Source organism: Symphodus melops (genome assembly GCF_947650265.1).
Source record: "Symphodus melops genome assembly, chromosome: 18".
Taxonomy (NCBI): Eukaryota; Metazoa; Chordata; class Actinopteri; order Labriformes; family Labridae; genus Symphodus; species Symphodus melops.
The window spans coordinates 9,546,698-9,685,089 of record NC_136708.1 but is presented as its reverse complement, the minus strand read 5'-3'; the positions used below and the strand labels follow the sequence as shown (position 1 = coordinate 9,685,089).

Sequence of the window (138,392 nt, the reverse complement as noted above, 5' to 3'; positions counted from 1 at the left end):
ACTTGAGTACATTTTTAAACTGGTACTTTTAACTGGATTAAAGTAACGGTACTTGTAGGCCTACTTGAGTATATTTTTTAGTACTCTTACTCTAATCCCTCTGGCTAAGGTGCTCAGTAAACTCACACTAAAGGGTTGGAAAAAATGCATAAGTCGAGATTCTAAGGCGAGCTGTTGACCTCAGTAACATGTCAAATGGGCTCATTATGGGCTCATCCGTCTGTTTAGTTAAATGGTAAACCATGACTAATAGATAAAGTTGTAACACATACTCCCGAACAGTAGATGGCGATATGCGTTTTTGATTGACTCTCTCTGTCTCCATAAAGTGTGTAACGTGCGATATAATTCCATTTTCTTTCTTTCGGTCTTGAAGTGAGTCAGTTTATTTGGAGGCTGAAAATGGCCAAGGACATGACTCTGCTGTGGGGCTCCGGCTCTCCTCCCTGCTGGAGGGTGATGATCGCTCTGGAGGAGAAGGGCCTGCAGGGATACAACCAAAAACTGCTCTCCTTTGACAATAACGAGCACAAGTCTCAGCAAGTGTTAGATTTAAATCCAAGGGGACAGGTAGGAAGTAACCCTATTCTATTATAACCTGTTAGATATTAAACTTTAGTCCAACAGACGTGATATTAATAGCATTAAGATAAGTGCATATTTTCTGATAGGAAGTGGACTGTAAAAACGACCCACCCAGACCCTCTCCCCGTCATGTCAGACTGTGTCCACAAATCAAGACCAGAGTCAAGATTTCGGTCACCTGCGTTGAGCTGTGGCATGCCATCTACCGAAAGATTTTGACCTCTGATCATTGTTAAAACAGTCACTTAAAATGAATATCAACTGATGTTATTTTTCTGATAGTTAATTTTTAGGTCAGCAAAAAAAAGTTCCAGCATGACAACTTTTAAACACGGAAGCCAGCTGTTGCGCATTTATCACCAATATTCACCAGACTGTAAAAATGTTATTATGACCAAACAGATCCTTCTTATAAATAATAACAATAATAATAATAATAGTAATAATAATAATAATAATAATGATAATAATAATAACAATAAAATAATTAAATATCCCACACAGGCTGTCCGATCATAGAGTTGTTTGGAGTTCAGGGCAACAAACCCACAACAGCTGCGTTTGTAGATCATCAGACACTCATTTCAGATGAGTGTCTGAGTGTCCGCTTTTGGTCATCTGCAGATCTTGCAAAAGTCACTTGGGAATAAAAGCCACTGGAGAGGCCCCTGTAAGCGATGGTTTGTGTCTATTTTTAAGACTAACGGCAAAAAAAAAAAAAAAAAAACTTTTCTGCCATTATTAAATGTGTACACAATTCGCAGCTGGTGTATTTGCAGATCAGCACACACATTTGTGGATCTGTGTGTGTATGTGTGGATCTATTCACGCATATTTAAATAGTTTTGCCACAGTAATAGATCCATATAAAATAATCAGTGTAACATACAGCAGATGCGATTCATAAAATCTGAAATAAATAGTATAAAAATAAATAGGCTATCAAAAGTAGTGTGCTAAATATAGTGGATTGCACTTGAAAGAAGAGTTAGATTAATTCAGGTATTAAAATGAATCAGCCTGATGGGCCAGATGTGTGACTTTAAGCTGCTGTATCTCCTACCAGAGTTCAGGAGAGAGAAGTTTGTGGCAATGGTAGGAGCAGTCTTTCATGATTTTCTTGGCTCTCTCCTGAGGCCACGTGAGCTGGAGATGTCCTTTTAGAGAAGGCAGAGGACAGCCAAAGATGTCATTTGCCCTGTCTATCACTGTCTATCAGCTTTTTAGTCAGCAGTGGAATAGCCAGCACACCACTCTGAAAATGGCTCATTAGATTTATTTAAGTTGGATGTCACGCTGAAGCTGCTATTCTTTACTTTTCCCACTAATGTTCGACATCAATTTTGAAAGTGAAATATAGAGAGAGGAAAAAAATTGGGAACTAATGCCTGAAGTGAGTGATTCTCAAAGTGGGGTCCACAAACCATAGCTTGGGGGTCCACGGAAGAATTTGCAAAAAATTGTGAAAGTGCATCGTATCATTGAAAAAGCATATCTACAAACTGGGACCTCTTGTCTAATAGTCCTGAGCACTGTAGATGTGTGGCCATAGATCAACTCTGATGTAATTGTGACATGGCTGTCACTTCATAGTCAAAACGACAAAAGAAAAGAAAAAAAAAAATAAACACCTCGGCGCAAACATTTTCTCAAAGTTTAGAAAATGAATTACTTGGAAAGTATAAATTTAGCCTAATTCTATCGTTGCAAAGTACTCCTTACACAAATACAGTGTATTAATATATGGTTATACATGTTATAATAATAATAAGGGGTCCTTTGATAAATGTCTCACATGAAAAGGGTCCATGGTCTAAAAAAGTTTGAGAACTCCTCCCTTAAGTCATATAAAACCTTTTTAATGCAAACGTCCAGCAGAGGGCGGCAATGACCAAACAATGACAACCTAATGGGACACTACAGCCGTTGAAACATGAATACACTGGGTCATATATGTACAGGCGGAGAAATGAGAAGTCATTTTTGAAGTTGGTGCCTTCCTGACAGAGAAAATGCAGAAAGTGTTTTTTTTGTTTCACTTGAACAAAAAACAACAACTCCCAGAATGCTTAGTGCCGCAGGCTACTCCCATTGTAGCGGTAGTACTCTCCAGACAATTACTACAACACAAACAGCCGTTTCCTCAACTGATTCCGAGATTTCTTCCGGAAAGAATTTGCATCTTGAAAATTCCTGTCAGAAAACGGACTCTTGTCTGTGTCCATAAGCAAACAGTGAGAGTACATGCACCACCAAGCCACACTCCTTCTTGTCCTCACAAGCTGCCTCGGCCCTATGTTACGGCTCATAGAAAGAGCCATGAATATTACACAAGACCTTAAAATCCCCCTCATCAATATTAGTTTGAAGTTGAAACATACTTTTTTGCCATTCTCGGTTCTCTTAAGTTGCTTTTAGATTCTGGGTTTGAGGTCCCGCCCACTGATCCGTGATAGTTCTGTAGCTACTGTGGGTCGAAAATATGAGGAACTAGCGATGTAGTTTCACCCCTGCTAACCAAAACAGCCTCTGGTGACACAAAATGATGATTGTTGCGTCATCGGAGGCTCCTTTTCAGAAAAGAAATGCAGAGCTCTCCTGTCTCAGGGAAAAAGGAGGGCGGGATGCACGACCATTTAAAAATACTACCAGGTTTCTACAAAGCTTAATGCAAATAGGTAAAGTATCGCTTTGAGTGCATCAACTACTGGTTGACTGCATGCACACACACGTAAACACAAGACTTCAAGGGCCTCACGTTATTGTAGCTGTTTTGTAGTCCTATGTCTGAGCTGTTATAATGACTACATTTCCCCCTTTGGGGGTCAATAAAGTTTATCGTAGCTTTTACAAAACATGCAGCAAAATGACTGTACTTCGCAAAATCATTTGGGAGCAGGTTTCAAAATTCTGTACCTTACTGCCTTGTTTTGCATCGACTTGCTGTCGCAGGCAATGTTTCACCGAGAGTCCCTGTGTGATGGGCTCAGCAGGTGTTCTTAATTAGCTCCCAGTAGCATTTTACATGGAGACAAGACAGCTTGTGGGGCGGCGACCGTGACTCAGTTGGTAGTTTGATCCCCAGCTCCTGCAGCAACACACCTGATATGTCCTTGGGCGAGATACTTAACCCTGAAATGCTTCTGCTGCTTCGTCGGCAATGAATAGTCTCCGATGGGCACTTTACAAAGCAGTGTGTGAATGTGTAGGTGTGACATGCAGTGTAAAAGCACTTGTCAGAAGACTGGACAAGCTTTCTACAAGCTCATGTCCATTTACTATTCACATATGATGATGATAATAATAACACTATCTGCAGTTAATCCTCGAACAGCTCTCATTTCTAATGAACCTGTTGTCATTTTTAGCTTCCCACCTTCAAACATGGTGACCTCATTGTGAATGAGTCCTATGCAGCCTGCTTTTACCTGGAGGTAAGTGAACCTGTGTACAACTGAAAACTATCCATTCAGCAAACATTTTACAGAAAGTATACAATAAAACAACTCGTCAATGTTTGTAGTTTTTTGCTCTCGTGTTTGGCAGAGTCAGTTTAAGTCTCAGGGCAATAAGCTGATCCCAGACGGCCAGGCGGAGCAAGCGCGGATGTACCAACGCATGTTTGAGGGTCTCACCTTCTACGACATACTCAGTAAGACAAAACAGAAGGAACATTTAATAAAGGATATAAATGTGTCTAAATCCATTGCAAGAAATATTCCCTCAACAAGTGTTTTTTTTTTTTTTTCTGTTTGAATCATTGTAAATTAAAAATGTGTGTGTTTTTTTTTATTTTAGATGGAGTCATTTACTATGAGTGGTTCGTCCCTGAGGGAGAGAGACATGACTCAGCTCTGAAGAGAAACAAAGAGGCTCTAACCACCGAACTGAAGCTGTGGGAGGGTTACCTGCAGAAGGTACCACGTGTGCAGGGGGGGGGGGAAACCAAAAACAAAACAAAGAGTATTAATAATCTTAATTATGAATATATCTACACGTTTTTTTTTCTCAAATCAGAAGTGACCGTATTCTAACTCAAGGCTAGTGCTGGAGAGGAGTGAGGGTTTGGGAAACACCAGTGGCTAATGTTTTAACCTGTGCATGACCCACTTCTGGTGGTGTCCAAACACAGTTGTTTAATAACACATACTGGGGAACGATCGACAACTCTATATTACTAAGATTCTCTCAGTCAAAAAAGTTTGTGCGTAGATTCTTGGATAGTAATGAAAAGGATTAAACTGCACAGAAAGCCATTTTATATTTGTTTATCTTTCATTCAAAAAAACTCCCATAAAAGCACAGATGACATAAACAAACATTACAGAACTAATAATAAAACTAGTGATTGGAGAGTTAAGCACCAAGAGTGTTTGTACCAGGCTGTAAACATGTTAGCCTGATGAGGATTCTTTGGCTGTGGAGCCTAAGTGGACACTTCAGGCTGAGGGTTACAGCGTCTCCAACCTCACTGATGTTTAAATAAAACTTGCACTTTTCACCTCTCTCTAGCTGGGCTCCAACACTTGCCTGGCTGGACCGTCCTTCTCTCTGGCAGATGTGATCGTGTTTCCAACTGTTGCCAGCCTTTTCAGATTTGGGTAAGCAAGAACACTTGAGCATTTTCTTTAGGACATATATTTGTGACTTTGCAGTTCAAATATCTTCTGCTCTGCAGGCTGTCTGCGGAGCGCTACCCCAATTTGGGAGCGTATTATGCTCTGCTGAAGGAGCGGCCCAGCATCAAAGTCAGCTGGCCTCCGAACTGGCTGGAGGACCCCAAGGGCCAAGACACCCTCAAAGACATCTGAGGCCCCTGAACAGTTCCCTGTCACGTTCGCCTGTTGGGCCGGCTTTTTGGTTTCTTTAAAAATAATTCAGCGTTTGCTTTCTGTAGCTTCAATTCACAGTTTGTAGAGTGCAATGCTAACTTGCTACTTGTGTGGCTTTAAAAAGGGAAGAAAGTGTCAAGAACTCAAGTATGTGCTAAAAGTATTAGAGATGTAAGTCTTTACATCAGATATCAGTTGATTTACAAATGCCAAATTAAATTTGTGTTTGCAGGTTAACAGGTGTAGGCTGCAGGAAAATGTCTCATTGTAATACTGCATTAAACATTGTACCTTTCGTTGAACAGATAAAATGCATGTCCAGCTAAACAAATGATGGCTAATAATTGCACTAGTTACTTAAAGGGATACTTCACCCATTTACATGAAGCTGTGTATCATTAGAAACATGGTAGTAGTGTTGATGGTCGTGAATCCGACCCTCATTTTGCCCTGAGATGAGAAAAATGTTGTGGTGCAATATGACGCTTTCTGCACCATTCAACACTACTACCATGTTTCTAATGATACACAGCTTCATGCAAATGGGTGAAGTATCCCTTTAAACAGCAGCTTTTAGTGCGTGTGAAGTGTTCAAATAAAGTCAGTTATTAAAGTTACTTTGTTTTGAAACTACTATTTGTCTATTTCCGCAAACATGACACGGACTGTCAGCAGACATTGTATTATTGCAGAGGCTTAAACCAAAAGTTCAACATACTCTGGTGTTGATCTCTTATCTCAAATGTAACCTGCTCTAGAACTGGTTAGGCGAGATACTATGTGATGATTTACCCTGATATGAAGGCCACCTTCATTGTCCTTTAAACCAATGAGAGTAACTCTGAAGATAAATCTCGAACCGCAGGGGATTTAATAGTCCAATAAAACATGTCACTTTTGAAGGCAGTGATATCCGAGAGTGACACAGGCTTGAGTGCTTGTGGTTAGGTCGAGTAAAAAGTTAAACATTGTTGAACATTTTGACACCAATTTCGAGCTCAATCAAGCCAAGCCTTGGTCAAATAAAAGAGGTGGATGTAGGCTTTCAGGACATGACCCATTGGTTTTAAGGTTTGAACGATTGTGCTCTGTTTGCTCTGCACAGAGGTAATTTAAATCCCCTTTGTTGTCATGACGTTGCACAAACGAGACTGCTTTATAATATCTCCCTTGCATGGTTCAATGGAACTAAAAGCCTTAAAAAAACAATGGAGTTACACAGCTGCTTCTGATTAACACATGTTCATATTCCTCACACACATACAGTAGTTTTACGTATTTACTGTTTAAGAGCATCTATAAAAAAGTTAACCAGACTGGGATCCCATGTGCTCTTTTTATGAGAAACCTGTGAAATGTTCCTGCTCTTTCTAGACCCATGCCTATTGATACTTGGATCAGCTGGTGCTCACAAGAGCTGGTTTCTTTTCTTTTTTGGGAGACACCACACCACATGCAGTTTTAAAAAATCTCTGGCATCTAATTGTGTGCTGAAATCCACACAATTAAATTAAAACAGACTTAAAAAAAACAACAATACTGCAGTTCAAGGTTAGTGAAACAAAGATGAGATCATGTTTTTTCACCTCCTGAGGCAAGCATGAAAAGCAGAAACAGGCGTGTCATTGCAAGGTGGACAAATAAACTCAAGCACACTCGCAAGAAACCCTCCCCTAAGACTGTGTACTGTAAGAGTGACAAAAAAAAGGTGTGAGCTGTTGCACTCACTTCAAAACACACTACACTTAATTTGGACAAAATTATCAGCATAGAAAGTTGTACTAAAAATCCTAGACCTTTAACTGCAATCAAACAGCAGTTGAATGTATCACTGGAGGGAAGATTCTTTAGCAAACCACATGCTTGTCATGTGATTTCTGCACAAAGTAATTTTTCTGCATGCAAACTGCAGACCAAACCAACTCAGATAATATAAAAATGATTAAATCCACGACTGGATTGTGTTCACACTGAATGAGTTCGCTCTGTTGTAGTGTTGATTATAAACACGAGTAAATACAAGTGCACATCTGCAGTTCGATGCCCAACTCGGAGAAAGAGGCACATTGAAGTTCACCATTATCTGTGAAAAGAGGGAGCTACCTTTTTAAAGTCCTATCTTAAATGCATCTAGGGCTACGTGTCACAGGTGGTGAATTTTGCATGCTGTTATGATTTGATTGGTCATTTGAATAGCTGTGCCAGACCGGTTTTTTTTCTTTTGAGTGTGTGCAAGGGTGAGCCAAAAGTGCTGAGTCACTGTGAGTTTTCAACAGTGAAATATCAGTATGACATGAGCATAAATCAGTTGAACAGTGAATATCTTTGGCAAAATTGAACCCTACTGACAGGTTTTGATCCAAATTATAAGAGGGTCAAAGTTCACTGGAATGACATAGCACTATTACGGCAAATAATGGTTGCATAATCTCAACAGTGACATGTACTTTGTAATTACAACTGACACACACAAAGAAACTGCTGAAATAAACTACAAAGATTTGTGAGGTTTAATTATTTGCATGCAAAGTACTTCAGGAACCAATAGGTTAGAAGTAAAAAGTAAAAAGTATGTACTACTGTAGGTAGTTTAATTGGGAGAAAACTGTAAGATTCATTTTTGCCATGACCCTCTTCTTGCGCAATTAAATCAAAGAGTATTAATGCAAAGCAAGATAGTCAGTGAACCTCACATTAGACTTTGCTATTGATAATATTGTACATATGTGAGCGAGTAACAGGAGAGACAATTTACAAACATTTTAATGCAGCAACTGAAACATGCAGCATTTAATTTTGAACCCCCTCTATGCTGAATTTCTAAAGTTTGGGTTATTTGTGCTGGATAGTTTGTGAACTATCTTGACCTCTTGAAGTTACAGTGCTTTGCCGATAACAAAGGAAAGGGATGGGTCTTAACTCGACCAATCCTGACACAGAAGCTCGGAGCTTGTTATAAAAAGCAGACAGACGCACATTCCAGCCTCACCCGTCCCTCCTTCCACCACTCGCAACTTCAGCTGCTGCAAGGACTCACAGTTCACATCCAAAAAATCATGGCCAAGGACATGACTCTGCTGTGGGGCTCCGGCTCTCCTCCCTGCATGAGGGTGATGATCGCTCTGGAGGAGAAGGACCTGAAGGGATACAACCAAAAACTGCTCTCCTTTGAGAAAGGAGAGCACAAGTCGCCGGAAGTCATGGCCATAAATCCCAGGGGACAGGTAAGTGTTGTTTTAAACGTGAACTTTGAAAAGAGATTAAGGTTTCAGGGGTTTTTTTTTATCCCACAAACATGCACACATTTAAACTTTTTTTGTTGTTGTTTTTAAGTAAGAAAGAAACCTGCAGTTCTAATTCCACGCCTTCTTTGTTAAAGCTTCCTGCCTTCAAACATGGAGATAAAATCCTGAACGAGTCCTTCGCAGCCTGTCTGTACCTGGAGGTAAGAACTTGACACTAATTAAAATTGCATGCCTCTGTCTGTCAAGGAGTTAATAATTAGGTGGGCTGCTTGTGTTCTCTGTTGAACAATGCCTCCTCTGACATCCTACACCACATAGGAACAGCAGCCAGAGCATCATGCAGCTGCTCATTATAGTTTCTCTGTTCATGTCTCAAAACAACAGAGCCAGTTCAAGTCCCAGGGAAACAAGCTGATCCCCGACTGTGCTGAGGGGCAGGCCCTGATGTACCAGCGCATGTTTGAGGGGTTAACATTGTCCGAAAAGATGGGTATGTACACTGATGTGCAATGCTGATCTACTGTTCACCCTGCATGCTCATGATAAAACAGCCCTTACTGAGATTTTTTTTTTTAAGCATGTGATATGAAAACCAGAACAGGCAGGTAAACCTTTTAGCTACAACTTTCTCTCATGTTGTTCCCACTACGAGGTCATTGTTATGGGATTCTGTTGCTCTTGACAACATCAAACGGCACACTGCCACCTTTGAACCACCGAGACTTCATGTCATCAGTCAGTCTCCCCGGAGGAAACCTTAACATGATCTGCCCCCTACTCTCCAAGACAACTGAGAAACACTTGCCATGCACTATTGAGCTGTGCATTCACAAAATTAAGCCACAGAGCACACCATGATGTCTTCAGTATAGTGCTCTCTGAAAACATTTAGCAGTGTTGAGAGGCCATAATGTGAATCCCACTAAAGATCACAGAGCTCAGACTCTCTTGCAGAAAAGCTAAAGTCCTGAGCTATGATACTTTGAGTCAGGGTGAGGAATAACAGGTTTAGTTTCTGAATAAATAAATGCATGACCGAAAATTAACAGAATTTAACAAATAGTTAACATTTTACTTGAGCCACGTTTATGCCTTCATTTCATACGTTACGTAAGACTGACCCTCCCTCAGCTGCAAAGGAAATTAGTTATCTACTGTAGGAGCAGAAGCACAATGTGGAAGTGGATGTTTAAAAAAAAAGTGTGCACAGATTAAATGGATAAGTCTTGAAAACCTCAGAGCCTGACGGTCTACATTCTTTTCAGCCAATGTTATCTACTACAACTGGAAGGTCCCGGAAGGAGAGAGGCACGACTCCGCTATCAAGAGAAACCGTGAGACTCTCAAAACTGAGACCCAGCTGTGGGAGGGATACCTGAAGAAGGTATACTTACTGTATAGATGAATAAAATAAATCCCTTTAAACATTTACGACAACAGATTTAGAGCTGCATATGATATGCAAGACTTAAAGGGATACTTCACCCATTTACATGAAGCTGTGTATCATTAGAAACATGGTAGCAGTGTTGAATGGTCGCGAATCCAGCCCTCATTTTGCCCTGAAACGAGAAAAATGTCTTTTTCAAAATGAGGGCTGGATTCACGACCATTCAACACTACTACCATGTTTCTAATGATACAAAGCTTCATGCAAATGGGTGAAGTATCCCTTTAATCTTCCACTGTGATGATGCTCCGTTTTGTTTGCATTTTCCATGTTTCTTCGTTTCATTTGGTCATTCACATCCTCTTATTTCTAAATTTAGTTTTCAGTGTTTCCTGCTATATTGTATATATGTAGTTTATTTCCACGCGTAGCATGTCTAGTGTTTCTTCCTTTCTCTATGTTTGTCTCTAAGTTAACTTGCCCTGATTGTCTTCACCTGTGTCTATTGAATCTCAGTGTTCCTTCACACCTGTGTCAGCTCATTCTGTCAAGTTGAGCGATAACAATAAGGGTGGGACCCACATTTTGAAAAGACAGAGGTGAAGACAATCGAGGGCAATCAAAACTGGAGGGAAACATACTGTATAGAGACAGGAAGAAACAATAGACATCCTACACATGAACTTTAACAGGAAAACACTGAATGCTAAAATGAGGATCCTACACAGAAAACAGAAATCCAAACATATTGAAATATTAACTCAGGAACATAAACAGAAAGCATAGAAACAAGAGGATACAAAAGACAAAATTAAACTTAAGCAACAAGAACAAGGAATAAACTTAACGGAGTGAATCACAACATCCTCATTCACTTTTGCCAGTTTGATGAGAATATTGATAGGCCTAACACTGAAATTAAGGTAACAGCAGCTAGCTTAGCTTAGCTTAGCACAAACACTAGTAATGTCTTTGTCTGAGTGAGACACTTGCCTCTCAGACTGAAATTCTGTCTTATAACCACATTACATTTAAAATCAACATAAAATGTTATAAAAAGTTAAACAGCTGGGACGTCACTACTCCTGCTCAAGAAATATTGTTTGAATTAAGCCAGCTATCTCTTTTTCTTAAGCCTCATTTGTTTTGGCTAAATTGCTGTCAATCTACTCATTTAAATCGCTGCACAACATTAAACAAGTTCCCTCCAAAATGTTCAGCTATTTAGAAATTGACACAAACACCTACTTTATCTAAGGTAGTTATAATGTATCTGTAACAATTTTTTTTTTAAATGTATATTATTTTTGATTAACAGCCAATTGTTGCCAGCTCTCTTCATCAAGTATCTTGGTTTTCAGATTTGTGCATCACAACCGGAGCAATGCTGTTTCCTGGCAGGAAAGTGCTTTTCCATGGCTGATGTGATTGTTTTCCCAAGCATCGCTTATCTCTTCCGCTTTGGGTACGTTGTTTGAACAACTGAAAATGACTTTAGTACTTTTTAAAATTCCTTGCATGTTACCATGGAGACATATATTTGTAATGTGAACATTCCATTTTCTTTTCCTCACCTTATAGGTTATGTGAAGAGCGTTACCCTAAACTGGCAGCTTACTATAACTGTCTGAAGGAGCGACCCAGCATCAAATCCAGCTGGCCTCCTACCTGGCTCGAGACCGCAGGACAGGACCTTCTGAAGGACCTCTAAGACTCCAGCACTACTCATCTAACACACTGGACCTGCTCCTGATGTGTGATCACTCCTTGCTTTGCACTACTTTAGCTGCGTGAATTATTTAAATAAAAAAAGTGCATTTACTGTTACTGTCATTATTCTTAGTAACAGAATTAGTTGTCCTTCGATGTACACTGCAAGTAAGAGTTTCTGCTGGGGCTTTATTAAACCTTGTTCTTGTCATCAAAGTCTTCTTCCAGTCTAGTCTTGGCTAAAACAACACAGGCCTTAAACAAAGGGAAGAAAGAATTTCATCAAAGTTTTCTACACCAACACATTTTATCACACAGATGAATAAAGGTTTTTCAAAGTAAAGCTGAAGTTCACCTTGTCTTTTTTTATGCCCTTTAATTCAAATGTTTGTTCAGACATTTGGCCATCAGGATAACGCCCTTTAAAAAAAAAAAAAAGACAAGCTTATCCCTGACTGTCTGTCACATTATCAGTTCATCATTTGGCTTTTAAGTCATTCACCCTGTGATCCAAACCTATAGAAATGGTGATTAATGACAGGATAGATCTAAGATGGGGTAATGATTAAGATTATAGTACAGAGACACATTGTCATCTGATTCTTAAAAACTTAATCGTCTCTTTTTTTTTTTTTTGTATTTTTGCCTGTTTGCCTGTCACAACCTTTGGTAAAATCATAACGGTAACATAATTTTGCAATTTAAGGCTTAACTGTGGGGCGACACCAGCTCTCCAGAAGAGATCGGATGATTCTCAGCTGGCCACAAGCCTACACCTTGGTCAAGTGGGCAGAAAAGTCAGTGTTAAACACGATATCTATCATTCAAAGGCAGGAGTGCAGGTACTGCTCAGATGCTGGTCTGAAATAAAAAAGTTGTATGAATGATTAAAACCAGCCATAAAACTTTCTGTATATGTCTTTAAAATCAATAATGTGAGGAAGCTGTATCTACAGGTTCATAAATGAAGGGGGCAGCAGTAGCTCATTCTACGAGCTTGGGTCGTTCCAAGTTGCAGTCCAAAATAAGGAAGTTGGTCTGTGAGCTGTAGAGGTGCCAGGGAACTTCCTTAGTACTGCAGAGGTTCCCTTGAGCAAGTCACCAAAACTCCATCAGCTCATGTGCGCTCCCTGTGAAGCAATGTGAAGCAGCCCCACTCTGACATCTCTCCATTAATGAATGACCATTGGTCCTGTTTTGTATGTGCATGTATTTCTGGTCACATACAGCTGAAGCTAACCCAGGCAAAGCCCTTTCAAAGGTTCAAAGGTTGAATTTGGACATGGACATTATGATAAAGGGGTCGGGTGATTTGGCTTCAATCAATTACACGAATGTTCTGTTCTCTCAGTAGTACACGCTACACCATCAAGCTAGTGAGGTTTTTTTTTTTTGTTTTGTCTGTTGTGGGGAGCCAATCAGGTTATGTGTCAACAATAGCTGTGCAAATAGATCGGATATACAAATCCAGGGGTTAAAGCTCTTTTCCCATCCTTTGGCCAGTCTGAAGCTACAGGGCATCTCATCGATGTGTTTGTGACTTTAAAAGCTTTTTCGCCTGTGAGGGTCATGAAAACTACAATGATGAGAAATTGTTGGATTTTGTTGGTTCTGCTCTCTATGTGCAGCGTCTGCCTCAGTTCAGGTAACACACACAATGTAAATTAACACAAACACATTGTGTGTCTTAGTGTAAATTATACCCCATATATATGTGTACTACCATTCACTACGTGTGTAGTTATTTTTGAGCATTGTGTGTTTTTTCTTCAGAGTGTAATGCAGAGTTTCAGGAGAACGAGGATTTCCCAGGAACAGATATACAACAACTTTACTCTCCAGATGCTGAGCACTGTCAGCACCTTTGCACACAGCACCCCTCCTGCCAGTTTTTCACTTTTGTTCGGCCAGACTGGACCAGAGATCAGAGGTACAAAATAAGAAAACAATTGTCAAAAGTATACGAGTATTGTGTTTTTCTTTGTAATATGCAAAATACATTTGGAAGTCTTGAAATTGCAAAGATGCAGTAAAAAGTTACTTTCAAGTTTTAAATTGATCGAGTCGTGCCGTTAGGGTTACAAATGTAGATACATTTATGCAAAGAAAAAAAAAATGAATACATGGAAGCAAAGTAAAGGAAAAAGTATACAAACCCTATGTGCCTGACATATTTTGAGATTGACAATAAAGAACCTTGAACCTTGAACCTAGTTCAATAACCCTTTTAGAGCTTAGCTTCACACACACACACACACACACACACACACACACACACACACACACACACACACACACACACACACACACACACACACACACACACACACAAAAGAAAAGGAACACATACTGCACCTCTCTCCACAGGCACTTCTACTGCTACCTGAAGTCCACTCCCTCTGGAGTGCCAAATAAGAGGACTCCACTGCTGGGCGTTACATCAGGCTTCTCTCTAAAACCCTGCAACCCAGTCCCTCGTATGCTCACCACAGATTATAAAAATGACCTGACATATTGTGAATGGTGCTAGCTTTTCACATTTTGTATCCCTCTGTGTGTCTGCTAGAGCCCTGTCTGTCTAAGGTGTACCAGAATGTCGACTTCCTTGGAGCAGACTACAAGACACTTTTCACAGCTGACTATGAGAGTTGTCAGACAGTCTGCACACAGGACCCATCCTGTCAGTTCTTCACTTTTGTCAATGATGACTTCACACCACAAACTATCAGGTACACTGGATTCACATGGTGTTACATTCTGATGAACATCAAACAAATTATACTTGCATCAAAACTGCATAATGTTGTATGCGCAGCAAGTAAGGCTGTTATTGTACTTTGCTTCTGTATATTGTATGTTTGTAAACAATAGTGTGTGCGTTTGTGTGTGTGTGTGTGTGTGTGTTTGTGTGTGTGTGTGTGTGTGTGTGTGTGTGTGTGTGAATGATTGATTGGCCCTGATTTAGTCCAGGTGTTGTTCAGATTTTATCCTTGAGTTGCAGCACTCAAGGTGAGAGGTTCTGTTTCTGTTTCTTGAGCCCTCTAAGGGTGTGATTTACCACACTTGACATTCCTGTGTGTTTACTTATGGTTTCCAAGATATCCTCAAGTTTAGTTTGTTGTTGCTTTGATTTTTTTTACCCAGCCTTTTTTGATGATTTGTAAAGACATTTATTTTTATTAATTATTCTTTTTTACTATTATTCTTTTTTACTATTTTTATTATTATTGTTGTTATTATGTCTGGTCCATTTAAGGTACAAGTGTCACCTCAAATTCAGCTGGACAATCCCCAGGACACCTATTGTTAAAGGAACAGCCGGTGTTGTGTCTGGATTCTCCCACAAAACACAAATGGGTCCAGACTTTGACACAGGTACACAACAAGTCACTGAAACGTATAATTAAAACATAAGATCATTGTATTCTCATTTTGGATTTCGTCTTATATTTTTGTTTTGTTCAGCTTGTCAGGGCAAGCTTTTTCAGAACACTGCCATCCCAGAAAACCACCTCGTGGCTCTGTCTGCTTCCTCTGCTGAACACTGTCAGATGCTGTGCTCTGCCCATCCATCCTGCACCTACTTCTCTTTTGTCCAGTAGGGTTTGTTTATCATATGTCTTTTAGGGTGGAGCTCAATCATTTTTTAAAAAATGTATCCATTTTGTTTATGTAGTGAAAGCTTCAGGTGTAACATGAAGAGTAACGTCAATGAAATGGTGATCAGTGCTACAGCAGGAGTCACCTCTGGATTACCAGAACGCTTCTGTCAGCTAGATAACAGTAAGTACCACCAATCAACATTCACACGAGGTGTTTAAGGACAAATCAGTTCTCTGGATTTTCTGAAGAGGAACTATCCACTAGTGACAGTACCTACTTGGATAGGTGCCTGTGTCAGAAAAGCTGTCCTCTCAGTAGACTATCAAAGATCACAGATCAGCTGAACTGTTAAAGTGTACATTTTTCACCTTGAACTTAAGGTGCAACTTTTTTAGTAATGTTAGTGGAACATGTAGTTAGAAGATACAGCCAAGTAGTCAGTAGTTGTTATTCTTCCTTTCTCTAGTGTTTGAATAAAACAGCTGGTATGAATACTTGAGCTCATAAGTGTTTATATACGTAACATTTAAGTTAATTTTTTGATGTTGAATTTTAATTTTTTTATTAGCAGCTGAAGGTTAAGATTGTTCCTCTCTTTACAAACAGGCTGGGTTAAGGCAGTTCAGGAAGATGTCGATTTCGGAGGTTCTGACATTCGCTTTGAACTGATGGATGATGCAGAAGAGTGTCAGAGGAACTGCTCTGAGGATGCTAACTGCCAATTCTACACCTACGTCACTGAACGCTTTCATAATCCTGACTACTGGTACAGTATTTTTTTTATGTAAGATGCATGATAATGTGATTATAAACGAATTAAGTTAAATATCAACATTCTAAACTGATCCAACTTGTGTTTTTCCCTGAGTTAATTTCAGTATTTAATTTTTTTATTTTTTATTTCCGAGGTGTGAAAAATGGCAGTTGTAAAAATCTAATCAAAAACTAAGGGATTTTTGACAAACATTTTATTGCTAAAATGCTCATACATTCATTTGACAATACCTACATTTTTTGTGAATATAAATGTTTTTGTGTTTTTTTGTTATTGTAGGCGCCGCTGCTATTTCAAGCGTGTCATCACTATGCCTTCTCCTCCTAAAGTTACAAAGCTTGCCAATGTTGTGTCAGGCTTCACCCTGAAGACCTGTCAGAGTGCTTTACACACACTTACATCTGTCTAAATCAAATAATAAATATGAATAATGAAATGAAATGAATGAGTCTTATTTGTCTGCCTTATTGTTTAACTGTGTAAATTAGTGATAGATAAGACAGGAAACTGAAAGTACTTGATGTCTTTAGATTTTCGAAATGTTCAACATGTTCAAAGCCCTGTATATAAACCTGTTTTAACAGAAATACTATGGTTAGATATGGATAAGGGCATGTTGTCTGAAGTGCAAATACAGTACATATTTTATTCTGACAAATTTTGTACCTACTATATAGTTAGTAAGACATGGTATACTTGTATACTGGAGTTAGTATTTCTTAGCTGGACACTGTAAACCAAGCCCCCATATAAAATTGGTTTGTTTATGTCCACATTTATGGCATGTATGCCTGCACTATACAAGACTATAATTGTTTGTGCAATAACAGTTTGTGGAGAACTGGGGTACCCCCCCACCCCCCCCCACGTGCTGTGTTTATGGTAAGCCCAACTAAAAGAGTATTTGCCATTAAAGGCCAGACAGGAATTCAGGAATTCCCAGTCCCGCTTGCCTTCAACAACTTTCTACAATCCTAGACCCATAAGTGAACAATAAAAGTGATGCTGATGTAAAACAATGTGAAGTACCCTATATTCTTTTTATTTACCTTGTGGATACAAACACTGGTCAGAAGGCACAGGGGAAAAATGTTTAGATGAGCTATTTGTAGTCCATTTTTTGAAAATTTTTATTTTCACCACATCAGACCAACGTCATGAACTTCTGCTGCAGCCCAGTGGAAATGCGGTCAGATTGTCGGAGCAACGTGATCACCTTTCCCTGAGTACTTAATGAATTCTCCTAAACCTTGAGATTAACCATGAGGTTAAGGAGAATTCGGCTCATGACATGTTCTACTGGGTTAAGGTAAACAGGGTAGAGAAAGGGGATAGGAGGGATAGTCCAAATCCACCCTTGGTGTTCCAACCAGATAGATACTGAAGGCATCATTAAACTCTTTACTCTGCACCTACGAAGCCTCCTCAGCTCTTGAGGTTAAACTATGGAAGTAGGGGGGAGTGGGTTGCCACTGCTTTTATAAGCTGGCCTGAGTCATGGGGATCCCTGTGGGTTCACCTTGGGCCTCCTCCAATGAAGATACAAAATTCAGACTCCCCTTTTCTCACATCTAGGTGTTAGATGCTATTTTTGGTGCCGTTTTTCCACCAAGCGGTCTGGTATGGATCAGTACAGTTTGCTTTGGTTTGGGAAAGCTGTTTGCGTTTGCACCCTATTTTGTAGGCGTGTGTAGCCGGATGCCAATAGCTGCGTCAGCTAAGTAATAGCGTGCCATCATAACAGCGTGTCTCATTTTAACCTATTAATAAATTCAACAAAGAAGAAAAACGTGACACAGTAAACAAAGACCAATGGTGGAAGACATCCAGCAATTCATATACTTTGTCACTGGCATGTGGCTCTTCATTAAAAAACACAATCAAGCTTTGTTTCAGAGAAGGCTGCGTGGGGTTGTGTTGTGTTTGCCCTTTGTAGCGCGAGAAGTGACGATCCTTTCGACCAATCAACAGACAGCGTTAAGCTCCTTCTTTTAGAGTCGGACCAATACACTTAGCACCCCAACAGAAGAGTAGGCTACCTAAAACTAGGACCATACAGGTCAATAATTTTTGGATCTTTCCCAGCTTTAGTCTATGGAAACGCCACAAAATGCGTGCCGTACCGAGATGAACCAAACTGAACCGCTTGGTGGAAACAGGGCTTGTTGTGTCTTGCTCCCTCTAAAATAACTAGAATCAGGCGTCTGAATCGGGAAAGGCCTGAGTCTTTTGACCAGCACACATTGGAAGACACCCTAAAAATTATAAGCTTGTTTGGCAATTAAAAAGATACAGCTGGTTTATTGTGTGTGGATACTTTCGATTCCCACTCCATTGTTGCATGTCTACAAGTCCTGTTTGTGCATGTGCATGTATTCAGGACATTCATGTGAGAAGCATGTCTCTTAATAGCAGAATGTAAAACAGAATTTTCCTCAGGTATTAATAAAGTATGTTCAATTAAATTTAAATAATAATAAAAAGTCTTAGCCTAACTGTACATCCCCAGGGTCGGTCCAAAAGGGAACATTAGGGTCCCGTCAGGTGAAGGATGTCACTCTCGGTGACACAAACACCTACTTTATCTAAGTTAGTTAAGATAATGTATCTGTAACATATATTTTGTTAAATTTATATTGTTTTTGATTAACAGCCAATTGTTGCCAGCTCTCTTCATCAAGTATCTTGGTTTTCAGATTTGTGCATCACAACCGGAGCAATACTGTTTCCTGGCAGGAAAGTGCTTTACCATGGCTGATGTGATTGTTTTCCCAAGCATCGCTTATCTCTTCCGCTTTGGGTACGTTGTTTGAATAACTGAAAATTTAAAATTCCTTGCATGTTTCCATGGAGACGTATATTTGTAATGTGAACATTCCATTTTCTTTTCCTCACCTTATAGGTTATGTGAAGAGCGTTACCCTAAACTGGCAGCTTACTATAACTGTCTGAAGGAGCGACCCAGCATCAAATCCAGTTGGCCTCCTACCTGGCTCGAGACCGCAAGACAGGACCTTCTGAAGGACCTCTAAGACTCCAGCACTACTCATCTAACACACTGGACCTGCTCCTGATGTGTGATCACTCCTTGCTTTGCACTACTTTAGCTGCTGATAGAATATTAGGCCTTTTTCTGCTTATAATCAAAGTGTTTTAATCTAATTGTTTGAGATTTTAGTTCAAAGGTTCCGTGAAGAGGGCTTGCAGAAGTGAGTGCACATTCCAACATGTGTTTGATGTGGCCCTTTAAACTGAATCACTCACCACCAAATCAAACATAGACATAGTTTAGTTTAAGGCCCTGAATAGTTAATCACTCATCCACATTGACATTGGTTCAGTGGGCCTTGATAGATAATCACTCAATTGGTTTGTTGCTTAAAAGGAAATGATGACTAGACTAGACGTCTTCCTGTGATAAGAAACAGGCCAGGCAGGATGTGTCTTCCCCTACAGAAGGTGAAAGGATTCAGGAGTATGATGCACCAATGAGAGAAGCAGAACCAAACATCAGGAGGCGCATAATTTGGAAAGCTGCCCAATCGCAGGAAGGAAACCGCACATTCTTGAATGCATTATTTGGTTAGATGTTCTCTGTCTAATGTATAAAAGGGTTCAGGGAAAGATAGTCGGGGCTCAGACTTTGCGAACTGACCAGGTATCTGTCTGTTGTCAGGGACACGTAGTGTTGAACCCAGAGACTCTGTAAATTCTATTCTTGATTCATCAGGTTAATAAACTCTGTTAACCTGAAAGAGACGCCTCCAGTCATTCCTCTCATCCCATCAAAAGAATGCGCAGAGATTTGAGGTAATTATTTAGAGGAGTCAGATTTCTATTAACAACATTGAGGAAAAGGATCAAATACCAACTTTTATTCTTCACTGCGTGAATTATTTAAATAAAAAAAGTGCATTTACTGTTACTGTCATTATTCTTAGTAACAGAATTAGTTGTCCTTCGATGTACACTGCAAGTAAGAGTTTCTGCTGGGGCTTTATTAAACCTTGTTCTTGTCATCAAAGTCTTCTTCCAGTCTAGTTTTGGCTAAAACAACACAGGCCTTAAACAAAGGGAAGAAAGAATTTCATCAAAGTTTTCTACACAAACACATTTTATCACACAGATGAATAAAGGTTTTTCAAAGTAAAGCTGAAGTTCACCTTGTCTTTTTTTATGCCCTTTAATTCAAATGTTCGTTCAGACATTTGGCCATCAGGATAACGCCCTTTAAAAAAAAGAAAAGACAAGCTTATCCCTGACTGTCACATTATCAGTCCATCATTTGGCTTTTAAGTCATTCACCCTGTGATCCAAACCTATAGAAATGGTGATTAATGACAGGATAGATCTAAGATGTTTTTTTTTCCAATAAGGAAGATTATAGTACAGAAACACATTGTCATCTGATTCTAAAAACTTAATCGTCTCTTTTTTTTGTATTTTTGCCTGTTTGCCTGTCACAACCTTTGGTAAAATCATAACGGTAACGTAATTTTTCAATTTAAGGCTTAACTGTGGGGCGACACCAGCTCTCCAGAAGAGATCGGATGATTCTTAGCTGGCCACAAGCCTACACCTTGGTCAAGTGGGCAGAAAAGTCAGTGTTAAACTTCATATCTATCATTCAAAGGCAGGAGTGCAGGTACTGCTCAGATGCTGGTCTGATATAAAAAAGTTGTCTGAATGATTAGAACCAGCCATAAAACTTGATGTATATGTCTTTCAAACCAATAATGTGAGGAAGCTGTATCTACAGGTTCATAAATGAAGCAGTAGTTCAGTCTACGAGCTTGGGTCTGGAACCAGGGTGTTGTCGTTCCAAGTTGCGGTCCAAAATAAGGACGTTGGTCTGTGAGCTGGAGAGGTGCCAGGGAACTTCCTGAGTACTGCAGAGGTTCCCTTGAGCAATTCACTCTACACTACCGGACTTTCACCAGTTTGTAAGCTGTCCCACCAGGAAGAACAGGACAATAGACCTCCTGTATGCAAACGTGAAGGACGCCTACACTGCCACCCCCTTACCACCTCTGGGGAAGTCCGATCACAACCTGGTTCTACTCAAGCCACAGTACAAGACTAAGATCCAGAGACAACCGGTAACAACACGCACCTTCAGAAAGTGGTCTCCTGAGGCAGAGGAGGCTCTCAGAGACTGTTTTGAGACCACTGACTGGAGTGCCCTGCAAGAGACTCATGGTGATGACATTGAGGGGGTCACACACTGCACAACTGACTACATAAACTTCTGTATGGACGTTGTGGTTCCCACTAAAACTGTGCACTGCTTCCCGAACAACAAGCCCTGGATTACCAGCAATGTCAAGGAGATCCTTAACAGTCCTCCACTGCTGGGCGTTACATCAGGCTTCTCTCTAAAACGCTGCAACCCAGTCCCTCGTATGCTCACCACAGATTATAAAAATGACCTGACGTATTGGGAATGGTGCTAGCTTTTCACATTTTGTATCCCTCTGTGTGTCTGCTAGAGCCCTGTCTGTCTAAGGTGTACCAGAATGTCGACTTCCTTGGAGCAGACTACAAGACACTTTTCACAGCTGACTATGAGAGTTGTCAGACAGTCTGCACACAGGACCCATCCTGTCAGTTCTTCACTTTTGTCAATGATGACTTCACACCAGGAACTATGAGGTACACTGGATTCACATGGTGTTACATTCTGATGAACATCAAACAAATTATACTTGCATCAAAACTGCATAATGTTGTATGCGCAGCAAGTAAGGCTGTTACTGTACTTTGCTTCTGTATATTGTATGTTTGTTAACAATAGCTTAAGGCTGAAGGGCCACAAGGATAATATGGATATGACATACTAAATTTCATAAATTGAATACATGATACAAAAAAACACTAATGCCATAACACCACATTTTTACAGTGTCCACTGTAACACAGGTGCTGTTTTTATTCATCCTTTCTTGTTGCTCCTTCTTTGTCTAGAATGATTTAATCGAACTTGAATGGAAAACTAGCACCACCATAAATCCATGAACCCACACCTGATGTTTATATTCTACTCTGAGCACACTGGTCACTCAATGAGTGGGAGTTGATCACCCCCAGTGCAGGGTCAGGTGTGTGTGTGTGTGTGTGTGTGTGTGTGTGTGTGTGTGCATGTGTGTGTGTGTGTGTGTGTGTGTGTGTGCGTTTGTGAATGATTGATTGGCCCTGATTTAGTCCAGGGGTTGTTCAGATTTTATCCTTGAGTTGCAGCACTCAAGGTGAGAGGTTCTTTTTCTGTTTCTTGAGCCCTCTAAGGGTGTGATTTACCACACTTGACGTTCCTGTGTGTTTACTTATGGTTTCCAAGATATCCTCAAGTTTAGTTTGTTGTTGCTTTGATTTTTTTTACCCAGCCTTTTTTGATGATTTGTAAAGACATTTATTTTTATTAATTATTCTTTTTTACTATTATTCTTTTTTACTATTTTTATTATTATTGTTGTTATTATGTCTGGTCCACAGGTACACAACAAGTCACTGAAACGTATAATTAAAACATAAGATCATTGTATTCTCATTTTGCATTTCGTCTTATATTTTTCCCACGTTTTGTTCAGCTTGTCAGGGCAAACTTTTTCAGAACACTGCCATCCCAGAAAACCACCTCGTGGCTCTGTCTGCTTCCTCTGCTGAACACTGTCAGATGCTGTGCTCTGCCCATCCATCCTGCACCTACTTCTCTTTTGTCCAGTAGGGTTTGTTTATCATATGTCTTTTAGGGTGGAGCTCAATATTTTATCACAGAAAAAAAGAGAAGTTTTGTATATGACGAACACATGAAAGACTATAGTCAGTTTTAGTCCATTACAATACATTTCTTTAATTATTATTTTTGTTAATGTATCCATTTTGTTTATGTAGTGAAAGCTTCAGGTGTAACATGAAGAGTAACGTCAATGAAATGGTGATCAGTGGTACAGCAGGAGTCACCTCTGGATTACCAGAACGCTTCTGTCAGCTAGATAACAGTAAGTACCACCAATCAACATTCATCAAAATGAAATCTGACTCCTTTAAATAATAACTTTGAATTTTCTTTTGATGGGATGAGAGGAATGACTCGAGACCTTTTCAGGTTAACAAAGTTTATTAACCTGATGAATCAAGAACGCAAATTACAGAGTCACTGGGTTCAAATGCTATGTTTCCCTGATAAACAGACAGATGCGGGCTCAATTCACAAAGTCTGAACCTTGGCTATTTTTCCCTGAACCCTTTTATACTCTAGACAGAAATTATCTAACCAAATTATGCATCTTCGGATGTGTGGTTCCCCTTCTCTCATTGGTGCATGACACTCCCGCTTCCTTTCTCCAACGTGTATGGGAAGACACTTTCTACCGGTTTCTCATAAAGGACCTCTCATCGAGTCTCATAAACAATTAAAGTGATTAACTGCACAGGCTCACACTAAACGTATGTTGGAATGTGAGTCATTTCTACAAGTTTTCTTCTCAAAAACACCCTCATTTACTATTAAGTCAGACAGGAAGATTAATACACACAAACTTAGAAAAAAACATGATTAAATAACTGGTATTATGTTAACGTAAGCAAAATCCTTCATACTGTGGATATCAATCCAACAATACATTACTGCAATGAGCACATTAAAATAACTCTTAAATTTAAGTAAAAAGGCCAAATATTCTAACATGTGGTTGTCAGGGACATTAAACATCATCGAGCCAAACAAAAACATTTGAACATAATTTTTTAAATCTTTAAGTTAAAAATTGAAAAATCTAAGTTTCAATAAGATGTGATGTCTCCTGTAATTTAATCTTTGGTTTAAGGCAAATAATAGGTTAATAAATAATATATTTTGCTAAAATTTGGCTAGCTTGTCAAAATCACTGACTAGCTTATCGTAGATCATCTGAAGCATAACGGTAGTGACCTCAAAATCATCCGAACGCGTTTTAGTCTGCTATAACAAAAAGTTACCTTTTTATTTCTGTCAGCTGCATTAACACTTAAAACGTCATGAAATTGACGTTCATTTGAGAAGATGATCCTGCAAAACAAAAACGCCTATGCATCAGAAAGTTTGCCACAGGGTTTAATTTCTGCAATGATCCAAAATTTAATGCAAAAATTCCATTGCCGAATCCTCAATAGACCACATGGTGATGTGACTTCCGGGTTGGCCGACAAAAATGCTTTGTTTGGTTTGTTCTATACTAATGGAAAGCACCATTCTCCCCTCTCCTCCATCTACACATTTAAAAACCCCTTCACTTGAGTTCCCCCAGAGTTGTTCTGCCCATGAAAAGGACAAAAATGGCCTTGGCTTGAGATGCAATTGTCTCTGGCCTGCATTGTTGTAGACTGTTATTTTTTTTACATCACATGACTGTGATCGAAAAAACTTTACAATACATTCAACTAAGTAGTCAGGAGGCTTTGTTATTCTTATTTTCTCTAATGCTTGCATAAAACAGCTGGTATGAATACTTGAGCTCATAAGTGTTTATATACGTAACATTTAAGTTAATTTATTGATGTTGAATTTTCATTTTTTTATCAGCAGCTGAAGGTTAAGATTGTTCCTCTCTTTACAAACAGGCTGGGTTAAGGCAGCTCAGGAAGACGTCGATTTCCGAGGTTCTGACATTCGCTTTGAACTGATGAATGATGCAGAAGAGTGTGAGAGGAACTGTTCTGAGGATGCCAACTGCCAATTCTACACCTACGTCACTGAATGCTTTCATAACCCTGTCTACTGGTACAGTATTTTTTTTTCATGTATGATGCATGATAATGTGATTAAAAACTAATGTAGTTAAATATCAACATTCTAATCTGATCCAATTTGTGGTTTTCCCTGAGTTAATTTCAGTATTTAAATTCTTTTTTTAATTTATTTTCGAGGTGTGAAAAATGGCAGTTGTAAAAATCAGAGTCTTGATGTTAATTCATGAAGAGGTGCACTTTAACCTCTTATCACAAAAACTAAGGGATTTTTGACAAACGTTTTATTGCTAAAATGCTCACACATTAATTTGAAAATATCGTGAATTTAATTTATTTTTATTTAGAAATTTAATTTTTATTGTGAATATAAATGTTATTGTGTGTTGTTTTTTTTTGTTATTGTAGGCGCCGCTGCTATTTCAAGCGTGTCATCACTATGCCTTCTCCTCCTAAAGTTACTAAGCTTGCCAATGTTGTGTCAGGCTTCACCCTGAAGAACTGTTAGAGTGCTTTACACACACTTACATCTGTCTAAATCAAATAAAAATAATAAATATGAATAATGAAACAGAGTCTTATTTGTCTGCCTTGGTGTCTTTAGATTTTCAAAATGTTCCACATATATACAAAGGCCTGTATATAAACCTGTTTTAACAGAAATACTATGGTTAGATATGGATAAGGGCATGTTGTCTGAAGTGCAAATACAGTACATATTATATTCTGAAATATTTTGTATCTACTATATAGTTAGTAAGACATGGTATACTTGTATACTGGAGTTAGTATTTCTTAGCTGGACACTGTAAACCAAGCCCCCATATAAAATTGGTTTGTTTATATCCACGTTTATGGAATGTATTCCTGCACTGTAATTGTTTGTGCAATAACAGTTGCTGTGTTTATGGTAAGCCCAACTAAAAGAGTATTTGGCATTAAAGGCCAGATAATATGTATATATTTCAGGAATTCCCAGTCCCACTTGCCTTTAACAACTTTCTACGATCCTAAACCCATAAGTGAACAATAAAAGTTATGCTGATGTTGTAAAATAAAGTGAAGTACCCTATATTCCTTTTATTTACCTTGTGGATACAAACACTGGTCAGAAGGCACGGGGGAAAGATGTTTAGATGAGCTATTTGTAGTCCATTTTTTAAAATTTTTATTTTCACCATATCAGACCAACGTCATGAACTTCTGCTGCAGCCCAGTGGAAATGCGGTCAGATTGTCGGAGCAAAGTGATCACCTTTCCCTGAGAATGAATTCTCCTAAACCTTGAGATTAACCATGAGGTTAAGGAGAATTCGCCTCATGACATGTTCTACTGGGTTAAGGTAAACAGGGTAGAGAAAGGGCATAGGAGGGATAGTCAAAATCCACCCTTGGTGTTCCAACCAGATAGATACTGAAGGCATCATTAAACTCTTTACTCTGCACCTACGAAGCCTCCTCAGCTCTTGAGGTTAAACTATGGAAGTAGGGGGGAGTGGGTTGCCACTGCTTTTATAAGCTGGCCTGAGTCATGGGGATCCCTGTGGGTTCACCTTGGGCCTCCTCCAATGAAGATACAAAATTCAGACTCCCCTTTTCTCACACCAAGGTGTTAGATGCTATTTTGGGTGCCGTTTTTCCACCAAGCGGTCTGGTATGGATCAGTACAGTTTGCTTTGGTTTGGGAAAGCTGTTTGTGTTTCCACCCTATTTTGTAGGCGTGTGTAGCCGGATACAGCTGGTTTATTGTGTGTGGATACTTTTGATTCCCACTCCATTGATGCATGTCTACAAGTCCTATTTTTACATGTACATGTATTCAGGGCATTCATGTGAGAAGCACGTCTCTTAATAACAGAATGTAAAACAGAATTTTCCTCAGGTATTAATAAAGTATGTTAAATTACATTTAAATAATAATAAAAAGTCTTAGCCTAACTGTACATCCACAGGGTCGGTCCAAAAAGGGAACATTAGGGTCCTGTCAGGTGAAGGATGTCACTCTCGATGTCACATCCCCGAGTTAAGTGTTCAGTTTTATTTCTGTTTCCCTCATGTATCATGTCCGGTGTTTGTGTTTTACTTTGTTACTTACCCTGTGTCTCGTTTCAGGTCTGTTGGCTGCATGCCCTTCCCCCAGTGTTTCCCGGTCTGCTGATTACCTGATGTGTCTCACCTGTGTTTTGTTAACTCCACCCCCTGTTCAGTATTTAATGTCTGCCTTCCCCTCACTCTGTGTCAGTTTGTCTTGTGTCTTAGTAGCAGCGTTACCAGTATTCTTCTGTTTAGCCTTCTTTGTTCTGACCTTGTATGTTTTTTGACTTCTGATTCCTACCTGCCGTTTTTGTACCTCTGCCTGATTGGATTGATAACCGTGTACCGAGCCCTGCTTGTATTAAACGGATCGAGAAACTGCTTCTGCCTTTTGAGTCGTGGGTTTGGGTCTCTTTACCTGTTCGTGACACTCGGAGGCTTTGGAACCAATGTTCTAGGCTTGAATGTGTTATTGTGTCACATGGATGACTGAAGTCAATCCAAGCATAGAGAAAAAGGAGCAAAGTCCTCACAGATTCAATTGGGGTATCTACATTTTGCAATTCTTGTTCCCTACCAAATATGCTACACCAACAAGCTTGTGAGTCTGTTTGACTTGATTATATAAATCGGTTGTGGGGAGCCAACCAGGTTACGTGTCAACAGCAGCTGTGCAAATAGATCAGATATACAAATCCAGGGGTTCAAGCTCTTGTTTTCCCATACTTTGGCCATTCTGAAGCTACTTGGCATCTCCCCACATGTTTGTGACTCAAAAGGCTTTTTCGCCTGTGAGTCTCATCAACACTACGAGAATGAGAACTTATTTGATTTTGATGGTTATGCTCTCCATGTGCAGCCACTGTCTCAGTTCAGGTAGCACACATTAAGTACATTAACACTAAAAGTTGTGTCTTAGTGTAAATGATATCCCTTTCTGTATATGTGTAATACCATTCATTATGTGTAGTTATTTTTTGAGCATTTTGTAAGTGTCTTTTTTCTCCAGAGTGTAATGCAGAGTTTCAGGAGAACGAGGATTTCCAAGGACTAGATATGCAACACCTCTACTCTCCAGATGCTGAGCACTGTCAGCACCTTTGCACCCAGCACCCCATCTGCAAGTTTTTTTACATTTGTTCGGTCAGACTGGACCAGAGATGACAGGTAAGAAACTAGCAATTAAGTATCAAAAGTACACGACTGTTATGTTTTTTCTTGTAATGTGCAGAATACATTTCATTGTCTTGAAATCTCAAAGTTGCAGTATGAAAGATATAGTTATTAATTTGTTTTAGCTAAAACTTTCAAGCCTCCTACCTCCTTTTCTTGACTGACTTTGTAAAAGTGAGGTTTCATTTCATAATTCCATAATACACAAACCCACAACAGGAACGCATACTGCCCCTCTCTCCACAGGCACTTCTACTGCTACCTGAAGACCTCTTTCTCTGGAGTGCCAAATAAGAGGACTCCACTGCTGGGCGTTACATCAGGCTTCTCTCTAAAACCCTGCAACCCAGTCCCTCGTATGTTCACCACAGATTAAAATAAGGACATATTGTGAGTGGGTCTACATGATGACATTTGCCCTCTTTTTTTTATCTCTTTGTGTGTCTTCTAGAGCCCTGTCTGTCTAAGGTGTACCAGAATGTCGACTTCTTTGGTGCAGACTACAAGACACTTTTCACAGCTGACTATGAGAGTTGTCAGAGAGCCTGCACACATGACCCATCCTGTCAGTTCTTCACTTTTGTCAATGATGACTTCACACCACAAACTATCAGGTACACAGGATTCTGTTATAATGCAATGAACATCAAACACAATATATTGTATATTCTACAATATAGGTAAAGTAATATGCATTTGTGAAAACATGGAGCATAGAGTTGATCACAGTGGTCAGCAAATTCAAGTCAAAGTCAAGTCAAGAAGTGCCACAATGAATGATATGGAAACAAATCATACATGTGCATGTTTTTAAGCTAAACGAAAAGCAAATTGAATGTAATGTAGTAATGTATGTAATGTTTTATGTAGTACTTTCATGTTTCAGGTTATTAAGTTCAATTCAACAACCGTAACCTTGTTGTGGTATGTTATGTTATTTTGTGCGGTTCTTTTAAGGTACAAGTGTCACCTCAAATTCAGCTGGACAATCCCCAGGACACCTATTGTGGAAGGAACGGCCGGTGTTGTGTCTGGATTCTCCCACAAAACACAAATGGGTCCAGACTTTGACACAGGTACACAACAAGTCACTGAAACGTATAATTAAAACAAAAGCTCATTGTATTCTCATTTTGCATTTCATCTTATATTTTTCCCACGTTTTGTTCAGCTTGTCAGGGCAAACTTTTTCAGAACACTGCCATCCCAGAAAACCACCTCGTGGCTCTGTCTGCTTCCTCTGCTGAACACTGTCAGATGCTGTGCTCTGCCCATCCATCCTGCACCTACTTCTCTTTTGTCCAGTAGGGTTTGTTTGTCATACGTCTTTTTCAAATATGAAGAAAATTATCAAATCAAATCAAATCAAACTTTATTTATAAAGCGCTTTTCATACTTTTAAAAGTAGCACAAAGTGCTTTACATGTTAACATCACATTAAAATCACATTAAAATCATTCCCACCCTCCCCCCATCCCCCACGCATACAGACAGTATCACACTCACAGTCATACTCACAGTCACCCCACGCTCCAACACACACGCGCAGACCTAAACACATACACACACATGCACACACACCAGCATCAATGATATGGGCAGAAGGCTGAGTACGGATGAACCAGGTAAGTAAACGCCAAAGAGGAGCCGTCTGCATCGAGAGCGGCAGATCGGCCGCGGCCATCAGGGGCACCATCACAGGGTGCCCAGGGGAGGCGGGGCCGGGACCCCTGACCTCCACCCAGACACCGCAGGACGGCGCCCAGGCAGCCACAGCCCTCCACCGCTCCCGACACAGAGGGCTCCCTCGGAGGAAAGACTGGCAAGAGACGTAAAATACATAAAACTTTTAAAATGAGGCCAAACAATAAACTGAATAAAGCTAAAACCAATAGAATGATGGTAAGATATAAGTAAACATAAAATGCTAAAATCATAACAGATAAAATGAATAAATATTATTTAAAAGCTAGACTAAAAAGGTGGGTCTTGAGCCTGCTCTTAAAAATATGAGCGTTCTCTGCGGCCCTGAGGTCCTCCGGCAGGCTGTTCCAGAGGCGAGGGCCGTAAAAACTGAAGGACGCCTCGCCGTGGGTGTGTGTCCTGACTTAATTCATATTGTCATTTTTTGTCAAATTTCTTCTGTACTTTTATTAAAAGGCATGTATCTATTTTGTTTATGTAGTGAAAGCTTCACATGTTACCTGAAGAGTAACGTCAATGAAATGGTGATCAGTGCTACAGCAGGAGTCACCTCTGGATTGCCAGAACGCTTCTGTCAGCTAGATAACAGTAAGTACCACCAATCAACATTCACACGAGGTGTTTAAGGACAAATCAGTTTTGCAGACTTTTTGAAGAAAAGTTGAAAGTCGTGGCACTTAAATCAACCACTTTCCACCCTGCACCTCGCTTAAAGGGAGAATGCACATTTTTGATCGAGTAGATGTCGCCCATGAGCACCAGCATGAAACCAAACCAATTTCTGTTTGGCTGCAACTCTGTTATACTAATGGTATGTACAATTCCTCTCTTTCCTCCAGCTACACACCTGCAATCCTCCTTTACTCAAGATTGCACAGGGTTAACTTTAAAAAATAACGCATTTGTACAGCAGGAGGCCGTCTTACACACACCATCCTAGTTGCTCTCCCAGGCGAACAAACTCCTCACACACTCCTGCTCTCAGGCAGTGCCTGCTGAGACTGTCGTTTATAGGATGGAGAATCAGACACAGACTAACATGTGTATGACCACTTACCTCCTCTGGAAACATTATGCCGGTAAATATCCAATGTTTCAGGGGTGATGTTGGTGCTCGTTTGCGTACAAGCAAGCAACAGGTTACTGGTGCAGTTCGCCTTACATTCATGCGATATCGCTACAAACAGTACTTTTTGAAATTTACATGTGGCACCTTTCAGCCCAAGCGATGGACACAATTGGCTTTGGCTTGAGATGCCAAATGCCTGGTGCCTGCATTGTTGTGTTAGCAGGCTAATGTTAGCACACTTAGATTGTAGCTTCACATTGCATATAAATTGGCAGAGAGTGACTGTGATCTAAAAATTCTTACTTGACACTCAAATACGAAGTCAGTAGGCTGTTATTCTTCCTTTTTATAGGCCTTGAATACAATAGCTTATATATATATATATATATATATATATATATATATATATATATATATATATATATATATTTACACTGTCGCTCTGTGTATAACTTGGGGTGCTGGATAGTTTTGTTTTGACTCCAGCCTTTTTGTTTTATCAAAGGTCTCTCTGGCAGTCTTTCCCTTTCGTTTCGTGTTTTCTGCGTCTCTTGGACAATTTTGGTGTCAGCTGGTTGGCAGCAGTGGTTTAGTTACAATTTTTTGGTTCATTATTTACTTTAGGAAACCTGTTGTGGCTCCAGACAGATGCCTGGGTTTTCTCCCTCCTCTCCAATCTCTTTTTTGCAATTTAGTGGTTATCCTTCTGGGCTACATTGACTTTGAGACACCCCTGGGTTTGCACTAGCGTCCCAGTGCCCTCTAGTCTTTACAGATTCATATTATAATAGCCCTTTTATTGTCAGTTATTACGATCACAAAAGTCTTCTTCCTGTCTCTAGCTCCATTCCACTCTCTTGGTGACTTGACTTATAGCTGTCCACTAATGAGTGTGGTTCTACTCAAGGTTTCTGCATATTTCAAGAGAGCTTTGCTTTGCCATTGTACAAAGTCCTTTTTTTTTTTTTTTTTTTTGGATTGAGTTTTTTTTCTGTAAATGATTGCATGAAAAATATGGTCTGAACCACTATATACGTTTACTGGGATATCTTTAATAGCTTTATAAAAATAAAAGATTAACAGCAATCGGACAGAAGCCTAAAAACATGAACATGAATGTTAAATCTTTGTATTATAAACAGACAACTTTCACTGAACAAAAATTAAATAACTTTAATGATTCAATAAATTAATGATTAGCGTCAGATCTCAAGACGCTTCACTTCTGAAGTGATCCTTCAATTTTAAATTTTCGGAGGTGAGGTCAAAAATCTCATAGAACTTTAACCAAGACCAGTTTATATTATATACATATTTTTGATCCAGCTTTACATTTCTACGACTTTGGCGACTGAGAACCTTCACATAAAAAAACAGAGCTTTGTTTCCTCAAGTTGGTCAATTGCATACATAAATAAGTAAACGCTCTCTATTTAGATTCCGTCAGGATGAACCTTTGATTTTTTGATATTTAATAGTTTACATAAACCGCAGAAGAATATCACCATTCTTCTCTCTACAAACAGGCTGGGTAAAGGTACCGCTGGAAGATGTTGATTTCAATAGTGATGGCCTTCTCGTTGAGCTGATGGATGATGCAGAAGCGTGTCAGAAGAACTGTTCTGAGGATGCCAACTGCCAGTTCTACTCTTACGTCACTGAACGCTTTCATGACCCTGACTACTGGTACAGTATTTGTTTATGCATGATGCACTCAAATGTGATTTAAAAACTACAACCTTCCGCATCTTTTTCCTGCTTCGATAAGTATATGACACCCTTCCAACCCCTTTTTGGAATTTGCACAAACATGCACAGGTGGGGAATGAAGGGAGACTGATTGAACAGGTCATGTGGAGGGTCGAGGAACAATGGCACACATATACTGGCTAGTTGGAAGACCTCACTAAGCCAGGGGAGATACAGGTGGCGCGACAACAAGATCATCAGGGTACTCGCCAAGATCTCAGAGTGGAAGAGACAAAGTAGACATCATAACCATCTATAAATCTTTAAATGCCATGAGGGAAGGGGAGAAACCAGCCTTCGCCAAGAAGACCAAGAAGAGCCACCTGCAGACGCCCTATGAATTGCAGGTGAGGTTGGACCTGGGAAAGAAGCTTCACCTCCTGAGGTCATCCAAACACCCCTGAGGCCTGATGTGGTCGAAAGAAGATCCTCCTGATTGAACTAATAATGGTCCTATGGTAAGATGGATGGGAGGAGGCATCCAAGAAGAAAGCTACCAAAATACTATGACTTAGTACAGGTAAAAGGGTGGCAGGCCTGGCTTTGAAGTGCTTTCCCTGTGTAGTTTGTATGGAACACACTTGCAGCCCTAGGAATAGTTGGAAGAGAGAGAAGGGCAGCTGTTCGCGTGGCAGCATAGAGGTCTCCTAGAGTGAGCTGGAAACCAGGGGAAGAAAGATTTTTGTCTGCCGTTATGTCTTCGCTTGTTGAACCTGACAAATGTTTTATTAAAATGCTCACACACATTGGAAAACATCAACATTTATTGTGAATTTGTTTTTAGGCACCGCTGCTATCTCAAGCGCGTCATCACTATGCCTTCTCCTCCTAAAGTTGCTAAGCTTGCAAATGTTTCAGGCTTCACCCTGAAGAACTGTCAGAGTGCTTTACAAGCACTTACAGCTGTCTAAATCAAATAAAAATAATAAATATGAATAAAGAAACGTACTCTCGTTTGTCTGCCTGAACTGTTGAAAAGTGATACAATATACAATATTAGCCTGTAACAGACAACATGATTTGATATGGGTTAGTGCATCTTGTCTGAGGGATTTTAAGTGCACATACATACTACCGTAAATTCCGGACTATAAGCCGCTACTTTTTTCTCACACTTCGAGCACTGCGGCTTCTACTCCGGTGCGGCTAATGCATGGATTTTTTATGAGCTTGTGCCGCAAAAACATTTGACTTCGTCACGTCGGATCTTAATATCAGTCATTTTGCGCTTCATGCACGCACCCTCATGATGGAAAACACACGGAGAAATACATATGATGCAGCTTTCAAGTTAAAGGCGATCCACCTGGCTGTCAAAGAAGCTAACAGAGCTGCTGCACGTTAAGATGACACTGACAGCGACAACAGAGACTGAGGAAGTGAGTAATGAAGTCATTCTGAGGCAGTGAATGGATGGACTTTTTCTTGTGAAATATATTACGGTCATCTTTTTCATCAGCCGTGTTACAGACACCGTCGGCTAGGCTTCGTATTGTAACGGTTCATGTCGTAAAGTCAGTAGTTGATCATGTGTTCATAATTCCGATTATGTGGAGAGTCAGTGAATGCACCAGCGAGAACGTGTTGAGTGGCTGTATGAGAGAACGCTGGGGGAGAGAGTTGGATTGTTACGGCAAGTTATGTGTTGTTCTCTGCTGTAAACGGCGTGGTCACAGCCGACAGTGATCGGGTTATTAAAAGTTATTATTTGAACGCTCTCGTCGTCCTTTAACGTCCGTACGGACGCTACAGTATTTGCGGATGTTACCGGTAGCCTACGTCTGTGTAAATAGCTCTTGTTATAGCGTGGACACCTGCGGCTTATAATCAAGTGCGGCTTATATATGTACAAATACATTTATTTACTTATTTTTAGCCGGTGCGGCTTATATCCAGGTGCGCTCAATAGTACGGAATTTACGGTATATTATATTTTGAAATAAATTGGTGCCTACTGTATAGTTAGTAAGACATAGCAAACTTAAGTTAGTATTTTTTAGATCGATACTATAAACCAAGCCCCAGTATAAAATTGGGTTGTTCATATCCATATTTATGGCATGTATATACCTGCACTAGAATTGTTTATAATGAACATACCTAAATAATACATGTTGATCATAATTACATTATGAAGGATGCTTTTACTTTTCTTTAGAAAACCATGTGGGATTGATGATGGCAGCAAAGCTCTTTCATAATAGTTCATCTTTGTTTCTGCATTTGCACACTTTTGACAGCAGGGGTCAGTAACCATATGTTGTGATAATTCTACTTTGTGTGTGCAATGAATCCTAAAGTTATTCTAGATTTGTTTTTCCATCAATAACATTTGACTGAAACGCTCAATGCATCTCTAAACATCCTACATCACTGATACAAACTGTCACAGCTGTGTCTTCTCTCCTTGCTGTGGCCAGTGTGCTCATCATGGCTTCAGTCAAAGTCAATCCAGCCTTAGCCCTCTAGTCATCTATACAAGAAACACACCAAACAGATGTAACATTTTCAACATAGTTTGCTTTAAAAATCTAAAGCCATACAATTCAGGTTCTTGAAGCTGTAATGGTCTGAGGACAAAGGACATTTTCACGTCTGTGGTTCACAAACATCAACAGTAGAGTTAGTCCAAATCAAACCATTAATATAGTTATGCCAACCCTAATAAGTATGACCTTGTTGTCAGCTATAAAGAGACAGCTGGTTCACTGTGTGGATACCTTTGATTACGCTTCAAAACTCAGTGTGCTCCTAGAGTGAAAATGTTGTCTCATGTCATTTACAAGATGACATAGCGTGTTCAGCAATATTTATTTTCTTTTCTGTTTATTTGATTTTATTTCCATTTACGAGCCTTGAGGGGTGGTGGGTGGGTATATATATATATATATATATATATATATATATATATATATATATATATATATATATATATATATATATACATTTTATTGTTTTTTCTTTTATTGTCTTTGTGTCTATGTTCGACAATTGTATGTTTGTTCATGGAAAACTGCAAAATAAAGTCTAAAAAAAAAAAGAGAAATATTTTTTTTCATAAACATTTTAAGAATTTACATATTTAGGACACATAGACAGGAAACTGCTTCATACAAAACTGGTCCCCAGTAGCTACCTGCATCTACAGAATATTATGAAATCGTCAAAAAGAAAAAAGAAAAAAAATTGACGGGAATTGTTTAAAAACATACATGTGCCTGAAGCCTTCAGGGCTTCTCCTAGTTCTCTTACACATTGGAAACTGCATGGGGAAAAATTGGATATGGAATGAATCAATTTCCCTAAGGCTGTTGTATAGAAAAGACAATGTATCATTTTAGTCCCGGTAAAGTCATGCAGAAGTGAAAGGAACTCGTCAATGTGTGTCTTGCTGATTACTTGTCATGATCGTGTGTTGCAACTGAACAATACTGAACAAGTTTGGGAAATTTTAAACCACCTAAACCACCTTTAGTGTGTGTGCAGCAGGGAGTTCACAGCAGCATATCATAAAGCTTTGTAGAGATTGTAACAGTCAGAATATTGGTAGCAGCGCCACAGGGCAGTGTCTGTTAAGTGTGTGTGTGAGAGGTTTTTTTCTATGCTGATCAAAAAACAACAACAGCGTTGCAAGATATACAACATAAACATCTTGCACCTTTCTCTAACTATTACAGTCTAATAAATTCCCCGAAATAATTACGCCTTCCCTTTTGAAAAGATCTGTTCTTCTTCGTCTCCTTACTAAGGTGTATTCATAATTATTTTCAACATGAAGTCATTTCTGTTCAGGCCTTGACGCAAACCAGTTGCTAAATGAGTAAACAGTCAGTCACAAAGAAGTTCATAAGTACAAATGTGCCAACTGATAAAATAAAGCTTTGGTCAGCTCTCTTTGACTGTTGTTGTGCATGAGCCATTGAAACCCAGTCAATGTGATGTTTGACATTCTGATAGTGAGATGTGATTTATATTTCTACTTGACATTTGTGTGTATGTTCATCTGTTTTCCCCTTTAGCATGAAATGTAGAGCTTCAAGTAAAAAAAGTTATGCTATGTGAGATCCATGCTGAGAGCCGACTGTGTTACCTTCTGCCAGGCTTCATAAATAAGATATTTTAAATATGTGATTATCAAAAACATACAAGGAGCATACTTCACATTTTTACAACATCAGCATCACGTTCATGGTTTACCTTTGAGTTTAAGATTGTTTAAAGTTGTTTCAGGCATATTATTGCCTCCAGTTTTGCCTCCACAATCTGACAGTAGACAGACCCTTCTATCCGGGATGTATTGGCTCATGTTAGGACCTATTGTTCAGCAGGCAGATACCTCAGTCAAGTAGCCAGGCTCATGTTATTGACGCACCAACTCAGATGTGATCAGTAAACTACTACAAAACGTCACCCTGCATGTAAAAAATGTAATAACTTAACATTTGAAAGGTGCAGTATACGAACTGGCCGCATCCATCTTCGTTTTTTTGGGGGGGGAGGTTTTATGTCCTTGTTGGTTTTGATATGGAGGTACACGCAAAGTGATGTTTTAATGTTGCAAAGCATTGTTGGCCTTGACATTTTCTGAAGGGATAAATCTAAACCATACTGCACAAAACCTTTAAGTTAACCTTTAAGTTAAGTTTTCCACTGAATGACTTCAAGGGTTTAGTACCACCGACTGAAAAGTCTGCAGTCCTGTTTCTTACTTCTGTTAGTAGATACATCTACTGTTTTGTTGCCCGTGGGAACAGAACTCAAAATAAGTTTTCTGTCAAAGCTTGCAAAATAATGTCTGGTTAGCAAAAAGCTATTTCAAAGGTAAAGCAAAAATGATCTTATTTTTAGTTCATTGGCACACACAAAAAAATGATTTTCAGCATGTTTTTTATTTAATCATTTTCCCAGCAGTTAATTTCAAATGTATAGCAGGGTCCATAAATGGATTCCTTAAGTTTAAAACATAATTTAGGCAGTTTTAATGTCACAAAACGGTAGCAATAATGAATAAGAAGAAAATATTCTTTAACAGGGGTGAACAACTGGTGGCCCCTTGGCCCTGCAGACCCCCTGCCCTCGCACAATGCCGACAGCAAGATTATTTCTTGAAATCAGTGAATTGCAAACATGAAACAACAGCTGTTAATCATATCTATGAGACATCATGGGTTGGCGGAGGTTAGTGACAGAGGTTAGTGACAGAGGTTAGTGACGTGAGTCTGCCGCGGTCAAACTACAGTTTTCAGAAAAGGGACTACAAAAACCATGTAAAAATCTTATTGTTTTGTTTTGTCATTTCTGATCATGGTGTTTCCAGTATTATTTTGTCATTTCAAGTTCTAGTGTGTTTTGTTACTTTTTTGAGTTCTGGGTCTTCAGTAGTTCATGATTCACTTTGTAGTTGTCCACAGTGTTTCTGGTCCTGAGTCCATTGCCGTCGCTGTGTGTTTCACCTGTTCTGATTGTCTGCTCCTGTGTAACTGGTCTCATCTGTGTTTGATTATCCTGTGTCCGTTTAGTCTCTGTTTCTTCCCATCTATGTCAGTTCATTGTTGTGTGTTGCTCCTTTTAGTTGTCAGTGTTTTCCACGTGGCTTGGCGTGTTTTCTTCATTTTGATTTTTTGATTTTTGTTTGCCTTTTTGTTTCAATGAATTATTTTATTTTTTCCTACAACTATCCAGACACACTTCTGTTCTGCTTACTTGCATGGTAGGCTGTAAATGTTTATTTTCTCATTTCCTCTGCTGGAAACCCATGACTTTATCATCTGATATGTGCCTAATGGACACTGGATAGTCTGTGTTAATATCTGGGGGCTCAATTGTTGTGTAGGACATCTAACTCTCTGTTGCGTGAGAGTGTTTGTGTGTTGTGTGTGCTTTTGGGTGTGTTTCTGCTTGTATAAAACTTTGGATTGATTGGAGTCCTTTTGGTCGTGTGCGGCTTGAACAGGACGTAGCAGACGTATAAGAGGTAGCGGACATTGTTCCTTGTTTTCTGACATCTACAGACATAGTCTCATGTCTAAAGGAGGGATAAGATGACAGATTTATGTTTGCCTATCTTTTTATTGCGCCCTCTAAATAGCAGAAACATGCTGCACCACTGACTTCAGGCCAGGTTTTCAGTGACGAAGGGCAAGTCTATTTCTGCATCTTCAAGAACTATTTAAACAACATGGTCACGGGGTGTGAAAATGACTTCTGCGTTAGTTAAAGGAAAGACACCTGCACTGCGCATATGAAATCTCTTACTTCCTGTTTCCCTCTTCCTCCTCCCTGTCTGTTTGGCCCTCCTCTTCCCCATTCAGCTTGAACCGCTATGTCTGCCTAGTCCACACACCCCTAACCAACATAAACACACACAAACAAACGCACACTTCCCTCCTTCTTTCTCCGTCGCTCCTTTCCCTCCTTCCTCTCTCCTCCCTCCGGCCTCCCCTCCCCGTGGGAAATGCAGTGCAGTGTGACTGTGGTTGTCCTTCCTGGAAGCTGTGGTGGTGACTCTGGCTCCTCTGCTCAGAAGCTAGAATAGTGCCAGCCAGTGTGCGTCTGTGTGTTGTCTGAGTGCCTCTGTGTGTGTGTGTGTGTTTGCGTGTGTGTATGCACGCACCCTCCACAAACATTCCACCACCATACCGTCCGTCCGACCGCCGTCCGGACCTCGCACGAGAGCCACGCCGCCACCGCGGTTCAGTCCTGACGCCAGCGCAGAAGACTCATATTATACGCACACACTCACACAGGACATAAACAAAACACTCACACACACAAACGCACAGGGGCAGCAGGCACATGAGGCTAGCCTAAGCAACACACAAGCACACTCACTCAAATAAACAATATGCACTTTGTGGAACACACACACATTTTTGGACCACAGACCACAGACATTGCATCCTGAAGTAGATCAAAGTGTTCCTCGGCTGTAAACACACACAAGCTCTTCTCTGCCCTCTCATCCCCGCGGAGCTGTTTTGGTGAAACACAGCAACAATTATGCTGACCTTCTTAAGGTGGAAAAAAAAAAAACTTGTTGCAACTGTCATTCATCATTGTTCAGGGTTTTTTGTTTTTTTTCTTCTATTTTCTGGCCCACTCTCTGAGATTCACACTCTTTCTCCTGTCCTTTTAAACCTTGACAATCCCTCTCGTCTCCCCTTAACCCTGTCTCCTGCCTCCTTCCCAGCCTGTTATTGAACGTCTACGCCAAATCAGTCACCCAACCACAGCCCTTCAGATCTTTTTCTCTTTGTTTTCCCCTCGCTCAGTCTCTCCATCCCTCCCTTTCGCCCTCGTCTTTAACTGGCTGTCCATTGTTGAGGAGACAGACGGCGCAGACAAACAGGGAGAGAAGATATCCGCTGGTGTACCACAAGATTGAAAAGAGAAATGGCATAGAGACAACAGAGCAGAGGAAGATACATAGACTGATATGAGGGTAAAGTAATTACAGGGGACTGCCAATTAGAGGGCAAAGTGATGGGTCTGTTTGCCTCGCCGCGGCATCCCAAAAACATCACCAGCTCCCACCATGTTTATCCTCTGCAGCCACACGACCACAGCTCCCATCAGCCATCACTGGAGACAGCTTTCATACCGCGGGGGTTATGGCTGGGGAACATGTGAGCAGTGTTTGCAGACATGACTAAAACGGATAATAAATGTAGCCTTCAAACATTCCTTTGCCGTCTGAATTGATGGAACATAGTGTTTAGTAGAAGTGCATTTCTCCATTTGCTTCAACAGTAAGACGCACACATTTTGGAAAATGGTCAAGGCACTTCTTTGTCTTTATAGAGATATTTGTCAAACATTCGTCAACATTTATAAATCACATCAAATGTATAAATGTTCTAAAATCAAAAGACAAATATCACAGTTAAAGATCAGTAAAAACTCAACATCTATGGGTTGAGATATGTGTATATATGGCTCTGTTGATGTTGTTTATTGAACAAAAGATCATGAATGACTTTTTGTTTCCTTTTTTTATCTTACATTCCACAATTCCATAAACATGATTGTTTGTGACTATCTGAGATTCCTCCCACAGTCTGATATGGCTTTTAGAGTCCCTTAAAAGCAGAGACAATCATCAAAGTTTCAAACTTTTATCTCCACAGGTATCCTATTCACAACATGATGCACATGGGAGCTTCATGTCCGCTGTACAAAGTTCATTTGTGACAAACAACAACAAAAACACACGTCAAAAGAGAGTCGATTTTCTCAGAAGGCTCCGATTTCAGTCCCCCATCCCTGGGCTGACTTGGCTGATCCACTCAAGCCCCTGCGCTGGGCTGTAGGAGACCCCAGTGGTGCAAATGGTCTGAAGGACACTTGGAGAGGGGCAGAAGATGATGATGTATTAGAGGAGGACGTAGAAGAAGAGGAAGAAGAAGGAGTGGGGAGAGGATGAGGCGAGGCTCTGGAGGCACTGTGAGGGGAGGGCTGGGTGGGTCTGGAGGGGGCCAGGGCCGTCGAAGCTGCAAGGGAGGGCACTCTGTGGACAGAGGCCAAAGCTGCATGTGCAAGTAGCGGTGGTGCGCTCTGCTGGCAGCCTGCCAGGGGAGCGAGGCGGAGAGAGGCTGGGGATGGGTAGCTCCCCAGCAGAGCGAGATCCCTACGACCTGGGAAAGCAGGTGAGGTGGAGGCCGGTGAGGAGGGGGAGATCTGATGGAAAGATGGCCACGGCCAAGGAGGGAAGGGCAGGGCAGAGGTTGGGGGTGACTGCAGGAGGAGAGGGTCCAGCTCGCTTGCACAGTGGGAGAGGTGGGAGACCAGGCGGGCTCCGACAGGGTCTGGGGAGTCGCCATCAAGGGAACTGAGGTACCGCACCACTTCTCCAACACACTCCCTGAAGCCCAGTGTCCTGTAGTCGACTGCCAAGGCCCTTGCATCAAAATAACCTGAGGGAGAAAAAGAGCTGAGTCACGTTCTGAATAACAACAGTGACATGCAGTCAGTCTGAAAAAACAAAGTAAAAAAAAAATAAAAAATTGCAGATAAAATAATTATGATAAATAGAAATATTTCTGCCAGAAGTACTAACAAAACCTGAATGCTAAGGTCTTCGGTATGAAGACAGAAATGTATAAGAAGAAAAACAACCTCCCTGAACAAGGTAAAAAGCCTTTTATTCAGTCAGGTATTACAGTGAGATTTCTAAATGAATGAATCATTTGTGTAAATAATCGCTAAAGCAGATATTTTATCAGCAAAAACAAGCCTCTTTTCCCAAATGAAGATTGCTGTTGTTTTTCTCCCTTTGAATAGAAGTCTTTGTCTACGTTATGGAGGGTTTGAGATCTTTTAAAGAAATACTTTACAGGATATCAGTGTCATCATTCAACACAAATAGAACAACAAAACTTCTTTTGCAAAAACAAAACAAATGTAGAAGTCTCACCTTTCCCTCCCATGGCATGCAGAAGTTTGAGGTGGTCCACAGTCATCTGCAGGATTTCTGCTTTCTCCAGCTTAGACGAACCCTGCAGGAAACATGAGCATGCATGTCACTTCAATTAACTGCGAGGAAACTGTCATTATTGGCAATTTTAGTGGCCCGAACTGATTTATCTTTTTCGATCCTGTAAGCATAGAAATGTCTTTAATCTTGTCTTACTAACTCCAAATTGTCTAACTTGGCACTGTAGAGAAATGTGAACAAAGGCTCTTTCAGTCTTGAAGTAGGTAATTACTTGTTTTGAAGTTTCCCTAGAAGCAGTGATGCTAGGCATTTAAAATAACATTAAAGGAAAAAAAGTTTAGAAGTTTGCTTTTGGAGCTCAAAGTTACTACATAACTAATAAATGTTGTTTTATTTTATTATTAAAGTCTCTTCAGTCAAATCGAATCTTTTGAAAAGCTGTTACCTGTTTCTCAAAAGCGCTGGGCACCAGTCTTCTGAGCTCTGACAAGCTGTGGTTGATACGGTCTCTGCGCCTCTTCTCTATGATCTACACAACGAGAGGAGCACAGGGACAGTCAGGGCCAACAAAAACGACAGGACTAAACAGATTAGGATCCAAGCCTATAATCCACTCACCCCTCTTCTCTTCTTTCGGGCAAGAATCTGTGAGGCGCTGCCAGGAGACATGGACCCAGTGACTGGGCTGCAACATGGAGACAAAGGGGCAGAGAGAGAGAGAGAGAGAGAGAGATGAAACATTGGCACAGAGAGAAACATGGTAACTTTGATTCTCCTGCATATTGTTATTATTACCCTCCCTAATATGACACAGAGGCAGGATGGCACATCAGCTCCTTTCAATCTAATTTGTTTTTTGGGCAGAGAACGGCAAAGAAGTGCTTCGGAGAGGAGGGAAGATGAGATTGTTTTTGGTTTAATGCATTTCTGGACATTAGTCTCAGTAAAATGACATGCTGTTCTTCTTTCCATTTGAGTGAAAGCACTCTTAGAAAGATGATTATATAGCCTCGGGGCGATGCTTTCACTCGCATGGGGCTCCAACATGCAGCCTGGGATCTGAGCTCGTCAGAGTACAGTCACTCAATATGGATTGTGTTTGTTTGTGAACACTCATCTTACGAACTTGAAAGAGCCTGACAGCTCAGAGTTCCCTTCAAACTGCCCCACCAGAGACTTATTGACTTTTTATTAGATTTGAACATGAAGCTGCCAGTTTAGCTGTGTGTTTTTGTTTAGGTTTATGTTTGATGAGGATGACTTGAAAAGGCGGCACTGTCTGCTGTTTGCGTGTCACACAGCAATTTGATTTATCCAAACTGTCTTCAGCGTTACTGGCTTGTTCAGTGCCTGTGATGTAACCAGTGCTGCTTTGAATGGGATTCACTCGGATCCACTTTCAGAAATACATTGTCATTATTATTTCCTTTCATTCAACTTTTTCTAGTTAATCCAGATCAGGAATGTTACTGATAAAATTGATAAGAGTTTATTGACATTTTTCACAAAACGGAAACAGCTTGTAACTAATAGGCAGTAGCTAAACAGATTTTCATTCTTCTTTTTTTTTTTATTGCTTTTTTTTTTTTTAGATTGTATCTCCATTCCTATTAAGTTTTGTGTTTTACCCTTTACAAACTATGGGCTAATACAAATGAAATTCGTAGCTTTTAAAGTGTTGTTTAAAACAATTTTATACACATAAAGCCAAATAACTAATGTTAACTTCATTTATAAAAACATACTATTTTTTACTGTATTTTCTCACATAGTTTAAAATGTTTTTTTTAAATACTAAATATTTGAGCATCTCTGAAGTGCAATTATTCCTTTCTGTCTCTTTTTGTCTTTCATGCAACATGAAAGGGGCCCTGAATAAAATCATTTGTAATTATACATTTCCCAAAGAAATGTTTTTTGTATGAATGAACAGGTTCCTGAAAGAAATAAAAATGTTTTTTTTACAGACTTTTTTTTTGTTTAAAAATTTAATATATTTTACAAAATATGGTACACTGACTTCATGCATTACACATAATGTCATTGGTTTTACCTCTTGTCTGAAATGACAATTATCAACCTCTCCATAAATTTAGCAAAAATAAAAATAATACAAAATACATTTTTAAAAAGGGATTATAATGGACATGCAATGACGGACTGTTATCACTGGAGATTTGCTGATGGAGGCCTCAATTTAAACTTCATTAATAAAGTCCAGGTTTGAGAAAGGTCTGTCAAAACATTTAGATTAAACATCTTTCCTCATTTAAAAAAACAACATAATATTAAAGCTTCAACATCGTTTTTCCTGCAATCTTTCAATGTCCTTGCAGCGTCACGTATGGCAGCAGTTAAGTGTCAAAATACTTAAAACTTTACAGACAAATAGGTTAGGCTCAGGTGTGGTTGGTGGATGCTCACCAGTAGCTGTCTTCTTGCCCCACGTCAATATACTCGTCTGTGTCCGAGTCAGGGGAGCTGTAGTCGTGCGGTCTCTTCATGTCTCTGTTCCTTCCTCAGTGGCTGGACTGATGCTTTGATGATGGCCTGGTGGAACACACTGAAGACTGTGTGGATGAAGCTCTGTCCCTGTGTGCCCCTTACTCTGCGCTGTTACTTATAAAAAGCCTTGTTGTCCTTAGTTACTTCTTGTCACTTGTTGTTTCTTCATGTGCCTTCAGCTTTTTCCTCTGTGAGTCAGCAGCGCCACTTGATCGACCCCCAAGGGTCCATGGCAACTAAGAGAATTCACAAGCTGCTTTAGTCTCTATCACTGGCATCCAATGGTAGTCACTCACTCTCTCCCTCTCTCTCTCTCTCTGTTATTTCTCTCTTGGCTGCCTCTCTCCGTCACAGCCACCCAATGACAAAATAGGACTTTGGCAGTTGGGGCAGTGTTGCCAGTTTGGGCTCCCCCGCCTCTTCTCCCTGTCCCTCCTCCCTTCCTTTAATCTGGCCTTCCCCAGCCTGTCACCCTCCCCCCCCCACAAAGCCCCATCTTTCCTCCCTCTTTGCTCAGTCATCCTCAGTCAATTAGCCTCCAATCTCATCCCGCTCTCCTTCCTTCCTTCTTTCTATCCCTCTTTCATTGTCTTTCTGCTCCTTTAATTACAACGCGTTGTAGAACAATGGCAGCAGGAGGGAGCGAAGGAGAGAGGTGAGGAGTGTGGGAATGATGGAGTGTGAAAAGTGAGTGTGTGACAGCGCGTAAAGCTTGACTCTCACAATTTTATACAGCTGACTTTGGAGAATGGAGTTATTGAGCAATTTTTTTTTTTTCTTCAATAAATGGTTGTGAGAGACAGACAGCAGAGGGAGAAAACCTAAAACATTTATACTTTAACTCTCCCTTTATGCAGCTGACAATGATCAGCAATCATGAAACAAATTCGTGATCATTTTGACACGATCATTTCTAGATGCAAAACATACGTAAGTTAACAACAAACTAGTCTGGTGTGAAAAAAGAGAACTTGATCGACCCCCGATGAGCCTAAAAGCTGTGTTTTGACTGCTACTTACAGAGGACAGGCAGTTTAATCATCAGAGGATTCACTTTTTAAGCAAACAATTTAGCCATGTATGTCGAACAGTCTTAGATCTGTATTAGGCTAACATGTGATTTCTGACAAGAGTGGTAGTGCTTTTCAACTATCCATTACTAGCCCATTAGCTCATTTTAACTATTTTGAGTCAATGTTTGCTCTTTCAGCTGTTTACATGACTTTCAGATAGTAAGAGTTTATTGTTTGGGGTGGCAGTAGCTCAGTCTGTAGGGACTTGGGTTGGGAACCGGAGGGTCGCTGTATCAGGCCCGGTGCAGACGAAAATACAGAAGTTGTTACGTTACAGTAGCTTTTAGTTTTTAACTTCTTTCCTCAAAGTTCAATCTTTGTTGTTTATCTATTTCAACTGTGTATCCGTGCTCTATAGGAAACGTGGTTTACAAACTATTTGATATGAGCTTTAATTTTAAAAAGTTACTTTTGACAGAGCTTTGGCAGGTTTATTTGAAGAAGGAAAAAAATGACCTAAAATTTGAATAAGAAAACAAAGTTGAAGCTTGGACACATACTTGAACATAAACTCTTTCAAACCTTTGAACTTACTCTTGCTGTGTGTCATTTTGTAAAGAGATGAGGTCAGGTACTGAGGGGTCAAGAGAGGAATCAGCCCAGTGAGTGTCCGAACATCTGGGCTCTTCACTGGACAAGATAGCCCTCTTGTAGGCTCACACACACACACACACTCAGGCAAACACACAGCTCCTTGCTACACTTAGCACTCAGTTCCGCTGCCACCGTGGGAAGATTACTGGTACAGATTGCCATGGAAACGCGAAGCTCAGGCGCCCGTTGTTAGGAGCAATGCCTGACTGCGAGCAGTGTGTGCATATGTTTGTGTGAAAGACGGAGAGAGGCCAAGTGGCATGCCCCCTTCCACACAATGCCCAGCTGAGTGTGTCTCTTCCTGCCTGGCAGACTGGAAGGGCGTATTAGTTTAAACATACTACAATGCATGAGTGACTGATGTTTTTTTTTTTAAAAAGTGTCTTTTTTGCCATACTTTGGTCATATTGTTCAGCAAATAGCTTTTTGTAAATTTAATTAGGTGAATTATGATTTATTTCTCTCATTCCAGATGTTTCTTGTTCTTTGTATCTTTTCAGATGACATTTTCCAACAGGCTTTGTTTTTATGTTCATCTCACTTATGTTAGATGTAACCAAGCCCTGCCGTCTTGCATGTTATCATATCACATGTGTAAAGTAATAGTCTAACTTAAAACATGTGCATGTGCGTGTCTTTGCAACATCCAAGTGTCAGTAATCAGTGTGACCATCACCAGGGGGGATTAAAGTGTGGTGAGCATGAGTCAGGACAAACAGAAAACAAAACCCCCCATCTACACATCCTTCCATTACCCGTCATTCCTTAATTCAGATCTGGATCTTATTTAAGCATCAGAAAACAGCATAAAAGAAAAGAGACATGTAAGAAGACAGACTTCTGCTCTGTTGTTATTTTTATCAGCCACCCACCCTTCTCTTCAAAGAACAATTTTCTTCTCTGTATCAAAATTTTTTAAAGATGAAATCACTCTGCTGTCAGTCATGGTTTCTGACACACATCCCAGTTGTTCCAGCATGAGGCAAGTCACATGCACAAAGTGGAAAGTAATTAAGAAAAAAGACTGAATAAATAAATAGATTAATTATGAAAATGCTTTCATGGTGGGGATGATGGAGAGACACAGAAGAGTAAGAAACATAAGAAAGAGAGAAAGCTGGCACTGGTTGGTGGGATGGAATTCTGGGAGATTTCTGGCGATCTTGGTCGGCCACTTCAAGTCCTCTCCCTCCCATCCCTCCAAACCACAACAAGGCAGCGTCCCTTATTGAAATTAACAAGCTCATGCTTTTACAATTTGCGCACACACGCACACATGCGCAGCTTCAATACGAACGTGTGAACACTCAGGGATAGACGCACACACGGGACACGAAGGGATTCATACAAGCACACACGCGATCCCTTCACATGAATGTGGACAGTGTATACCCACAATTTATAAGGAACAAACACTCAGCTGCAATTATTGTATCTGATGCATGACTATTGCTATTGTTTGAAAGTCTGTGAGATGGAACCAGCTCAGTGGGACATTTTGTTTGTGACTCTCTGCATTCGTGTCAAACTGAATAACTGATCAGATATATTTCAATGCACGGTCGCCTTTGAACATTTGTACTCTGTTTTTTAGCAACAGAAAATATATGAAACCTTGTTTTTTTTTAAAAGAATGAAGATACCGCAGTATACAGAGAATTGTGTTAAACATAAAAGGATTCAGAGTTCAAGGTTTCAGACTGAGAACATTTACACAACTGTCCCCTTTAGTTTCTTGTCCCTTCACAGACTCGGTGTCATATTACACAGGAATATGACAGATTTTTTTTAAACAAACATTATTTATCCCTGAAGGAAATTCTGGCTTACACTTTGTCATTGACAGTGATACTTCTCACACACACGCTCCAACAGGACCTGTGGACATGCATGAGTGGAGGGATGTCGGAGTGGAGCTGCTACACACTGCTGTGCAGGGAGCACACCAGAGCAAATGGGTTTCTGGTGCCTTACTCAAGGGCACCTCGGCAGTATTTGGAAGTGACCTGGCACCTCTCCAGCTACTAGACCAACGTCTTTATAATGGGCAACATCAGGACTTGAAACAGTTCCCAACCAGATTATACGGACCGAACTACTGCCCCAAAGCTACAGCAATGTAGTATTAACTGTGATATGGTTTATAACATCATTTCCATATTACTACTTAAAGCTTTAGAAGACTCCAAATCAGAAGAATATCCTTCGAGCTTGGGATATGGGACCATCAATAAATGTATACATACAAATACAATGTTACTCTGCCAATAATGTGAAAACCTCTATCTAATAAAAAAAAAGGTTTTATCAGTACAAGTGTAGAGCATTATCTACGTGCACACACATGCAGATATACATGCACATGCATGAATACGTCTGAAGTGATCTATCCCTCACAAATGCTGCACATTAGGAACTAAAAGTAATCCTGTTTTAATCTTATTGACATTCCTTTTTTTTAATTTAACACATAAATTACACTCTGTTAACAAGGAAACTGAAGGGATTAAGATATGTTGAGAGGAAGTACAGAAATTGGCACATGACGCAGTTATTGCACTATTGCTTGGAGTCTTAAAATCATTCAAAGCGCTTCACACTAATGCAATATTTACCCTTCTGCATGCACATTTATTAACAGATAACAAACTACAGTAAGCAATTCTAGTTTTGAAGATTTGAAATTGTTGCTCTGGATCAATTCTTACTTGACTTTAATTCCAATCTGAATCTCTTTTATTTGTACTTTCTATTTTTTTTTTTTTACTGTACTGCTTTTTGTAATTGCAGCACAGTGAATAACAAAGGCAATGGTGTTTGTGAATTTTTCTTACCAAAAATAACTCAGAAGTTATCAACCAAGTCAAAATCAAATGTTTGTTCACTGTCCATCACCCCTGCAGAGAGTATATAAAAGGCCGACTGTGGTCAAAGGAGCCCTGCATGTTGCCAGGCTGTGTGCAAGTTCTTTTGACATCCTCCAAAAAAAAAAACAAAAAAAAAAAATCACTTGATTTCTGACTGGTACAAGTCTTTTCTGGTCATCAGTCTGTGGTGGTCGACTCAGTGGCTCGGGTCAGAATTGGATTGGCATGGGAACTGGCACTTGAGTAGCTTGGCACTGTCCAGGCTGGACCCATGAGGGAATTATCTGCCCTTCAGACACAGAAGGAATGCCTGGGACTTGTGGCACTGCCTGTCTGACCGTCTCCGCTATTTACTCGGGATAACCTGGATACATGAGGCATTCCTGAGAACACTATGTTTGTTCCTATAGGCTGTTTATAAAGAGCTGCTTTGTGTTTTTTAATGATCTGATTGAGCTGATATGAGGTGTGAATAACCCCCCAGGAGAAACACGGTTAGACACAGTCAGTATATATGTTTGAGATATTGACTGCTGTGATTCGAGGTGTCTGGAGGGCTGCAGTGATGGGTCACTTTTCCTGTCAGAGGGTGAGAGACAAACAGAGAGAGAGGGAGGGAGCGCAAGCCTCCCTCCTCATCCGGCTCCCCTACACATAGATAAATAAAGAGGCTAAAAGCCGAAGAGAAGAAGCAGAAAGGAACTTTTGTGGCTTCCGAGTGGGGTCCCTTTCATGGCCGTTCCCACAGTACTAGGCCCATGATGACATTCACCATGTTTCACACACACACATACACACGCTGATGGGCCCTGTGACTGCGGTGACTTTCGCTGGTGCCGAGCCCCAGACGGGACGGCGAGGGCCCCGAGAGCCACAAGCAGCCATTGTGCTGTCGCCGCGGAAACCAGCCTCTTTATGTCAGACATGTTTTTCTGTTTGTTTTCTTTTTTATGTCTTTAATGTGGGCAAGGGGGAATGTTTCCCCCTCTCATCTGCTCCCCCTCCCTCCTCACTGCTCTTCGTTATTTCCCCCCAATACCCTTCCTTCCCCTCCTCCTCCTGCCACCAATACATCCACAGTTATTTCTCTGCTTCTCCTCCCTTATTTTGTCTCCCCCCCTTTTTTTTTTCCCCCTGGAGATCGTCATTTGTAAAGCTCTTGCTTAGACAGCCCATATCTTTGTCGTGGTGTTGTGGCCTCCCTCTCACTCAGCCCCTTTTTATCTGTACTTCATGAGGTTTTGGCACAAACTGGCACTTTTTCTCTCTGCACTAAGAAAAAAAACCAAAACAATACGCACAACACTAAAACAACACAACCCTTCCCCAAAAGAATGCTGCCTTTCCCACGCTGAGCCAATTTTTTTTTTTTCCACAAGATTAAACAAACTCCTCATAAGAAAATAAAAGAAAAGGGGAGGATGATGATGATGATGATGATGAAGAGAGAAAAAAAATCTGGTTATGATTGGAGCGACAAAAAAAAAAGCCAGCAGAGGATGCCCCAAAGTCCTCCAATGAGAAAAACAAAACCTGAAAAAAAGTCAACTGTAACTATTTTAAGTGTGGAGGAATGTCATTCGGTGCCATGACTCAAAGGCATGCCGGCCCTCGTCCCTAATCAGTTCATTCTGACTGCACTCCACAGCCACATCACACTCAGGACGCAATCTTTTACGAGACGCAGAGAGAGAGAATGAGAGACGAAGTTAAAAAATGAAAGAGTTCAGGGTTAATCCGCTGTGTCCCCTCAGCCATGCGTGCAACTGCGCCTGATTTGATGACTGGGGTTTTAAGACTCAGCTAATATTAGAAGCTGTAAAACTAGTTTTGCCAAAGCGTTTTGACTTGGAAGCTGACTATCACTCAACTTTATGGAGGAGACTAATTTTTATGCATCCAGAGATTTGATGCTGAATTCCTTATTCAGCTTTCTATTTGTGTCAGACAAGTTGGTCGGTGAGGAAGTTGCAATCCTGGAAAGCAAAGGAAAGTAAATACAAAGATGTTGTATTCAAAAGTTAAACCATCTGCATCGGTCATTGCTTCTGATTTGGAATTGCGATTGGGATAAATTGGATTTCAGGCTGGTTCAAAAGAGCCCTCACAATCATAAATCCATAAGATGTTGCTCCACCCCTCTTTTACACCCCATAGAACCCATGACTGCTGCTCTCTGACAGCCTCTCGATTTCTTAAATCCCTCCTATAACTTTACACCTCTGATTACGACCTTATCAGGGAGGCATCCAGCCGACACCTCGTCCTGACAGCAGCTTGTAAGAGCCGACATAAGCCTCTAAAAACCAGCATAAAAACTTGCCGCCACCACACTGCTGGGTAATTTTTAGCGTTCTCAGAAGAGGATTAAAGTGAGTGTGCGTGAAAAGAAAGGATGACTTTGATGGAGGAAGGATAACAGCCATAATGAACATTATTTTAATCTCTTTTTTATTGGTCTCAACAGTGGCGTTCTCTATTAAAATGTTTTACTAGAAATGTGAAAAAAAGGATAGACTACACTGTGGGTTCAGTCTGCATTCTTTCCTTTACTGATGCCAAACTTAAGTCAACATGATTCAGTATTACTAATTTACTGGATCTGTTCTTCTCATTTATACCGTATAAAGATACTTAAAAAAAAAAAAGATACCATGTCAGATGATTATTTAAGTGCCCAACCAAAGGAGACAATTTTTTGACAAACAAAATTGATCTCACTCAGTGTCTCTTCCCTTGACCTTTCTTTCTTGGAAAAAAGATCCCACTGAATGGTCAGAAGGGACATCTACAACAAGTAAACTAAAGGAGATCTAAACAAGACATGTTATAGTTTAGCTTCAACCTACAGCTTGTTAAATGAAATGCTGATGCATTGGTGGTTGCATGTTTTCTTAAAGGGGACATATTGTGAAAAATTGACTTTTACAGAGTTTTTGAACATTTATTTGGTTGACCTGAGTGTATATCTACCCACACAATTTGAAATAAATACATCCAATACTTTTTTTGTGGTGTGCTCAAGTCTTACCACACAGAGAAAATGCTCCATTTCAAATTTTCTCAGTTTGTGACATCACAAGTTGGATTCCTGTAAGAAAATCCCCTGCCCTGGTATCTCCACCCATGGACTCCACTCCCATCCTCGAACAAAACTTTTTCGCAGGTCTACCATTTTTACTCTCTCTACAGAGGAGTGATGTCTTCTGGGAAAACTCAGGGGGTGTCCTTACATTTAAGGAGACACACACCAAAACTGAGCTTTCTGAGAGAGCTGGTTTCTACAGGTTCACAAACCTCCTCTGCTGCTAAATTCATTATATATTTGGACCATAGCACAGCACAAGTGTTTCATTTAGACAACAGGGGCCTGTTTGACAAGTTGAAAAAGGGTATCACATTTCCCCATTAAAGATTTATTTTGGGGCTTTTGTGCCTTTTATTGGACAGACGGGACAAAATGCAAAACCAAATAGGACCAAATCATGACATTATATTCTTTATTTTTAGAGACAGGATAGTGTAGGGTCAGAAGTTAGGTCGAGAGAGAAAGAGTGAGCAATGACATGTGGGAAAGGAGCCACGGGTTGGATCTGAACACGAGCCAATCGAATCAAAGACTGCAGCATCTATATGGGGTGCGAAAACTTACCACTCCGACACCAAGACCTTTCTACAGAATTACAGCATAAAACGGAACTTTACAACTCGCCATTTCTTTGTTAGCGTCAATTGTTTTGACCAAATGTAACTTTAAGCTGAGATAAGTCAACTGTTAGACCAACTGGGTTTATATATCAAATGATTATTTTCCCTTTCTTGCAGAGCTCATTATATTCTCATTGAAATGACTAGCAGTAAACATTAAAATGTTTACTGCTAGTTTAACAACTAATAGTTAATTAGCTACCAACATGCTAACAAGCTAGCTGCATTTAATTAGGTGACATTTACCTAAGAAAGCAAACTGTCCTGCTGGGTAAATAAAAATAGACAAGGATCTTAATGATGTCTGTCAAATGTCTTTTTCCAGCACAAATGGCTTAAACCAGCATCAACTACATGGATTTTTTAAAAATTTTGTTTAATGCCTTGAGAGAACTTATTAATTAATTAATTCCATTACAAGAGCACAAGATAAACAACAAGTCAATGCCATGACAAAGCTTGAAATATAGACCTGAGATAGACACAAAATTTCTCACACATATTAAAAAGTCGATAAAACAAACGTTCTTTGTAAACCTGGCTTCCTTAGGGGCATACTCGTGTACTAAACTAATTTTATTTACTCTGCATGCGGCCCAGGCATGTCGTCTTTCTCAGACATGAAAACTTTCCTGAGGTCAGGGCTGGAGGACAACTAGCTAACTGTTTAACTGTATATAGGACAGGAGGCTTTGAACTTTGGATTTGGCTTTGGCAGAGACAGCCAGCAGTGCTGAGGCCATGCGCTACCGGAAGCTTGTGGTTTGGGATGGCTCCATTTACTACTCTGTTCTTGTGCTAAATATACAATAATAAAAAAGACTTGCAGATTTATCTCAGACTGTGATACATTTCCCCTCCAGCGATAGAAGAAAGGAAAGCAAGAGACAGACGTCTCCAGATCACCAAAAAACATTAAGTGATAATTACAGGGAGAGATTGACAAAAAGAGAGGGACGAAGTTCCCCCTCTCGCTTCTCTTCCTCTTTCTCTGCCACCAAAGAGGAGAGTGGCGTCTCCAAACTAAAAAGGGGCGCCCGCTGTATTAGACTCCAAATGATTGGCTATGATTGCATTATCTGATCCCATGAGGGATAAAAGGACAGCAACACACTCAAACACACACCACATGCCTGTATTTCATTGCTCAATGATCACTGCCTCCTCAGAAGTCCAACATGGCTTTTTAAAAGACATCTTAAACATGTAAAAGAAAGGAAAATGTGATTCAAATTCAAACATTGTCTTTATCTGTTTAAAGTCAGTTTTCTGAAATACATAAGCACGCACGCACGCACACACACACACACACACACACACACACACACACATTCATAGCCTATGTACTCGACTTCACCACCAGTCCACCGCACTTCTCTCAAAGCTCTTTGATCTCTGGTCGAGGGTCCTCTCCGCGGTGCCTCTGTCTGAATTCCAGAGATTCTGGGATAATTCAAACGTTTCACGGCACATACTTGCTCCCCCCAGGAGACAGCGGCAGAGATGGAAAATGCCACCATGGTCTCTCTCCCTCCATTGTCCCTACTCTTTAATCAGGCCCTCTCTGTGGCTCGCACTGCCACCGTGGTGTGTTGTCTCACCCTGGGAAAATGCCGGCCTAAGTGGCTGTTATGTGCGGAGGCGAAGACCACAGGGACCCAGAGGGGTGCTGCTGGAGCCCTCTGTGCCAGCCGTGGGTCTCTCAGTGGCTAACGCACACAATGAGTGAGGTCCCAAATCTGACTGCAGCCTTACATAACAGTCATCACTCCATTTATTTACTTTTTAGCTTCCATCCGTAAATCATATGCCATCATAATCATAGGCATACGACAAAACCCAACCATAAATCATGAATAATATTCATTGCTCAGGGTTTTCTGGGCGTAAACCAGCAACTGCAACACATAGAGAGCAGAATGGTAGAGACTCTTGTGTGATTACTTGGCTATGAAAGGTCTGCGGAGAGGGAGTTTCCGGCCCCTTTTGTAAACAAATGACCAAAACAAAGGCCTTGTGTTGCCCTGAGTTCGAGCAAGCAGAAGGTCAGCTACCTCAGAGTTCAACCCACCAGCTTTGCTCTGGGATTGACTCTTGTTGGGGCTGGGCTTCTGGGTCAACCGACCGTTTGCCAACCTTCAGCCGGACACAACGCTTCACCAGGTCAAGTTTGAAGGGCCTCAGTGAAACCCCGCTGTTTTATACTAGTTTATATTTAGTTCTTAAAAGCATGAATAGAGCTTTTATGAGGTGCCATAAATTTCATTTTCAAAAGAGGGTGAGCATGGAGGCTCATGTACGCCTACCCTGTGGTTTCCCCAGGCCACCACGTAGCCTTTGTGTTCGCTCTGTTTGCCATGGGAAAATATCTGAAACAAATAAGACGCTCGGTCGGCACCCATCAGTGTAAAAACACTTCTAAGAGCTGTGGATTGTGCTTGGAGGGTGTGCCGCAGTATTGGAGGAACTACTTGTACTCAAACTATGTCTGAAAATAAAAAAAGGAATTACTTCTTTTCGAAATGGAAAGCATATAAACAAGTATCTTTAGCAGCCAACAAAAGCAGGCACAAAGCCGCCTACAGTCGTGCAGCGACATGCTGGATTGGTTTTGAGTGATTTTCAGGTTGTTTTAATAACTATCATCATTGTCCTCATTGCCATAAATGGGTTTCTGCAATAGAGAATGTTTAAAACAGTTCAAAAGTAGCCCTACTGTCAAAAACAAATATAAACATCAAGGTGGATTGAGAAATGTGCGTATATTGCAGTAACTAAGATGTCTTTTGGCATCAAAAGTTACCATTTTAGGACAACATGGGGGAAGTTGAGAGTCCGAGGTGTAAACAAACTGTTTTTAAAGTTGTAGATTATGCATAATGTTAATTTGTTAGCATTCTAATGAGACAGTACCATCGTAATAATGAAAGAAGCCTGATTGACGGCAGCCATCAATCCGTAATTTTATAGTTATAACAAGATGTTTCTTGTTGAGGTGGCCGCTGTGATAAGCTGCTATCATTACCAAAGCAACACGGGGTGTTATGTTAAAGACTGCTCCATAAGGAATCTGGAATTGCTATTGACAGCTACCCTACTGTTGCTGTGATAAAAATGTCATTTAAAATATATTTTGATGCATCATCGGTAAACCGATTACTTTTACTCAGACTCTAGTCTGTTTTGTCTATTCCTCTGTCTACGTAGAGGTTGCCCGAAGAAAATTACATCACAGTGTTCCTCACAAAACATTTTGTTTCGTTATCTGAGTGTTGCTATTTAAATTACTCATTAGCCTTATTAGAGGTTTTTCATTTGCAAAATTGCAAAATGACCTGCACACTCGATTGGGATCATTAGCTGAATGTAAAAGTCAGGGTTATGTAAAATAACTAGTATTCTCATCATTAACACCAGAACAAACAAAAGAGCCAGATAATAAATATAGACATGGAAACCTGCTGTAGTGACATATTCCTAACTGTGTTTTCATTCTCTGGAAAATATAGAGGACAATTAATTCTCATATGGCTTGTTGGTATTCAATTGGTCAGCAAGCCGTACAATCAATTCTTGTATAAAGTATTCTGCTGAGACCATTAACATGGCTAAGATTTCATGTTCAGTGGCTGTTTGACCCCACGTTTGCATTACTCAAATCAACTTATCACAGAAAACATGTTAAAATTTGACCCTAGGTCAGTTTTCAGAAAAGGGGAAGAAGAGCAACCTGAAGCCTCCCAGACTGTTAAACTGCACACTCCAAAATATTGGCTTCAGCTCTTTAGTAAAACAATGGTACGGGGGACAGATGAATGCTTAATTTATCCAATTCTTTAAAATATTTTGAGGGACATTACTAATTACGGTATAGCTATGCTTAACCTTTAATTTACCCTTTTTAATTTAATTTTTTTTTGTGTAGCCTACACATTCACATATTCTCTTTTGGACAGAACAGAAAAATAAAAATGAAATCTCAAATGAGTAAAGTAGACTTCACAATTTTGGCTTCTGCATTTCTCTTCTTTTCGTTTATTCACAGGTATTCAAACGTATTCCCTGTCTTGAAATACAAGCTCAAACATGTTTGAGGACACTTTACATTGAAACATCTCACTTTGATGAGGTTTTAAACTATTCCTAGGTGATTTTATAAGCTAAGTAAACAGCCTACATGAAGAAGAAGCGTCTATCGCCTACTGATTTGACAATGACATTACGTCATTGTATGACGAAGGCGGAAGTTGTTGGCTTATGTGGACCACAAACGATGTGGACGTAGGAGAATGAACGTTCATCTTTATGCGATGAAAAGGACTCTGTTAATCGTTTTATTACACAGGTGAGGTCGTAATACTATACTAGTACTACTAAGTACTATTATCACTACGTTTGTCTGCATGTCTCTGAAGGTCGGTTTAAAAAAACGTGTTTCTCCGGAGGGCTTACAGGCGCTAACAACACAAGTTAGCTAGTCAGAACAATCACAACACCGAGCTATTTGACTGATCCTATTTCATCGATCAAACGCACGTTTATTTTGATGCTCTTTATTTGTGTCTTGTGATCTTTTACAGTGTTACATTTTGCCATGCCTTTTTTTGTTGTGATGTGCACAAAAAACATCCACCTCACCAGACAAGGAAACCTAACTGGATGCATTGTAAAATAATATATTCACATTCAAATATAGTGAGATTTGAGTTCTTAAAATGAAATATTTTCTCTCTCTCTCTCTCTCTCTTCCTGTTTCTGTTTCTCTGACAGGACTCACTGACCTGCAGATATGGAAGTTCCTTGCTACATGCCCAAACTGCTTTTTGAGCTCAATGAGCTGCGGAAACGGGACTACTTTTGTGACTGCAGCATCCTTGTGGAGGGCCGTGTTTTCAAGGCCCATCGTAATGTGTTGTTTGCCGGAAGTGGTTATTTTCGGGCTCTTCTGGTCCACTATCTGCAGGTAAGAATAAACCATCATCACCTCCTCTAAACTCATGTACTGGTTTAAAGGTTTGCTTTGGCTTGTTTACACCTGCTTGCTCTCTCAATCTGACATCGTTGGCCTTGTCCAAGTGGTTTATTTAATTCACTTGTAAGGTGTTTGATTCTCTAGCTCTCAAGGAAGGCGGACGCTTTTTCTGTTCTCTCCTACTCCCTTTTCTTATCTCCTTCCTTGTGTGTGCTCTCGCTGCTTCTGTCTCGTTTGAATGCCCTGGAGGGTTTCTCTCTCATTGTCTCTCCGGAATTAAACGAAGCTAATATGGAACTAATAAGCTGGTCTCTCAACACAATTGACAAGATCTTTTCTACATGATCCACTGGGCCGGGGGAGTCCACTTGCCCGGAAGGATCGTTCACTGCTGGGTATGTGGCGGATTCATGGATCACATGGAGAGTCATGTGCTTGGCAGTGCTATCGTTGGAAGATGCTGAGGATGTGTATATATTCGGCCTCATGTCCACTGGACTTCTGCTATTTGGCCTTGGCGTCGCCTTGATGTGCCGGAAAATAGGAAAGACGGCAGCTCTTTCCTATTTGCTGCCGGTCATGATAATTGAGTTGGGCAAAGCAGTTGGAGCACTGACTGTTTGCGCTGGCCGAGCTGGGCTGCAGGATGGATGGAAGGATGGGTGGCATCTGGGGAAAGCTCACTGCAATGCAAGGCGAGTTGAATTTGTTGAAAGCCAGACTTGAACATATGAAGGGAGACATTATTGTGTCACCTCGCCCTGAAAAGAACTTTGTTTGGATTCAATTCGGACCCCCAGGCAAAATTTCCATCCATCCCCCTTCGCCCCCCCCCCCCCCCCCCCCCCCCCCTGCCCCGCACCTCTCCACACAAACACCTGGTGTTTTGCCGGATGAACCTGGGCCAAGGATATCTGTGCAATGATATCAGCCAACTTTGAGAGACACCCAAGCAACACACAGTGTTTTCGCCGGATATCGTGAATGAGAACATTCTGACCTGGGGGAACCCTGGGGAAGCCAGGCACACGCACACACACACACACACACACACGTAAACATATGGACAGACGCACACTCATACACACACCCGCCTTCCCTCCCACCCTTAAACTCACTGCTGCTGTGTACATGTTTGTGTTAAGGGTACTTTTTTCCCTCTGCATCCAATCTGTGCCTCCCTCTGTAGCATGGAAGTTGTATGAAGTTGTATTTTTTTTAATGCCCCCCCCCATACCACTGCAACCCCCAATTGCAATTGATTGATTGATCAAAAATGTCCTTTATCATTAAAGATCTTTTTTTTTTCTTTTATACCAAATCCATGTGATTAAGTTATTAGCCAAATGTAAAAAAGGAAATCTTGGTTTGTCTCATAATCTCCAACAGAATTTGTATCTTCAACTAAATTGCATCATAATTGATTTGAACTTGTTATTGCATCTTTTTTTATTTAGGACAGTGGACAGCGCTACAGCACAGCATCATTGGACATTGTAACAGCGGATGCCTTCTCTATTATCCTGGACTTTCTTTACTCTGGCCGCTTGGCCCTGAACAGAGGCAATGTCATCGAGGTGATGTCAGCGGCCAGCTACTTGCAGATGACTGATCTGGTGAACTTCTGTAAAAGTTACATACGCTCGTCTTTGGAAATATGCAACAAGGAGAAGCAGAGGAACATGGAGAAGGAGGACCGGGCTCAGGATGGAGGGAGTGGACCTGCAGACAGTGGCACTCCCGCTGCAACCATCTCCAGCGGCGCAGCACCTGAGGAGCCGCATTCACAGGGTGCAGAGGCAGAGAGAGGGCCAGGTTCAGGTCCAGAGTCTGCCGCCTCGATCCGCACTGCAACTCCCAGCACCAGCAGAGACGTGGAGAACAACTACAGCTCTCGGGAGGGAATTTCATCTATGAGGGAAGGACAAAAGGTACACATGGATCAGACTAACCTCTCATCCTCTTCATCATCTGGATTGACCCCAGAGTTAGTACACCCCAAAATAGAGTACGACCCAGATGAGGATCTCATGGAGTCCCCTGACACCAAAGAACTGGTCCCTTATCCCGGGTCCTCTCTGCACAACCCTCATCACAGCAGGCTACATCCGCCCTTTCCGTCCAATGAGCGCTCCCCCATGGGATATGGCTCCTCCTACAATGCCAGGCAGGTGATGGAGATGCTGGCTAGAGGTGAAGGCTCCAGTCCTCTGGGAGACAGAGCAGGGCAGCGCTTTAACCAGGGACTAGGAAGCAGCGCAGGAGGAAGCAGAATGGACGAAGGTTTAGGGTTTGTGGGGTCTTCCATCATGGAGATCCAGTCTGATTGGCTCGGAGAGGACACAGGTAATCAGCCAAATCAATCACAGCTCGCGTATTATGGTCACGGGTGACAGATATTGCAGTGTCGTCCTGTTGAAGTTGATCTGAACTCCAGGCCCGTTTCTCCCCCTACAGGTGATGGTTTGGTAGTGCCAGTGAAACTCCACAAGTGCCCGTTCTGCCCGTACACTGCCAAGCAGAAAGGGATCATGAAGAGACACATCCGATGCCACACGGGAGAGAGGCCCTTCCCCTGTCCCATGTGTGGCAAGAGGTTCACGAGACAGGAACACCTTCGCAGCCATGCGCTCAGTGTAAGAACTCTGAGGGCCGCAGGATTATCAGATTAGACTTGTATTCAGTTGTGCCGTTAAACCTGTTTCCGATAGGAAGGCCTTCAAGTCTGAGGAACAAAAGACGCAAAAGTTACATGAAAGAAGGAATTCTCCAGTCAGCCTGTCCACCGACAGCACGTTTTTTTTTATCTCCTCAAAGTTGTCTGAAAAGATGACGTGATGTCGTTCTTACTTTTTATTTGTCTCAGTTGTATTGTGAAATTGAACATGTTGTTTACAGACTCATTATTCTTCTTCATTGCTGTGGATTTTATAAATAAATCCATAATGCATTGCTGAATGATTACAAAAGCAGTTATTAAAGAGTGTTATTACTGGTAGTTTGTTTCTTTGAGGGCTGTTTAGTTCAGCTGCTTTCATCGTCACTTGTGTTTGTGTGCACTATTTTCGGGCTCTTATACAGGTAGTCTTATGTTTAGGCCCCTACATGCAAATTCAGTTATTAGTGTTATTTGACTGGGGAATAAATCTAGTAACATCTGCGCATATCTGCGATCAAATGAGTCTGTATTGATCGTAATTTGGTATGTTAATATTGGCCAATATTAACAGCTTGCAGAATAATCGCTCGACTTGTCTTGTCTTGATTGAACAGTTGGTGGGGTCTGTGCAAAATTGACTCACGTTCTGCCTTCTGCGTTGAACACTTCCACAGGTCCACAGGCACTACTGGCCGGTGTCATGTAAAAGCTGCAGGCGAGCCTTCACTGGATCCAGCGTTTCACCGGGACTGAGACGCTTCGGCATCTGCGATAGCTGCAACTGCGTGACCACCACTCATGACGATTCTGTCCCCATACACCCTGCCAGCCAACCAGAGTCTATGGAACGTCCAGACGGGGGTACGGATTGGTCCAGTTTTATGGACGACGTAGACGAGGTGGAGGTTGGCAGAGTGGAGGACTTGGTTGAAAAACAGATGCTTGAAAGGCAACTGACTGCATGCACTGATGTTGGTCACACTGTGAATCTTTAGCCCAAAGGAAAATCATTTTTCTAATATGTCCATATTCACATTGGCCATACTGTTATTTAAGACAGTTAGATAGCCATATCTGTGTAATAGTTTGCTTCCAGAGAATGGAAGATGTCTGTGTCAATGAATTGCCTTGAAGTAAATGGATTGTGTTTTTCCTTTTATTTAATTAACCTAAAATGTGGTATGATGACCATTTCATTGTTACTGATCATCACATTGGAATATTTCATTTTCTTCTGTACATTAAGAGAATGTATCTGTCAGAGTTGCTGCTTTATGTTCTGTTCTGTGACCACATTCCACAGATGTGATGAGATGCAGGGTTTGAAAAGAGCCGTTTGTGGGCGTTGTTGAAATAAACGTGTTGTGTTATTCATTTGTAAACACATTATGACTATTTATTTTCTTCATGTAGATTATGGTACCTGCTACTGCTTCCGGTCTTGTGATCTCCCTCATGCGTCATGGTTTTGCATGAGGTGATGATTCTGCACGAGATAATTTAAAAGCGCTTTGGTGCCCTCTAGTGGTTGAGTTTATGAGAGCTATTTTTAATGGGTTATAAGTCTGTGCCGCTAGACATATGACTGATCAAACTCTTTTACATTTAATTTTATACTTTAAGACAGGGGTTCTCAGTTTTTTAGAACATGGGCGCCTTTCAGGTGAGAAATATGTCCATGGACCCCCTAGTCATTGTAATGTTAATATATTAATACACTGTATTTAAGTTTTGTGGAATACTTTGTAACGAAAGAATTAGGCTATACTTTCCAAGTAATTCATGTTATAAACTTTGAGAACATGTTGGCTTCGAGGCGTTTTATACTTTAACTTTTTTTTTTGATCGCTCTGAAGTGGCAGATCATATCAGAGTTGATCTATTGGCACAAAACCAAGGTGGTCAGGAGTATTGGCCAAAATAGTTGATTCTATAACATGTCCCAGTTTGTAAATATGATTTTTCAATGATAGGTCTACAGCAGACTTTTTTTTTTGTAAATTATTCCACGGATCTCCAAGGTATTGTTCACGGACCCGACTTTTGGAATCAGTGCGAGAGTAGGAATAAAAAGCTGTCGTTGTCGGACTACCTTCTTTGCCCCTCCCTCCTCAACATTCAGGTTTTATTTACAAAACGATTCCCAGAAAGGTAGAGGTGCAGACACCTGGCTGCAGAGCAGCAGGGCCATGGGGCTTCATGTTCGATTTTCCTGCATTTTACATTTGATTTGTGTGATTCCCCTTCTCATTGTGGGACCCGGATGCTCAGCGCGCTACACAGAAGACTGGACCAGTTTAGACGCCAGACCGCTGCCGCAGTGGTACGACGACGCGAAGATCGGGATTTTTGTCCACTGGGGGGTCTTCTCTGTCCCTGGCTATGGGAAGTTTAGTGAGTGGTTGTGGTCCTGGTGGAAGACAGCAGAGCGTCCAGATGTAGTTGAGTTCATGCAGAAGAACTACCCACCGGGTTTCAAATACGCGGACTTTGCGCCTCAGTTTCACGCAGAATTCTTCAATCCGGAAGACTGGGCGGACATATTCAAAGCCTCTGGAGCCAGGTAAATAAATTATCTGTCCCCCTAAAGACACCGATACAATGAGCCATAATGAACGTGCACAGACCTGCTGTGTTTCTATAAAATGTTGATTTTAATGCAGCTTTTGTATCCAGTATTTGCACAGCCGCTCCCACAGGTGCTTTAATACCACATTGTTATTCTGGGAATTTACAATAAATATGAATACAGTTGCCTCCTCAATTATTAACAATACAATTATCACTGTTTCTCAATCGTGACATAGCCTAATGCATTAAACAGAATCACTGTTCACTCCCCTGAAACATATATTTTTTTTAAAACTACATTGTGTAAATTGTTCTTTTAAGGTATGTAGTGTTCACATCCAAGCACCATGAAGGATTCACAAACTGGCCTTCTCCTGGCTCTTGGAACTGGAACTCAGTGGATGTAGGTCCTCATCGGGACCTGGTGGGAGAACTGACTGCAGCTGTCAAAAAAAGGTGAGGATACTGTAGAAGGATGATGCATGTTGAACCCTTCATACAATAGGTTATCCTTGATAACAAAGGGGTAGTGTAGAAGTAAACAAATGGCAGTATGGGTCATAAGGAATAGAGTAGAAATAGTTGATTTGCACAGTACGATCTAAGGGAAAGAGGAAAAAATGGTGTACATTCATATTTGTCTTCCATCAGGTCACTACATTGGGGTCTTTACCACTCTTTGTATGAATGGTACCATCCCCTTTTCTTGGCGGACCAAGCCTCTGGATTTAAGACTCAGGATTTTGTTGCCCGAAAGACTCTTCCTGAGCTAGTGCACCTCGTGAAGGAGTACCAACCTGATCTTATCTGGTCTGATGGGGACTGGCTGGCACCTGATACCTACTGGAACTCCACCCAGTTTCTGGCCTGGCTCTACAACGACAGCCCAGTCAAGGTGAAGGAGAATTCATAACAGTTTTTTTTAACAACCTGTTTATTTCATCACAATTTTAAGCATGATGTAGGCCTAACTCTTCAGTAAGTGCAATGATCTGTAATGTTTTTATCAAATGCAGTGTTTTAAGAATAGCATTTGATCATGTTTTTCTTCAGGATGTGGTGGTCACAAATGACAGGTGGGGTAAGGGCTGCTACTGCAAACATGGCGGCTACTACAACTGTGCAGACAGATACACGCCTGGTAAGCTTCCAGATCATAAATGGGAGAAATGCCAGGCCATTGACACGCTCTCCTGGGGCTACCGAAGAAACATGAAGCTGAGTGAAGTCATGGACCTGCCGTCAATCATAAAGGTGAAAGGACATGGTAGGACGTTGCTGACTAAGGTTTTTCTGAATATTTTGGAGTTCCTCTTTCTATAAATCTGACACATTTTCTTCAGGACATGGTGTATGTGGTGGCTCTGGGAGGTAACTACTTGTTGAACATCGGGCCGATGTCAGATGGAATGATAGCCCCGGTGTTCGAGGAGAGGCTGAGGGGACTCGGGGCTTGGTTGGGGGTCAATGGGGAGGCAATCTATGCTACTAAACCGTGGAGAGTCCAGACAGAGAAGAGCACAGTCAATGTCTGGTGAGTTTTTTTTTCTTTCTTTAAATTTTCTCCCATTGATCTATTTTAACATTAGAGTGACAGCTGGAAAAACAGGTCCAGCTGACCCTTTTGTTATTTGGGGAAAATGATGTAATGCCTTGGTTAGTTTGACCTTGGATGCTGTTTGCTGCAATTACAGGTACACTGCCAAAAACAACACTGTTTATGCTATATTCATTGGGGGGCCCTCAGAACTACTACTTCAGCTCATGACACCAAAGACATCAGATGCCACCAAAGTAAGCTGCACACCTATTATGTTTGTAAAGTTCAACTTTAGTTTCCTTTATTTGTCATTCATATAAACTACCAAAACTACTTTGACGTCCACAGGTTACACTGTTGGACTACCCAGATGTACCACTGAAATGGGCACCAGTGACACAACAAGCTGGACTTGTGATTCTTTTGCCTGTAATGCCGGTTTCTCCAGGAAACGCTTGGTCTCTAAAACTAGAGGGAGTGGTCTGACGCTCCAGTGCAAAACTGTCACACAAACTTGTGTAAGAAGTGTTTATGTCAAAGAGTAGGTCTGTTATACTTTATGTTTTAGCGCTTTCAAACTCAGGATATTTCCAGGAGAAGCTGTATGTGTGAACGCAGACAACACCATTTTTCATTCGGACTTCCCCGAAGTTTCACAACAAAGCACTTGATACAATCTGTTTTTGGAGTCATTGACTTTCCTGTGGTATCTTTTGTAATCATAAAAATGAACTTCCCTGTTAGCCATGTTACATTAAAGATTAATGTTTTTTAAACTGTTGATGAAAATATAAACGTGTGTTCTTGAGATTAATCAAAAATATTTTACTAAGTGATGGGGGTGGGTATTTGTCTTGTCCAACTATTTAAAAGCTTTTATAAAGATGTGCAATTTTTGCAAGCCTAATTTTGTATGCAGGGTTTCCTCCATAAAAATAAATTTTCTGTCAGTGATATTTCTCATATGAGATTGTTTTCCTTTAAAATTAGTGTTATAAAGCAGAACTGGATGAGAAATAAGGTGCTGGTATCCCAAGCACAGCTTACATAGAATCTCTGCTAGCCTATATGTCATTATAGTGAGGTCATATGCATCACATCGACACAATCTATTTGGAATAATATCTCTGTATTGTCTCTAAGGTTCATAAGAGTACTCACTGCCATACCAGCTCCATGTACACTCTTTACCTTTACAACTTATTCATACACCAAAAATATGTAGACACTTTCCTTCATATTGTTAACTTATGATGTTTGTTGAACGCAAGAACCACTTTTCACTTTGATTTGTACTTCAAAGTGCTAAAATAACTGCCCAAAGAAAAAAAAAAGTAAGCAATCAAACCTGAAAACATGGGACAAGAAGATTGTTTTTTCATTGACTGGCCTTTCTTTCTTTGTTCACAACAAGTAAAGCCAGTCTGGCACAAAAGACCTGTAGACTTGTGACTACCAGGAACCTGTTGAACGTGCTGAGAGGTTAAATGAAGACAGAAATGTTGAAATACAGGGAAGTAAGGGGACTGCTTGGGGGTCGGGGGGGGGGATTTGTAAATCGTGGTGCTACATACTCCGGTACACTAGACGGCGACATGCAGCTACAACAAGCTTGTTGCTTGTAACGAGCAGAAGAAGACATGAGTACCCCACATGACCTCTTTCATGGGACACAATTCACATGATCCATCGTTTACCTCAGGGGGGATAATAAAACATTTCACCCTTATTACGACTTTAGTTAGAGGAGCATTTCTTTCTGGTGGGCTGGTGGCTTCATACCAGTCTCTGAAGATTAATCTAAACCTTGTGCATTCTGACAGACTTTTCCGTTGTTATCATGTTGGCAGTGTTTGTCTGGCTCGTTGCTGTGGCTTCTCAAACAGCAGCTCGATACACGGCAGACTGGAAGAGTCTGGACGCGAGACCGCTGCCTTCATGGTACGACGAGGCTAAGGTGGGGGTGTTTGTCCACTGGGGTGTGTTTTCTGTCCCCGGGTTTGGGAGCGAGTGGTTTTGGTGGCACTGGCAGGGCGAGCAGCCCCCGGACTCGAAATGTGTGAAGTTCATGTCAAAGAACTACCCGCCGGGTTTCAGCTACCCGGAGTTCGCTCCGGACTTTAACGCGGAGTTCTTCAACCCGAGCGACTGGGCGGACATGTTCAAGGCTTCTGGTGCTAAGTGAGTGTTTCTTCAGCAAGATAAAGTTATGATTGACAGCTTCACTTTCGGGTATGGAAGACAATGTGTTACGTTCTGACTTAATCGCAGGTATGTCGTGCTGACCGCCAAACACCACGAAGGATTTACTAACTGGGGCTCCCCAAACTCCTGGAACTGGAATTCAGTAGACACTGGTCCTCACCGGGACCTGGTGGGAGACCTCGGGGAGGCAGTGCGCAACAGGTGAGTCATAAATGTTACTGATGAAGAGGAGTGAAGAAGTGTTCACATCTGCTGACATGAATTCACATAGGGATTAATATATATATATATATATATATATATATATATATATATATATATATATATATATATTGTGCAAGCTTGTGTTCCTTTATTTCAAAAGAAATTCTGACAGACTAAATAACTGAGAAGGTCCCGGACAATGTGTCACTTCTATCCCTTTGCTCAAACTTCTATGAGCAAGGAGAGTCAGAGTTCACCGTACAATGTTATGATCAAGTAGAAGGTCTCATTTGGACTGCAAACAGTATAAAACTCTATGGAAGAAAAAGCTGTAAATGTTCCCAAAGTGTTCAGTTTGGTTGAGATGTGGTCTGTCGTTCAGTACTTTGTTACCTTTTCAACGTTTGCAGGAGACATGATACTGCATCTGAAAGGCTTGAAGTCGATTGTTTAAGACTGCTCGATTGTCAATTCAAATTTCAGATGACAGTTGTTTGGTTCAGTTTTATTTCCTGTCTTCATTTGAGGTCCCTTTGGTTTGCTATAGGGATGCAGCAAACCAATTTCAGCATGAACACAGTCGGGCTGGGCAATTATTGGAATTTCCATTATGACTTTGGCTTCACACAATCATGAAAAAAAGATCATCTGGATTAAACGATTACTGTGCTGCATGCAGTGTTAGGGCCCTGTGTCCAACGGCCAATGTATGACCGACTCTGCTCTGTTTTTTTTAGTTTTTTAGTTTATACAGTATCGTTTATTTCCCGATCTTACACAAAGTGAAGATAGCGTGGTTAAAACACACAATTCGCATGCGACGAAACTCAAGGAAATATCATACATTTTGGAAAAGGGTACAGGTGACGTCATCAGCGCCTTTCTGAAAAGTTGAAAGATTTTCAACTTGTGCACTCGTGGCGACCAACATAAAAAAAGTCAGAGCGCTCAGAAAAAAAGACACTGGAGGAGGAGGAGGGCTGCTGCCACACACGCTCGATGGACCCTGGGCCTTACAAACATCGTTATTTTTTACATTTTTTTTTAGATATATTTATTTTTATTATTCGACTGAGTGTGATCCAGATGTTGTAAAATCAGTGAATTATCCTGTTTCATAAATTCTCAATATCAATCAAATGAATCGTGATTTTTGCAGTCATCGATCAGCCCTAGAACACAGACCTAATTAATTCATGTATTTGGCGATGCTTGTGTTGCTTTTCTTAACACACTTGCGTTCCTTGTTTAGGTCACTGCACTATGGACTTTACAACTCCTTGTACGAGTGGTTCCACCCTCTGTACCTGATGGACAAGAAGAATAGATTCCGAACCCAGGAGTTTGTGATGCACAAGCTTCTCCCCGAGCTTTACAACATGGTCGTACGGTCTGTAGCGCTTCACTTCCTGCATCAGTCGAGCTGCCAGTAGAGATGAGAATTCCACTGGCATTTCGTAAAGAAGTCTCTATGAGGCCATATTTCATAACAAACACAGATGTGTTATTATTTCTTTTGTTTGTTTCGCAGATACAAACCTGACGTCATCTGGTCAGATGGGGACTGGGAAGCCCCTGACACCTACTGGAACTCGACCCAGTTTCTCGCCTGGCTGTACAACGACAGCCCAGTCAAGGTGAGGTTGTTTTTTTTTTTTTTTACATCACACAAGGCAGTGACAGAAGTTCTTACAGTGCCAGCATGTTGTATGGTCCTCAACCAATTTATTTATCAGATTTTTCTTGAACATATGTAAACCTCAGCTCCTCTGGTAATGGCCTTTTAATTATCTCTAAAGGAAGAATAGAATCTCCACGTGAGACAAAACGCATATAAATAATAATACATAAAATAATACATATATTTGAAAAGACCACTCAAAACTACAGCCGAACTGATGTGGGGTTTTTGGGACCAAAATCAATATTGAAAGAGGACATTTTTTTAAGTCTGACCTGTAGAGACAGATAAATCTACATCAACACATTTACAACTCTGATCCCTTAAATACAGTTTTAACACTTGAAATTATATACAGTATAAGAAAAGAAGGTCACTCATCTTGGAAGTAACCGTTCATGTTTGAACTTTAGGAAGTGATCGTGCTTGTTGTCATCCATGTAGGCGCCCCCTGCTGGTGACAGGCGTGTAATAAAATGAGACACAAATGAAGCAGTGCAGCCTTTCGCACAGAATCTGGGTGATACAGATTATACAGTTATATTTTAACATTACATTTGTGTTTATATCATTTATGTTTTATTCCCTCTATGTAAATAAAAGTAAAAAGGTGCATAGAAATTCTATGACTATGAAAGATGATTGATGAATCAATGTATCGGAATCACTGCAGTGAATTAATCTCGTCATTATATCTGTGATAAAATAGCTGATTTTCAAGATTCACTGGATAAGTTAATATCAGCCGATATCGATTAATCACTTGGCTATGTGGATACAGGTTATATGTCATGTTTGTGTCTCATTAATGTAATTGTCTTTATTATGTTGTATCTTAATTTGACATTTGCTTGTATTCAAATCAGGCTATGCGTTTAGAATACTAAATCACAGTGTCAGTTTATCTCCCACCTTGTCTCCTGTGTTTCCTTTCCTGCATTCAAAGTGATCTATGAATACTTCGGGTCATCGGAGAGAAAGAAATGAAGGGATCATTTGCATGTTCCTTCCTGTTTCAGGATCGAGTTGTGACCAATGACAGATGGGGAGCCGGCTGTGCCTGTAAACACGGTGGCTACTTTAACTGTGAAGACAAATTCACTCCTGGCAAGCTGCCCAAGCACAAATGGGAGAAGTGCACATCTGTGGACAAGTTTTCCTGGGGTTACCGTAGGAACATGAAGTTGCGGGAATTGATGGACTTGCCCACAATCATCGAGGTTATTATTCAGGCCTTATTCCTTCGCTAATCTTTAATGTTTGATAATGCTGTGACTGCTACATTGCTTTCATAAAACACAAGTCGTAACGTCTTTGTGCTACTTTTGGCTGCGTGTCTTGCCAACGTGCAGATCGGTCACAGGAGCCGACATTTGCTCAAGGATTAATGTGTGATTCATGTGCTGCATTTTTAATCAGCAAATATGCAGATCAATAATTCCCTCCGTGTCCTCTCCTCCTGTGCATGTTCCAGGATCTCGTCCGCACTGTGGCGCTGGGAGGAAACTACCTTCTGAACGTGGGTCCCACACCTGATGGGATGATCCCCGCAGTGTTTGAGGAGAGGCTCCGAGGGGTTGGAGCTTGGCTCAAGATCAACGGCGAGGCCATCTACGCCTCCAAACCCTGGAGGATCCAGATTGAGAACAGCACGGTCCCAGTCTGGTAGGAAGTGTGGACCGAATCACACATATCAGTCTAGGATCCAGATGTTCCTGTATTTTCTCAACAGCAGATTTGATTACCACCCATAATGTCATAACCGCAGGTATCCAAGGTAGACTTTCCACGAGCTACCTGAGTGTGAAACGGTCGTTTACAAGCTCAGACGACGTCCACCTCTTCATAAGAAAAACATGCTTTTTTTCCCCCTGTGAAATCAAGGAGAAAAACTACACTACCCACGATCAAGTGTCACAGGACTCACAGTCTCTGATTGGTGGAGCTCGCTGTCACCATGGCAATGTCTCAACCCTCTGCGCTATACGTGAACCGCTTGGAGGCTAGCTAGTCGGTTAGCTAACACGCAATGTACCAACAGCCTTGTGACGCTGCAGTGAATGTCGTTGATTTACTCAACAACACAAACGACCAGATGGTACGACACTTGTATTGACAGTATAAACTCTACGACAAAGACTGGGGGATTGTGGGATGCGTAGTTCCTTGACTTGGGGACAAAATGACGTACATGGTCATGTAGCTTTGCAGTTTTTGCGCCGTATCAAATGTTTAATAGTCTTGAGTCCTGGGTAGCTGGTTTGTTTGGTTGCAGACGTGAATCTCTTCATATCAGGGTTATGTGAAATGTCAGTGGAGGATTTGAATAGGGAAATTCACTTCTGGAACCAGAGCTGCCAATAAAAAATAGGCGGTGACTGTTAAGCTCTATTGAACTGCTGCAGTATGTTTTCTTCTCCTCACTTTTGTTGATGTTGGGATGTACCGAGCGTCCCCAGCCAGATTAGAAATGGACGTTGTGGTCATGTAGTTGTGTTGCATGCATCTTAAACACTGAGCTATCAAATGTCCCTTAAATCAAGATCAGTGGCTTGATTTAATGCTCAATTATGGTCTTCATTTTCCAGGTATACGTCTCAAGGAAGCTCTGTTTTTGCCATCATGACAACCAAACCTCCGAAGCCCACGGTGCAACTTATGGAACCTAAAACGTCACCAACCACAACGGTAAACGAGATAAGTTGGTTTGTACAAAGATGAAAAACTCAACAGTAAAGCCTTTTGTCTCAAACATAAGCAGGTGAATGTAGGCTTCTTCCTGTCCACATGGTGGAGACTTTTCATTCACAGAGGAGAGTGTAGTTCTGACTTGTCATACATGAATAGAACCATTCAATGTTTGTCTTTTGTCCAGGTGACCTTGTTGGGGAGTCCAAAGCCAATACCCTGGTCTCCAGTCAACCCCAATGCTGGTCTTACCATCCTGCTGCCTGAACTGCCGTATACCCCTGGTCAGGCGTGGACTCTTAAACTGGACGGCGTCCGTTAAATATTCAACTTTTCCGAGATTGATTCTTTTGAATGATAAACTCAGGATTTGATCATGGCTGTAGGATAAGGTGAAAGCTCATGCACTTTGATTGAAAGGCCAGCACTTTTGTAATGGTTTTACTATTTTTACCCAAATGAAGGAATGGATCATTCTTCTTAAAATATTCCTGTCACTCTTAGTTATGTTTTATTGCTGTTTCTGAGATGATTACATTTCTTAGTGTTTTGTTTGAAATGAACAATTAGACGTGCAAAGCACTTTTTTTTAATTTTTTTTTTACCGAATGCTCTTAACGTGTATCATTAAAGGTGATCTCATATGTCTGATCATGTTTGTTTTTGTAATTCTTTAATTCTCAAGATCCTCTGGGAAAGTTCATTTTGTTCTTGCTGATGTTGCTTGCGTTAAATACTTTGTCTCTGTGGATACAAGTGTCTGCCGAATGAATTGTAGGAGGAAACAGACATGTCTTACTGCGTGTTTATGAGAGTTTAGAGCATCCTTTTCTCACCACTTCTTACTCCCTGCTGCTGCAATGCGTGTAGACACAATTTCCCTTTTAAAGCATCAAATCCTATCCAATTTTCTGTCATCTTATGTAAAATGTACAAACCTTCAGGGTGCTTTTCACACAAGTCTCGAGTGAGTGGGAACAAGATGACAGAGGCGCGTCTGGGTGACATATTTTCATGTTCTGTGCAGAACTTGTTAACACTTTATTTTTGGCAAACCTCTTAAGTGCCTCAGGATTTGATTGCTTATTCACCTCCTAACGTTTCAGATGTTCATATCTGTATGAACTTTGGCTGCAACCTGCCTCCGTTATAGCCAGGAGGCTGCTGTTTCTGCATGTTTTAAAATCTCAGTTGGACACTTTCCAGCAGTAGGCTACACATGTGAACACAGTTCTTTACTACAACTACTTTGTGAATGGATAAAAATACCTCCTCCATGTGTCAGCTGGAGTTTAGGCCTGGCTGCGAAGCCGATCCCCCTCGGGGATTTTGACTCAGACTGACACTGCTAAATTGTTCTCTGTCCTCTCTTTTAACCTGCCTCAGATTTGCATTGCAAATTCATCTAGGCAGAGAGAAACAGGGAAGGAAATGGAAATCCTCTTTAGAAAATCCTTCTCTTCCACCTCAGCTTTGCATTTTTGATGAATGCTGCCCAGGTGAGTATGTCTGCATTGTTCTATGAAGGCATTTAATGTTGTTACATAAATTATTGAAGCGCTGAAGAGGTACGAGCACAACAATCTATGGAAGCAAGGACCAGTTTGTATGATTAAAGGGCGCCTAGCATTGGGGTCGCGGCTTTCGGTTGTGAAGTAACCCTTCAGAGCCGGTGCATGAAAATATGGTGGCGAAAAAACTGACCTTTTATATTCTCAGCAGATATAAAGGCTCAATTTTCATTATGAAAACAAGGTTCCTATTTCCAGAGGACTATATACTATTACTATCATAAGACCCCCTTATGTACTACAAACAGGTCCTTCAAAGGTCAAATATTATGCTAAATATACTTTTTGATGGGTTCAAACACTAATGTTTACCCAGTCTACAAATCCCCAATAATGAGAAAAGTTCCTCCTTTTGCCTTTTTTCCTGCTCAATTTTTCATGTGTGCTCAAACAGGCCGTTTGGAGAGTTTTCCCTTTATGACATCACAAAGGGCAGTAACTCTTCCCCTAGATGAGAGACACACCAACAGCAGTTTTAGTTCTGCCCTCTCAGTCTCCCTTCTCACCATCAACAAAAAGTCATAGCGCAAGAAAGCCCAAGCCACACAAGCACTTCCACAGGGGTGTGATCTCAGCTCATTTGCATTTAAAGCTACAGTCACAGAAATAGCGTGTTCTGAGCAGGGCTGAAATAGAGGGGTTTATAGGCTTGATCAAATACAGGATCTGAATGGATTTTTGGCAAGAAACTTGTCATGTTTTGGGGAGCTAAAAGTAGTTGAAAAGTATAAGTTGTGGCTTTTAAAGGTGCACTATGTAATTTGGCAGAAAAAAATTAAAGTTGAAGAAGTGAACAGACTATAATGTATATTCATACTCTATACACAAACTGTCCTCAGAGGAAAATTTGGTCCCTGTAGCATAAAAGATAAAATGCTGCACCAAAAGTTATGGTGGTGGACACACAATAATGACGGCGTAACTCTCCTTGTGGCTTTTTAGCTCCAAACACTGTCCAGGAACACATTTCTTTAGACTAAAGTTAGTGTATTTATTTCAGAAAATATAGCATCAAATTATTTCACTATACAATTTTCCCACTGAATCTACATAGTGCACCTTTAATGTTTCTCATAAAATCCTTCAATTGAGTCAGAAAATCAACACCAAAGAAAGACAAAGGAGACACAGCAGCCCTTGTTTAACTCGCTAAAATAGCTTTATAATAATCATATTAATAGTAATAATATTAGCCATTAGAAAATGTTTGACAACGTTGACAGTGTTACATTCTGTGTTGGGGTAAACCACGTCACAGTGTGCCATCTCTCAGGGCTTCAGCTCTATCGGACGTGCTCCTTTGACACATCAAGATCCATAAAATATACGAGATCAATAAATAAATTTGTATGTACAGAATGAGAACCACAACAACAAACAAAAACATGATTCACATTTCACTGTGGAACACTCTTCTGCAGTGCAGCTCCATCTGCACTGCTGCTCACGATCACTGTGGTGTTGTCATGCATCTTTGTGTATCCACTGGTGGCAATATGAAACAAAGTTTGTATCTAATGGCATCACTATTGCTATTTGCTCCAGTCAGTTCCTCTTAAAGGAGAAAAACAGATGCATTTAATGTTTATATGTACAGTATACGCTGTCTTGGCACTGAATCAAATGTACAAAACAAGGGAACGAAAAGAATAAAGCTGAGCTTAAAGACAGAAAAGCTCGCCGTATCAAACCCGTCTCATTCAAAATCATGGTGTTTAGTGAGAAGTATAAGAAAGTGATGAAGGAAGAGGAGAGGTGGAAAGAATAAAAGGGACGAGGGACTACGTCAGTTTGCTACATTATAGAGTAGAATTGGGAGAGAGTAGTGGTTTGATGTCCATGTGATGTCCTCCCTCTGGCAGAACTGAGAGTTCAGAGTATAATAAATGCAAAGGTCTCACGTTGAAATCTTCCACTCAGTCCTTCAGTTTAATGTCTACGTTCCTCTCACTCCTCATTGTGAGTGTCCATCATTATTCCCCGAGAAATACGTCTTCCCAGAGTTATTGTCCGTTTCCTTTTCTTCTACTCCATCTCCTTCGTAGCAGCGATTAAAGACCTGTCAGCATTGATTAAACTATTTTTTGTTTTGTACACGACTCGCCCTCTGATACAGAACAACGTTTACCCATAGCTGTACTGACAACACTGTCTTTAACAATGAGAGTGATGGCAATAATCGATCCCTTTAATGACAATTAATCATACTAATATAATCATGTTGTTGTAACAATAATATTGAGAAGAGCAATGTCCATTGGCAACAAGTATTTACACTTTTGTAAACTCCAGAATGGCAGGCTATTATTTTGCTAATTACACAGTAATTGCTCAGTTGTCTCTCACCCACATGGTTACCTGTGTGTGTACAGTAAAGCAACATTACAGTGTAAATACGAAAGCACTCAGACACACACACACACACACACACACACACATACAATCACAAAGGCATATAAGAGTGTCAGTTAATCGTCGTCTGAGGTTTGAGCTGCTCTGGAGGCAGAGGGAAGTACAACTTAAGAATTACAAGGCATAATACCGGAGTTTTAAATTCACATTTTTTTGGGGATACATTTAATGGTTTCAAATATTCCAGGAAAAGCCAATAAATGTGATTGCATACTTCTCTTCAATGGAAGTTCTCAGTGTTGGTGGTGACTCTGCTGTGGATCTGCCCGACTACCACTGCTACAATTATAAATATCATTACCTCTTAAAGTATCATTATTATAGTTGTTACTGCTGTTACTATTCTTAACTCGTCATAGCATTGCTAGTCATTGCTCTCCGTTACATGTTGTTGCTGCTCTCTTGTGCCTGTGTCATTTAACTAATTGTTAATTAAATTGTCTTCTATATCTGTCTTGATGTCGTATCCCACCATCTCAACCTACAGCCTCTTATGGCAGATGTTCGAAGCCTGCTTGTTAATGGACGCTTTCTTTGCCATTGTTGCTTGTGTTGCATTGTTAAGTCTCTGCAGAAACAGACTAAAAAGAGGACAGTCTAATTACTGCTGTTGTGATACGGCCCTAAGTGGACAACATTTTTGATTGATAGCAGCAGCAGCTTTTAGTTAACTAACAAAACCTTCAAAGAAAAGACTTTCTGGAAAGAAAGACTGTTTTCTAAAGATGTATCAGAGTTGTATTAAGCTTATGTTAATGTTTCTGTCAACAATGGTTGACTTGTTCATGGAGAAAACGTCAGTCTATAAAACAGGGTGGTTCTCTTTGTTTTTGGCAGCTTACATATGTCTGTTTGCTGAAAGAAAGGGAAAACAGCCACAGCTAATAGCTCTTGTTACTTAACCAGAGATATCACCAGCTCTTTTACTCCTACAACTGAGATTAAGCACGACCGGCATGTTCCACCAGAGCAGCTCAGGCTCTCTGAAATGTCTGTATAACTAAAACCCAGATGTGCTGCTACAGCATCCCTCTGTTGCAGACACAGTATACGGCACACACACACACACATTGGCTACAATTGAGCTCTTCCACCGACGCTTCTTTCACTGCTAATCTCCAGTCTCAGAAAATGGCTACAAGAGAATGTCGGCTTGAATGATTTCTAGTTTGATTCAGAGAGAATACAGACAACATTCCTGCTGGACTGATCCCGTCCTGTATCTCCAGGGTCCATCGCGAATGTAGAGTTATGAAAATCCCCTGAGGACAGAGGCCCGGGTCAGAGTTGGAGACACTGCTGCTAGAAACTGAGGTACTCAAGAGTTGACTTGTCCGTCTGGCTGTGCATGATGGGTTTTTGCACTTCTAGAAAGAGGTGGAAGGGTTCGTAAAGTAGTTTGTCTCGTGTGGCGGTGAGTGGTCTGAATGTGTTCGTACAACTCTACAGCCAGGTGCAATTATAAGCTGAGGCTCCAGTAAGTAGACTTTGAAAAAAATACAGATGGATGGGTCAAATTCCGACCTAATAGCATGGAACTTGTTCCACCTAAGTGTGTTTGCAATACACCTGTTTCAAGGCAAGGTGGCTGGCTAATATCTCAACTTGTGGTTAAAAGTATAGAGGAAGGAGGAAGAAGAAGAAGAAGAAGAAGAAGAAGAAGAAGTTGCTACGGTGGATAAAGGTCCAAGCCAGTTTGATCCTTGGAGTCCCTCAAGGCCGAGTTGTTAATGGAAAGAGCCTGCCATCCCTCTGTGTGTAGATTTGAGGATTGTGAGGGTGGAGGTGAGAGGCCTTCACAGTGGAGTAACAGTATAAAAGCAGGTCTTTGTGCTTTGTTGGGTGAGCGTTGTGTTACAAACCGTCAAGATGCTGTCAAGTTTGAGGGTAACAGAGGAGAAGGGTGAGCGGATAAAAGAGGCCGCTCTGCAGCCCACACTGCTACAGATGAATAAAACGTGATGTCTGATTCTCAGCCCTTTTTTTCATCATCTTAAGGGCTGCTCGTTTCACACAGAAATGGTTAATCTGATCCGTTGAGTTTCAAATCTAAACATTGATTGTTGTTTCAAGGTTGCCAGTATCATTGTCCTCAAAGTGTAGAATCTTTGTACAAAGAAGTGACTTTGTTGAAATCACTTGCACTGTAAAATTTTCAATTCTTTTTTTTTCCTCGATCACAAAAAAAAATGTTTTGTAAGCTACAAAATTTATTTTCCTTTTCTCAATCAAAAAAAAAACAAGATTCTGCTTCAATTTCTCAAAGGAGTTTGACATAAAACATGCAGTATTAACACCAACAAATTCCTCTAGTCATGTTTGTATTGCAAGTGTGTGTGAGTGAGGGAGACAAAGGGTGGCATTTCAGTACAATAAAAACAATATTCGTTAACAATATTCTCTGCAGATTTTGTACTTTTCTATTTACATGTCTTTCTATATGCCGTAAACTGTGTTTGAAAGAAACCCTCCACATATAGCTGGCTAGGCACATGGAGTTGGTTCTAAAGAGGAACTACAGGGAGGGGGGTTACAGCAGTATATTTCAGAACCACACACACATATACAGTACACTCAGCAATCATCACTCTTGCCAGTTATTTACCCTGTTGAACCCGGCCCAGCACTCACATACTGAAGATCACTTTTCCCACATGTTCTGAGTCTGGATATGCCACACAGCTGTAGTATCACACAATGCTATAATCTATCATAATAATACTGTAGTATTTCACATTTGATATATGCTTTTTTTTTGTACATATACTGTACTCAGTAGTCTCTACTAATCTAGAAACGTAGATTATATTATAAAATATACATCTCCCTTTAAAATAAGTGTTAGAAAAAAAACAGGTCATGCTAAAAGATTCTTATATTCTTGTCTTTAAAACAGCTGATTTGGACTCTTTTTGTATTCATTGGCCTTCATCACGCGTACTTCATGACACAATGAATATTATGCACCATCCATACAAATACTGTGATTGAAAATATGTGCTCTGACATAAATGTGTCAATGAGACCCTTTCAAAGCTTTTAAAACATGCTACTCTCCAGTGGAGGATGATGTAAAAAACAAACAAAAAAACAAAAACAAAGGTGTGAAAGGAAAATATGGTGCAGCAAACAAACGGTGTCATTCCATTCGCAACACGTGTGACTTCATCTGAATTTAATTAGCCAACTCTATCAAGTTGCTTCTTTTCTATCATTTCACACCTGATGGTTTCCTCTCTTTGATGACTCTTTGGAAGGGGGTTAGCGGGGAAGTGACATTGATGACTCCTTGTTTGTTTTTCTTTCTCAGCGGTGTGTGAAATTGAGAGGATTTAGTTCAAGTTAGGCAGAAGAGTTTGGCAGCTGTCCTTCCTTTGCCTTCGTGATCTACTTCTTCATGCTTTTCGAGACGGAAAAGTCCAATCGGAATGAAGAATTGCAAAACGTTTCTATAAAATAAAAATCTTCTTTCAGGGCATGCTGACAAAACTCTACAAACCACTTACATTGGTTTGGGTCTTTATCCGACCACTAGGTGCTGCTATAGTCTCACAGTGAAATAGGGGCCTTCTCAGCAAAGTCCTGAAAAGCCACTGAAATTTATTCCCCAAATATTCCCAGAGACCCCACCCTGAACACTTGAAACTTTGGAGAGACTACATTTAAAAACAAAACGAAACAAAACAAAAAAAACCTCTGTTTTGTTTTGTTTTTTTACTGGGATGCTCTCCTACTGTCAAGGCTGTGATGCTTCACCAAAAAAAAAAAATCTGCTTTTAGCAAACATGAGTGTGCACACTATGTACAAATAGCACTTGCACATTCAAACAGCCTTGCTGCTGAATGCTGAGGGTACCCACAGGACATGAAGAATGAAGTAAAGAGGCAGATAACTTCAACTGGGTGCCTGGGTGAACAGATGGCACCTGGGTAAAAGAAGCTAGCTGTAGTCAGTGACCGTGATCAGGGAATGTTCTTTGGGGAGTGTCAGTCATCCAACTTTAAGGGCATTTAACTTGACCAATGACTCCATGTGTAATCATTCCTACTGCTAGCATTTTCAAAGGGTGTGACTATATCTTACTTGATTCGCATTCAGAAGATGGCGACAGGAGATCCAGAGGGAGAGTCTGTTATCTCCTCACACAGAGGTTTTGTTCCTGTTAAGCCCTTTATTTGCAGTGATGGAGAAGTGCTAGGTGAACACGCACAGGCATGCTACTATTGCGTGAACATCTGCTGACAACTGGTATAAAAGTGGACTGTCGTTTGTTGTCAGCCCAAAAGAAACTCGGATAATTGGTTTAAAAAAAGTCTATAGCTTGTACTGTATCTGCTAGCTACCATTTCATGGTCGAGGCCTCAGTGTCTGTAAAATATCCAAATTTCAAGACACTAAAATGGCTGTCATTGCTTTTTGAATGAGCACGAGGAATGAATTTGTAGTTATGTGACGAAATAGTGGGGATGGGTAGCAGATAAACAGCAATGACCTGCAAAAATTCTAAAACTGGGCTAATAGAAAGACTGCGATTGTTGCCCAGGTGAGCTTCGAAGGGATGAAGAATAAATGAGGTGGTGAGTGAGAGACGTCTCAGAGTTCAAAGTCGAGTCTGGGCTTCAGGGATGTAGATCTCGATGCTGTCTGCGCTCTCTGTGGCCGAGTTCTGCCTGAAAGAAGCAGTGCGCTTTGTCTGCAGCAGCCTCCTTCTCGCTTCTGTTCTGTGACGGTCCCCGAGGTCCAGCGACTTCTCCCTGATGGGGAGGGTGTGTCCGCCGATGCGAGGCACCACAAGCCCACCTGACCCACCTCCGGCACCCCCATCCATGCTGCTATCAGCCCTGAGGCTGCCACTCACCCCGCCTGCTGGCTTCTTTGGTAAGGGAGGAGGAAGCTTCTTATCGTCCTGGCCCAGCAAGGTGAAACGTAGATAGGATGGAAACGGACGGTGGATTTATCATGTCGGGTGGTGGAAATTAATGGTTTATATGGATGGTTACACGAAAGGAATCCCATGCAATTTTTTTTTTTTTTTTTTTAGGTATAGGGAGAAACAAACAAATGGAAATCAAAAAAAGGAACATTCACGTATGGAAGAAAAAATAATTCAGACATGACAGAAATCAACAAAAATAAAAAAAGTCAAAAATGTTCTCATGCATGAGCATCGGAAGACATAAAAGGAAATGAAATGGCAAAGACAAGGTAAACAAAGATAATGCGAAAAGGAAAAGAAGAAAAGAGAAACAAATGTTAGGTTGTTATTTAGAAAAATGTAGTTGATCAGTTAGAAGCCTAATTGTTATACACAATTATGTGACAGAGAGGTGTTGTCTTCTGTTTGACCAGCTGCTGCATTTTTTTTTGAAGCAACGATGCTGATATGCATTTCCATTTCAAGCAGTTTAAAGACTCCATCATCTTGTTTTCAGCTTGGTTCAGTTCCGCTTGCCGTTCTGTATTTTCACAGCCTACAAAGGCTCGGAGGGCACGACCATCTGCGCTACTCTTCTGCACACTGCCAGCTTAGCTCTGGGGAAGTGCTGTGGGGAAACCAGGGTTGTGTGGACCCTGAGGCATCTCACCTTCTTTTCAGGTGGCAGCCTCCAATTAGAGTCCTTGACCCTCTGGAGGTCCTGAAACTTGACCCTGACGTCCTCTATGTTGAGCTGCAGCAGATCCCAGAAGCCTGCCAAGTCCTGAGAGGTGGGCTGGGGGTACGCTGATGGGTCCTGGGGCAGGCAATGAAATATGTCATGCACAGTGATCATTAAGGGAAGTATTATCCAGGCATGCATTAAAAAGAAAATCATATAACTCAATCTGCAGCTGTGTTTTTGCAGTCAAGCTAATTTCGCCTTAAGCGATACTGAATCTCGGCTAAATCGTGTACCGTATGTAATGATTTATGTCGTGATTTTTCATGTATTGCACAAACTCACCACACTTTGTTGGCAGAGCCGGAAGAACTGCTGGACTTTTTGAGACATGAGCATCTGGGCACTGCCAACTGCATTTCGAATCAACTCAAGAACTAGATAGAAAGAGCACATAAGTACTTTTAGAGCTCCACGAATTACTCATCACTGAACTTTATCTGCAATCCTTTTGATGCTCGCAAACTCACCCTCCTCTGGCAGTTCGTTTTCCTCTGCCTCTCTCTCCATGTTCTGGCACCATCCCTCCATCCTCTCCACCTCGGTTTGCAGGAGACGTAGGAAGAACTCTCCGTCTCTCATGCAGGGCGAGGCTCGGCCTGAGTCGGGTAGGCTCCGGGGGCCCTCGAGGGACGGCGTCCCTGCCCAAGCTCGCTCAGAGGTGATGGGTAGGGGGGAGTGGGAACGTGGAGGCAAGTGTGGGTGCTGGTGGGGCCGTGGGTCTGCAGTGCAGGTGTCAGTGTTGTATCCACTTTGGATAAAGTCCTGCAGCAAACAGAAAGTATTTCTTGAAACACGGGAGGTCCGTACTCAACTGGAAGGTCGGGGGTCCGACCTGTCCTTGGACTAGATGTTTTACCCCAAGTTGCCCCTGTTACTTTGTCAATGGCGTGTGAATGTGTATGAATGGGTTAAGTTAATTCTGACAACCACTTTACGTTGCAACCTCTGCCATCAGTGTATGAATAGGTAGGTGTTACCAGGGGGTGGGGAAGCAGTTTGAGTCATCAAACAGACTGTAAAAGCACTTTATAAGATCAAGTCAGGTCCATTAACAATTGAATATGACTCTAACTTTGGCTCTCCTGTGCCTACATGGAGATATCTCATCGCCCGTTTGGGGCAGTGGTACCTCAGTCTGTTGGAACTTGATCTGAGGGTCGCTGGTTCAAGACCCGACCACAATATGGAAGTTAGTTTGGTTGATGGAGAGGCGCCAGGTCACTTCCGGAGTAGTGCAGAGGCACCCTTGAGCAAGGCACCAAACCCCCAAAAGCTCTGGCACACTCCTTGTGTTACAGCCCCACTCTAAAGTACATCTATGAAAGTGGGTACAAACTACAAGAGAATTGGGCTGATTATGGGCCCAGTTCATCCCTGAGATGATCTTGCCATATTCTCCTGTGGTGTGAGGTGTGTTAGGAGGGATTTTAACCTAAGGGCCACCCCGATTTGAAATTGTAAATATTAAACATACAGAAATCCTGTTGTTGGGAGAACAACAAGGACAGCTGAGCATGGACTCCAGCCAGTAGGACACCAAGCTGAATGAAGCAGGAAGCACAACAAACAACCACAGAGACAACTTCGCAAAGCATAAGGTAAGATGGATGTCTTAAATTCAGGACCAACTTGTTGATATAGAGCAACAACTCGAGTGTTTCTACGTGTGCTGTAAAACAAACCTCAATCCAACTGACAAGGGAAGGAGCTGGAAGTAAATGTTTAGCGTAATGGACGAACCAGCTAACAGCTAGCTACACTTAGCTTGACCATCATGTTTGGTTACTCTTAAATAATGTATGACTGTGCAAGATTACACGTTTTGATAGTTAAGACCCTGATTGTTGGTGATCGAATCAGTTAGTGTGCGGTGTGCTGAGCTGGTTGTCTCATTGCACACCACACACGAAAAGAACTGAACTGTTAATCCGTCATGGTTTATCGTCACGTGTGGGGTCGCTCACATTTTCAAAATCATCAAACATTTTAAAATTATGTTTTTCTCGCCAAGACTGTGAACTTGTCTCTCAATAACAGGTAAACCCATAATTTAATAAAGTATGTTAAATAAGTTAAAATAAAAAACAACAAATGAATGATAAAAAACATTTTTTTTTGCTCGTGATTCAGTTTTGCAATCACAAACTTTCTTATCCTGGCCTCATAGTTACCAGATACGAGATGGCATTGTTCTTATGCCAGAAAGCTATAAGAAAATATCACCAAAAAAAATCAATTCAAAGCTAACAAAAGGGATTATGATCAACTTTGTCTCAGTGGAGTTTATTTAGCCAGGTTTCTGCTCTGTTTGTATCATATGTCATGTTTTGTCGCACAAATTTTTTTCCCCAGGGTTCACGCTCATGCACTGTTTCTTACTGTGATCAGAAGCATGGTCAGACGTTCGTAAGGCACTCTAGATTGGCGAGTGAATCAGCTCACCGCAGTCAGGTGTGTGTGTGACTGATTGGCTTTGATTAAGCCCAGGTGTGGGGGGCTTTTATATACTCTGAGTCTCCACTGCTCTGTTCTGACTCATTCCCTAACCTTCAGAGGTAGTGAGCGGTTCTCTCTGCGTTTTCTCTAGTTGGCCGTGTCTCGGTGTGTGTGAATATAAACACTGTTGGGTCCAGCCAGGATGACAAAGTTCAGTCTGTGTCCCTTTGGAGAACCATGACAAAAGACTCTTTATCCCAGCAGGCCTTGCAGGTACTCCCAGAATGCTTTGCCACACCTAACACAGGTGTGAAGTTTGGGAGGGATAAAACCAGTTGTATACCCTTGTTCACACTCTTTCACACGTCGTCTGGCGATGTCCGAGGATACCCCTCTGCTTCCTTTTTCACAGCACGATTTTCTTTATTTAAAAGTTTTGGCGCGCAGCTAACCCAAGGCCTTGAAGCATACCGACATCCTGAATTCCGAGCTCAGATCATCCATTTGAACGCATCTCCAAGAAGAGCGTCTTGTTTCTCCCGTATTAAAACGGTATTGAGAGAGATCGTAAGGATTACGTCTCGTTCCGTCCTGTAAAGAAAGGACATCCACGGAGATCACCTCGCTCCACGGAGGACACCACGGCCCTGCTCAACCCCTTGGACGCGCCGCCATCACCATCACCAGGGAGACGGCTGCAGACTGTCCCAAGGACCCCTTTTCTTCCTTCATCAACCGCGGACAAACGGTTACAAGTGAGGTTTACAAATGGGCAGTTAGCTTTAGAGAGTGTGTTTAATAACTGAGTTATTGTGAAACTGTGATAATATTTGCTTGGTATTTGACCACTGTCTTAGGTTTTATGAGAGTAAAACCTCTTTGTTTTCTTTATTTGGGCCGCTGCGTCCCGTGTGTTTCTCTGTGAACTCTCGCGTCATAACCGGGTAATAGACTCATTATCAGAAAGACTAGTGTGAACGCCGTCTGATACAAATTCGGCCACTGGCTTCTGGTAGTGAAGTACACTATGCTCTGAGTTGTGCGTGAGCTCCAGGCTGAGATTGAGCTTTCGAGGTGCGCTCTTTTTTCTCTCTCTCTCTCCCCACCTTTTACACACTCACACACGCACCTTTCGGCAGACGCACACACATAGATATCTGTGGCTTTCCAGACGCTGCAGAGACATAGATCAGGTAGAGATAGAGTTTGACTCGGTCTCTAGACAATAGACCAGGTTAGGAGACCTGTGTTCAGTGTCCGCCATCACGTGCCATTTTGATCTCTCTCTCTCTCTCTCTCTCTCTCTCTCTCTCTCTCACTCACTCACTCACTCACACACACACACACACACACACACACACACACACACACACACACACACACACACACACACAGAAACACACACGTGCCACGCTTGTTTGTGTTTGTTATCTGTAGTTTAGCTTATAATAGTTGTTTGATTGAGTTTCATTGATTAACTTGATTTTTCTTGTTTGAATAAATTCTGTTATTTAAAGAGCAGTTGTTTGTGCTTACTGTGTATTTACATTGTGACTTAGGCTGGGTGAAAGGGCTTTGTGTTCGGATTTCACACCTTCAATTAAATAGATTATTAAAAATTAATGATATTGGTAATTAATTAATCTGAGACTGATATTTGTAATATTTTGGTAGTTCCCTGTTTACAGGGTGGTGCTCTGAGGTTTTATTAAACTCAGTTTAATAACAAATTGATTTATATTAATAATTAAATAAACTTAATTATTAAATTTATTTTGACAACTAAATTTTACATTATAAAAACCCAACCTAATCGTTGGTCAGGTATTCGCTCCTGAAAACCCCAACAACACCAACAAAGAACTTTCTGTTAGTTTTCCATCGCCAGTCTCTCAGAGAATAACTTGGGGTGCTGGGTTTGTTTCTATACCCCAGCCTTTTGTGTTAATTGTTCAGGCGTCCCTGGCAGCCTTTGCTGTTTGTTAAGTGTTTTTTTGGTTCCATGGACAATGGGGTTTTGAGTCAGCAGCTTGGCAGCAGACATTGAGTGAATCTTTTCTGGTGCATTATTTAGTTTTGAAAGCTTGTTTGGGCTCTAAACATTTTTTTCCCCCCCTTTCCCAATCTATGGCATGCCATTTTTGTGGTTATAGAATATTCACCACCAGACTGAACAATTCATAGGAGTGGACAAAATGTACTTTACACCTTTGACTGATAAGAATTGTGCACAATGCAGTTTTGTTGTCACACTGAATTTAGCTCCCAAGAATTCTACCTGTCATCAAAGTCTAAGGAGATAATTATACCACGTCAGTGCAGACCTACCTCCCTGTAGGCCCACTGTCCCTGTGTGTGGACAGTGCGCTGACACTCTGCGTACTGGCTAGCTGATTCCGGCTCTGAAGAGTGCCTTTGGAAGGAACATCCAAACTGCAGACTCTTGTCTTGTGTTGGCACTGCGATGCTGAGCCCTGGGAAGCCCTCAGGGTCCAGGTCGGCCTGCACGCTCGCTGTCACACTGTTGGAACGCTTGAAACGAGCCCGTCTGCAACACAGGGTGTCACAGCAGGCTTTTAGCCATCCAGTTGCACAGAGTATCACATTTTTTTCCCCTTATTTTAGGACGCAATCCTATTGGAGCAGGGATATTCATGCTGTCACTGCAGTCACTACTACTCACACAGCAGTGATAAGCCCGGCTAAATCCTCTGGCATATGACGCACCAGTGTGTGCAAATGTCATGTCGATGAACACAGAGATGAGTGTTTACTCTATAACAAGTTAGTCCCCAGTCTGCCTTAGCTGTCTGATGAGGTGTGTGAGTCAGTTTTTTTTTGTTGTTTTTTTTCCCCTTGCCCTAGTGTTTTCTCAGCAGATGTCACACTGTCATCCATGATGATTGCCGAAGATGGGGGACATTGTTAACAGGTGCATGTTCACACAGTGCTGGGGGTTCGGTAGAATGCGATCTGTGTGAATCTGACCAGTAAGCAAAGACGGATGTAATTAAGAGAAGGGCTGCCATGGTTACAGTCGAAAAAACACATTCTTGGAAAAACACTGTTACTTAGTTCAAGCTGTGTTGTCTGATGAAATGTTAAATTAAATAATAGGATCTAGCCTAGAAATCAACTCTAGGTGGCTGCACTGTTGGATGCCCAGGAGATGAAGGCTTTTCAGAATTATATATTCATATTATTTGCATAATTTTCTGTGCAAAGCCCAAAGGTCTTGATGAAGCCCCGTGTTTTTGGGCAAAGATAAAGTGGCAAACAAACACACATCTTATTTTGCAATTTTATCTCCCTAATTAAGCCAAGTTAAATGTCAGGCAAAATAACAGTTGAAGTTGGGAAGGCATTTCAAAGATAAATACTTCTTCTTCTCCGATGGCTTGGTTTTTACCTTTTATCCTCCTCCACTTGGACTCCTATAGAGTGGACCTCTGTGAGGGCTTTGCCCTCTGCATCTGAATCTGACAGAGTCTCTGAGCTGTCCACCTGAAGAGAAGAAATCATATTATTTGGCAACATGTAAAATATGTTTCAGACTGTTCTTAAGAGTAGGGGTTGATTTGGCTGGCTAAGCTATGTGACGCCACTTGAGTATGAACAGTATGAAGTATGCGGCTACAAAAGTGATGAGAACAAAAGTGATGTGTTTTTGTAAGCCGGAAGTAGCATCACCATGGGGTCTAACAAGAATTCTCCAATGGGAATTTTGTATTGGATTTTAGATCATTGCAGAAAATAAGCTTTGGGGCATACGTGCGTTTCTGAAGCGTAGAAGTTTTGTTCAGCTGAATAATCTTTACAGATGAAAACCATTTTATATATGAAGTTTGAACAGTTATTGCAACCGACATTACCGAAGTAAAAAGCTAACGTTATGCTACAAGCGAACTACACCACGGTCGGTTGATTTTGACGTCTCTACTGTTATGCTTTATCAATCTCATCAGCGGTTTTGACGAGCTAGCGAAACCGTAGCTTGATAAGTTGTTTATTCAACTAACATTTCCGACAGCAGTGAATAACATGAATAGAGATTATAAACTGGACGAGTGACAGAGTTACTGGCATGATGTTTAATGTCCCCGACAACCACTGCAGTCCCATTTCGCCCTTGTTAGCAACCGCCGATTTAAATATGGGTAAAAACTTTGAAAAAGGTTGGGGTCTTAGCTAACATAGTTTATCTCGTCTAACAAAACATTAACACCTCTTAAGCTTGTGTTAACCACAGACCTGCTTTCAGGCGTGTAACCACAAACCCATTCAAAATCCCCATTGACTTTTAGAGTTTAGACCGCATGGCTCTCAAAAGCTAATTCACTTCCGGGTTTTAGGACTCATCTGCTCTTGTGGCACCCTATGAAAGAGAAAAATCTTTTACCTGCACTGCTATGGACGGCCTCCACTTTCTCCCACCACGCCCGTCATCCTGCCCCCCAGCTTTACTCAGCACTATGCTGTTCTGAGGCAGAGACGTGGACTTCCCCAGGCTGCCGCCAGCCCTGCCGTCCCTCTCCCTGGCCGGCCTCGGTGGTCCCTCCAGTAGACTGTCAGCCGAGCTGCTGTGCTTGGCCCTCACTCCGATCCCCTGACCCCCCGCGTAAGGTACCAGCTCCCGGGAACCCCTGACCCCGTCAAGGCTCTCTGCCGAATTACTGTGCTGTCTTGAACGTCCAGGGCCGGTGGAGGAGTAGTAACCTCCCCTGGAGGAACGCCCTGAGGGGCCATCGGAGCTGCCCAGGTCCACTGAGTTGCTGTGCTGCTTAGGGCGCCCGGGGCCTGAACTTGAGACCAATGGTCCACTGCTCTGGAAGTAGGCATCCTGGGTGGACTCTGTGCTACTCTGGGCTCTTACCGAGAGTGAAGACTTGGACATGCGAGGAGGGAGAGGGGGAGGAGCACCTTTACGATAAGGAAAGACTGAAGTGTCAAAAGAGCAGGAGAAAGGAAGACAGAGACATAGTGGACTGTTAAAAGCGAAATGGTCACTACAAGAGCAGGGAGCAGGGGAAGGGGATACTTACAAAAGGAACAGACTATTAGTAGAAAGTGAAAGGAAAACAGTAAAAGAGGGAAATGTGTTGAAATTGAGAGATACAGAGAGAAAGACAGAACACATAAAAATCATTAAAAAAAACGTGAAACGTGTCATAGAAATATTTAAAAACAAAACTCAATAGCTGTGATTACTTTCACACAAAAAAAAACAACAAAAAAGCAGCTTTTGCTTTGTATTTCACTGCAACCCAGGGAGTAAAATGATGGAGTGACAAAAAATGACAGAAGTGACAAAAGAAAACCTCTTCCCCTGAGTGAACTAAACTCTGCGTCTTCAGAAGATGAAGCAATTTCCTGAGAGAAATATTAAAATAAGAAGCGCAGATCCTGTCTCTTCCTTATCCTTCTGAGCATCTTTCAAATGTGTATATACTCACATACGTTTATTTTGAGAGAAAAAAGGAAGAACTTTTAACGCATTTCTTTCCAAGCAACACCTCCAGCAAAAGTAGCTTGTCATAATGTATAACGGTCCCAGTCATGAAGCTATCAGCTCCAGTTTGGGAGACTGAATGTATGAAGGATCATGTATGTTTGTGTTGTGTGCACATGGGTCTGTCGTTGATGCATGTGACACTTTCAAGGCTTTACAACCATCATGGGAATATGCTGGTTTAACACAGGGCATTTCAGCTCTGCGCTACACGGGAGTTGCTTTGCAGTAGTACTGCAGGTGTTTAAAATGCTCGAGTTGTGTGGAAAAAAAAACAGCAAATACAAAAAGAAACAGTAAATGCAAAAACCCCCACAAGATTTAGGTAAAGAGGAGATTAGAGGACACAAGAGTGAGACTTAACCAGAAAATAAGAAAGTGTTGTCTGAGTGACAGAGGCGGCTGGAGACACTGAGCCGTCGTCATAATAATGAGCACTCTGCACCTAATACTGAGTCTCAGAAACCATCGAGCACACAAGGGATGATGATGATGATGATGGGAGAGATGAGATACGGAGGAAAGCTAGAGAACAAAGAGCATTCAAAATAACACGACGCACAAACGCCAACCGTGCAAGCTTATAGCGTACACACATACAAACAGAAAGACAGAGCTGCAGAGGGCTTTGGTGGAAAAAGTCAGATCATAGAGATTGAAGGGAAATAAAAGAAAAAAGAAAAATGCTCTCAGTGCATGCAGCTCCAACACTGACAACCTGACAGATGTGCGTGTATAAGGTGATAAACATGCTTCGTCGAGGTACACAAACAAAAGCTGTCATGACATTCCTTTCCCCTTGCTGTGTCTCCCACCACAATGACACTGCAAACTACACATTGCTCTGTCTGTCTCTCTCGCACACTCACACACAAACCGCAGACACTCACCGGCCCCACTCTTAATGCTTCCCTGGGGGCCCGACATGGAGAAGACAGAGAGGCAGTCATCATCCTGGGAGCAGCCGGCCTGGATGGCACGGACGTAGCTGTGGCTGCGAGTGCGGAACACGCCAGGTAGATCCAGAGCCTCCACGGCTTGAGACTCCACCTCTCCAAACATGGTCTCACAGACCGCCTCAAATTGACGGTTCAGCGTGTCGCCCAACTAAAAGATCAGAGAGAAGGTGTTGAGGAACACAAAACTAAACGGACCTAATTAATGCATCTAACCTTTTTTTGTTACCTGTGAGCTGGTCAGAGAGCGGGTGTAGCTACGGGAGCGGGTGTGGGTTTTTGGTGTAGTCCGGGTGTTAGGGTAGGAGTCTGTACACTGCTTACATGAGTACCTGAAGCAAACAAATGATACACATCATTGTGGTGGTTTACAATAAAACATTTTATGTGCCATTACAAATGGACTAAAACGTATGCTGTGGGTGCAAAACAATGGTTATTAGTCATAAACTATGTTATGTTACGCTGTGTTGGTAAATAATTTAGTGTTATCTCTATGATCATTTGAATATAATTGAAGAGCAGAATGTAACATAACTTAGCTCAACCTTTAAACAACTAACAATATAGTATTTTCTTGATGATGTCATCAATGTTTCTCAGCATTTCTAAGGCATATCGGTTAACATCAAGTGATCTAGTAATGTTCTGGAAAAAAAGAGATGCAGCTTGAGATATTTTCCCCAGTTTTTTTCCATAGGGAGAAAGGAAAGAGGGAAGGAATTTATGCTCTTGGCGTTTCACATTTTAGCTGCCTGGAGTGCCTCTTGTTGTTGTGGCAGCTTTCTGAACGCATTGAGGGGAATACAACTTTAGCTCAGATGAGCACCAAACATCAATAGCACTTCTCTCCCAATTCCAGATCGGATGAATTGAGGCTTTCCTCTTGTGATGAAATTATGATTTAGCGTTGCTTGGAAATAACAACGTTTGAAGAAATCCAAGGAAAATAAGGGTTACCCCCCCAATGATTTAGGTCTGAGTAGCTCACTTAATGATTTAAGTGAGCTACTTTAGATTTCAGGTAAGGTGGTTCTGATGATGTGTTATAATAGAAAAAAAAAAAAGAGTAACCCCAGAACCTGTGTAGATACTGAGAACAGTAATGGATTATTAGCAGTTTCAATCAAACTTATGTAAACTTTCAAACTAATAGCTTCATATTGCACATAAATTGATATGGCATGACCATGATCTAAAGACACTTACCAGACATCCAAATGTGCAGTGAGTAGGCTGCGTTAATCTAGTCCTTAAATCAAACATCTTTATATGCAAGGTTGTCCCATTCATGTAAACACGGTTCCACAACTGTACAGCTAGCGCGTCTCATACTTCTCTCTCTCTTTGGAGACAGTCATGACTCAGAGAGACTTTGACACAGAATATACTTGATTTCTGCTGTATTCAAACGTAAAATGTTGCACAGTCTTCTTTTAAGGTAGGTACACATTAACAGATTGGTTACTTACAAAATGTTCACAGAAACAAAAAGTCTGCTTTTGAATAAAACAGCCTTGTTTGTATATTAAGTATCTCAATAAAGCCATCTTGTTTGGTCCGGTGTTGCCCCATTTAATTTTTGGTCAAGTCTACCAGCATTTATATAAACACAAGATTTGTGACATTAGACCTTTGATCCATGCTGATAGAGCGCCTGAAGGCATCCCTCTGTGCTATCAGGGTTGATTTAGGAGAGGCTTTTGGGCTGGTGTCTGAGTCAGCGCTGTCATCATCGCCCATGGCTTTGATGTAGCTGCCACTCCTCATGCGACGACAAGGAATCTCCCCACCGCTGTCGTTACCGCCACCATATCCACCGCCCCAGTCTTCTGAAGGAACCTGAAACACAATCACAAAAACATTCATAGAGTTGTGATTAGTATACTGTAGGTAGAACCATAAGGATTACTTTGCAACTTCATCATTTAGTAAAAGTGCACAGCCAAGTGTAAATGGTTAACTTCATTGTAGTAAGAATATAAAGCCCCGTTTCCACCTAGCGGTTCAGTTTGTTTTGTCTGGATACGGCACACATTTTGTGCCATTTCCATAGACTAAAGCTGGGAAAGATTCCCAAATTACCAACACGTACCGTCCTACTTTTTAGGACCCTTCTGTTTGGGTGCAAAGAATATCAATCTGAACCTAAAAGGTGGAGCTAAACACTGCAGTCCGTTGATTGGTCGAAAGAATCATCACTTCCCGTGTGACAGCGGCAATTCCGGCAAAGACAACCATGTTTAAATACACAGTCGATTGTTTAATCACCTGTATTTCTCCTCACGGCACACAGCCTTCTCTGAAACAAAGCTGGATTGAGTTTTGTAACAAAGAGCCACATGCTAATGACAAAGTAGATTGTTGGATGTCTTCCATTGTTTGCGTCGCATTTTTTTCCTTTGAATTTATTAGCGGGTTAGCTGTAAGCGATTAGCTGCCATCATGTGACGCTATTACGTAGCTGACGCGGCTATCACCATCTGGCTTACACGCCGCCTAAATAGGGCACGGTTGGCTATGGAAACGCAAACGGGAACAGGCTTTATCGAACCAAAACGTACCAAACTGTACCATACTGAACCACTTGCTGGAAACGGGGTTTAACAGGTTCAACAGTTGTGTTAAAAGTAAGTATGCATTCTTTCTCTACATCTACGGTTAAGGAAAAATAAATACATTCGTCAATGAATTAGTGTTCGGATATTGAGATGTTTCCACTGCATTGAGCACAGCTTCCTCCCAATATCCAGGACTTCTCAAAATAGAAATATGTTTCATACCACAAACAGAAGGAGAGAGGGATGAAGCACACACAGTCACACAGATGAACCCGAAAACAAACATACCAGCATTGCTAGCTCATGCATGCTCATGTATAATACATCATCAATCACATCCACACACGTGCGTGCGCACACACTCACCCGTACGCACGCACATGCACATGTATACATACAAGAAAGACAATGTCAAAGAAAAAGAGGAAGAGAAAGGGACAAAGGGACTTACAGAAAGAGAGAAACTCTGACAGCTGGAGAAACACTGACACAGAGAAGGAAAAACAGCATAAGCTAAAAGCCAACAGACAGAGAGCAAATAAAACAACACACACACACAGGAGGCCAGGTAGAAAAGCATGGTGGCTAGACTCACAAAATGTAGTCAGACAGATGCATGGGTTGTCAAAAAAAAGGTGTATTTAGCAGACAGAAAGCAGGGAGAAAGCAGAGCAAACGAGTCTAATGAGAAAACAATATGACACAGTAACAGAGTCAAAATTAGGAGCCAAGGATGTGGACAACACGTAGGTGGTTGACAAGGAGCAGCGAAATGAAACAAACAAAATTGAAACGTTTCCACAATGACTGTCTGGTAAAATGTATGAATTTTCATAATTAGGTCAGAAGGCTTTCAAAGCGTTCATATATCTAATAAAAAAGCGGTAGTTAACTTGTTTAAAAAAATGTAAAAAATTACACTATATTTTTGCATTAGATCAAAAGCTGCCTGAAAAAACTTTGGAGAACCTGACCATTGAAATGATGGTAAACCAGATAACAGTCAACCTATTGCCACAAAATGGCCTCAAAAACATCTGTATTATTATTACCAAAAGTAATAACTTCAGTGAACATGACAATTCGCAGTTAGCATGTGGCCTATTCCAGAGACAGCGAGCATGTTATATGGCCATCTTATATATACATTAGCCCAACTCCAACAATTTGATTTATCTAGTTTCTTATGATGTTAACTTTTGCTTCGCAGGTAGCACAGTGTTGGTTTAAGTAATCTTTTGTGTGTGTGTGTTGAAAATAAGGCAATGTCTACAAGCTTAGTCACTAGTAGCCTACTGCTGTCGAGCTCAGCTCCACCCCCACCCCAGCATTCACTGCTAGACTCAGACTGGGGAGTTTAAGATAATATTCCATCACCACTCAGATTTCTTCATGTAATTTAAACTGCTAAGAGTGATTGGTCGGTGCCTAGACACCAAAACAAACTATGTTCTGCTGCAATAAATACACTGCTCAAAAAAATTCAGGGGAACAATAAAATAACACATTTTATCTAAACGAGTGAAGTATTCTTATTAAATAAATAAATAACAATATCACACAAAAATGATCAATGGAAATCAAATTTATTAACTAAATGGAGGGAGATTTGGAGTAACACTCAAAATTAAAGTTGAAAAACACACTACAGGCAGATCAAACTTTGATGTAGTGTCCTTAAAACAGGTCAAAATGAGGCTCAGTGTGTGTGGCCTCCATGTGCCTGTATGAACTCCCTACAACACCTGGGCATGCTCCTGATGAGGTGGTGGATGGTCTCCTGAGGAATCTCCTCCCAGACCTGAACTAAAGCATCCACCAACTCCTGGACAGTCTGTGGTGCATTGTGGTGTTGGTGGATGGAGCGAGACTTGATGTCCCAGATGAGGCTCAATTGGATTCAGGTCTGGGGAACGGGCGGGCCAGTCCATAGCATCAATGCCTTCTTCTTGCAGGAACTGCTAACACACTCCAGCCACATGAGGTCTAGCATTGTCTTGCATTAGGAGAAACCCAGGGCCAACCGCACCAGCTTATGGTCTCACAAGGGTTCTCAGGATCTCATCTCGGTACCTAATGGCAGTCAGGCTACCTCTAGCGAGCACATGGAGGGCTGTGCGGCCCCCCAATGAAATGCCACTCTACACCATTACTGACCCACCGCCAAACTGGTCATTCTGGAGGATGTTGCAGGCAGCAGAACGTTCTCCATGGCGTCTCCAGACTTTGTTATGTCTGTCACATGCGCTCAGTGTGAACCTGCTTTCATCTGTGGAGAGCACAGGGCGCCAGTGGCCAATTTGCCAATCTTGGTGCAAGACGTTTGGCAAATGTCAAACATCTTGCACGGTGTTGGACTGTAAGCACAACCCCCACCTGTGGACGTTGGGCCCTCATCTTTGTGAACGATTGAGCAGACACATGCACATTTGTGGCCTGCTGGAGGTCATTCTGCAGGGCTCTGGCAGTGCTCCTGCTGCTGGATTGTTGCCCTCCTACGGCCTCCTCCACATCTCCTGATGTACTAGCCTGTCTCCTGGTTACACCTCCATGCTCTGGACACTACGCTGACAGACACAGACAGACCTTTCGGCCACAGCTCACATTAGAACCGTTTCCAGTTCTAAGCAGTCCGGTACAAATCAGTACAGTTTGGTACGGTTTGGTTTGATTAAGCCTGATCCCATTTGTGTTTCCACAGCCACCCGTGCCCTATTTGGTAGGTGGCGTGTAAGCCGGATGCAGATAGCCGCTACTTAATAGCATCACATGATAGCAGCTAACTGCTAACAGATTTCCGCTAACTAATAAATTCCACAAAGGAGAAAAATGTGATACAAACAAAACCAACAATAGAAGACATCAAGCAATTTATCTACTTTGTTACTGGCATGTGACTCTTTATTACAAAAACTCAACAAAGCTTTGTTTCAGAGATGGCTGTGTGCGGCGAGGAGAAATACAGACGTAAACAATCGCCTGTGTATTACAGTCAATGGTTTAAACGGCAGAATTTTTTTGCTGATGTCACACGGTGACGATTCTTCGACCAATCAGTGGACTGCAGTGTTTAGCTCCACCTTTTCGGGTCAGCTCGATATTCTTGGCACCCCAATGGAAGGGTCCCAAAAAAGTAAGACGGTACGGATTGGTTATTTGGGAATCTTTCCCAGGATTAGTGTATGGAAACACCACAAAATGCGCACCGTATCGAGACAACCGATCTGAACTGCTCAGTAGAAACACGGCTATTGATGTGCCATCCTGGATGAGCAGCACTACCTGAGCCACTTGTGTCGGTTTTAGACTCCTTCTCATTTTACCATGAGAGTGAAAGCACCACTAGCATTCAAAAGTGACCAAAACATCAGCCAGAAAGCATCAAAACTGAGAAGTGGTCTGGGGTCACCACCTGCAGAACCACTCCTTCATTGGGGGTCTCTTGCTAATTGCCCATAATTTCCACCTGTTGTCTATTCCATTTGCACAACAGCATGTGAAACTGATTGTCAATCAGTGTTGCTTCCTAAGTGGACAGTTTGATTTTCACAGAAGTGTGATTGACTTGCAATTACATTGTGTTGTTGAAGTGTTCCATTTATTTTTTTGAGCAGTGTTTAAACGATAACAACTTTGTCTGACTGAAATGGTTGTGATAAACTCAATATTTGACCAAAACAATGAAACAAAATATGCTTTTCATTTCTGTATTGCAAGGGGAAACTGTAGTCAATGGATTTTTTTTATAGGCCTATATAAATTGACGCTTCCCTTCTAACGCATGGTCACTGAGTCTAACGTACACATGAAAAATATATAAACAACTTTAATTCGTTCGCAGGTAAAGATACCGATCATCTTGTAGAGGAGCTCTATGCATAATTTGTAAATATTTGTGTTTGTGAGTGTACATTTGAATCCACATTTTTTCCCGTAAGGATGAAAGCTTCACAAAATTGTCGAGAATAGCATGAGGTGTGTAGTCTCAAACTAGAGCGTAATCAAATGAAAACAGCTACCCACACATTGACATACACACATAGCCAAGGCCCCAGGGTTTAGCATCCAGTTGAGTGTGTTTTTAAGGTCATCACTTAAAAGATCATTCAACCTAATCTCCCGATCCCCACTGGCCTTCCACTATCTTGCTCATTTTCTTCTTCTGCTCTTTTCTCTCCTCGTCTTGCTTTGCCCCTTGGCGACCATCGCCTCTTTTATCTCCCTTCTATCCCTTAGCCAGCTTTCCTATCTCTGCATCCCTCTACCTTGCTCTTTAACCCCCTTGATCTTTGTCTATGGCTCCCTCGCCTTTTCTGTCTTCATTTCACTCTTCCTATATTTCCTTTTTTTATCATTCCTTATCTCATACACTCAGACCAAGAGGGAAAGGGTTAGGGAAAATAAAGTGCAGCAAATTGTGATTGCCGTTGACGCGAGGCAAGGATAGCATGCGTCTTTGCCTCTGACCATTATAGTTCAGACTTGTAAAGATTCACCCTTCTTTTGTTCATGTTTTGGACTTATCTTTGAGCTGCTTCCCCTTTTTTTCATTGTTATAAACTTAATGTGCTACCACAAAGTAGACTTGCCAGTTAGCATAGCCACTGTTCATGGTAATGTTACGGAAGGTAATTAGTAGCTTTAAGGAAAATTCACCTCTTTCCACTGCATCTGTTTTGTTCTTAAACATGACCACCATGCCTACATGTGCAAAAAATAAAAGATCATAACTTTTTAACTTTTAGGGTGGACAAAATTTGCAGATTGGCACGTCCTTGACTGAACTGCAAAAACTGGCTTTTTACTTGTAAGCTGTTTATGAAGATAATATAAGTCAGTCAAGGAAAAAATAATTGCCTCCATTTTTCTTCAGCTTGAATTGTAGCCTTCTTTGAATACTATTTTATCTTACTTTGTTAGACTACGTTTGTGTGAACTCTGCTTTCTTATACAGTACTCCTCATTCTTGCATCTCCCTCTATCCATCTTTCCAAGCCCAACACAGTTTTTTGGCACATCGCTTTTCAACAGTCTGGTTTTGCTTGAGGTTTAAAATGGATGTTTTTCTTTGCAACTTTGATAAATGTTTGTTTAACATTGGGTCTTCGTAGATAGTATAACAATGAGTAAGGTCTATTTTGCTCTATATAAATTGTCTTGAGATAACATTTGTCATGCATTGGTGCTATACAAAAAAATGGACTGTAAATGTTTTATACAAATCAGCAGTTTGGAAATCCTTTTTCTGTCTTCTTCATTGGAGGGGAGGGAATGGTAAAAGACAAATTAACAAATTTTGAATCAAAGGTAATTAGTGTTACATTCTTTTTGAGTCTTATTTTGGACTATGTCATAAATAGTAGTCAAATTGTAATTGCTTTTTATATCTCCTTGTTTCCACCAACACTTCAGGTAAACACTTGCATATCTTGCTGTTACTCTCTCCACTTTGTTAGCCATGTGAACAACCTTGCTGCTAAGGTTTTATGCCCACCAAAACCATAGGCTGTAAATATTAATGGACAAAGCCTTAGTGATGTCAGCCATCTGTTATTGCAGCGGGTTCTGCAGCAGCCGTCATGTTGGAAATCCTGTCTCTGGCTAACTTTCAGTCAACCTACTGACATGCTGAGAGCGGGAGAGGTGGATTTAAAACCATACGACAACACTGTTACATCACGCCCACTTTTCAATCATTTCAGCTATGCTGTAAACATGTTTATTTGTGGCTGTGGTCTATATGATCTGGGACTCTTGGAGCCAGCCTCAAGCGGACAAAATGCAAGATTTTAGCACTTCCACAGTGGCTTAACTTTTCAAGCTAAAAGAGAGAGATTTAGGGACTGTGGAGTTTGGTAATTCACTTCTGAGGGTTCATCACCTACAGAAACTCTGTGGTTGGTAATACAATAGTTTCACCATGTGTAGAACGTTTGCTATTCTGTATTTCATGCTTTGGCTGAGATTTTTGTTATAGAGTTTGGAGCAGTTGCTTTAATATGGCGCCTGTGCTACTGTATGCCCAAAGGTCTAGTACTGTTGAAGAGACCTCAAAAGCTCTGCATCTGCAAGCTACAGGAAGCTCCTGCTTTGAACCAAGGATCAATCTGGCTGACTGCAGCATATCTAACCTCAGCATATAATTCACTCGACATGCTATCTCCCCCTTACTCACGAAACTGCAAGTGACACTGGGGAACATGCAACAGCTGCAATGGGCAAGTTTATTTTCGTGTCCTGAGGTGTGAATGCACTGGAAGCCACAAAGACACAAAGGCAAATGTTGTTAGGATTGTACTTTGGAAACACTAACACACACACAAGCCTGCTCTCTCAGTCTCTTCTTTCAGCAGACCTCAGCTGTGTCTAAACTATGAGCATTGAAAAAACACCAGGGACTCCTGTGGCTACCTGCTGTTTCCGTAGAAACATAGCCTGCGTGACAGCTCCACCTCTGCACAGCTGGAGATCTGTGCGGGTGTGTTTGTGTCTGCACTCTTTCAGCTGATTTTTTTTTCTTTTTTTTTCAGTACACTGTAACAGCCTCTAGCTTTTCTTTTGACACAATTTATGTGTCCAAATGAGAGCAGGCCAAACAGAAAATCGCAGGTGTTGCTTTTAGAGGTATACCATGAGGACAGGAACTGAGAGACAGACTGCTGAGAAAGTCATTAAATATCTGTGTGGTCGACCATAATCGTTTTCAATTTCATTTCAACTTTACTTCAAAAGCTTTATTTGTGTGAAAGTTGCACACACACTATTGCAAAAGCATCAAAGCACATTTTTTGCTTGTTCAGTTAATGGGGTCCCTCAGGTGATTTAATATTTTGAAACCTGGGGTGATTTTTTTTCGTCATTATTTAAAAAGTGTTCTTAATATCTCAAATACAGTGTGTTTGCTTTGGTGTTTCATTAAAAAAAAATGCTAAAAGTGTTCAAAGTGCGATCATGAATGTTGGTTACACATCAACAATGAAGCTTTTCTTCTTTGTGAAATCTGTACCCTGAGTTTTCACTACACTAGCTGCTTCGGCTTAATGCTAGCACAGGAACCATGGATCAAATGAATTAATTCCAAAACATAAAAAATGTTGAAAATTGATGACTAATGACGAAAACCTTAAATTATAAGAAGTGTTTTAGCATGATTTCAAATTTTATTGATGGAGGTGAACCCTTGCACATACCGAAAACCTGCTATCACTGGCATTGAGTCTTGACTCCTAGAAGAAATATTTTGATAAAGAACAAGGTGAGTGAAGGGATCATCAGAATGCTCATGCACAATGTCCAGTGCAATGCAGTATTGCTCCGTTTGGCTAGAGGTCAGCACTGTTCAGCAAGCAAAGTCATCCACAAACTCTCTAACAATTATCTTCCCCCACAAATGCATGCACACTCTCTCTCTCTCTCTCTCTCTGTCTCTCTCTCTCACACACACACACACACACACACACACACACACCTACGCACATGCACACAGACTGGTTTAAAAAGCTGATACCCTCACCTGCAGATAATGGAAGGTCCTCTCCTTAAGCTTACTCTCAACGGGCACCAGGGCTTTTTCGTAGCTTCCCCCCCTGGTAGACGGGTACACCTCTCTGGCCTGACTCACTGTCATGGCTGACCATGTGCTCCTTTTCATAGAGTGGCCATGATGGCCATGGTGTCCCCCTCCTTCACTTCCAGCAAGAGCCATAGTGGTACAGGCCATGCACTCCCCAGGCATGGGACCACCCCCTCTGTCTTTGGGCCTCTTCATGGTGAGCTCCTGGATTGCTGCATCAAGGCTCTCATGTCCACTGGTGTATGGGCGTCTTCCTCCACTGACTAAAAAGCTGCTGTCGCTATCAAGATTGTCATCAGAGCTCCACCAGCCAGCCGTCCTGCTCCGGTGGCGTCTACCTGATTCATGCCGCGAGTCTCCGCTCTTGCTACGTTCTCGAGATTTGTTCCTTCTGGTAGAACGAGACTGATGTCCCGAGTAGTGGCCCCCTCCGTCCTCCCCTCCACTCCTGTGGCCTGCACCTCGCTCGCCTCGGTAGTCCCCGCCCCCTCTTGTGCCATTGTACTCACGTTTGGATGGAGCCTCCAAGGAATGAGACTTGGCAAATAGGCGCTGCACTGAGTTGACCAGGTGGCGGATCCTTGAGGGGCTTTCGCTACGTTGCTCGGCACCCCCACTAGTGGTGCGCTGGTACTGCAGAGTGTGGAAGCCATCGGGATGAAATGGCACTTGCTTTTCAAACTGGTCAATTAAGTTGGGGGGAATGCGATGCCCCTTCCCTCCATGGCCTGAGGACAGACACTCCTCGCAAGAGTCAAATGACTGTAGAGGTGGGTGCTGGCTGGGGTGGGAACGGGGGAAAGTTCCCCCTCCAGAATGGCTATGGGAGTGGGAGTGGGAATGGTGCCTCTCCAGCGCCAGGGCCTCAGCTGGACCTCCTGGAGGGTAAAAGTGGCCATCATGACCTTGGTAGTAGTCCCTTCCTGGGCCGTCACAGTCCTCAGGTGAGCAGTGGCAGGGGCCTCCTCCACCACCACCGGAGGAGTGCTGGGACATGCTACGGCTGACATGGTACCCTTTCATAGGCGCCGGGGCGTGGTGGGCCGTCCGGGCCGAAAGGGGGCGCTGTGGGCGTGACAGGGCTGCACCGGTCTCACCTGGAGGCACAAAAATAAACAGCATTCAGGTCATGTGTCTCGAGACCTGGTATGAATGCATTGTGTTCAAATTGATTAAATATGAATGTTATCAAATAATTCCATCAAGCGCGCAGCATTGCAATTAGAAATAGGTTTCGTTTCATTAAACAGATAATTGCGAGTAAATGTTGCTGATCTCCGCCAGTAACTGTTCTGATTCGTCACAGCAGCGGAAATGTCAAACTACAGCATTTGAACCAGCCAAAGAATGTCCATGTTAGAACAAACTTGAATTTTAAGGGCTTTAACATTCAAAAATAGAACCTTTGAATAAAAACAAGATTCTAGACGTGGTACTATTGTAATAAACTTACATGATGTTGTTTTTATATGTGAGACCAGCAGGATAATAATAATGAAGGGGAAGATATAATTGAGAAAAATGTGTAAGTATGACGCATCAAAATTTAAAAAAATAATTTCTAGATTGATGTTCAGATTGCTTTTCCACTTTCAGTGTTCAGCGACTATAAAAGTGAAGGTAGTGTTTTTTTTTCTTATTCTGATTAACACTAATTTGATTCTGTACTGCAGTTTTGAACCACACAAACAAAGCCATAATAAGCATTCATCCTGCAGGCTGCAATAAGGAGCCACACACAGCTTCCTTCTGATTCATCTGAATGACTGCTGTGCTGATATATCAGTAATATTAGCCGTTCATTCTTCTCTCCCTGTGTCTTTTCAGTTTCTTCTCTGCTCTCCAGTTTAGCACCTCACACTCATTTCTCCCTTTTATCATTATATTCATCAGCCCCGCAGTCCTTGCTGTCTGTCTCTCTTTCCTCCATCCATGCCCACAGGGGAGCCTCTGAGCTCTCACATGATTTACGGCAGAGGAAAACAATGTTTTTATTGATCACCTGCATCTTAATGCGGGAAAGAAAGAGCGGTGGCAAACATCCAAGCCTATTCACAAACGTCTTTGCTATCAATTACACTTTTTGATTCTATCAATTCACTGTTTGAGTACCAGCTGTATGAAAAAATTATTCGTAATATCCAGGTGACCAGGCAGAAACCAGCCCTCCTTTTGTCGCAAAGGAGAGAAGTGAAGGAGAGCATCGGATCTTCTGAACAAAACAAATTCAGGAAATGAAATCAATACACCTTTCCAGGCTGCAGCAAGAATGTGAAACAATGGAAACCTTATCTCTGTTTGTGGTAAGTAAAAGTAAACAGAATGGAAACAGGATAAAGCCTTTTCTTTGTGTTGCCTTTCTTTTCTTTCTTTTTTTTTTTAGCATCGGATAACAACCAAGATTACATTTCAAATGTGGTAATCATCTATTTTATTGGACTGGCATTAATTGCTGTTGCTGTAATCACATCCTTTAATAAGCGCGTTCTACATTCACATTACTAACTATGTAATGAATCACGCACAAAGCCGGTTTATATGCAGTCAAGTATTTCCCTTCATTTCTAGATTTGATTATATTGAGATGAAATTACGAGATGAGAGTCGGCTTTGCTGGATGAGACTCGGAGTGTATTTCCTCTCTTGTTCACCAGCGTTCACACAGAGATGAGAGATAGGGGGACAGATGCTGGGATAATCATTAAATAGAGCGTGGCCTGTTTGGCTTGATTGGCTGAATGAGAGCTGCCACCCAGGAAGCTTACCCACAGCTAGCCGTGTCATTGGTGTAGCCGTGACGACGGGCCTTTCCAAGTCAATGTCCCACTGTGGACAGATTTCAGACAGCCGTGGCACCTGGGTTGATGAGGCCACGTCTCATTTGCAGTCTTTACGGGACTGGGATGCAGTGTGTCTCCTAGCAACAGGGGCTCTCAAATGTCAGTCAACCACTATCATGGGAACGTCAACCCGAGGCCAGAGAGTGAGAGACCGTTTCTGTGAATACGCCCAAATGATGTTTAAATTCTCTAATATAGAAACATGTGCAACATTAAGTTTGTAGTTCTTTGCACATTAAGTGCTCTAACTGAAGAGATATGAAATGATTTAGGAAGATATCTTTTAGCAGTGTGTGGTACTTGCATGTGTGTGTCCCTATTTATGAACATACAGCAAAGTGAGCAGAGCTGCTCAGCCTGGAGGAGTAAATTAAAACATGTTCTGTTTATTATAAACTCTTTGGCTTTGGAGCAGGCTGCGGGCCAGGAGCTGTCAATCACAACTTTACGCACACACACACTCCTGAGCGTATGAATGTGTGCACATTTAGGAAAAGCCACTCGTGCAGACAGACAGCAGAGAAGATGTAGAGATTCCTCCATCCATCGCTCCTTGTCTCCCACTCAGTCTCTCCTCCTGACCTACTTCTATCCATCATGCAGTCGTGTCCCTCCCTCGTTACGCTCTCATCCTTTCATTGTTTTATTTTTTTTTTAAGCCGTCACTCTACTGGCTCTGTCTGTTTTTAATTAATTACAAATATTGTTTCAGGTCTTTAATTTTTGGTCTACACTGATCCATCCGTCATCTCATTTTTTTCATTTCTCAGATCATTTTGAAATCACAGTAACGTTGTCATTAACACGTTTAACACTTCAAGTAATGCCATTAGAACTGCTTGGTTTTGCTTTCTCTGTCTTCATATTTTTACTCCTTTTTAGAAACCTTCCCCGCCTCTCTTTGTAGGAAAGAAAAAAAAAAATCCAGAAGCTGCTCAGTTGGGAGTTGGAGCGGTACAACTAGTGATGGGAATTCCGGCTCTTTTTAGAGAACCGGAATCTTTTGGCTCGGCTCACCAAAAAGAGCCGGCTCTTTCGGCTCCCAAATGGCTCTTCAGATTTTTTTGAAAAAATATGCATTATATCAAATGTTTATGATATAAACACACTTTTATTTATACACTCTGCAGAGTTGCAGCTTGAAGAGAGAGAGAGAGAGAGAGAGAGAGAGAGAGAGAGAGAGAGAGAGAGAGAGAGGAAAAACCCCAAATTTGTATGAGTCTTTGTATGAGTGTGTTGCTGCAATCATAAAATATATAAAACTATAACTGAAGTATTTGTGTGTGTGGAGTTGCTGCCTCACAATAAATAACTGAGGTGATCTCTAACTGTATATTACGTGTTTGGTATAGGATATGGTGATTGACTGAGTGATATAGAGAGACTCTGGTCTTTGTATGTAACTGGGTCCTGGTCTTTGTATGTAACTGGGTCCTGGTCTTTGTATGTGACTGGGTCCTGGTCTTTGTATGTGACTGGGTCCTGGGCTGATAATGGGCTTCAAATAATATTATAAAATGCTGTACAGCCTTGAACGTGAACTTCAAATATTCTGATTCACGTCCTTTCATTTTTCAGCCCAGGCTACATTTATATCATTATTGTCTATTCAATGTTGATGAAATGACAAGAAAATAACTAATCGGCTCCCATCTGGCTCCCAATGACGAGACGGCTCCTGTCGTTCACTTCAAAGAGCCGAGTCTTAGAGCCGTTACGTTCGCGACCGACACATCACGAGGTACAACATGCTGTCATTGCTTAACACTGCTCGGCATCAACTTGATGTTACAGAGGCTTCAGTCTGGAGCTCTTTCATTTTAAATATTCATGTGATCATGCCAGCTGCTCTGACCCACTTTGCTAACAGCTGAGTCTGCCCTCTCTCTTCCATCTCGATGAGCCATGGGTCAAAGTGTGTTTTACGGCAGCAGAATACTGGCAATTCAGCAGCTCAAATACAAGAAACTATGTGTATTTTGATTTGTTTCATAGCAAAGTTTTTGCCTGCCTGGAGATGTATTTGCAATACAAATACCTGGGAGAAGTTCAGAAGGAAGAGAAATACGTTGTACCCAGGGGCATTCCCTTCTGATAATATAAGTTGGAGATTAAATCTAGAATCATAAATATACATGAAAGCATTATAGGCTGCAGAGTAAGGGTTTATGATTTCTTTTAAATATAGGAGTATTGAAACAATTTGTTTTCCTATGAATGAAATATGAAGCTTCAGCTAACAGCTAGCATAACTTGTTGTAAAGCTTTTTTAATTCAATTTTTTTTGTCTTTGGCCATTTGTTAGAAAAATTGTGTTGAGACTAAGAAACAGCATGAATGTCTTCGTTAATGTTATAAACTCTGTCTAAAACAGTCTGCAATACCTTGGCTCTATCATATAAAAGAAATTGTAATAAAGTTGACAAAAAAACTCAAAGTTTAAAAAAATGTAATGTGGCAACCTTTTACAGTATCTCATAAAACTTAACCTCCATTTTAATAACTGGTTTTGTTTGGCGCTAAGTGCTAGGCTAAGCCAACGAGCTACATTCACTTTTGGCATTTAGCAGACAATAGAGTGGCATTAATCTGCTCATTTGATCCTCTGGGAAACAGATATAGCCGAACTATCTGAATAGGCTATTTCTTCGAAAATTATAAAATGTCATGAATGATAACTGTGACAGGGGTTTTATTTTAGAAGACTATATGGAACTATGTTTTGGGAAAGGCGGCCACAATCCTGGCTGTTACTGAAGCAGGGTAATGCTGCAAGGCAGACGGTTGTGTGACTGAACACCGGCTCTGTTTGACTGCAGATACAGTGAACGAAGCTACAGCTTGGTCAGGGTGCGATATGTTATAAGAAAACCACAAGATGAACTGCACAAAGCCTTTTTAGAACTGTAGTCAAACAATGAGAACTTTTCATTATTCTGGGATCAGTCCATACTGTATGTGCCAGTACAGTATGGCTTCAAAGATGCCATTAACTTCTGGAGCTGCACACCCATAATGGGGAACGGGGCAGACAATAGTGCAATATATATGAGCATGGAAATAATAGAGGATTGGCTCTGCTGTGTTGGCGTACACTTCCATCTTTGCAAGCCAGAAAGACGTGCATGCTGGGAAACTGGCAGAAGGACTGATTCGCTCTTCTCAGCGTTTAGCTATACACACACCATACACACTTCTCGAGGAGTCTGGTTAGCCAGATCTAACCCATTGTGATCTCAAAATATTAAGCGATGAAAAAGAGGCAATATTTCAACAGAATATAACCTAAGAACTGCCTGCTCCTAATGAGCCTAATGTTAAAGAAATGTAAATGAATATGAATAAGAAAACAAAAGATAGTGGTGTACTTTAAAAAAAAAAAAAAGTCAGGTGCATTTGGGCCTTGCTTTCACTTTTTTTTGTTTTTTTTGCAAAGACATGTATTTGCACTTACACGCAACCTCTGAAAAAAAGATAAGGTGTTTGTGAAGGTGGCTGACAATTGCCGAGGAGGAGGCAAGAGCAACAGAGGAGGAAAATGTAGCCGAAATGCAGCAAGAGCTGTTGAAGTAAGGGGCAGGGGGACTATAAGAATGAATGTGGGAGAGAGAGTGATGATGGCTACAGCACAGGGGAAATATGCTCCCATCATAAGGGCAAAAATTGAAGAGTGCCTGGGGGGTAATTTCTCTAGCTTGCTCTGTGACTTTCCTCCTCCTATTGCCCTGTTTTCCCATCTCTCATCCTTCCCATTGTCTTTTGCACAAACTGCTATTTCAACCTATCCTTCTTCTCCTCCCCCAAGATCCAGTTCTTTATTTCCACTCCTCTTCTTACAAAGAGTGACAACTAGATTTTCAGATGGACTTTACCTCAAGTTCAACACGTGGATTAGATGCAGATGCTTTCATAAGCAATTTTTAAATGATAAATGGAATTTAGTTTGAAGCACTTCTCTCGTCTTCTGAAAACTGAAAGCTATTTTTGCACTGCAGGTCACACCCAGCCATTCACACACTTATGACAGAGGCTGTGAATTGGCCATCAGAAGTAACTAATCTCATACACATTCTTAACCCGAGGGCGAGAGAGACATCAATATATAACAAAGACAATTTATTCAGAGATTAAAATGAAATACTTACTCAATGACAAACCAAAACATTTTTGAATTTTACCAACTGTTTCAAGAAAAATTCTCTGACCCAACAATGAAACAGATTTAACATAAATATGGCGATTTATCTTGACCATTGGTCAAGATAAATCAAACCTCTTGGTTTAGGTTATAATCCTAACTCTGGCCAGAGTTGACCAAATTATTTATGATTGTTTTTACAAATAGCATTTGATACCCGTTTCAGAACAACAAACAACCCCATTATTAAAATATTATGACGGGGGAACATCCCCATAATGTATTTATTAACTTGTATTAATGTGTCCCTTACAAACAGCAATGTTTCTTAATAATACAAAAAAGTACACAAAAAACAGACACAAAATAAATTCAACAAAATAGCTTTTAGCTGTTGCTTGCAGTGACAGAACCGCAACAGTGTCTTGTGTGTTTAGAAGTACAACTTTCTCCCTCAACTGTCTTTATTATTATCTATAATATTTTCCTTGAATATGTATATTTTTTATTTACTGTGTTCATGAGCTTATCTGTTTACTTATTTCATTGTTTTGATTATGGATCTTTGTTCTCTCTGAGGTTAACTCGAGGATAAGTCTCTGATGAACAAACGCACATTAATGCACCATGCTGCACCAGGTATTCCAAGTTAGACATTGGGATGAGGGAAATGAGGGAATTTTTTTCTTGTTGAACTTTGTTTTAAGCCAGCACAAAAGTAAGATTAACTTGATCATGATGTATGTTTTGTAAAATGATTGTACATTTTGGATACTGACTTAAGTGTTTGATATTTGTAATGTTTTAAACTTTGTTTATTTCAACCTCTTCTAGAAGTCATGTGGATTATTCAAAGAAGTATCTAAAGCTGTTTTTACGTCCTCACACCCTCTTTTGAACTGTTGGAAACTTCTTAGTTAACAGGGTCTTAAACTGCTTTGACAGTTCAAATACAGCAATCCCACTTTTAGTTTCTCTCTGCATTACTATAATTTCTTCTGATAGCCAACGATTGGGAAAGAAACTACTTTTTTGCATGATATAAAAGATATTGAGGGTAATACTTACAAAATAATTAGACTGAGCGCAGAAGTCTTTAATTTTAGAATCTAATGGTTACTGCATCAAACCATCAACCACTTCATTCCCCGTAAGAGGAAGAAGAAGTTGGTCTTTGCCTCTCAGTCAGGAAGAAATAAAAATGCCATATCACAGTAAGTGTGACAATTGAAAATATAGGTTTTCAGCACTTGTGCAGGTAAAACATGCACCTCAATGTTAACTATATGCTCAAGACTGTTTTATTTTCACAGCCAATACTATCGTGACGCTTTATTCCAAAAGCAAATATGTTATCACAGAGCCAGCAAATTCTGTTTGACAAAAGATGTCACTTAGAAGGAAACTAAATGGATGTGATGTTTTGAGAAATTTTCCTCCTCTAAAGTAATATAATGAATTCTCTTCTATCTTCCTTTCACTTGCCTTGCGGCTTTTAAGAAAATCAATATTGTTTGCTTTAACTTTAAACAGCTTTTCTGAAATCCAGCTCAGTTGAAATCATTCACTTTGATCCATATGGAACATGATGAAGAAAGATATGTAGCAAAAAACTGAAATGTTTATCCCACCTTGAGCAGCCTGAGAGAGCCTGCCTGTGACTTAATGAGAGGGAAAATACCAACACCACTTAGCCGATTGCCGCCCGTTTGTAATTGGCCTAAATGTTTTCATTCTCCCTTCCTCGGCTGGCCTAATAGGACATTATTGAGGGTATTAGCTTGAGGTGAACAGCAATCAAAGTAAATGAAGTAAAAGAATAAGAGGTTCATTCAGGGTAAGTCATCAGATTTAAGTACTTTAGTACTCATAGTTGATTTTTGTCTCAAGAACTCAGTGTCGAAGACTCCATCACTCTTTCTTCCTTTTGACCTTAAAGCACTTTCATTTCTTGCTTTTCTCTTTCCCTACCCTCTACCCAGATAGACTTTGCTTCTCAATTAAAAGGTTATTTCAGGTCCTTTTAGATTTGCAAATATTGCCAAAAACATGGAAATTATCAACAACTCGACCTGTGCCAGTAAATCCAAGTGCAAGTCCGATGCTTCAATACTGTGTAAAACTATGGAGCAGGTTTCATGTTGTCTACTGACCACCACATTTAACAAACATATAGAAGCAAAAGAGGTGCAGACAAGGATGTGCCAGACTTTGCTGCCACCTTAGCTTCTCTGAAAATACAGAGTATATTTTCAAGAAATGACCACATTGAGTTTATCTTCTTAGAAAACTCAATGGCCTTGGTGTCAGTCAGCAAATTTCAGAACAATCATACAAATGTATTGTTGAGTACATCTTAACTTTCCATCTTCCGGCTTGTTATGGTCACTTAAACTGTAGATTTTAGAATAAACTATGATTGTGTAAACGGCGGGCAAAATAGTTGATAAATCCCAAAAACCTCTGAACCTATGTCTCAACTACTTACTGATGGGAGAAGGAAGAATGTGAGAGGTATCCGCCCCTCCTCCCGTCTGACATGATAGACAAGTCAGGAGAATCTCTGGAATAATCCTCCTTAGATTATCAGGATATTTTCAAAAGTGCATATGTGAAAAAGGAATGTTTTAACATTGCTATATGTATCTAGAAAGCTTAATGCAAATGTACACCTCTGGTAGACAATGAAGACTTATTTTATTCAATTCAACTCTATTTTAACCTACTCCTCTTTTTTGGTGCATATCTTTACACTTCCCTCCTTGTTCTCTCTCTGCCTGCTCCTCGTTTCCCTCACTCCCTCAAAGCTCCTTTTCTCCTCCGCTCTCCCTCTGTCTCTCGAGTCTCGCTGGCGTTGAGTTGTATTACAAACTTGCGTGACAGAAAATCAAAGGTATGCAAAAACTGCAACTCAGAGGAGAATCAAGACACACTCAAACACTCCACAGGCAGACACACCAAAAAACGGCCGATGCCTAAGCCTAAACGTGTCCCCCTACTGTCATTAAGTCTGGTCACCTGAGAGTGACAATGCCTAGGTTTACTATGATTTTTACTGATTTTGTTTGCTTGACAAGTAGTACGACTATTTAAACCCACATACAGGTGAAGATGCCAAAATGAGGTGATAGGTCAAGATACTAAAGCTTTAACTTAAGGGAGAGCATTTAGCTTGTCTGATTTAGCCACTTGTTACCTCATTTGCTAGCTATATAGAGAGAAGTATTATAGGTAAATGATATGTCTGTAAATTACAAGATCAAATTTAGTTATCTGGCTAGTTATTTAGCAGATAGCACATCAGCTCTTTAACTATTTAAATAATTACAGCTCTTTAAATTATAATTTAGCTCTTTGAAAAACCTTCTTTATCATCTCACAACATAATATGCCTCATTAGTTTATTTGCCCATCAGAGTCTTGCATGAAATAGCTTTCTTTTCTTTAGCCTATACTTGGATGAAGCTCTGCATTCTGTTGCATTTTAATGCGGCCAGGAAATGTAGCCTACATAAAGCAACGTCGTATGTGAGGTTTGAGAATGTGAGACAGAACAGGATTTTTTCAAACTGGAGAAGGACTCTGACCAGCCAGGAAAAAACATGTTTGTACTTTAAAGGGGGGCTCCGTCACATGAGGTTTTAGGTATGAAAAGTCTGACACTGACCAGATGTAAGGTGGGGGAACATTGTCAAACAGACCTGTAGATCATCTGACATTTATTTAGCCAGGTCAAATAACATAACATAATATACTGTACATCACAGACAATTGTTCCAACATGCTTGATGACCAGAACCTTGCAGTTACTGGCATGCTGGATCTCACAATCACTAACATCGTCCTGAACAGGATCTCACAATGACTGGCAAAGTATTCTTCTTCACATGTGTTCCTTATATTCTGATAGACAGACAGCCCACAAATACTTGACTCTGTATCAGGCATGAAGAACTCATCTCCTGATTGTCCTCACCTGTGTATTGTTGGTCTCACCTTTGTTTGATTTCCAAATGTCTATTTAGTCTCTGTGTTTTCTCTGCTCTGTTTCGGTTTATTGTCGTATGTGAGACCATGTTAGTTGTCCGTGGTTTCCTGGTCCTTGTGACTCCCTGTGTTTTCTTTTTTTTTTTGGACTTTTTATGTTATATCAAAGGAAGTTCATCTGCACTTGGGTCCAGTCTCCTCTTTCCAGTCATGACAAAATGTGAATATCAGATATTTTGGCATGCGACACAATGCAAGCTGTGTGATTGTTATTCACAGAGCTCCTTCTGTACTGGTTTGAAATTGCCTAAATATTTAGAAAAGATTAATGGTTGATTTGAACACAGCGGCTTATCGATTTTGTTAAATATATATCAGCTGTTACTTAAATTTCCTACAGCTGTTGGTTTTTCTCTCCGAGGTTGGCACTGCCAGTGAACGTTCATCAAAAGTCATGTTCAATTACGAAACGCGACCGGCCATTTCATTTTATTTTCATCAACAGATCAATGAATGGAACTCAAGGGAGCAACAGTAGCGAGTGAGAGTTGCAGACAACTGACTATTGAGAGTTTGAAAAATGATTTAAAAAAACTTACAAAATGTTAAGTGTATATTTTCATAAAGATAGGACGTGCAAAAACTATCTTAAGATGTTTATTAGCAGCAGTGACCATCATGATTGGACAGCGGCTTGTGCAACGGATCACAGTTGATCTGTTTGAGCGTCATGGTTGCGTGGTACAACAACCAGTACACTAACATTGATTTTCCACTGTAGTCTATAGCGATTAACTTAGCAGAACAAACTCTGTTATGTAGCAATGCGTTTGATCTAAACGATAATCAACAAATGCATGTTCCTTGATTGTCTAGTCGCCTTACACACAGTATTAACAAAATGAGCACTGCGTGGAATGTGTTCAACATAGCCAAAGCCCAAAGGAGACTATTTCAAATCTTGACTTTAATTTGGCTTTTTACATGACAGTGACTGAATTGTGATTTGTTTGGCACAGTCCCAGCCCGATCCATGATTCAATGATTAAAACTTAAGATTTGTGATCACTTGCACCACTACTAGTCTTTAAAGTCAAGACCGTCAATCTAGACTTTTCCAATATGCTCGCAAACTTGGACAGATTAGCTCTTGCAAGTTTTATACCATCAAGTTGACAAACAGACATGCACACACACACACACAATTCACAATCTATCCTTTCTGCCCAGGAACAACTTTTTGCTGCAATTTTGCCAGCGTGGACATGAAGTCCTTAAAATGAATGTTCATCCCAAAAATCTAGGCAAAAGTATTCCTGTTGATGAAGCGCACATGAGAAAATCAAAAACTCCATGAAGGTTAAAAATGTGACTTTAGTATTTTAGTCGTTGAAACGACTAAAATAATAATTATACTTTAAAGAAAGAAGACAACCTACAGAGTCTTGAGTGTTTTTCACTGACTGGGATGACAGATGAAATGAATCTTAAAGCAAAGACAGAATCAGAACAGAAAAAGACTTGTGCCATCATCATACCGTGTTGTAAAATCATAACTTTACCAGATTTTTGGTGGCAGATTCCCAGCATGCAGTCAATTCAGACTCATCCAAATGCTGCACGCACATGGACTCTTGCTGCAGCTGGGTCCACAGATGCAAATCACAGACAGACAGAGGCATGGACACACTTATACCACACACATGCACTCTTCTAACCAGCTGACTCGAGTGTTGCTAGGTTACTTGGTGAACTAGGTTACTACATGTAGAACATCTTTGCATAAATCTCAATGGGGTGTTCCTACACCATGAGAGAGAGAGAGAGAGAGAGAGAGAGAGAGAGAGTGAGGGAGAGAGAGAGAGAGGGAGAGAGAGAGAGAGAGAGAGAGAGTGAGGGAGAGAGAGAGAGAGAGAGAGAGAGTCGTCTTCAGGGATCTTTAATTGTGATCAGCCTCAGATCATCCTCACTGGGTGTAACCATGTCAGCAGTACAACAAGATTAGGACTTATCGCTGTGTTTTGTTGAATATGTTAAAAAAAAACAAATGTAGGCATGTTTGAAATGCAAATGAAGCATACATGCAAAATGTATACAGTAATTTGCATATTGCATGTGTTTATGTGTGTGTGGTCTCCCATGCTGCTTTGATGTAGGATCGCCATGTACAGTAGCTTTGAGGGCAAAGCCAACACAGAGGTTGGCCAGCTCCTTTTCTCTTATTTCTTGTCCTCCCTCCCCCCTTCCATTTCTTTACTCGTCCATTTTCATTCCCATTTCTTTTCTCCAAATCACTTTTTCTTTCCCATTGGTACCATTTGGTTCCTGTTCCTTCTTACCTTTCTCTTCCTTCTCCCTTCCCATCCTTTCCTAATTTAATTCAATTTAATTGTACTTAATGAATGCTATTTTATTGTATTCCCATTCTATTAAAACATGCTCAAACAAGCTCTCTTGGGCTTCATGCTTTTCCTGATATCTACACTACTTTATTATTGTTTCTGCAATAAATATGTACTGTGTGCGTGCAAATTAAATATGAATAAAAATACAGTTAATTCCTTTAATTTTTCTTCTTTCTCTCCCTCCTATCATTGCCTAAACTGTTTTCTTCCGTCTTTCTCTCCTTCTCTCCCTGTCTATTCCATTCACTTTTCCCTTCATTGATTTTATTTTCCTGACTTGCCTTGCCTTTACTTTTCAATCCCTTCCTTCCTTCCTTCCCCTCATTACATTGTATTCTTTTTATTATGCTCGTCACACTTTTCCCTTCCTCCAAACTCTCTCTCTCCTCCTCCCTAAAACTTCTCATTAGATCCAGCTAATATCAAAGCTCTTAGTGCAGCATACAGTGTAGACAACTCTAATATTGAACAGATGGTAGAGGCCTAATAACTCGGAACTTCATTAAAATGCTAAATAAATGGTTCTGTGGAGTCATCTCAACTGTACCTGAAGTGTTTATTTACCGTAAATTCCGTACTATTGAGCGCACCTGGATATAAGCCGCACCGGCTAAAAATAAGTAAATAAATGTATTTGTACATATATAAGCCGCACTTGATTATAAGCCGCAGGTGTCCACGCTATAACAAGAGCTATTTACACAGACGTAGGCTACCGGTAACATCCGCAAATACTGTAGCGTACGGACGTTAAAGGACGAGAGCGTTCAAATAATAACTTTTAATAACCCGATCACTGTCGGCCGTGACCACGCCGTTTACAGCAGAGAGCAAAACCATAACTTGCCGTAACAATCCAACTCTCTCCCCCAGCGTTCTCTCATACAGCCACTCAACACGTTCTCGCTGGTGCATTCACTGACTCTCCACATAATCGGAATTATGAACACATTATCAACTACTGACTTTACAACATGAACCGTTACAATACGAAGCCTAGCCGACGGTGTCTGTAACACGGCTGATGAAAAAGATGACCGTAATATATTTCACAAGAAAAAGTCCATCCATTCACTGCCTCAGAATGACTTCATTACTCACTTCCTCAGTCTCTGTTGTCGCTGTCAGTGTCATCTTAACGTGCAGCAGCTCTGTTAGCTTCTTTGACAGCCAGGTCGATCGCCTTTAACTTGAAAGCTGCATCATATGTATTTCTCCGTGTGTTTTCCATCATGAGGGTGCGTGCATGAAGCGCAAAATGACTGATATTAAGATCCGACGTGACGAAGTCAAATGTTTTTGCGGCAGAAGCTCATTGTCCCCCATAAAAAATCCATGCATTAGCCGCACCGGACTAGAAGCCGCAGTGCTCGAAGTGTGAGAAAAAAGTAGCGGCTTATAGTCCGGAATTTACGGTAGTTATTGACGTAGTTAGAAGTCTGGCTCAGTGTATGTGGGACAACGTGCTGCATGAATTCACACCTGGAAGGATTTTCCACATGCATAACATACAGGTACAAACGCGCACAGACACCTTCAGGTACACACAGAAAGATTCAATCTGTGCTGTGAAGAGAGGTGTCCTGTCACTGCTGGCAAAGGGGACACAGCTGTGCAATAGGTGAGAAATTACAGGCATTGAAAATACTTTAGAGATTGTGTTTGGATGTGCGCTGCCTTCTCTTCACGGCTGTGCTTCAACACACATCAAACACAGATACCACTAAGGCGCGGAGATGTTCAGGAGCGAGCACAGAGCTCTACAGGGACCGTACAGATGCTTTCTCAGGACGTTTTGTTTGTTTAAAGTGAGCCAAAGAAGTTTCATATTTAGCTTCCCCCCCCACAGGATGCTCACAGAAAGTCTCAAATCAGTTCTAAGGTTCATGTTTTGCCGTGATTCATCCAAAATTGAACTCTAGAATCTGAGACCTGATCGCTTCGGATTGGCTAACCGTAAGACTCGCACAATCGATTGGATACTTCCAGTGTGTTGTGACCTAGCTGCAGTGTCCAAAACAAGACAAATGCCTGGCGGTTCGGGTGCAGCTTATAGAAAAAATTCACATGACATGTTCACATGTGTATAAACATGTATGAATAGGATTAGCTCATACTGTACACTTTGCATAGCAGCCTCAGCCATCAGGGTGTGAATGGGTAATCGTGACCTGCAGTGTAAAAGAGCTTTTGGAAGTTCAAAGTTTGAAGAAAAGATTTAAGGACAGGCAGTGTGGTGGGCAACCTGGGGAAGCTTGTTCTTGAGATATCACGCAATGGCTAATGTGTCGAGTTGTCCATGCTCTTATATTCCACAGGCACGACAACGCACTCAAAATATTGTTCATGTCTGTCGTTGGAAAAATCTGTTTCTCATCTACACGTCTAAAAAACACTGGAGCATTACTTTGTTTTGTTTTTTCCTCTCCTTTCCTCCAGATGAACGATGTATGCTGTTTCATGATTGCGTCGCTGATGTGCTGCGCTGCTAGAAGAAAGTAATCTGTTTCACTTAGTGTTGGATTTTTCCTGCTCGGCACTGTGGCTGGCTCTTGTTATTACTGTACTCTTTTATGTGTGTGTGTGTGTGTGTGTGTGTGTGTGTGTGTGTGTCACAGAAAGGAAAAACAAGAGAGGGCACAGGTAGAAAAGGAAAACCTTGAAATCCAGACCTTTTCATTTCCAAAGGTTGAGATGTGAATGTATAACTATCTGTTGGCTCAATTCATATTCAGTACGGCACACTGCACACTTCTATTAGCCTAATAGTATTCAAATCAAATTAACTGAGGGTTATTTCATTTCTGTAATAGATACAATCTAATAGGATGAGCACACTGCCTGAATTACAACCGTTGTTCCTTAAAAAGACAGACACTCAACACTGGCTTAGCCATGTCAGTTAAATTCACCTACATTAGTGTTTTGATTAAATAGACGCCCACAGTCTAAACACAGGGAAAAGTCGGCAGTGTTACAAATAGAAAGGTCTCCTCATTCATTCCCGTCACCATTGAGGGTTAAGAATCAATGAGCATTGCTGGCAAGAAGCGAAGCAGAGGGAGATAAAAAAAAAAAAGAAGACTGACATTCAGGAGTCATTTATCGAGGCTGAAGACAAAAGAACAAGTATCACCAAGGAGGAGAAGTGAAAAAGTACTCTGCCATTGTTTCCAGTCTCAATATAAGGCATAAAATGTGTGCAATCTAACAGGCAAAACAATGAGAGCACACAAGAGTGAGAATGAAAAGCAGAAGGAAAACAGAAGATAATAATGAAGACTTCATTAATCAGCGCTGATACCAGCCCTCATTTCTCATGCCATTTCTAGAAAAAAAAACACAACTCCACCGCTGAGATGTCCATAAAATGCCTGATTGCAGAATATTTCTTGCTTGCTGTCACGCTAACATAAACTGAGAAATTTCAAGTGGAAATCCGAATATCTTTACACTCTCACACAGCGGCTTCTGGTGAGACTTACAGGTGGTATGTCAGTTAAATTTCTAATCAATTCAATGGGGTAGAACAGGGAGATTTGGATGCAGGAGTGAAGGGAATAACATGGTCTCCCTGCTGCTAGGGGCTTGCTGTGCCTTTGATTTTAATAGCAGAGAAAACTACCGGTTCAATAAAAATGTTATTGAGATTAAATTGTCAGACACAATGGAAATGAGTCTGCAGACCTAATAAAATTGTCAAAGAAAAGATCAAGGAAAGCGAAAGGTTTTTTTCACTTCTGAATTATGCAAGAAAGATCATTTTGCTTTTGGATGGGGTGACTAAGAACGACGAGGAGAGGCTGTAAAATAGTGATGAGTTCAAAATTAAAAATATAATCATGAAAAAAAAAAAAAAACTTTGAAAAGCATCTCACCATGCTCTATGTACCTTCTCCTGCTTCATTTTGTACTGGCAGAGAATGTTGCACCTGCATCAAACTGACAGAAAGGTGCTTCAATGAAGCGTTGGGGGTGAAAAGACAAAACATAAACTGAAACAATAAAAACAGAGCATGTTAGTTTCAGAAAGGACGCACCTGGATTGTCTGTGCGTTTGGCTTGTATCATGTCTTCACAGTGACAGTTACATCGACACGTTTGTGCTATCTCCAGGATGTCTCCTGCTATCACCTACAACATAGCGCTTAGTGGTACAAACAAAAAGCTGCTGTAGTCTATAGTTTCTTCAGATTACAAGCACAAGTGATTTTTTTAGAATACTGACAGAGGATGGACGATTTTATTTTATTCTATTAAATCAATTCGCTATCATTTAATTGTTTTGGGATAACATGCAGCAAAGGGTCGAGGTCAGATTCAAACCCAAAACCGCTGTGATGAGGACTATAGCCTCTGTACATGGGGTGCGCGACATAGAGGCCACCCTGGCCCCATTACTTACATTTTTAATAATCTGAATCATTTATAGAACAATTTAAAAATAAAATAATACCACAGTAGGATTCCGGGTTCAGGGACACAATTGAAAAGGATTCAGTGAATTATAAACATTGAGGTTAAGTATAACTGAAGAGTTGTGATGAAGAGAAATTAGACATTTACTGTTGCATCGTTCAGAATTTACTGAAATAAAACGACTGAGACGAAATAACAGCAGTCTGATATTGTGTAGAGAGAAGTCCGAAGGAACAAACAAACAAAAAAGGAGTCTAGAACTGAAGGGTCTGGCAGCCTGTCCAAACAGCACGCAACATGAGCGTCAGCGACAAAATCCTCTTTAAACAACTGTTTGCTATTTGAGTGTCCCAACTGCCCCAGAGCGTGCTGCTTTTACCCCGATGTTTCACAGGCTTTCTGCTTTTCTGACTCAGGAGCTGTGCCAGATACATCCGCAAGGTCAAGAGGCCAAAACATGTGAATGAATTGCATACGTATAATAATGATTATTGCTATAAAATAGGCTTGGTTTTGTAATTAGACTTTACTGCATGCTCACTTGATAAATAAGATGTGTGTTGCTGTTTCTAAGAAGTCCCCGTTCTTGACTAGAAAACTTAAAATCCACATATAATCATGATCATGGAAGAAGTGGAGTGGAGAGGAAACGCTAATGAGAGCTAATGAGGAGAGAAGTCATGGAAGCAGCCCCTTGATTACCTGTCTGACACTCAGCCTCGGAAGATAATGTTCCCATGATTAGTGTGGGTTCAACAGTAAAATTGTGGTGTGTATGTGTTTTGCATACTCGTGCTTTCTCCGTCTTTCGCTCTGTGTAAGCTGTTTTGTTTGCTCGGGGACTCATTTCTCACATAGCTTCACAGGGCTGCAAATGTGTGTTTGTGTGTGTTTGCATGTGTCATTGAGCTGGCAAGTAGGGCCTGTCCATCATTCATCAATGGGGACAATAAAAGACAGCATGAGCCCTCAGAGGAATATCCATAATCAGGGAGAAACACACAGTTTGGATGACTCAGAGGGACATGCTAACCAAAAGTTTCTAAGGACTTTTGGATCTCTGATGAGTTGGAGACCGAATGACTGACAAGCCATCTGTGGGAAACAGATGAGCTTGACTGCAGCTTTAACTGAGAAAGCCTTCCTACACAGAGAGAGGAGCTATATTCAGCAAACAGAGAGCGTTAATCCAACTCGACTCAAATGTTCAAGTTTGTGGAGGAGCACTCCGTCTGCTGCAGACGCCTTTGTGATAAAGTTCAGCTTATTTTCTTCTCCAGGGCAGCGTCAGTATTTTCTTTTTTTAAATGAAAGAATGATCTTTTTTTGGTGACAAAGAAAAGTTGACACATTGATTTTTGAGCATTGAAATTTAAAGGTAAGACCAAGTGGCATACTCCGGTGTTGAAAAACGAAGCCATGGTGGAAGTCCAAAAGATTGCAATTCCCCGATTGTCCTTTTGACGCTGGCTCTAAAAACCAAAGAATCTCCATGACGGCAACATTTAAACACCACGTTTCTAACCTGGTACAGAAAAGGTTGAGGTCTCTTTTGCTCAGTTTATTGGTTAAGATTGTGCAGGGAGTGAAGTTCTTTTCATGAAATGCCTTTTGATTGTATTTAAGCTAAGAGTTACAATTAGTGGTGTGGCCTATTTGATTGACAGGCGGGTACTTTGAAGAAGTTTTGTCGTGATTTACTCTTGTTTAGATTTTCTGTTCCTTGTTGTTGTTGACTAAGTATTTATTTTGTCATTTGTATCCTTGTATACCTGTGTCCTGTGAATTTTTTCTGTTGACATTCCTTCGTTTAGTTTTCAGTGTTTCCTGTTTTATTTAGCAGTTTTTCCCGCCGTGTATCATGTCTAGGGTTTATTCTCTTACTTTCTCCTGTTTGTCTGGTTTCCCTCCTTTTCGATTGCCCTGATTGTCTTCACCTGTGTAATTGGTCTCAGCTCTGTCTACCCCTACATCAATTTAGTCTCAGGCCTGAAATTGAGAGCCCTGAGAAGTACGATGAAGTCCGATTCGTCAAGGTGTATGGTAGAAATACAGCGGCAGGCTTTGGGACAAACTTCACTCTCTCAGGCGGAAACAGGAACTGTGCGTTACCATGGTTTCTCAGTGGCATCCTGGGGGAACGGCTTACGATTAATGTAGCTAATGCATTCTGTACAATTCTTTACGTTGATTATTTTTCTCTAGTAAATTATGTTAGTGTAGACTTAAAGCAAAACGATCAGATGGAGCCCAAATTCTTGTTGTAATTTAATGTTTAGTTAATTTATTGTAATATCAAAGAACAGATTGTCTTAAATGAATGCACAAAACATTTATTTTTTGTTGTTGCCTAAATTAAGTTCTACAAAGACATCAAAAGTAGAACAATGATAAATAAATAACAGTGAGAAGTTGTCTGCAACATGATTTAATATTCTTTAGTTTTTGCAACAGTCCCTTTAAATATAAAACACAATCAAATACACACCTCAACATAAGGAAGAAAAGAAGAAAAGGCTTTTATTTGAACGTCAAAACAATAAACGCGTGAAGTTGTTAACGTCTGTATGATGATATTAAATGTCGATATTAGTTAGAGCAGTGTTTTCTTACGTTTGTATAGGTCACTTCCTCCGTGACGACTGGACGCATTAGGCGTTACACGTGATCATCAAGTCGGCATTGTTGCAGACTCGCTGGTGGAGGGTTTTATAACCCACTACCACTCCCCGCTAATAGGTTCGGGACGGACTTAATATGGCTGGTCCCTTCTGTGTCAGTTCACACCTCTTCTTACCTGTGGTCTGTGATATGAATCTTTGTTAGAATAGAAAGGTTTAGCTGCAATTGGATCCAGTCCCGTGTTCCTCCATTATTGTGATCACTTTGTTAGATGGCGAGTTCTTTTACTGACCTCAAACTGTTGTATAAACAGTACATATCATACAATCACAAAACAATGAATTGTTCTTATTTGTAGCTGAGCCACTTCCCTAGTCAGCCACCAAAGTTTAGGAAACAAGTTTATAAAAAGGATAATTTGCTGTTTACAAATGTATGTTTCCGTCAATATTCTACCCACTTGTAATTCATCTAATTCCACTGTTGAACCCCGGAGCCACAAAGCAATTTCATTTTAATATGGTAGTTCATGGAACAAGTGTTCAAACCGTGAGGATTCATTTAGAGGTCCAGGTGGTCCAACTTTTCTTTTTTAATAGAACTGCAAAGCACCATTTAGACTACAGGGTCACATTGTAGGGTATTGCTAAGAGATGTCAGAGCTTTCTGAATGTGGGGATTTATATTTTTTTCATCACTTCAACCACTTGAGTTGCTACGAACCATCTCTTCGACCAATAAAGCACTCTGACTGTCCACCGCAGTGATTTTAAAGAGGTAAGAGGTGCTGCTTGGCATAAAATGAAGCATTGCGATGTAGCACTGCCTTGTGTGGGATTTATTAAATATTGGAAAAAGCACATTAAAACGACATTAGCATTCTGTTATTTTAAACCTGTCTATCTATACTTTTGACATACGCGTTGGAATATTGCGCTTACAATAACAAACCTTTTTTTAGTGCCCATTTTAATGGTTCCTCCTCAAGTCTTTGGGACATTTTAGCTTCTTTTAAACTTTTGCTGAGTCACATACTGTAACTTTATGCTGTTCTTACACACATGATAAGAGCCAATTTATTCTAATATAGTGTCAAATTTGGTTTCAGCTGGATAAATACTTAGATTTGAAGGTCCCATATTGTGCCGTTTTCGGGGTTCGTGTATCTAATTTATGTGCGTACTAAAGTATGTTCACAATCGCTAATGTTCGAAAAAAGTCTGCTTTCATGTACTGCAGCGCTCTGAATCCCCCACGATCAGGGTCCCAGCGTGAGCCCAGTCGGATCTGATCGGTCGGCCTTTCCGCTCTGTTGTCATTGGTCAGTCGCTCAGCACGGATGTTACATGGGCATGCGGCACAAGCTTGGTCTTGCTGCGAGCCAATGGGCTTGGATCAGTAATATCACACTGGCAATACGTCACACTGGCAAATTTCATTCGGTGGGGCTAGAAACTGAGCGTTACATGCAGCTACTGCTGCAGCTAACATGAGGATGTAGGGGAAGACACGTTTCCGCGGACATTGAATTTGTGTACATAAATGTGCCTAATCATGCACCTGGAAAACACAGTAAAGAGCATATAAAACCAGACAAAGAAGAACATGGGATCTTTAAGTATGGGGCAAGATGTGAGCTACTTACTAATGAAGCTGGGAGGTTGTGACAGAAAGCTAAAGCAGAAACCGGAGAGTGCAGATGCAGTGCGGATGAGTTATGAAAGCTTGGTGTGAAGGTTCATGAGCCTTGTTAGCTCTGCCTCTCACAGGAAGCTGATCTCTCTAATCAGAATCAGAAGCAGCTTGTCAGCGCACACTTCTCATCATCTAATTAATCACAATCACAGAAGAATCTACAACACACAAGCACAACCTAGACATCTCAGAAATTTAAACACACACACAGTGGCCTCAGTTTGACGAGCCACGTCATTTTCTCCCTTTAATACACATCAGTATACACATACTGTAGGCATCTGCATGGTGACCTCACAGAGCTTCAAGGGCAGCATCAAGCGAAACAATTTGTGCGGAACGGCCTCAACTTCTCAGCCAGCTGGGACAAGGGGGGCGGTGAAGGAGTCAATCACACATAATATCCCAAACGCTACGAATGAGAGAGCGAGAGTGGTACGTGAAAGACGTGAGAATCACTCGGGCGGGGAGAAAAAAAGCCATTTAAGGAGCACTGTCAACCTCTTGTTCACATTCTTGACTCCTTGAGGATCAGAGGAAAGCTCGCTGTCATTCGCCTGTCTGCTCTTTGATGTGCGCTGTGTGAAAGATGAGGCTCCTTTCCCTTTCATGTCAGACTTTGTATTCAAGCGTCCCAACCCTGGTGAGAATTACAGTAAGATAGTCATTTAGTTCAAGTTCATCACACAGCCGATTTGCTTCTACTGAGTATTCGAGTGCACTACCGTTAAGGCCAGGATATCAAGCTGGATTTCCCTGTACAGTTGTTGACGTTAACAGCAATAACAAATATGAGGTTTACAGAGTTTGTTCATTCCCATGCTTTATGCCCGAACACCACACTTAACCAGTACACATAGGGTTAAAGTTAAGGTTTCTGGAAACTGGTCACAAGACTTCTTTTCTTTTTTTTTTTAAAGACTTGGCTTTGGTATTGTTACAATAAGTCTGTTGTATATGGTTGTATTTGGTTGATGTCAGCATCTATTTCTGTCTTACTGTCTCCATCCCCCTTTTCCCAATTTCTCGTCGTACAGTTCTAGCAGATTGCGACGATGTCAACCAATGAGTCTGGCTCTGCTTCAGTTTTGCTGCTTGTTAAAATAAGTTTTTCTCTGCAACTATATCCAAGTGCTTACTCAATGGTCTATTTATGTAGGGACAATTAAGTTAAAATTTCAAAGAGTACAGTTTAGACCTGTTTAATTGTTTGACCTGTTTTACAAAAGACGACTGTCTGTAAACTATTACCGGCTCAATGAAAAGGAAGCCTCCATGATGTTGTCAGGCAATAGCCATTGGGTTTCCAGGCTGCTTAGTAGCTAATGACTGGTTCTGTCTTGTTTATGACTTGACACTGCACTGCATTGGTCTTGGTCCGGACTTTATCGCAACCACTTAAAAGCCCTGTTTCCACAAAGCCGCTCAGTAACGTTTGGTATGGTTTGGTAAAGCCTGATCCTGTTTGCATTTCCACAGCCAACGCGTGTCCTATTTGATAGATGCTGATAGCTGAGTCAGACATTGTATTATTTGCGCTAAGGGATCAAATGTGACCACTGCTGCTGACCTTTTTTTTTTATCTAAGAGATGGGAACAGGAAAACGAGAGGACAAATAACTTCATAGTATTTTACGCTACGGATGCTTGATATCAGGATAATTAACAAACCTATCAGTGAGAAACTATGTCTTGGCGTGTGGCTCTTTGTTACGAAACACAATCAAGCTTTGCTTCAGAGAAGGCTGTGTGTCGGGAGGAGAAATACAGCCAAAAAAACTCAATTGACTGTGTATTTAAACACGGCGGGGTTGTGTTTGTCTTTTAATGCAGCTGTCGTAAGAGACCAATCAATGGACTACAGTTTTTAGCTCCACCTTTTAGGGTCAGATTGATATTCTTGGCACCCCAACAGAAGGGTCTCAAAAAGCAGGATGGTACTTGCCGGTAATTTGGGGATCTTTCCCTGCTTTAGTCAAGGGAAATGCCACAAAATGCGTCCCCGTGCTGGAAGGAACCAAAGTGAACCGCTTGGTGGAAACGGGGCGAAAGTGCTGATTATGTGTCAGACTTGTTAAACTCTGTTGTTCAGGAATTGGTCTTAGGTTAAATTGATCTGAAACACCTTATGAGCTACCCACAATGTCCCATCCATGTGGAGAATTGGACAGAGGTGTGCGTTGACGTCCTGAGCCCTTTCAAAAATAAATCAAAGAATACTTCAAAGGTCAGTGCTGTGTTAAAATCCTCGTCCTCCATTGACAGTCAAGAGCGCTAGTATATCACATTGGTATGATATTAGTGAGCTTTTTAGCCCAGAGAGAGAGAGAGAGAGAGAGAGAGAGAGAGAGAGAGAGAGAGAGAGAGAGAGAGAGAGAGAGAGAGAGAGAGAGAGAAGGTTGTTTCTGGTTGGCCTGTCAAAGTCTGTAGGAGGAACATTACAGAGAAAACGGAGCAATATTTTCATCTTAAAGTCCTCTAAGATACTTATCATTGCTGTATTTCAGCATATTTTCCTTTAGAGTGTAACATCATACACAAATTGTCGTCATTTTATTCTTGAAGTTGATGTCTTGGAGGCAGGAAAAACGATTAAAGTAAGGATGTTATGAACCTTGACTAGGGCCACATTTTAATTGCTAGACAACTTGATCAGCATCCCCATCACTGCAGCTTTTGTGGGATGTTTCTGCTCAGCAGCCGCTAGTACCTACCAAAGGTGGTCCAATATCTTTTTTATTTAACTTTCAGCATGAAAGCATTTGCTATATTTACTGTTTTTAAGTTCTGTTCACATGACATTTTTGTATCGTATTTAGTGTCAGTGACCTCTATATTGAGGCAGAAATGTGTGACCTTTGATTTGGCAAAAAAAAAAGGACAAAAAGACTCTTTGTGTGTACCTGACCTGCACTTTGAAATACAGTGGAAAGGTTAGTGGGCAGCAGACTGACTCATACTGAAAATACATGGAACTACAAACACCCACATGCTGGCACACAAACACACCGGGCACCACAGAATGGGTGCAAAACACTGGAAGTATCTGAAAAGGTCAAGGGTTGTGGATCAATTCTGACAGGGCCACTGTGATATGGACACAGACGGTGCATAATCTCCCATCCCCTCTGATTCATGCAGCTTCTATTTCTCCTCACCGACCAAAATGTAATTCAAAATCTTTGTTTGGACCTAGTTTTAAGAACAATTTGACTGAATAATATTTAAAATAAGAGAACATGCGCAATCATCTTTAATTAAATACTTGTACTTTTTTATTTTTACACTATAAAAAGGGGAAGCAAACAGTTTAATTCCAATCTTATAGTCAATTGGTGCTATTTACAGTGAATTTAACATTTTGAGGTTCTTGTTTAACAGCCTAATTATGTCCAAATATTCAAACACAGCAGTTGATAAAGTCAGTTTAACTTCAAGCTCAAAGAACAGCATGTTCCAAATCTAAATTAAAGATTGAAAGGTAACTGAGATGACAAAGGAGCTTACGATTTTGATGTTTGATCCTTTCATGTGGCCAAAATGATTATTTAAACTGTCATTCAGGTAATTTACTTATTAATTAAAGTAAAGGACTTTGACTGAAATCAAAAACAAGGTCTAAACACATTTTTTGATGGATCTGTGGCAGCGTTCTGTTGTGCACAAAAGCGGGGACAAAAGGAGGGGCATGTCAAATGGTTTTATATTTTCAATATTAAATTGCATTTTATCAATTTCACATTCAATTTTTTAGATAAAACTGTAAAAATCAGAATTACCACCGCTATGGCAGGGAGACATTATAAAGGGCAAACATAAATGCAATCAAAAACATAAGAGATACAATAGTCGTTCACAAAAGAATAAAAGCAGAAGAAAAGGACACAAGATAAGCTCCACTGCTTTTCAATTACTGTCCCCTCTTTCCTTATGCTTCTCCAGCTTTCAGCTGAGACGGAACTGTGAAATTGAATTGCTGAGCACATCTCGACAAACAAAGCAACTCTCCTCCATGCTGCCAACAGAGGGAAGGACCAGCGCTGTGACTGCGACAAACACACCCATGCCAGCTCCTGATAACTTCAGTTACTGTTGGAAAGCAAACTGGCAGCTTAAATCGCCAGAGCAGTGGAGCAGCCGAATGGACCAATGATGTGGGAGGTATAATGCACTGTATGATTGGTGTTGGCTCTGTGCTCTAAGGCACTTCCCAAAATCAAGCCCAAGCTTGTTGAAGAAATGTGAACCTATTCACATAGTTTGATAAAGGGGTTGATTGCAGAAAATAACCAACTGCCTTCCTTCTCTTCTGAGGAAGTACTTAAGACATACCCAGAAACATAGCTGCTTAAACTTAGGTTAAAAAAAAAGAAAAAAGAAAAAAACATCTAATCCATTGTTCTGTAAGCTCAATAGACTACTGATTTATAGAGAGCTGTGATTAGCTTGGCATAAACTGGAAACTGCAAAAAACAAGTGTTGGTTAATCAAAACTAACACAACTCAACTACTTGAACATTCAAAGCTTACTTTGTCAAAGCAGTATGGACATTAAGTGATATTTTAACAGCATTTCTAGGACTGTTAGCTTAGCCTAGCAATGCTAGCCTAGCAATGCTAGGCTAAGCTAACAGTGTGTGTATGTGTAGGTGTGACCTGCAGAGTAAAAGCGCTTTGAATAGTCAGAAGACTAGAAAAGCGCAATATAAGCTCAAGTCCATTTACCATTTATTTTGGTTACAAACATTTATTGTGTAAGACAAACATTTTGGATTGACTATAGTTAAGTGGTAAAGTCGGCCATTTTGCAGTTGAAAGTTTGGCTGACCTATCCTGCAGCACACGTCAAAGTGTCTGTTGACAATACACTGAACCCCAAATCGCTCTTGGTGGTGTGAAGGGTGTTGTATGAATGTGATTAGTTAATGCTCATGGGTACTCTACGAAACATCCTGTTCTAATTAGTGTGTGAATGGTTGAACCTGACGGGCAATGTAAAAGTGCCTTGAGTTGTCAGAAGACTAAAAGGCACTGTAAGTAAAGGCCGGTTCACACGGCAGGATTTTAAAATTGTCGGCAGATTTCCCAAACTTTAGAGACCACACACACGGCGATAAATAATCGGAGGTTTTACAGTTTCGGTCGTACAGTGTGTGGTGTGCGGCCACACGGCAACATCAACACACCACACACGAACCGATTTCACTCGCGAACGTCCCCCGATCAGACTGGAAATCTCGCAAAACCTCTCGAGATCAAACGTGATTCCAGAGTCAACAAATGGACAAAGAGGATGTTATAGGGATCGTTTGTGCTGTTTTTATCTGAAAAAACACGTTTTAAAAAGAGGCGTCGGTCAAAGGAGTGGAGACAACGGGAGCATGAACTCTACTTGCTACATGTTGATATGGAGGTGAGTAGCAGTTGTTTTGCTACCGGTGTTTTCGCTAATAAGTCACCTCGCTTTCTGATTGGCTACGCGTCACAGTCAACAGGCTCGTGCTTGTTTCTCCTCGGGGGAAACACCACATATGATGAGAGATCGGGCCAAAACAATCCAACATGTTGAATATCCCCGATTTGAGATCGGAGCGGTCCCGACATTCTTCCGACCAGACGAGAACGTTCTGAACACACCACACACGGCAGGATGATCTTATAAGATTATCTTATGATGATCGGGGCGTCCTTAAGATTATCGGAAGGGGAGAATCGGGGCCAAAATCGGCGTGATTATCCTGCCGTGTGAACCAGGCATAAGTTAATTCACCACGATGAACATCAAATAAATACATTTGATTTATTGTATGTGTATTTATGTGTTATTTTATAGAACTTGCTATCACAATTGCAACATTGCACAATGTTATTAATCAATTCATATTTTTCTCATATACATTATGATGATATTTTGAAAATGTCTATATTTTTTTTAAGAAATGACCATTGACCAAAATGTGATCGTTTGTTTCAAGAAATCCAAATCCTCCTCCAATATTTACTGAAGAAGATGAGTCCTTAGAAGCTGTCACGTTTGCAAACCAAACAAGACAACAAAATCTATATCCAGTTACAGTCTTTAAAAGTAATAGGTTAAGTGGCAGTGTTCCTTTTCCTGTGTGTGTGTGTGTGTGTGTGTGTGTGTGTGTGTGTGTGTGTGTGTGTGTGTGTGTGCTTGTGCCCTGAGGTGAGATACTGCACGGTGGACAGTCTGCCTGGTACTGCTGTGCCCTCAACCAACACCCCCCCCCCCCCACCCTCCGCCCCCCAAATAGCCCATCCCCCAACCCTGAGGCCGTAGGGCATCCTTGGGCCTAACCAAGCCTCCTCGGGCCCACAGTTGGTGATCTAGTTTTACAAGCTGACACATATGGGATCCCTCTATTATTCATACTTCAGGGAGGTGGAGAATTTGAGTCTTGCACCGTGGTGCGAGTGGGAGGGGGGTGTTGTTTGAGTGTTTCCGCATCATAGCAGTGTGCGCTCATTATTTCTGGATGGAAGGGGCGTTTAGTTTTGACATTGGGGTTACGTAACATGTCATATGATCCCTACATGGGGTCAGATTGCGTATCATAAAGTGACACACATTAACACACATACTCCAAAGGAAGTGCGGTTGAGGAGCTCTGTAAGCATTTTGCGCATGAATAACGTGAACATTTATGAGCATAAATGCAGCTGTGAAGAGGCAAGAAGCACACAGAGTCACAGGCAGAGAGTGGCTGAAAAAAAAATCCTCGTGACCCTTTTCGTTAGTACACACATGCACACACACGTATACACGCACACACAGTGATTACTTCTCTCTGCTTGTACATGAGTGGGCCTCCTGACCAGAGGAGAGGAGCTGGGAGTGAATTATAAGCCATTATCCTCTGCGTTAAAGCAGTTACAGCCGAAACCTGAGAGCCCTCACCCGAGGGATGAGATGGAGAGAGTGTATTTGGGGGGAGAGGGAGGGGGGAGAACGAGAGTGACTTTCGGATAAACAGTAGTGAGGAGAAAGCAGGCAGAGAGGCTGACAGAGGGATCGAATGACAGGTAAAAAACATGGTGATGGAGAGCAGTAAGAAGGAGTGGATCCACCACTTTTGACATTTCGCTGCAAGCCTGCATGAGGGAAATTTGGGTGATGGTGTACCTTTCGGGTGTTTATTTGTCACTCTTCACCCATCCTGTTTTCATCCAACCCCACCTTCTCCTGTTTTTGCCCCACCTCTGTTCCATTTTCCTTCATCACTTCTGTGACAGGTTCATGCTTTTCTTGGAAACATGACATCACATTAGTCACAGTGTTTAATCAAATGTCATTAACATTTCACAGAACTTTGTTTTTCTGTGTGTGTGTGTGTGTGTGTGTGTGTGTGTGTCCTTGTCTGCTTGCATGCGAGTGTGCATGTGTGTGTTTGTGTGTGAGAGATTGTGTCAGTAATGTCACTTCCACTTTTGGCAGGAACAGAAGATTTATCCCTATGGGGACTCATCTCACAGCACTCTGTGAAAATTTGAATAAACAGGAGGTGAGAAGGAGTTAGAGAAAGCCAAAGAAGAGCCAACGAGTGTGTTGCTGTGTATTGAAAAGATCAAAAGAGTGAAAAATAAAGTTTGAAAAGAGGTTAAGGAGGAGAGCTGAGGGTAAAGAAGAGGAGGCCAACGAGCCATGACAGATAGGACAGGAAAAATCTTAAATGAGTATGTGTCTGCAGGTGGGGATGAGGACAGGATGTGGAGGGGTATATCCTCCCAGAGCAGGTATGGGGTATTGGTGGGCGTGAGGGGGAGCAGAGCTTTGGAGTGTCAGGGCACAGTCAGATGAAGAATAAAAAAATCAAATAAAAACAAGGACGGAGAAAATGAGGGGAAATGGGGAGAGGAGACCACATCAAATGTGGTGTTGATGCAAAGAGATGGACCTTAAAATAAGTTAGAGAAAAGAGCAAAAGTCAAGTGTCAGTGTAGCAGGCGGCTCTGTGATGCATTTTGTATGCCCAACACTTCTTCTGCTTGGTCACGTCCCGCTAGGAGAAAAAAAACCTTACACCTCCTTTTCGTCTCTTTGTTTTTCCTTTTGTCTCCTCTCAAGAAGAAACAGAAACGGGGTTCATACACTGCTCAAAAAAATAAAGAGGAACACTTAAAGGGATACTTCACCCATTTGCACGAAGCTGTGTATCATTAGAAACATGGTAGTAGTGTTGAATGGTTGAAAGGGTTGGATTCACGACCATTCAACACTACTACCATGTTTCTAATGATACAAAGCTTCATGTACATGGGTGAAGTATCCCTTTAAACAGCACAATGTAATTCCAAGTCAATCACACTTCTGTGAAAATCAAACTGTCCACTTAGGAAGCAACACTGATTGACAATCAACGTCACATGCTGTTGTGCAAATGGAATAGACAACAGGTGGAAATTATAGGCAATTAGCGAGACACCCCCAATGAAGGAGTGGTTCTGCAGGTGGTGACCCCAGACCACTTCTCAGTTCTGATGCTTTCTGGCTGATGTTTTGGTCACTTTTGAATGCTAGCAGTGCATCACTCTCGTGGTAGCATGAGACAGAGTCTACAACCGACACAAGTGGCTCAGGTAGTGCAGCTCATCCAGGATGGCACATCAATGCGAGCTGTGGCAGGAAGGTTTGCTGTGTCTGTCAGCGTAGTGTCCAGAGCATGGAGGCGCTACCAGGAGACAGGCCAGTACATCAGGAGATGTGGAGGAGGCCGTAGGAGGGCAACAATCCAGCAGCAGGAGCGCTACCTCCACCTTTGTGCGAGAAGGAACAGGAGGAGCACTACCAGAGCCCTGCAGAATGACCTCCAGCAGGCCACAAATGTGCATGTGTCTGCTCAAATGGTCAGAAACAGACTCCATGAGGGGGGTATGAGGGCCCAACATCCACAGGTGGGTAGTTGTACATACAGCCCAACACTGTGCAAGATGTTTGAAATTTGCCAGAGAACACCAAGATTGTCAAATTGGCGCCTGGTGCCCTGTGCTCTTCACAGATGAAAGCAGGTTCACACTGATTTCCCTACATCATTTTTGTGTGATTTTGTTGTCAGCACATTCAACTATGTAAAGAACAAAGTATTTAATAAGAATACTTCACTCGTTAAGATCTAGGATGTGTTATTTTAGTGTTCCAGTGTATAAGTATCTTCTTTGGCCAACTAAAGCAAATACACAGGTCTATATATTAGATTAAATTGGTATGCTTAATTAGCACTCACACAAGCAAAGTTGTCCCGATTCCCGCTCCCTCCTAATTCGGTCAGCCTTCAGAGGCAAAGCGTGCTTAGGGGCGGATAGCCAGTGTGATTGTGCCCTGAGTGTATCTGTTGGGGGGAAACAGCCATGTAGCAGCACCAGTTCAAGTCCACATCCTAGAAACTAGTTTTAAAATCCTATGATACTGCAAGTTAACTACATTTTTCCAGAAAGAAGCAGAATAGTGGAATCACAAAAGTTAAGCTTCAGCTCAGTCAGGAACACTATTTGCTGCCACGGTCTTGTCTATTTCTCATTCCCCCATCTCCCACGCTCACTTTTGGGGGCAGTCAGTGGGTCAGCTGGCCTCATCTAACCAATTGCATGATATCCCTCCATCAGTCAGCCTATCATCATGCTCCCCTTTTAAATATAATGCTTTCTCTGCCTTAAGTTCCTTTATACTGATGTTTCACATTTGACTTTGTTTTGAAGAACTAGCTTCAATGTTAAGTGTTTTTCCCTGACAAGCTTGTCTAGCTACATTTAGTTTAAGTAATGTGCTGCTTAAACTCTTTTATTTCATTTCTTTGTTTAATTGTGAAACACTCTGGTCAACCTGTTCTTAAAGTGCTATAAAAATAGAACTCCATACTGTGCTCACTTGTTTACTTCACCATGAGCCGACATCGATGCTTCCCTTTGCACAATTTTAATTACGGTACCTTATCTACAATCCTACAATTCACTTAACAGATGCTTTTATCCAAAACAACATACATCAGAGAGTACAACAAAAACAAGGATCTAGAAAAAAGGAAAAAATGTCAGTAAGTGCAACAAAACAGCTTTAAGTCCCATTGGACACACAGATGCACACGGCAGTCCTTAAGCGCTCTAACCAGCATAGAAGCCATTTTAAAAGTCATTATTAAAAAAAAATCATCATTACCATCATCAGCTATCAAGACCATCATCATCAACCTCAATAATGTCCTAGGTATTCTTAAAAGAGCTAGGTCTTTAGCTTTTAGTTATCACTTTGTTATCAGTTATCATGTAGTATTGGCATTGGCAGCATTGGTCGTCTGGGCAACATTTTTTTTTTCCCCTCACAAACCCAGAATCTGTCTCCTGAAAGAAGAAAATATATTCACAAAATAGGGAAAGACAAGTAAATGTAGGGCATGCAGGGCTCACATCGCAAGAGGTCAGCACCAGTAACACGCCAGCCTCTGTTAGAATGTGCTTAGACTCATGTCTGCGCCCTGTTTGACATTTATCCTGGCCTGCAGATGGGTTAGATCCATTGCAGAATTTAGGTGGAAAGTCCCATTTACTCACCATGACCAGATAAAATAAACAGGCAAAGACAAGTTTGAGCCATGATCGTTAACTCACTGTGGACGTTACTAAACAATAATTTCCTATAAAAAGTATTTAAGTGTCTTTCAAAAATTCTATTTTAATAGTTAAAGAAGCTAAACATAAGATTGCTTTTCTACTGAGATTCTTAGAGAGAGCGATGATGCTTTAAATGCTTGTTTGAAATAATATTTGTTGAGTTGTGCACGGCAAACAAACAAACCATGTGCTGAAGGACACAATCACAAATCAATAGACTGATCAATATGTTTGCTCTACAATCAGGCCTCTATCTATCTACATTATCCTGTCTTTGTGGATATGGCATGCAGTCTGTCTTCGTTTAGTATTTCTATCTTCATCATGCTCAAGGCTCTTCACTGCATTCACTCAACAGGTTGCCTGCCATCGGTAGCCTTCACCATGGTAACCATACCTGCAATATGCCTTTTGCAACCTCAACCCATTCATTCAGAGTGTCTCTGCATTGATCACTCTGTATGTCACTCCTACTCATGTTGTCAGTAATATCTGGCTCTGAACTATGTATTCATGTCCGATGCAAATATCACTGACACAAGTTATTGGGTCAAAATACAAAAAAAAAAAAGTGTTAAAAAGAGCCCGAGCATTAGGTCACATATACAGTACAGTGTTTTTATCTTATGCATCTTCCATAACATGTTATATTATCCTTATACTCATTTATTATCAGGCATAAAATAACAGATTGTTATCTTTACATGTTCTGCAGCCTACATAGCTTATCCAGCGTGGCTTTAATAGACAGTTGCAATACAAGTTGGGATTCTTTTGTCTTTTTTTGTAGAACATGTTTCACATCAACTGTGAGTGACTCAGACACATTCTCCCATAAAAGCAGATTTTTTTTTTTGTAGCTAAATAAACTATTTGTCTGGCATCACTTCAGGTACAATTCTGTGTTAATATGCAGAATGAAATGTTTAAAAAAAAAAAAAAAAAGAAGAAGAAAATCACCCCTACACAATTTATTTAGATGAGTACATGTGTTTGCACTTTTATCTAACTATTTATCTGACATTGTATGACTGTAAGAACACTTTCTGAGATCAGCACTCACTCATGTAACAATAGCTACTGATTGCGCAATAGACCGAACACATGGCGTCATGGCTAAGTGGATGGCGAACAGTTCTCAACATTGACAATTCGGGGTGGCTGTGGTAGAGTAAGATATTAAAGCCACAGTTAACTATGACGATATTATGAAATACAGACCTAAGGAGGTTGATAGAAGATGAATTATTCTTGACCTGTGGCACATGTAGGGCGATTGGTCAAATTTATGCAAAAGTTTAAGCACATGCTGAATAATAACATCAACACTTCCTGAATATTAAGTCTGCTGTAAGAGTATTCCGAGTTGATAAAATCTTATTTTTCATATATTAGTTTTATTTAATTTGGAGGTAAAGGTGAGTATACTTGACATGTCAGTTATGATTCCTCATTGTGAAAGCAAATTGGAGGAGAGATATGACAGGAAGTGAGTGGAGACAGATGGGGAAGGATGTGCAGTTAAAGAACAGGTTGGGTAACTGTTTAATTGGTAATCTCACCCAAAAAAAAATTAGCAGTTGGGACTGTTTTTTTGTATGTGATGTGGCTATGGTGGATGGAAGTGTGCTTCCAGAGGGAAACAGTGACAGCAACTATATTAACTGGCAATGCATAATCCAGAGAGATGGAGCACATTCTTATCCTTCTTGTATCAATGACAAAACAGCCTTAGTGGAGTCACTTATTGCTCAGATTAGTCAGTGTGCACACCCCGCTCGTGCCCTGTGTGTGTGTGTGTGTGTGTGTGTGTCTTCTCATGTTGTTTCAGCTGTGACAGGCAAGGCAGGTCACTGTGAGAGCATAAATGCTGCGAGTGACTAGAATTTGCAACTGTCTCCCCGCAGAAACAGTTCACACAGAGTCACTCATGTGTGAAAGACACACAGACACATGAACACTCTGTTTGCCATGCTTGAATCTGTTGATATTTTACACTTTCAGAACTGCACCTACCTCACTTTACCAGCTGCTGCTTCTGTGATAAATCTGTTCTATTTTGGGCTCAAACCCTTTTATTACCAGCACCAATAACTCAGTCACATAAACTGAAAATGAAATGCAGCGAGAAAGATTGCAGCTGAATAACAGATCAGGTGATAATGACAAATGAGGAAGATTTTTTTTTTCTTCTTCAGGCTTTTAGGCGTGCAATTGTGTTTATAAGAGTGTGCCGGTGGGAGAGTTGTCGAAGCAGTTATCAAGTAGAAAGACAAGAGTAAAGTGTGGCAAGTTTTCACCTTCCCCGGAAAATCTCAACACTGCACTCTCGTCACCTTTTCACATGATCAATGAGGGAATGTGTGAGCAAGGGAGAGAGGACAAGATGTCTTACTGCTCTTCGTCATTAGAGCGAGAGAGAGACTGCATATACAACTGCACACAAGATTGATCTTTGACTGTGCCTGCAGTCATTAAAACATGCACACATTTATTAGCCTATATTGGTTAAAAATCCTCTGGGCCCATAGATCCACTGTACTCCCCCTCATCAAATCGATGCAAACACTAATGCACCATTAAAACAGGATCACTCGAAGCGTACGAGCTGCATTGTCGCTCAAATACAAGCTAACACAATTAAAAAAAAATACATCATAGAAGGATTAGTGTTAATCTGTAATTGGAATACAAATCATCCTCTTATGTGCATGTCATTGTCAGAATAGTTTCTGAATGTCTGTTTTATATTAAGTATTCACTCAGGGGGATCAAATGAATGTGGGGGTGGTGGGTGGTAGAACTCAATTAGTATGGTTTGGTCTAAATAAAGACACTCAAGGATATACTCTATGTACATCTCAAAGCAATCTACTAAGAATTAGAAACATGTTTTTAACCTCATTCAATTGAAACAGAATTGAAATCCCATCCAGGTTCTTACAGCAGTGCACTGCACAATATTTTTTTTCACCTTGTCCACATTTAAGCACTAACCAGATACTAGTCAGATTCTTTACATAATAAGTTAATTTCATAGTCTGCACAGGAACATGGACTTAGTCTCAATTACTTCACCCATTGGCCAAGCCCAACAATGGTAGGCACCATTTTGGAAATGTTATCTACACCTAACTTTCTATCAATCCTGAGTCATGTAAAGAGCTGGAGATGAGACCATAAGCAACAACGCCCTCACCTGTCAGTCAAGTCAGTCCAGCCTCTAGCAATGCAAAGTTATGCACACAGTAACTCTTATTCTGCGTTCTATCAGATCTTGGAGGTCAGAAATTCCGAGTTCCCAGACGGAAGTAACAACTGGAACGCCCCGTGAAGTTGAAATTCCTTCTCAGGAATGGCTGCTAGGTAAATGGATCTCAGCATGGGCCTTCATGGAATCAAAATAGAGCAATTTTAATAACAAAAGCAACAGTTTTTTCCCTATAGAAAGCAATAAAGACATTGTTGATTTGACCAGTCACAAAGATGCCACATTCAAATACTCAGATTGGTTGGGTCCGTTAATATAAAAACTGGATACAGCGGGTATACACAGATGAAGTGAAATCAACATATGATGTGGAAAACAATGTGTAAAATTTATTTAAATTGTAGGTATCTGCAATTGTAGGTATCTGCTGCTCTTGACAAATAAAAAGCACAAAACTGTGTTTCTATTTTTAAGGTTTGCATGTCCACTACTATTTTCAAGTCAATAGTGCTTTGTCCACTCTGCTTCCATGCTGAATGGCCCCTTCTTTGTTATGTGTTTCTACCTGTTGTTGTGTTTTTCTTCATGTGCACCAACTGTGCCAAGCTGTGAGAACAACGTGTCCCTTAAGTGGGATAATAAAGTGGTGTATACAGTACATGGTAATCGCTTGTATTCTGCTTCTAGCCTTTCATACAATAAAACAATTTCATTGATTTTAGGCTGTTGTATTCTTCTGTGTTGTTCTATAGGTCCATCTCTGTGTGTGCTTCACTGTGCGTTATGTTACCATATACCATAATCAACTCCAGGAACAGGGGAACATCTTCAGACTGTGTGCAGATTTGTGAAGGCTGTGTGCAGATCTCTAATGGAAAAAGACAATAGTGCTGGGAGTAAATACCTAAACATCTACCAGGGGACGATTATTATGATTGTTCAAACTATGTATGATGTTTTATTTAGACACGATCTATAAGGTACATAATCAATTTTGCTAAGACGGCATTCTGGGTGGAAAAATGCAACCCATACTTAAGTGAACAACTATGAGATCAGCCTTATGTAAGCAAAAAGTCCAAATACATCCTCTTGGTACCATGAATATATTTACCAAAGCTTGTGCCAGTCCATCAGGTAGAAGCTGAGATATCTACCTGGATAAGTCAAAATAACTCTTCTCTATGTTGAATGCATGTACTTAATAAATAGTAAAAGGACTTGAACCCCCGACCTAACAGTTGAAAGACAACCAAGCCTACCAACTCAGCCACAGCTGGCCAATATATCATGGCGATCCAAAAGCTTACAAAGTACTTCTCCCCTGATCATAGGAGTAGATCAAGACCTTGAACACCCCACAGTTGCCATTTTTTAGCATTGTTAAAAGAAACTGCCATGCCTAATTAAATGTAGACACTTAAATGACTTCTTGTTGACGTGTTCCTCAGCGAGGCCCTCTGTTCTGTTCATGAGCTGCCTTTCTGCACAGACCTCTCCGACTGCCAGCTCTAATTCTACACATTTAATTGTCCATCAAACTCACAAACGGAGACCAGCTCAGGTCGAATGACTTCCACTGCTCCTGACTCGATCACTGACTGATAACAACTCTGTTTTGTCACCGTATGTTTTTACTGTAATGGTCCTAAGTACACACACCTACACATACATATACTGCTGAACTTAAACATGGATGGGGCCCTTCTTCTGTTTCCTATTTCTGGCATATCTGTGAAGAAAATAGAGAGGTGCTTGAGAAAGTCTGTGTGGATGTGGTACCTGTGGGCTTGCGTGTGAATATGTGTGGTGTGCGGGGGTGTTCTAGGCAATGAGTGCTGGTCATGCGATCCATGCTGCTGTCTAATTATCCAGATTTGATGGATTGTTTTGATTAAATCATATGAAGGCTGACACAGTCAGTGCCTCCCTTTTCACACACACGCACACACACACACACACACACACACACACACACACACACACACACACACACACACACACACCTCTTCCTTTGTGACACCCACACACAGACACACATTGTTGGAACCCCTATACTTCAAACTCTCCTATTTTTCCTTCACTGTATGATTTGGGACTTCAGTAGTTCAGAACAGATGAGTCCTGCTTTCAACATTGATAAAGGATATTCATAAATCATGTTGAAGTGAGAGGGAGACAGAGAGAGAGGGGGGAGTGAGTGGCACCAAGAGAATTAGGGACAAAGGAAAATTGGGCAGACAGAGAGATATGATGCAGAGAGAAAGACATTCAGACCCTTTCCACACATGCACAGCACTTAATGCACCCCCCACCCCCCCATTCTGCAAATTTCCAAAATCTGTTTATCCTACATTTTTGCAGACTGCCATTGTAAAATGTCTGTGTGATGTCTAGGTAAGTAAAGGGTGCGAACACGGCAGGTAAATATAGCCTGAACATTTACAGCGAAGGACTGGGCAAAGGTAAACATTGTGCACGTGC

The 138,392-nt window shown here is 41.0% G+C and overlaps 8 protein-coding genes across 9 annotated transcripts; 6 read left to right on the top strand and 2 right to left on the bottom strand.

Moving 5' to 3' along the window:
- Positions 1-298: 298 nt before the first annotated feature.
- Positions 299-11,775, top strand: gstr (glutathione S-transferase rho). The gene is made up of 12 exons (XM_079367313.1): positions 299-570; positions 3,954-4,019; positions 4,132-4,237; positions 4,384-4,502; positions 5,098-5,186; positions 5,264-5,393; positions 8,267-8,641; positions 8,797-8,862; positions 9,047-9,152; positions 9,928-10,046; positions 11,414-11,517; positions 11,634-11,775. Exons 1-12 carry the CDS (start codon positions 403-405, stop codon positions 11,761-11,763), a joined length of 1,578 nt encoding a protein of 525 aa, XP_079223439.1. The 5' UTR covers positions 299-402; the 3' UTR covers positions 11,764-11,775.
- Positions 11,776-13,088: 1,313 nt separating this feature from the next.
- LOC306839819 (coagulation factor XI-like) lies at positions 13,089-25,436 on the top strand. Of its 2 annotated transcripts, none has more exons than XM_079368724.1 (9): positions 13,089-13,407; positions 13,536-13,692; positions 14,130-14,239; positions 14,329-14,491; positions 15,019-15,137; positions 22,725-22,857; positions 23,029-23,135; positions 24,736-24,895; positions 25,270-25,436. In XM_079368724.1, the coding sequence occupies exons 1-9, from the start codon at positions 13,332-13,334 to the stop codon at positions 25,367-25,369; spliced, it is 1,125 nt and encodes a 374-aa protein (XP_079224850.1). In that variant the 5' UTR covers positions 13,089-13,331; the 3' UTR covers positions 25,370-25,436. The 2 variants fall into 2 exon arrangements, with proteins under 2 accessions (XP_079224850.1, XP_079224849.1); XM_079368723.1 differs by lacking the exons at positions 22,725-22,857; positions 23,029-23,135; positions 24,736-24,895; positions 25,270-25,436 and adding exons at positions 15,228-15,360; positions 15,439-15,545; positions 15,972-16,131; positions 16,420-16,569.
- A 2,108-nt stretch (positions 25,437-27,544) lies between these two features.
- On the top strand, positions 27,545-33,513 carry LOC306839821 (coagulation factor XI-like). Its single transcript, XM_079368728.1, has 9 exons — positions 27,545-27,770; positions 27,904-28,061; positions 28,314-28,423; positions 28,519-28,681; positions 29,025-29,143; positions 29,239-29,371; positions 30,253-30,359; positions 32,367-32,526; positions 33,374-33,513. The coding sequence occupies exons 2-9, from the start codon at positions 27,973-27,975 to the stop codon at positions 33,498-33,500; spliced, it is 1,008 nt and encodes a 335-aa protein (XP_079224854.1). The 5' UTR covers positions 27,545-27,770; positions 27,904-27,972; the 3' UTR covers positions 33,501-33,513.
- Positions 33,514-40,375: 6,862 nt separating this feature from the next.
- On the bottom strand, positions 40,376-44,892 carry heyl (hes related family bHLH transcription factor with YRPW motif like). The gene is made up of 5 exons (XM_079368180.1): positions 44,447-44,892; positions 42,641-42,707; positions 42,468-42,551; positions 42,002-42,083; positions 40,376-41,501 (listed from the first exon to the last, which is right to left on the bottom strand). Exons 1-5 carry the CDS (start codon positions 44,524-44,526, stop codon positions 40,822-40,824), a joined length of 993 nt encoding a protein of 330 aa, XP_079224306.1. The 5' UTR covers positions 44,527-44,892; the 3' UTR covers positions 40,376-40,821.
- A 12,104-nt stretch (positions 44,893-56,996) lies between these two features.
- Positions 56,997-61,786, top strand: zbtb8b (zinc finger and BTB domain containing 8B). Its single transcript, XM_079367905.1, has 5 exons — positions 56,997-57,114; positions 57,540-57,732; positions 59,199-60,087; positions 60,199-60,377; positions 61,075-61,786. The coding sequence occupies exons 2-5, from the start codon at positions 57,559-57,561 to the stop codon at positions 61,393-61,395; spliced, it is 1,563 nt and encodes a 520-aa protein (XP_079224031.1). The 5' UTR covers positions 56,997-57,114; positions 57,540-57,558; the 3' UTR covers positions 61,396-61,786.
- A 695-nt stretch (positions 61,787-62,481) lies between these two features.
- Positions 62,482-65,467, top strand: LOC306839229 (tissue alpha-L-fucosidase-like). Its single transcript, XM_079367804.1, has 7 exons — positions 62,482-62,963; positions 63,293-63,427; positions 63,623-63,866; positions 64,025-64,225; positions 64,315-64,505; positions 64,666-64,765; positions 64,860-65,467. The coding sequence occupies exons 1-7, from the start codon at positions 62,590-62,592 to the stop codon at positions 64,995-64,997; spliced, it is 1,383 nt and encodes a 460-aa protein (XP_079223930.1). The 5' UTR covers positions 62,482-62,589; the 3' UTR covers positions 64,998-65,467.
- A 677-nt stretch (positions 65,468-66,144) lies between these two features.
- LOC306839230 (tissue alpha-L-fucosidase-like) lies at positions 66,145-71,940 on the top strand. The gene is made up of 8 exons (XM_079367805.1): positions 66,145-66,692; positions 66,783-66,917; positions 68,173-68,310; positions 68,452-68,557; positions 69,621-69,821; positions 70,076-70,266; positions 71,190-71,289; positions 71,477-71,940. The coding sequence occupies exons 1-8, from the start codon at positions 66,352-66,354 to the stop codon at positions 71,609-71,611; spliced, it is 1,347 nt and encodes a 448-aa protein (XP_079223931.1). The 5' UTR covers positions 66,145-66,351; the 3' UTR covers positions 71,612-71,940.
- Positions 71,941-78,972: 7,032 nt separating this feature from the next.
- On the bottom strand, positions 78,973-112,624 carry dlgap3 (discs, large homolog-associated protein 3). The gene is made up of 14 exons (XM_079367345.1): positions 112,496-112,624; positions 99,909-101,065; positions 99,586-99,621; positions 92,847-92,879; positions 91,468-91,676; positions 90,064-90,166; positions 89,769-89,985; positions 87,769-88,307; positions 86,779-86,873; positions 85,698-85,917; positions 81,401-81,695; positions 81,216-81,307; positions 80,859-81,005; positions 78,973-80,179 (listed from the first exon to the last, which is right to left on the bottom strand). The coding sequence occupies exons 1-14, from the start codon at positions 112,521-112,523 to the stop codon at positions 79,874-79,876; spliced, it is 3,477 nt and encodes a 1,158-aa protein (XP_079223471.1). The 5' UTR covers positions 112,524-112,624; the 3' UTR covers positions 78,973-79,873.
- Between the last annotated feature and the right edge of the window lie 25,768 nt (positions 112,625-138,392).

Bases quoted from the DNA above. Each gene is read 5' to 3' on its own strand.
- LOC306839229 (XM_079367804.1), top strand. From the start codon at position 62,590: ATGGGGCTTCATGTTCGATTTTCCTGCATTTTACATTTGATTTGTGTG. The intron at 62,964-63,292 runs GTAAATAAATTA...TGTTCTTTTAAG, and splicing joins TTCAAAGCCTCTGGAGCCAG to GTATGTAGTGTTCACATCCA. The intron at 64,766-64,859 runs GTAAGCTGCACA...TGACGTCCACAG, and splicing joins AGACATCAGATGCCACCAAA to GTTACACTGTTGGACTACCC.
- LOC306839230 (XM_079367805.1), top strand. From the start codon at position 66,352: ATGTTGGCAGTGTTTGTCTGGCTCGTTGCTGTGGCTTCTCAAACAGCA. The intron at 68,311-68,451 runs GTCTGTAGCGCT...TTTGTTTCGCAG, and splicing joins CTTTACAACATGGTCGTACG to ATACAAACCTGACGTCATCT. The intron at 68,558-69,620 runs GTGAGGTTGTTT...TTCCTGTTTCAG, and splicing joins ACAACGACAGCCCAGTCAAG to GATCGAGTTGTGACCAATGA.
- dlgap3 (XM_079367345.1), bottom strand. From the start codon at position 112,523: ATGCTGGGAATCTGCCACCAAAAATCTG. The intron at 86,874-87,768 runs GTAAAAGATTTT...TCTTCTCTTCAG, and splicing joins GGCCGTCCATAGCAGTGCAG to GTGGACAGCTCAGAGACTCT. The intron at 85,918-86,778 runs GTAAAAACCAAG...CCTGTGTTGCAG, and splicing joins CAAGTGGAGGAGGATAAAAG to ACGGGCTCGTTTCAAGCGTT.
- LOC306839819 (XM_079368723.1), top strand. From the start codon at position 13,332: ATGAAAACTACAATGATGAGAAATTGTTGGATTTTGTTGGTTCTGCTC. The intron at 15,546-15,971 runs GTAAGTACCACC...CTTTACAAACAG, and splicing joins CTTCTGTCAGCTAGATAACA to GCTGGGTTAAGGCAGTTCAG. The intron at 16,132-16,419 runs GTACAGTATTTT...TTGTTATTGTAG, and splicing joins TTTCATAATCCTGACTACTG to GCGCCGCTGCTATTTCAAGC.
- gstr (XM_079367313.1), top strand. From the start codon at position 403: ATGGCCAAGGACATGACTCTGCTGTGGGGCTCCGGCTCTCCTCCCTGC. The intron at 5,394-8,266 runs TGAGGCCCCTGA...TGTGCTGGATAG, and splicing joins AAGACACCCTCAAAGACATC to TTTGTGAACTATCTTGACCT. The intron at 8,642-8,796 runs GTAAGTGTTGTT...TCTTTGTTAAAG, and splicing joins CCATAAATCCCAGGGGACAG to CTTCCTGCCTTCAAACATGG.
- heyl (XM_079368180.1), bottom strand. From the start codon at position 44,526: ATGAAGAGACCGCACGACTACAGCTCCCCTGACTCGGACACAGACGAG. The intron at 42,708-44,446 runs GTGAGCATCCAC...TCCATGTTGCAG, and splicing joins GGGCAAGAAGACAGCTACTG to CCCAGTCACTGGGTCCATGT. The intron at 42,084-42,467 runs GTAACAGCTTTT...TGTTTCCTGCAG, and splicing joins CCAGCGCTTTTGAGAAACAG to GGTTCGTCTAAGCTGGAGAA.
- zbtb8b (XM_079367905.1), top strand. From the start codon at position 57,559: ATGGAAGTTCCTTGCTACATGCCCAAACTGCTTTTTGAGCTCAATGAG. The intron at 57,733-59,198 runs GTAAGAATAAAC...TTTTTTATTTAG, and splicing joins TTCTGGTCCACTATCTGCAG to GACAGTGGACAGCGCTACAG. The intron at 60,088-60,198 runs GTAATCAGCCAA...CTCCCCCTACAG, and splicing joins TTGGCTCGGAGAGGACACAG to GTGATGGTTTGGTAGTGCCA.
- LOC306839821 (XM_079368728.1), top strand. From the start codon at position 27,973: ATGCTGAGCACTGTCAGCACCTTTGCACCCAGCACCCCATCTGCAAGT. The intron at 28,062-28,313 runs GTAAGAAACTAG...CTCTCTCCACAG, and splicing joins GACTGGACCAGAGATGACAG to GCACTTCTACTGCTACCTGA. The intron at 29,372-30,252 runs GTAGGGTTTGTT...TTGTTTATGTAG, and splicing joins ACCTACTTCTCTTTTGTCCA to TGAAAGCTTCACATGTTACC.